Source organism: Mercurialis annua, linkage group LG1-X (assembly GCF_937616625.2).
Source record: "Mercurialis annua linkage group LG1-X, ddMerAnnu1.2, whole genome shotgun sequence".
In the NCBI taxonomy this organism is placed as follows: Eukaryota; Viridiplantae; Streptophyta; class Magnoliopsida; order Malpighiales; family Euphorbiaceae; genus Mercurialis; species Mercurialis annua.
Genome location: NC_065570.1, coordinates 450848 through 572091, shown reverse-complemented (window position 1 = coordinate 572091; position 121244 = coordinate 450848). Strand labels below are relative to the sequence as shown.

Genomic DNA, 121244 nt, shown 5'->3' with positions numbered 1-121244 from the left:
GCTAATGTCATATACGCAGCAAAAAATAACTATACAATAAACTAACTAAAGAAAAAAAATCCACTGAAGCTTTAACTTGTTGAGCTAATTGATAGTTACATATTGAACAGTGAGATTTTTGAAGTGGATAAAAAATGTCAAATATTCTAACAAATTTTTTAAGTTGAACTAAGTAAGATAATGTGTGAGTTCATCCACTGAGCTATTTAGAGAGTTTTGCCTTCAAAAATCAATTTTATCCATCATATACTCCAATATAATGCTTCCTGTAATGCCAAAAACTTTAATTATATCCGGATTTCAAATATAAAGATAACAAGCTAGCTACAACAATAATATTAACACCAAAATATTTTTTCCTAAAATAGCCACATCAAAATTTAACTTGATAGTATCTGTACAAATAACTTCCGAATGACAATATGAGAGAGGATTTGCTGAGGCATATAACTATAAAAAGGAGATAAAGACTGTATTGCAATGTATATTTAATTGACCGCCATTTGGCACAATCTGAATTTTAGGGGTAATAGATTTTGGAGGTTACTGAACTTTGTCTGAGTTGCAATTTGGTAACTGAACTTTAATTCGTTACAAAATGATTATTATACAATAAAAACATGACTTCTGGCGATTTTGAAATGCATTCCGGCCAATTTCGGTCAATTTTTTAATGAATTATGGCCATAAAAAGCCGAAATCCGGCGACACTGCAAAAAATATTAGAATTCGCAGCAAATATTTTTACTACTAATAATGTTAAAATTGTTACTAATAACATATAGCAACAAAAAAAATTGTGTCATATGTTGCTGCTACTAAAACGTGGTCTTATGTAATTGATAACAAAATTTGTTGTAAAATGCTGTTATAACTTAACTAATGGCAGCAATTTTCAAAATTATTGCTGCAAAATATCTTTTAACAGTAAAAAGAATTAACTGCAAAAATTATTGTTGCCAAATAAGGAAATTCTTGTAGTGTGATTCTTAAATGATTTGCAAAATAACATGGTGAAAGAGGGAGGGATGGCTCGAATTCCAGCTGCCATATAGAAAAAAAATTGGCCGGAATATATTTCAAAATTGTCGGAAGTTGATTTTTTTTATTGTACAGTAACCATTTTACAACGAATTAATGTTGGGTTACTAAATTGCAACTTGAGCAAAGTTCGGTAACACCCAAAATCTATTACCCGAATTTTAGAGCAAGTAACTTGAAAAAAAATTAGCATTGCATGAAATATACAATAATTTAAAGGCAAAATGTCTTTAAAACACCCACATCTTAGCCCCGTTTCAATTATACACTGGATCTTCTAAAATCGTTGATTTTGTCCAAATCTGCACCTTTCACTTCCAATTATATCCACAATACTAAATTAACTACTTTTCTATTCGCAAAAATTTCAAATAAGCCATTTATTTTGAATTTTTTGAATGAAAAACAGTTTAAATAAGTCATCATAAAAGTTCTTTGGAATTTTTTCGGATGGAAAATAGTCAAATTTGCAAAATTTGGTATAATTAAAAGTGAAAGATACATATATATTTGGACAAAATTGATAAATTTACAAAATCAAAGTACAATTAAAAAGAGGCTATTAAGATATTTTATTTAATATATAAAAAAATATAATAACTTAACAATAGCAATAGTTTTTTTTTGACAATCAAATAATCTTCCATTAATATTAAGCAGTTACGCGTGTAAGAATTTAAAAAGGGTATAACCGTTTGTAATGACCTTGATTCGCAGATCATCTTATAATATAAAAATAAAAATTACGTAACTGTTCTATTACAATAAGATCTCATACTTCTCTGTCTAACAGAAAACTCACTAATCTTTCATGAACAAGACAAATAAACCTTTCATATAGAAAGGACAACAATTTTCGTAAAGAAAGACGTACAATCGTTATAATAATGATATTAAAAAAACTAGTATAACATATAAACGATTTCATCTCCAGTCTTAAACGGTCTCGATCTATCTCTAATTCTTGATTTGTATATATATTGAAATTGATACGCAATCATTATGTAACAAAGTCAAAATTAATATCTAACACACATCTATGATCTATAATCTATAACATAATGGGAGAAACACTTCCATTTACGGATAAAAATACTCTCTCCACAATTATAGTATTTAATTGTTGAAATTTTTGTCTAATCCTAATCAAAAACTAACACTTCTATACACATTAAAAAATTCTATATATTCTCTCAACATTAAAAAAATCTCTCCTTATCCTAATCAAACACCATGGAGTATTTTTATATGCATTAGGTTATTTATTATTGACTTAATCTTTAATTTTTAATTCTATATTTAAATAATATTAAATATAAATCACGATAAATATAAAAAAGAAAACTACGAGCATCTCAAATATAAATTACGATAGATATAAAATTAAAACATCACGCTCAACAATCTCAAATGTAAACGATAAATATTTAATTATAAAAATATAAAATTTATTTTTTATTAAAAATTTATATATATGATTTATCATATAAAATATATATTTAATTGTTTTAAATTTATTATTATAAATAATATATTAACGGATCATAATATTAATCACCATATGAATTAAACATGTCTATAATATGAGTATAATTTTAAATGAATATTAATAAATAGATTCATGAACATATATGGTTTAATTTTTAGAAATTATAAAAAATAAATCCAAAAAGATTATATCCAACTAAACATATATGATTAAAGTTTAATTTTTATTTTTATATTGGGTTAATTCTTAAAAAAATCACGAACTTTACACGAAGTTTCATTTTAATCATGACCTTTAAAAGTTGCCATTTAAAGGCACGAACTTTCATTTTGTTTCAAATCAATCATTTCAGTGTATTTTTGTTGACTAAATTCTTTAATAAACCATTAATAAAAGACCCAAATTATAAATCGACATTAAATCTTATTATCTTTTAGTTAGAGTATATAGGATTAGGAATTTTTGGTTCGATAAAATACACCGGATTTTACTTTGGCGATAGATTTGAAACAAAATGAAAGTTCGTGCGTTTAAATGACAACTTTTAAAGTTCATGATTAAAATGAAACTTCGTGTAAAGTTCGTGATTTTTTTAGGAATTAACCCTTTTATATTTAACTAATATCAAATATAAACAAAATATACATAACAATCTCAAAGATAAATCATATTATATATATAGTTACTAAATCACATTCAATAATTTCATATATAATTCATGATATAAAAAAAATATTAACCACGTGTATCGTACGTGCACAACAAACTAATTATTATAAAAAGCTCATGAGATCAATAAATAATAAATTGAAAAGATTTAACAATTAAATCTAGAAGGATATGTTCTTGTAGCTTTTTTTAATGTTAGATTGAGAAATTAGATTTAAATTTAACTATGGAAATTTCTTCTTCTTTTCTTTTTTACTTTGCATATATTTGAGTGTTTAGTATATATATTTTTCTGATATATATAATTTATGATTGATCGATGCAAAAGAGAAAGGTAAGTTGAAGAATGTTATGTAAATTGTTAACAAGCTAATGGTAAACAAAACAAAGCAAACATTCATTGATAGATATTAAACCCTTGAGTTACTGATTTGGATACTGGTGGCATGAACAATATTGACTTCTTGGCATCTTTTTTTTATTGAATCTGATAGCTTTGGTGGTACTTCTTTAGAGACATCAATAGGTTTTCAACAGAGAATATCTTCTTATTAAATTTACCTTTTTCTTATCAAAAAAACTTGGGTTAATTCCTAAAAAAATCACGAACTTTACACGAAGTTTCATTTTAATCATGACCTTTAAAAGTTTCCATTTAAAGGCACGAACTTTCATTTTGTTTCAAATCTATCATTTCAGTGTATTTTTGTTGACTAAATTCTTCAATAAACCATTAATGAAAGACCCAAATTATAAATCGACATTAAATCTTATTATCTTTTAGTTAGAGTATATAGGATTAGGAATTTTTGATTCGATAAAATACATCGGATTTTACTTTGGCGATAGATTTGAAACAAAATGAAAGTTCGTGCCTTTAAATGACAACTTTTAAAGTTCATGATTAAAATGAAACTTCGTGTAAAGTTCGTGATTTTTTTAGGAATTAACCCAAAAAACTTATATATTCTTTTTTTTTGTCAAAGATAGTCTACTCTAATTGTTAGTGGGGGTTAGCGGGAGTTAATGTTAGACATTTTTTAAATAGGTATACTGCCCGTGAGTGTTGAAGGTCGAACCCTCAATCTCATACAAATATCATTAGAGCTTAGTCCACTGGGCCAAGTTTTCAAGTGTAAAAAACTTATATATTCACTTAGCTTAATAAATGTAGTTTCAGGAATGTCAACATTTCAAGATGAATAATTGCTTCATCTGTCCCGATACAGGAAATTATCTGAATTTGATCCATCATTTAGGTATATGCGCGATCTCGGAATCAATTGGAAGACATCATCACATGAGTGCAAGTTTAGCCAAATTTTGAATTGTTCAACAAGATTAACTCACCAATCTTTTCTTCACTTATTGTTAATTAACGGAGAACTTTCTAAAAAACAGATCAATTAGTATCGTTTGATATGCTTATCTTTTAAGATGCTTTAGGCATGTACATGATGCAATCAATTGCAAACTTATTTACTCTAAGTTTATTGCATTCATGATTGTGATCGATAGGAGAAACAAGTTGGACTACTCGAGTTGAGTTCAAGCTCGAGCTACATCGAGTTTCATATAATCATCCTCTTCCATAGAATTGATTTTGTAGTTGACCATCATTAGCTCGGCCTCTGCCTCTGTCCTAACCTTTACTACCCAATGACGTCAGACCTACCTTATGATCAGAGGTGGCCATGGCCCCCTCAAAGGAAAATTGATGAATTTTATGTCCATTCATTATGTTTATTTGTAAGTTATATCTACTAACTTAATGCATTTGTTTTTTTTTTTATGTTGAGTTGGGTTTTCATAGTAAACATATAAATAAAATTAGATTATTATATTTCTTCAATAACTTACATTCAATAATTATAATTATAAATGTATAAAGCAGTTATCTTTGAGTCTATTTTTATAAACTAGTTTCGCATTACATGCTATGTACGTGGCTCGTAACGTAACTCGTTAATGTACATATTAGTAAATTTATTATAATTTTATTAATTTTTTATTTATAATTAATATTAAATTAGTTAAGAATTTTTGTAAAAATAAATATAATATATTCGGTTATTAAATTTTTTTACATACTGAATTTATTTTTCTTTTGGTTTTATATAACCATAATTAAATAATCAACTTAATTGTATTAATAATATCTTTAAAAATAATAAGATAGAAATTTAAATAATATTATATTGACCAAATATAGTATTTTAATTTTGTATTTCAATCAAACTAAAAGATATGTATTCCTAGTAATTTGGAGACAATTTAGTTATTTTATACATACAAAAAACTAAATTGGAGATAATTTAGCTACCTATTCTAATTAGAAATTTAATTATAATAGTGATTAATTAAATAACTAATTAGCTAATGATTATAAAACATTTATTTAGTAGTGAATTGAAAATGATTATTCAGTAAATTTGCCCCCCCCCACCATCCGTGCTTTTATATATAGTACTAGTTTTCGCCACGTGCTACGCACGTGAGCGATACCTATATGACCCGTTATTTAAATTAAATTTTAATTGAAATTTTAATTATAATACTTTATTTTTAAATAAATTTGTATAAATTATTTTTATTTAAATTGAAACTATATCATGTTTTTGATATTAATATGACCCGTTATTTATTAAATGAATAAAATTATTTGATACACATAGTTGTTAATAGTTTTTCGCCACGTGCTACGCACGTGAGCGATATTCACGTGTCCCGTTATATATTTAATAGTAATTAAAATATTAAATAAAATAGTTATTTTTTAATGAATTGTTATTATTGTAAAATAATATATTAATAACGTAAATATTTATAAACACTTCTACTCAAGATATGCTAGTCTTGCTTCTAGATTTATATCACGTAATATACTCTCTGGAGTTAAAAAAATTTAAACTGATAAATTCTCTTTTCATTAATTTTTAATTTATTTATAAATAATTTGCATATGGCTCGTTATTTTGTATTATAAAAAGTTAAATTATCATAGAAGATTTGGCCTCTACCATATTAATATCTTAATATCTTTTAGATTTTCAAATTGACTCAACGGTGAATATGTTTTTATGTTAAAAAGCTGTACATTTGGCCTTTTGATATTTGTTATGAGATTTAGGGTGTAAATTGAACCTTTGTCCAAAATATACATGCCAATCAAAAACCAACAGTTTAAATGTAATCTATACTACAAAGTTGATTTCATTCCGAAGTCAATATGTTGTTGGTATTCTCCTATCAACACTAAGCTCCTATTAAAATTAAACTCTTACTATTAAATATTTACATTCTTTTATTGAACTTATATTTTATGCTTCTTGTTAGAGTTAGACTTATATTCAACTATTAATTTAAATTTTATTTTATTTTTATTTATGTTGAAAATGATTAATTTAATACTTTTATTATAATTATATATTTTTATTAAAATTTAATTATGGTTAATTTTATTTTTTTATTGAAATTAAATTTCTCACACATGCATTTTATTATTAATTAAAATTTAAAATGACATACAAGATTGATAAATATGTACAATAATTGTATTATAAACTTTGGCCTATAATATAGGTGTAAAACAATTGTGTGTATTATACGTAAAATAATTGTGTTGTTATTTTAATTAAAGCCAATATTTCCTTAGCTTGTTTTCGGCATTTGCCTCTTTCCCTTATAACAAAAAAAAACAATATTTCTTATGTTCCGTATTGAAATTTAAGAGTTAACCTATAATTTTTATTTATATTATGTTATTTTGTATATTATTTGGTGTATGCATTCTAATTTAACATAAATCTACAATTTAGGTAATGAAATCATATAGTACATATAAATAACTCTTAAATTAACAAATAAAGATATGTAGAGATGTGGATTCGGTTTTTTGGTTCGGTGTGCCTATATGTTTATGTAAATTTTACAGCTATTTAATTTATCAATTTAAATACAACAATAACTCCTATTGAAATTAATTTTATTTTTTTTATTGTTGTTAAACTATACAACAATATTATACAATTTACAATTCATAAAAAAACTATACAACAATATTACCCATAATCCTACATATCTCTGATCCTTTTTTTTCTTCTTCTTTATTATTTCATGATAGTAACATATAAATTAAATAAACCTGTACTAATAATGACGTATATCCATAACCATGTGGACTCCAATTGTTTTTTCAAATAAAGCAATCCTAATAAAACCAATATCTTAAGTCTTATTTTTTTTTCTTAAATATGCAGAAAATAATTATATTTATGAAATGTTAAAATATAAATTTGCAAAGTACTAACATAAAAATTTCTAAAACTATCGATTAAATTATCCTACAATTCCAGTTGTTAAGAACAATACATATCCAACAACCAATATTGATAAAAAAAAAAAATCCACATAAATTCAAGTTTAAAATAACCACACCATAGATTACTAACCTTCAGTATGTATAAAGTTTTTGTAATTTTGATTGATTTTCAATTCAAAATAATAATATTCTGCTGAATAAAGATCAACAATGAAGTCTTGTGCTCTGCGACAAGTTGGCTGTCTTGTGCTCTGCGACAAGTCTTTTCTCTTTTTCTCGTTCTTTGTGCTTTTTTATTCGTCGGGATCCGCTGAGTGGAGTATTTATTGCTTTAGCTCTATTGGTTTTCATTTACCCAATCAGAGTTTGAGTTTTTCATGCACGTTGAAGTGAAGTAAAGGGATTTAGGGCTGCTTCTTGCTATTTTTTCAGATTTCTTGTTTCGAAATGGCTGAGTTTCAATCCAATCTGCCTTTGGAGGATCGTATGTCTGTCCTAGAGGAGGAGGAAGGAGGCCTCGATTTTTCTGGTGAGGGGGATGGGGTCGCTGAGAACAGTCTGAAATGGTGTCTTATTGGCCGTTTTTTGACTGACAAAGCTGTTAACTGTAAGGCAATGATGAACGTGCTCCCTCCTATCTGGAAGCCGGTTATGAAGGTCCGTATTACGGAGGTCGCTCCCAACCTATTTATGTTTCAATTCTTTCATGAACTCGACATGAGAAGAGTGATCGATGATGGCCCGTGGACGTTTGAGTTCCATTTATTTCTGTGTAGAGAGTTGGTTTTGGGCGAGATGCCGAGTGAAGTACAACTTTGGGAGGCTGAACTATGGGTCCATGTTCTTGACATCCCCCTAGGGTTTGTTTCCAACAAATTTGGAGAAGATGTTGGCAACTATCTGGGCTCCTTTGTCCGACATGACACCAGATCAGTTGGTGGGTGTTCTATGAGGATTCGAGTTCGTATTGATGTTCGACTTCCTCTGAAGCGACGTATGAAGATGAAACGGAGTCCGAGTGCTTGGAATTGGGTGAACTTCCAATATGAACGGGTACCTATATTCTGCTTTTATTGCGGCATAATAGGGCATTCGGAAAAATTTTGCGCAGAGTATTTTGCTAATCCAATCCCTAAAGAACTATTGCCTTATGGTTCTGATCTGAGGTTTAACATGAAGAAGACGGCGGCTGTGCAGTCCGGGAAGTGGCTGCGCACGACAAGTCCAGCTAGGGTTTCCAATGAAGAAGATGAAGGAAACATGGAAAGTATCAATGGTAGATTGGCTGAAAATCTACATATTTCAAATTCAAAAAAAGCCTTTGAATTTGAAAAGGAAGGAAAGGGATCAGATTTGGCAGCTGGGAAAACTAGTAAAAATGGGAGATCTTTAGATACTAGTGAATCTGGGAGATATTTAATCCCTTATGATCCGAATTTTTCACTTAATGAGGATGTTGAGGTGGCGGTGGACCCGAAACGCAAAAGATCCAGTATAAGTGCAGCAAGTTCGAAAGGTGTTGGGCCAAGTTTTCAGTACGATAGCATGATTATTGACCCAAATTGTAACAGTCCGGCGGGCCTAAGTATTCAGGCCTGCCCTAAACAATGAATTGTTTAGCTTGGAACTGCCGTGGTCTGGCCAACCCACGTGCGATTCGGTTCCTTCGTGATCTGGTCCATAATAAAAAGCCTTCGTTTTTGTTTTTGTGTGAAACGTTTATTAATTTAGCCCGTATTAATGCTCTTAAAATTGCCATGGGGTTTGATGAAGTCTGTTGCGTTGATAGTATTGACAGGAAAGGGGGCCTAGCCCTAATGTGGAGAAAATCATTCATTGTTTCTGTTCTTGATAAATGTAACAATTTCATCGATGTCGAAGTAGTGGATATGGATAAGAAGAATTGGCGTCTCACTGGCTTCTATGGAATCTCTGATCGTTCCAAGAGGCGTGAATCCTGGGAGATGCTAGTTAATTTGAGTTTGTCGAAAAATATCCCTTGGTGCATTCTGGGAGACTTTAACGACATTCTTAAGCTGGACGAGAAGAAAGGAGGTGCAGTGTACCCGGCTTGGCTCCTGAGTGGGTTTCGTAATGCTGTTCTGGAGAGTGAGCTAGTTGACTTGGGTGCATCGGGTCACAGATTTACCTGGTTCAGAGGTCGCAATCCAGATAATAGGGTGGAAGAGAGACTTGATAGAGATTTGTGTAATTGTGGTTGGCTCGAGCTGTTTCCTGGGTCGGAGGTCCACAACCATGAATCTTCGTCTTCTGACCATCTTCCAATTCTGCTCACGACGAGTAGACAAAAAGTTGAAGAGAGTAAAGTTAGGTTTCGATTTAACAACAACTGGGTGGTAAAACAAGATTGTGTTCAAGTGGTCAGAAACGGTTGGGAGATGAACGTGAATGCTCCTATCACCGAGAAGCTGAATTCTGTGAGGGAGGCTCTCAAAGCTTGGAGTGGCGCGAAAGGCCCTAACTTCAAAAAACGTATTGACAGCTGCAAGAAGTTAATGGCTGTCTTCCAAACTCGTGTGGACCTGGATGGTGTTGAGAGGTACAATAATCTTAACGCGGAATTTCACTCTTTATTGTTCGAAGAAGAAAAATACTGGAAACAACGTTCAAAGTGCCACTGGCTTAGAGAGGGCGACGACAATACCCGTTATTTTCACAATGCTGCTTCATGCAGACAAAGGTCGAATAGAGTTACAAGATTGAAAGACGAGCAGGGGCAGTGGCAAAATTCAGCTCAGGAACTTAACAGTATTGCTGTTCGGTACTTTTCAGATTTATTTTCAGAAAACGACTCGGGTAGTAGTGATTTTCTGCATATTGAGCCCCGTTTAGCTGCCATCCACAATGATCTACTTAATGGTCCTGTGTCATATGCGGAAGTTCGTAAAGCAGTGTTCAGTATGGACAATAACAAGTCGCCTGGCCCAGACGGCTTTAATCCTGCTTTCTATAAAACTCATTGGGATGTTGTGGGTAACGATGTGGTCTCTGAATGTCGTGAGTTCTTCAACAGTGGTAGCTTGAGAGCGGGACTGAATAATACAGATATCGCCCTAATTCCGAAGAAAACTCAACCGGAAAGCATGGCTGACTTAAGGCCGATTTCGCTATGTAACGTGCTCTACAAAATTTTCGCAAAAGTGCTAGCTAATAGAATGAAGAAGATGATGCCTCTTATTATTTCAGAAACTCAAAGCGCTTTTGTGGAAAACCGCCTTATTACTGATAACTTCTTGATCGCCTATGAGATAGGGCATTTTCTTCGCAGAAAGAGAAGTGGGAAACATGGCTTGGCGGCTTTGAAGATAGATATGAGCAAGGCGTTTGATAGAATCCGTTGGAGTTTCGTGGAAAAAATGATGTTGGGTCTGGGCTTTAATTCTCAGTTTGTGCGGTTAATAATGGTTTGTATTTCGTCGGTGTCTTACTCGAGTATTGGAGACTGCAAGGAAATGGCTCCTCTAATCCCGAACCGAGGTCTAAGACAAGGCGACCCGCTGTCACCTTACTTGTTTATAATCTGTGCTGAAGGACTGAGTCTGATGCTCGCGAAAGAGGAACGTGAGGGCAGTTTGCACGGTATTCAGGTGTGTCGTTGCGCTCCGTCCATTAGCCATCTATTCTTTGCCGATGACTGTTTTTTGTTTACTCGAGCTTCTCAGGAGGAAATGGGTACTGTCAAGGCTGTCCTGGACCGATACGAGTCGCTTTCAGGTCAGAAAATTAATCTTCAGAAGTCTAGTATTCAATTCAGCGGCAACTTCCAGGAGGAAGTCAGAATTGCTATTTGTGAGTTCATGCAAATCCCTAGTCCTGCGGACAGTGGCAACTACTTGGTTTTACCTTCGCTTGTTGGCAAGAACAAGTATCAAATATTTGGCTTCATAAAAGACCGAGTGTGGAGCAAAATTAAGAGTTGGAACTCCAAGTTCTTATCCCGTGGGGGTAAAGAAATTCTGATCAAGACAGTTGCACAGTCTATGCCAAATTATGTAATGAATGTCTTTCTAATTCCTCATAGGCTTTGTGAAGAACTTGAACGTATGATGAATTCCTTTTGGTGGGGGAGAGACCAAGTTGCTAAAAAAGGAATTAATTGGGCAAGATGGGAAAAGCTTTGTATTCCTAAGAAGTTTGGGGGTATGGGATTTAAAAAAGTGCGTGAGTTCAATATCGCCATGCTAGCTAAACAAGCGTGGAGGCTTGTTAGTATGGAGAACAACCTTATGGTGAGAACCCTAAAAGCTAAATATTTTCCGAACACTTCTTTTTTAGACGCTAAACTAGGTGCTAATCCTAGCTTTGTTTGGAGGAGCATTTTTGAAGCTCAAGAAGTGATAAAAGCGGGCTCAAGACTGAGAATTGGTAACGGGCAGAGAGCTAAAGTTTTTTCTTCTCCTTGGTTGCTAGACTCAGAGAATGGCAAGATTAAAACTCCTATGCCTCCTCAGCTCGTTGATGCAACTGTAGATCAGCTTCTTGTGGTTGACGGCTCAGCTTGGGATGTTGACTTATTACGAGATATTTTTGACCCGGACGATGTTTCACGGATCTTAAACGTGCCTATCAGTAGCCGTAACGTGAAGGATAAATGGTGGTGGAATTTGGAGTCGAAGGGCAATTTCACGGTTAGGAGCTGTTATAGAAATATTTGTGGTGACTTTAGAGGAGTTTATTCGGATGTTTGGAGCAGCATTTGGGATATTAGTGCCCCGCTTCACATTTGAAATTTTCTTTGGCGATCATGCTCGGGGTACCTCCCAACTGTCGACGCTTTGGCAACTCGGAAGGTTTTCATTAACTCTACATGCTCAGTGTGTAGTTACATGCAGGAATCAGTGTGCCATATTTTTTGCAATTGCCCTATTGCTATGGATTGCTGGATCTTAGCTAAGCTTCCGGTTTCTATGGGAGCTGTAGAAGATTTTACTTCATGGTGCAGGGATTGGCTCTCCAAGTTTAGTCAGGAGGAGAAGACTCTCGCAGCTTTCCTGTGTTGGAATATCTGGCTGAACAGAAACAGCGTTGTGTGGAAGCAAGTCAGAGGATCTGCCAGAAACATTGTTGCAGCTGCTGGGTTCCAACAGGCCTCGTGGTTATCTGCAAACTCCAAATCTGGAGAGATTCGCATGGCGGAAGTGAGTTCCGGAGATGGTGCAGTCTGGTGGTCCTTACCGGAGCGAGGGCGATTGGGGTGGGAATTGTGGTCCGCGACTGCTCAGGTAAGATCATTCAAGCCAGACATATCAATTTACTTGGCTCGTTCTCTCCTCGCCACGCTGAGATTATTGGAATCAGAGAGGCTTTGAGCTGGCTGAAGGGGTCGGACCATCTTGTTATTGAGTCTGACGCCATGGAGGTTATTCTGGAGCTTCGAAATCGTGACTTAGCTGAACCAGACTTGCTGGTCGATGATTGTTTACATCTTGCGAGGCAGTTTCATAACGTTTCTTTTGTTTTCGTGAGGCGATCTGCGAATCAGGCCGCGCATATTCTAGCGCAAAAGGCTCGGTACTTGTCAGGTCATCAGGAGTGGTTTAACAACTTCCCTGAATTTCTCACATCTATAACTGCCTCTGATTTGATTTAATGAAATCATTTTCTCATCAAAAAAAAAAAGATCAACAATGACGAAAAATATAGATGGAATGGAACAAAGCACGGATTATTAAATAGCAATTATTTTTCTATCTAATTTATAATATAGATCTAGTAGTAGTAATGGTAGTAGTTATTTAGCTTAACTCAATAACTATGACATTAACTATTTCAATTAGGATTAGTCTCTTTATATTAATTAAGAATAATAATTTTTTAATTAGAATTAGATTTGTTTTTAATTTAATAGTATAGTTTTCAGCCATTAGTAGTACAATCCTGTTTAACTAAATTTCATATTATATCGTTGAGCAAAAGTTTAGGAGAATTGTCAATCTTATTACTTTAGTAGCAGACTCCCATTTAACTACACTTCATACTATACCTTTCTAATTAAAATCGTAATCCTATTTAAACTTCTAACTCTTTTAATTAATTATATTTTTTTTATTAAAATTAAACATATGAAGGCTAATAGGGTAAAATTAAACCATATTAAAATTAAACTTCTAACTCTTTCAATTAAACTTTTACTAAAATTAATTATTTTATATATTTAACTATAATTTTATTGTTAGATATAATATTAACAATAACTATATGTAGTTTTTAATTACTTAAGTAGAAAAATCTGTTATAACATTGATAGAATTTAAGTCAAACATATAATTACAGGCTATAGTTGTTAAAACAAATGAAAAGTCCATTAAATTAAATGACCCGCAAACAAATGAAGCAAATTAATGACCCGTTAAAGCAATTAATTTGCATTGATTTCTTATACTCCCTCCTGTCCATAATATTTGTCGCGTTTGGCTTTAGCACAAGAACTAAAAAAATAATTAATATGTCTTAATTTGTAAACACTTTTACTAAATTAACCTTATATTGAAATTTATTTACATTTATGACTAATATTTTTATTTGTTTATTGTATTTTTTCAATAAATTAATGAGGGGCAAACATGAAAAAATAGCAATTAATACTCTTTTGATATTATAACATGACAAATATTTTCAATGGATGGATTTGGCGAACCCGAAATATAAAAAGCTTTGGGCAACTATTTGGTTCTTTAGTTTATGGGAGATTTGGAATGCCAGAAACAAAAGAATTTTCCGCAATGAAGCAACGTTTTACAAGGATTTGATTTTCCATTGTATCAATAAGGGTGTGATTCACTATAAATATCACAACCCTTTTTTTGTTTATGGTGGTAATGATGTATTTCGATGTCTAGATTTCTTTTCGAGATACTAGCGCTTTTTTATTTTGCCTATCGCATCTTGTGATAGTGCTAATATAATTACCATTTATCAAAAAAAACATGACAAATATTATGGACCAAAAAAAAATTTCAAATGCGACAAATATTATGGACCGGAGGGAGTAGAAGTTTAAATAATTTATTAGAGTTTTTAGGATTAGATTTGTGTTTAGCCATTATACTCCTATTAAATTACTCTTTCTATGGATGGATGTGTATTTGGTTCAAGCCATATTTAATTAAGTTATAATTGTAATACTTTTTTATAATTAAATCAAACTAATTTATCAAAATAAAAATAATATTTTAAATCGAATTGTTTAAATCAATACGTTTAACATATCATTTTGCTCATATAATTTTATCAGTTCGAATTAATTTTTTTAATTTTTTAAACCAAATTGAATATAAAAAATATATTAAAAATGTATATAGCAGTTTAATAAACATGCTCAATTGCATACATTTTTTTAAATTAAATCATCCTATTTTGAAGTTCGGATTGGCCTCCTTAATATTGTGGAAGAAAATGAACCCATAAATTTAGTAGAATGATACCTAATGAAAGAATATTTGCAAAATATTAAAAAAGAGACTAAAATATAATCATAAAATAAAATATTAGTTTATTAGATATGAATATGATGATTACATAATGATTTATTTTTTAAGCTGAAACCTAAGCAATATCAACGTATAAAATATCTATAAGGGAACAAATCCTCCCAAAAGCATGAATTTGAATAACTTAAATTAATTTAATACATAACGATGACATAAAATCCAATTATATGAATAATCTTCTTATTGTATATCATTTGACGACTACTTGGATCCAAATTAAGCATAACTGCACAAGCCATAAACACAAGAGCTTCCCTTGGCGCACGAATTATTACACTTACCACAGTTGTACTTGTCGTTTGATGGGTTCACGCACTTCCCTCGACAGCAAATTTGTGAATATTTGCACTTGTTCCCACATCTCCCGCAGTTTAATTCATCACTTAATACATTCACACATTGTTTCTTGCAACAATGGGGTCCGGCGCTTCCCTTAGCACGACAGACCGTCGGGTACTTGTTGCATGTCATGGCGGCTGGCCGGGGATTATAGGCTAGGAAGCGGCTGTGTCTGAATATATTTGATTCGCCGATGGCTAAGTTATCATCATCGGTTGTTGTTGGTGCTGATAGAATGGTGGCTATAGTTATAAACATTAGCAAGGTAAAGAAAATGTTTGATGTGTTCATGGCCATGTGTGTATATGTTTTGTGAGAATGTGATGAGAAATTGATTATTGGAATGGTTGTAGATATTAATGGGGAAGGAGAGGTGAAGTATTTATAGAGACCAAATTACATGTAATAATGCATGTCTTTTTCTATAGTTGGTTACAAATGTAGTAATAAAATGTGGGTAATTAGGCTTGAAATTAATAAGTATGACACGTCTCTTGAAATTGAAATAGCTACAAAGGTGATTCTTAACCAAAAAAGAGCGGACGAGTAAACTTGGAGGACGTTGGGGGCATTTTGAACATGCATGCATGTAAGGAAAATATGTAACATTTAGCCATCTTGTTTGCATTTTGGATAATTAGTTATGGGAGCACTGAGCACAGCAGTCAGCACTACCTACCATTTTTTGTTTATTTTTCTTTCCTATGTTTTCTGACTTCACCTTTTGCAAATTCTTTTCATAGTTGCCAAATTATGGACTATATTTTATAATCAACAGTCAACTTAATATTTAGCCCAAGTTTGGCCATTAGCACTAAGGACTCCTAATTAATTCGTACTTCATATATGCATTTACATAAAAATGATGTTTTTGGCAGCCAACAAATTAGTTACTTTAAGCATCTTAATTAATTAGATATGCAATGCATCAAGGTTAAAACATATATTATGCATTAGCTAGCTTCATATCAGAGGATTTGATTGATGAAAATATTTAGATGCATGCTTCCGAAATTAGTAGTAATTTTCATAATAGTAAGTGAAGAAATGATGCATCCCATGTGCACAAAACTGCCCTTTGTTGCATCATTATTGTATCATTTGTTCTATTTACAGTGAACTTGCATTTGTTATTGCTGTATAAATCGCAGCAATGACACTATGTTTACAGTGACGCTATTGTTGCATAAATGGCAATAATAGTTCTTTATTGTGGTGGTATTCTGTTAAAAATTTACAATTCCAAATTGCGTAATATTAGTGATTTAGTTGAATTTTCTTAAAATATTATAAATAAAGTGAATTACACATCTTTGAATTGATGGAACAAGGAGTTAAATGACCCAAAAAAAAAAATAAACTGGAAAGATTTGTTCAAATTTTGCAACTTTTGCTCTTTTCATCTTTTCTGCCAAATTAAGGTAAAAAAATTGACTTAGTATTAGTAGGTCCAATCCAAAGGTCAAAATCTTGATAAAACAATGCAAAATTCTACCAATTATATCTGAATTTTACAAATTTATTCTTTTAGTATTACTGTGTTCTATATATTATTATTTTATTTTTAAAAATTATATCAAAAACAAGTGTTTTTAGCCTTTTTCAATTATTCAGCTATTATTAAAACTAAAAATAAATTTTATATTTGTTTATCGTTTTAACTACATGCAATAAGTGTTTTATTTGCATACACTATTAAAAAAAATGTACGTTTGTTTATCGTTTTAATTACATGCAATAAGTGTTTTATTTGCATACACTATTAAGTAAATGTACATTTTTTGTAGATATTTTATCGTACTGGTAACTGTTAAACGGCTAATTTTTGTTAAAAAGGTTAAAAATTAATTTGAAAGTAACAAACGTTTAGGTACTGAAAGAGTAAATTTGTAGAAGTTCATGAACTAAAACGGTAAATTAGAAAAAGTTCAGACATTGTAAATTTGCCAAAATAATTGGCTCTTTAACACGCAGCGTTTTGTAAGATGTGAATCAAAGCAGTGAAGCAGAGGAACAAACAAACGGAGATGAGCAATTCGGAAGAAGATAAAGCAACACAACACCACCACGACGAACAAGCTGACATGGCAGCAGCGATGAATGAAGTGGCAGCGATGGCGCTCCGATCAGTTCTTCAGAGAGTCCAGCAAGCAGCGGAGCGGTCTGGTCGCGGGTCCCAGCAAATCAGAGTGGTGGCAGTTAGCAAGACTAAACCCGTGTCTATCCTGCGCCAAGTCTACGACGCCGGTCATCGGTGTTTTGGCGAAAACTATGTTCAAGAGCTCATTGAAAAAGCTCCTCAGGTTCTAAATTTATATTCTTTTATAATCTGCTTTTGGATTGGTAGAATGTATGTTGATAAAGTTTTTGATTGGTAATTGCAGCTTCCAGAAAACATAGATTGGCATTTTATTGGGAATTTACAAAGTAACAAAGCCAAACCTTTACTTGGTATGCTTCATTTTTTTCTTTTTGTTTATTTAGCATTCTTTAGGGTGACTTTAATAGAAATGGAGAATTTGTGTGTTGGTTGTGCAGCTGGTGTTCCAAACCTTGCTATGGTAGAGAGTGTTGATGATGAAAAGGTACTAACTTTTTCCAAACACACAACAAATGCTCATTTATTAACAATTGGGGTGTTTTTTTATCAATTATGATAGCATTGTTTAAACTGAGCTCTTCAATTTAAGACCTATCGTACACATTTTCTGAAACAATTGTTTACGTTATTCGTTTAACATTGCAGATTGCCAATCATCTTGATCGTGCAGTTGGAAATTTGGGAAGGAAACCTTTGAAGGTCCTGATCCAAGTGAATACCAGTGGTGAAGAATGTCAGTATTTAAAACTTTTTTAGTTGTAAAATTTCCATTATTTATGTCTTTTATTTTCAATCTTTACGAGGGAAACCAGTTCCGATGTGTAATTTCCATACAGAAGCTTACATTGCGAAGGAAGCTGAGGGATGCCTTTTGGCTGAAAACTTTTTTATGGCTGACATTTATTAGCTAGGTAGCACGAGTACTTCATTCAATTAACGTTTCTCGTTTTGAAATGTGTCGGGAACTTGGTGTTCCGGACACGAAATTACATTTTTAACATAAGAACCTTAAAATAAAACTGTTTTGCTGTGTCTGTGTCCTAGTGCTCTGTTTTTCCGTGTCCCTGTCCGTGCTATCTAGTTTATTAGGTTTACATTAGCATCAATACTTCGTTGAAATCATTAATCCACCAATAAATAAATGGTTCGAAGAGGTGATTCAGTAATAGTCTGTTAAAAGTAGGTTAGTGTGTTATAAGCGGTGCCTGTTAATTTGACTTATTATACCTTAATCTGCTCATTTGCTGAGTTCAGTCCCTCCAAAGATTAATTATTTGTTCTTCTCGTGAAACATGAGAGAGTTATGTGTCTCGTGTAGTTTGTTCATTGCTTAATTGTGCTGCCTTGTCTTGGTGATCAAAGGATTTTTGTATCTTGTTTATGCTGATCATGGTAGGGATCCATCGTTTCTTGTTTCCTCATTTGTCAAAATTCGACTTCTTTCTATGTGGATTTTTTTCTGTGCTGGTCACTGAATTGATGTAGCTTGATCTTTATTGTATTATTGCAGCAAAATACGGCGTTGAGCCTTCAGCGTGTGTGGAACTTGCAGAACATGTTAATAAGAGTTGCCCAAACCTCGAGTTTTGTGGCCTAATGACAATAGGGATGCTTGACTATTCATCAACCCCAGAGAACTTCAAGGTAAATTCGAAACTATGCATAATTCTGTTTTTCTCATTTGCTTAGCACTCTTTGAGCTCTAGCTTCAGAAAGTAAACTGTATGTTACATAATGTTGGCAGACATTAGCAAACTGCAGAACCGAGGTTTGCAAGGCCCTTGGTATACCAGAAGAGCAATGTGAACTCTCAATGGGCATGTCAAATGACTTTGAGCAAGCTGTAAGGAATTTTGGCATCTAGCATTCCTGTACTAATTTTTTATGCAATTCAAAATATCAATGCGGTGGAAACTGCACATACTAACGCATAGCCTCAAAAAAGACAATGCCGCTAATTGTAAGGCGATTTTGCAGATAGAAATGGGGAGCACAAATGTGAGAATTGGATCTACTATATTCGGGCCTAGAGAATATCCCAAAAAAAATTGAAGATGCTTGCTTCTTTTTCTCCGTCTTATGCTTGGAAGTCCCGGGCATCTTTCGTTCATACTTGGCTATATGCTGATAGTCAGAAATCTCCTCATGCCGACTCCACTATAAATTAAGCTCCGTATCTTTCTGTTATAAAGCGTAGCTGTATTTCATGTGTGGAACGTTGGGATGTCTAGAGAGAAATCATTTTGTGCAGACTAATGAATATAGGGCTATACATATACTTCCAATTCGAAAGTTTATTTTATTTGATACTGAAACTCAACATTTGGTTCCAAACTCAAGGTGTATCATTTTGATTCTGAAAGGCATTTGTTGCTTGGTTATTGACTATGAAGATTGAGCATATATAGATTAGTAGATTGATTAATTCAAGTTGCCTTAAAATTGAAAAATAACCACCAAATGTCTAAAATATTCCCAAACATTTAGCATATGTGGCAGCAACAGTGAAAGAAAATTACAAATTCCGAAATCCAAAAACAGAAAAGTAGCCTGAAGGAATGAACAATAAGGGAAAACAGAAGGTGCTGAAGACGGCAATGAGTATGATAAAATTATTATAAAATTATGTGAAAGATTGTTCCAAGAGAAAACAACAATTATATGTATATGAAGAGTCTTTGTTTAGACTACAAAGCCAGACACTTCAGGAGAACTCGTGGATTATGGTTTCATAAAACTGTAATATTTCTGATGTTGTCACTACTAACTCATTTCCTTCATGATTAATCATAATTCTTCTGTTGTTGCAATTCTTGGTCACAATAATTATGTATTCATATCTATTCTTTTTGTACAGCGTGTAATAAGTTTGTGTGTGACTTGAGTGTCGTCGCTGTTCTGTCTAGTGGTCAGTTGACAGTTAAGACTGCTATTGATCAGTTGGATGTATCATGTAGCCAGTAATGTGGAGGCATCATAAGGACTAACTACTCCCTCACTCAAAAGGCGCATGGCAGCTCCCCTGGAGAACTTCCTTGCAAATAGGAAACAGGGAACTGATGTAGAGTTAGTATGGCACCATTCTGTCCGGTATTCAGTCTCATAGTACACATGATTGATAGCCTGTTGATTAAGCGGCAAACGAGAAAAACAATTAGAAGAATCTTCAACAGTTATTGGTACAAACAAGCAAATATCCAAACCAAGGATCAATATATTCGGTCACCAGCTAATGAGCAGAAGTGCTCAATAAGGCGTACAACAGATAACAGTATCAGATATGACACAAAGATTTCCAGCAGAAGTACCAACACAAAAATGACAATGTGATGCTACCCACATTTCAACACACAAGAATGCAGTACCCAGAAGACCAATAATTATGAGATACAGCCACAAACTGCTTGGTTTACAGTCATCTCATTGCATGCAAGTTAACAGTAGAAGTGAAACAGAGTATTACCTTTATTTCCTTGATCTTTTTGGGGCCTGCATTTGCATATGTGAATGTTATAGGATGCCATCCCTTACTTTCCATTCTTGTTACAGACAGATTCCACACCGTATAGGTCAAAGTTCTTCTTTCAAGTTCACCTTCCAGATCAGCTATCTGACAAGTAAAATTGAGATTTAGATAAAGTTAGAGTATGCTCTTTGTTTCGGTGAAGTATTCATATCACTGGTTGCAAGACAACATTGCTTACCGAAAGCAATGTCTGCACATAGTGTTCATCAGGTATGCAGTTATTCTGCTTTTGAAGTTTCTGCAAAACAATGAGTAATAATTGCAATATTATTAATAAGTAGCAAAAGATGAGAAAATATATCAAAATTCGCCACATATACCATATCAATAATGTAATATATGATGTATGATAACAGCAATTAAACTGTAAGAGTACATAAATGCATGAAGGATGTGAAATGTTCTATACCATACCAATTTACAAGAAATCCAGGGGTGTACAACCAAATATATGCAAATGCAATGAGAGAGTGTCAATCGCAGTAAAAAAAAACATACAACTAAACTTGAGGGCAGAATGATTTAAAAACTGAATAGTATTGTTTTCTCTAAGATAAGAAATCAATTTTCAAGTGGACTTACAAGATTCAACTTTCCCTTTCTGGCATCCAAAGGTAGGCGCCTCTGCAGAGTATAAATTTCAGAGAGTAAGCTATCATATGAAAATACACAAATTCTACTACATCGTTTTTTTATTGTGGTTCCACGTGATTATGAATTTCTGTTAGGAATTAACAGCATGACAATACAAGGATAGCATGTTATAGATGGAAAGTCTCATGACATTCGAGCAAAATCAACCAGTATGCATGTCATTACTTTCTAGCACATAAAACATTACAAACTACCTACAAAGAAAACATACTAGGCAGTGAAACGATAGGGGCTATGTAATGCTTCCTTCACTCAAATGATGAAGAATAGCACGAATCGGAAGAAATACTCCCTTAAAAAAACACTGATGATGCTGCCCAGCCAAAAATATGCATGGTTTAGAAGTGGTACTGTCTTGCATGGAGACTACTAACTGGGGTATCAGAAATTGGATGTATCTTTATATGCAATAAACTAAAGTGAGTACCTTGCAATATTTCCGATAGACAGGAAATATAACCTCATCATCCGCTATCACTTCTGCATGGCTTCGGATTAAGGTGATCCACTGTATCACAGAATGAAATATCGATTAGAGGATAGATTAGGTAGGTATTCAATTGATAATTTCAAAGGAATAACAGCTGAAAGTGTAAAAGTGAAAAACAAAATTTCTCTCATTCCATGGTTTAGGGCGACATATTTTAACCAAAAAAAATGGACACTTATTTCCTCGTTGTAACTGGTTGTTCCCACTCTTATGCAGATGACCTAGGAGGGATATAAAGGATGCATATCGAAAACCAACATAGCTTAGCAAAACATAAGTAGTAAAGTAGATGAGACTTTTCTAATTATATCACCAGATTTTTTATCACCAAGTCCATGCAAAAAAAATAGGCTAATTTAATTTCCAAGGACTAATTTGAAGAAAGAAAAAAGTAGAGCAATTTGATGGAGATGGAGGTAGAGTAAACAACCTGGGATCCCTTTCGCCATTTGTGTCTCTGTATGATAGGGGACATTTTCTGGTTGTAGCGGTCTTCTTTTGTATCACGAAAGCTACAATAACAATACAAAACAACGACCTTCATCAGTCTTAGCAGGAGAATAAAACACAAAAATGGTGAAAAAGCAAGATAATATCCTGGTACTAGTTGGTACTTGGCAACTCAAGAATGAAAAGGCCTCCATCTACCTGTCTACAAAACTTTTGGAAGAAGCCATCATGTAGCTGTATATGTAGCTAAAGTTGTAGAGGGGAACGCAGCTGAAAAACAAAGAGAGAAAACGAAATTAATGTAGTAATTTCATTTGAAAGTAGCAAATTCAAATTCATTCATTATTTTAATAAGACAAAATAACAAACATTGAGCAACCAAGCAACCTGTCAGAGAGAAGAACAAATCTTTGGTTAGCAGGATTGTCTAAGGCAGCTGAAAGTAACAGCCTCTCTGCCTGAATCATACTTGATTCTCCCCATACTACCTGCAATATGTCATTCGATTTCATTCAATGCAATTATTGCATATCATGGAATAACTATTCCGTAAACCGAAGTAAATACTAAAAAATTCCTTACAGAATAAGTATTTAATTCCGCATCTATTTCATGAAGCAAACATAGCCTGAGTGTAGTAAGATACCTGAATACTATTCTTCAATTGGCGACCATAGAAGAAATGAGAGCGAGTAGTGGACTCGTCGAACTTAAAACCAGGCGAAGAGTGAATATAAACAGAGAAATTGGCCACGTCGGCATTCTGCAAAACCACAAATTTCAAAATAAATCATAAACTTTGCATTTTTGCTAGATATTTAAAAAAAGATAGGTAGGGTTGGAACCTCGAAGAAGGCGCCCCAGAGGAAATCGAGGGGAAGGTATTGACGGGCGAGGAACAGGAAGGCAATCTTAGGAGGTCCGGTGAATTCCAAGTTAGCGCGGCGAGTAATTGGAGATCTGGAGCGATGAATTGCGGGAGAGGAGTAGGAATCGTAGAGGAAATGGAGTCTGAGAAGAGCAAAAAGACAGAGGGAAACAGAGAGGAGGATGATTAGCTTCCATCCCATCCAAATGACGTGGCGCTTGACGACTGCGGCAACTACCTGTGGCGCTTGAGCCGGCTTCTTTGTCATGGTTGTTCCTCCACCTCCGGAAATGGAGGTTTTACTCAATTATCATCAAACCAGAGGATGATATACATATGATGTGTGTGTTTATGTATACAGAGGGAGAGGGAGAGGGAGAGAGAAAGCGTGTGTGTTGTGTTCACATTGATGACATTGGCAGGTTACGAGGCAGACATGGAAAGTGAGAGCTGCAAATCGGGAAGCTTTCCAGTTTCCAGTCGGTGAACTAAACACCAGAAATTGGACAAAACGTCCACGTTTTGGCTTTTCAAAAAAGTTTATTAGCCACCTCGAAAACTCTGTCCCCACTAGGGGAGCTAGGTCCCACAACAAACGACACCGTTGAGAAAGAGAGGGCAATTCATAGGCGTAATGCTTGTTTGGGTTCCTACACTTGTCCTATTTTTAATATTGGATCTCTCCCGTTTTTATTTGTCAATATTGAATCCCTACACTTTTTGTCAATTCAATCAAAAATAATCAGTTTAAAAAATTAATATCAACAAAATTAAAAGTATAAGTACAATCGCACTAACAATACATGATGCGCGCACACTTCAAATTTGTGAAACAAGGATCTAATGCCTATAAAATAAAAAGTTAGGGATTCAGTATTGATAAATAAAAATGTAGAAATTCAATACCAAAAATAAACAAATACATGAACCCAAATATACATTTTTCCGTTACATCATGTCTTCAATCTACAATCTACAAAAAAGTTATACAAAAATGAGAATATGTTAGATAGTGATATGAAATAGCATAGTATAATTTCTTCTAATCTACAGACAAATTTTGGAGTTTCTGCTTTGCCCAGTATGATCTGAATGGATTATCGTAAGGTAGCCTTCACATTTTGAGGTCCCAAAATAACATTTAGAATCTTTCCTGGAACAAAGATTCTTTTCTTGATCACTGTTCCATCCAGATACTTGCGGAGTTTGTCGTCCTCTGAGGCCAATCTGAAAGCATCCTCCTCCGAACATCCTTCTTCAACCTGTATGGTACCGCGTGTCTTGCCATTGATCTGAACCGGTAGAACTACCGATGTATCCTTCAGGAAAGCAGGATTTGCCTGAAAATCATTATCACAAACCATAATTAAGTAATCTATAACTGATTTTCATTAAACTAACTGCGTTGTACCATTTGTCAAGACCTTACCCTAGGAAATGGTGCATATGCTAATGAGCTCGAGTTCCCTAACCGAAACCAAAGCTCCTCCGCTATGTGAGGCGCGTATGGTGAGAGCAATAGAACAAATTCTTCAACAATTGACCTTGGAAGTTTCTCCCACTGAGGAAATTTTAAGAATCGCGTATTACGAAACTATATAGACCAAATGCATTGGGAAAAGGAGAAGAATAGAAAGAATTAAAGGATAACCTTATAGGCTGCATTAATGAACTCCATCATTGCAGAAATTCCAGTGTTAAATCGCGTTGCTTCAATTTCTTCGGTTACCTGCAGAGCGTAAGACTTATAGAGCATTACGACCTCTTTAAATGAAAATGTACCTTCGGAATGTTTTCCACTATAACATATGTTAACAATTTCAAAAACCATTACAGAAACATAGGGGTTGATATCTTTATTTGCAAAAGTATAAACAAGACAAATGAAGCATATAACTAAAAATCAGACGCATTAATCATATGGAGAGAGACTCATAAATGCAGGGACTTTGATATGACCTTAGCTATGCACTTATGAAGAGAACGCAGCTGTTCAAAAGATGGCTCCTCGTCGATAGCTACTGTTCCGTCTCTAAATGCACCACTTAATAAAGGTGGACCGACAATCAGCCTCCAAGTTCTTCCCAAAAATCGGTATACACCTTCAATACCACTAGTACTCCATGTTTTTGAATCTCTAAAAGCACAAAGTATGGAGCACAAATTCTTGTAAGAAAATACCAATTTATGTTCCTCATTGTTAAAATACAAAAAGAAAAAGCATACCTAAAGGGTCCCATGAACATTTCATACAATCTAAGAGAGTCTGCACCATATTCTGAAACAACATCATCAGGATTGACAACATTTCCCCTACTTTTACTCATCTTATGGGAACGAGCGATCAAACGAATGTTTTTGTCATTTTTCAGCACAAATGAATCCCTAGACTTCATCACCTATACAAAAGAAATGGGATTTATTGAGAAATTAACATGAAGAAAACTACAAGCAGGAACTATGTAAAAAGGGAAGTCGAGATATATATTGAATTGATTCATGTAAGAATACCATATCCTCTGGAATTAGTTCATGATGAAGTTCACCAGATATATCAGCAACGTCAGCAGACACATAATTTCCATCTGTATCCTTGTAGGCCATATATTGAACCTGGCACTCATGCCATCAGAAATAAATATCATAGAGTCACTTCACTGAGCAAATAAAAACAAGTAACTTACTTCTCCAAGGATGATTCCTTGGTTTATGACACATTTAAAGGGTTCTTTGGTTGAAACAACTCCAATGTCATAAAGAACCTGAAACACGTACTCTGTCAGAAACATGGGCATCTTAAAGTACTAATGAAAAAAAAATAGATTATATTGTTTTAGAAGCAATGTCAAATTTCAGGGCTGTCTAATTGCGACGGATATGCCTGGGAAGCTGTTTTTTTACTTTAATATTCCAACTCAACTTAGATTGGTAAGCTACAAAAATGAATGATAATGATATTAAAGCTTCTTTATGAGAATCAACATTACCCATGCATTTAGTTAAAAGAATAGGCAATGTAAACCTTAAGTGCTTCCTCTCACAATAATTAAAAGGAGCTTTCCATCCATAAAACAAATTGATTATATTTCATGGGACAGCCGCATAAACTGCCTGTGCATGTAAAGAAAATGACTAATTCTTCACATATGCCCTGATATATTTAAAAACCTAAGATTCAGATGACAAACCTTGTGCCAGAATCTAGAATAAAGTAAGTGGAGAACCGCATGTTCAGCACCACCAACATAGACATCAACTGGACTCCAATACCTATAGGTGAATATGACTTTTAAAACAGCAAGAAGATCACATAGAATAGTCCCTTTTGTGGTTTGTAGACTATAAAACAATTCTTTACACAAATAATACAGCACTTACATTTCTTTTGTCTTATCAACTAGTTCTTTCGAGTTCTTTGGATCCATAAATCTTAAATAGTACCTGATTATTCGTCAACAAGAAAGGGAGTTTCAGCATTACTCTCATTAATAATTGTCATTAGGGGTGTTTAAATATGAGTTATGTGACCTTGGATGTGATAGTACTATGAGTGCAATATTGACTAATATGAATTTTATTGTTTTTCAAATAGCTTTTAAAATTTAATAACCTACTTAACCCAAATTTGAACACCCCTAATTGTCATCTATTAGCATGGCATGTACGCAGTGCCATTTCTGCTGAATTGAGCCCTATAAAATATAAATTAAGAAATTCAAACCGTTACAACGCTATAAAATAAGTCGGAAGAAGTAGGCTACCAGCAGGAACCAGCCCACTGTGGCATAGTGTTAGTTTCTCTTTTAGCAGGTTTTCCAGATGAAGGATCAGTGAGTTTAACCTGAAAGTAAGCCATAAAGCGTTAACAAACAACATGGTGCAGAAAATATACATATTGCTATGGGAAATGCACAGAAAATTTTGAGGAATCACTCACAACTATATAAAGAAGTGAGCAGCACAAAGCTAAATTACTAATTTATCAAAAGTTTCAAAGAGAGTTTCCCTGGTACTCGCGGTTGATATAGCAAACCAGATTATCTACATAACTTAACACGTGATGCTTATGAACTAGGACTACTCAAGTTTGAGTAGTCCTAGTTCATAAGCAACACTTTCCATTTGATCTGCTCGATTATATATATATAGATAATGTACCCAAGAAACAGCTTTCGCGAGTGGTGGTTCTCCTGTTCCTGTAGGAGTAAAATCATCCAATTCGGGTAACGTCAAAGGCAAATCAGTGTCAAGAAGTGGAACAGCCTCATCAGAATCCTCCAAGAAAACAACTGGGATAGGTTCCCCCCAATAGCGCTGTCGAGCAAAAAGCCAATCCCTCAACTTGAAATTGACCTGAAGAAATTCCCAGCTTGCTTAGTACCTAAGTATAACAACCTAACAATCTCACAAGTTTTTAGGTAAACAAAAGTAAAAATAACCTTTTTCTTTCCATTTCCAGTTTTTTCAGCCCAGTCAATGACTTTAGAAGCTGCTGTTTTGCTAGGCAAGCCATTGATGTCAAGCCCCAGTGTCAAATTTGATGAATTTATTATGGTTCCTTCACCTACATAAGCCATTTGTGAGTTACTACAGCCTTCATCTTCTGGCTTCACAACCAACTGAATTGGAATGTCATATTTAGTGGCAAATTCATAGTCACGAGTGTCATGTGCAGGCACCGCCATAATTGCTCCAGTCCCATAACTGCATCCAAAAAAAATCGAATAATTGAATGCTTTAAATTGACAGTCCTGTAATGTGGTTATAAATTATGCTAACAGGCATTAGCATTTCACACTCCACACAACACACAGAATAAAGAAACAGCCAAAGCAAAAACACACCAGCCTATAGATATACCATAAAAAGAACACTGAAACCAAAATTACCTCCCCAAAACGTAATCTGCAACCCATATTGGGATCGCTTTCCCATTAGCCGGGTTTCTCGCATAGCAGCCACTAGATACTCCAGTTTTTTCTTTTTGAAGCTCGGTTCTCTCAAGGTCACTTTTCCGCGAGGCAAGGTCTTTGTATTCTTCCACCTGTGACCAACATTATCATCTTCCAATGCCTATGAAATATGAATAACAACATGCTAAGGATAAAAATGGACAGTACACTTTTGCTCTGAGAGAGAGACACTAGCGATGACAGTAATGGATGCTCTGGTGCCACAACTAAATATCTGCATGAAAAAGATCAAAAGAAATAACTGTTACTCCAGGGATAACAATCTTAATAAACAACAAGAGAAAGACAAGATAAGAGAATTACGTTGCTCCAAAGATGGTATCAGGCCTAGTGGTATAAACAGTTATTTTTATGTCTCTTTCCTTTCCATCATCATCAAGAACATCAAATTCTATTTCTGCGCCTTCAGACCTCCCTATCCAGTTCCGCTGCATATCTTTTACACTTTCAGGCCAGTCGAGGTCATCCAAGTCTTCAAGAAGGCGATCAGCATAAGCAGTGATCCTAAGCATCCATTGTCTCATTGGCTGCTTGGTAATAAATAACCACACTGTAAAATGATGAAACCATTGAACACAAAGATATGATATAGATAGAATAGATGTTTCAACTATGAAATCACACAATGCCGCACCTTTCTTATTACTGGATGGCCACCACGTTCGCTTACTCCATCTATCACCTCCTCGTTGGCCAAAACTGTGCCAAGAGCAGGGCACCAATTGACTGGTACCTCGGCCTGTACGTAGAATTAGCAGACCGTCAGATCCAGCTTTTTAAGGAGGTATAACAGTAAATGATGGTGGACTAGATTAAATCCTGGACCTGATATGCCAATCCTCTTTTTAATAGCTGAAGAAAGATCCACTGGGTCCATTTATAATAGTCTGGTTCTGTGGTAGAAATTTCACGATCCCAGTCATATGAGAATCCCAACAGCTTAAGCTGCAGAGGAGTTTCAGATGTCAATACATCAGAAAGAACCATCCCAACTTATAAACAATCCGGGGCCATATGATATAGTAGTGATGTCTCTGGGTCTTTTCATGACGTGGTCTAATTTAGGAAAGCTTAAATATACGGACTAAAATATTGGTATCCAGCATGAATGTGCATCAGCAACAGACCTCGGAGAAAATAAAACATTCTGCTATAATTAATATACATTATATCCACTATTTAGCACTATGAAGCCATTGAATATGAACAATTTGTCATTTAACCACTTTCAAAAACTGTCACATACATCATCTAGTTGCTTTAAAATCACGAGAATACGTAAAGGAGAGTACAAGACCACAGACTCTTTAACTTGCTCTGTGCATTCCTCAAAAAAACATCACTTCTCTAGTTAACAATAAAAAGTAAGGGCATTGCAGCTTATCAACTAAAAGTGGAATAGTAAGGTATTTCAAACCTGGGAACGGAAGCGGGTAATGTTCCTCAAAGTAGTGACTTTTGGATGGGTTCCTGTCTGTCAGGCACATAACACCCCAATCAGTCAATGAGAATGCTAAACATAATAACTGACAATTATTGAAACTATTCATAATTTTACCTCAATGGCGTATTGCTCAGCTGGTAAACCAAATGCATCCCATCCCATTGGATGCAAAACATTGTAGCCCTGCATACGCCGGAGCCTAGCAAGAATGTCTGTTGCAGTATATCCAAGTGGATGGCCAACATGTAATCCAGAGCCACTGCCACAACCCACCAACAAAAGATCATCATTTTATATAGCCCAACTCGGTAATCAAGCTTCCCAAATCATTGAAATTCGCTATACTAATCTAAATTAAACTTTCCCCGCACCCAGTTGCTAAATATTAATAAAGCTACAGACTTTATGAAATTGGGTATCCCAAATTCAAATAATTGATTGGTAATTAAAAAAAGAGAGAATGAGAAAGAAAGACCTGGGATAAGGGAACATATCAAGAACATAGAATTTAGGCTTAGAAGTGTCAATTTCATCAGGGGTTCGAAAAGTGCGATTATCCTCCCAATAATGCTGCCATTTGGGTTCAATTTCATGAAAAGGATAAGCTTTTCTCACCGCCGGTTGCTTTAGCTTCTGGTCTTGTTCAACTTCAGCTTCAGCATTCACTTTTTCCGCATTTGTTGAGCACCTAACTCTGCTATATTTAAGCCCAATTCCGCCATTGTTTAAGTTATAGGCTGAGGGTGTAGTAGGCTTTAAAGACTGAACTTTTGGAGTGGAGAAGTGAAAATGGCGGTGATGAGAAGGAGATGAAGGGAGAAAGTGGGTAAGCATATAAGTGGAAGCACTCATTTTGAGTTACATCAACTCAAATGAGCAGTTATGTCCGATGATGATAATGTTTGCCGCTTTTTCTTTTCTATGGCTATATACTATTGTTTCTCCACAAGTGATTTAATTCGAGCCAAGTATCAAAAAAACCCTGAACTTGCCACGAAATATCAAATACACCCAAATTTACAAAACCGGATCAAATCACCCCACAACTTGACAAAACTGGATAAAAAAACCCTTCGGCCACTCTCACTCTCACCCCTCGTTTGAAACATACTCTTCATAGTTAAAAATTTAAAATGATCCTTGTTTTTTTTTTCAATTATTCAATTAATACTTTAAATTTTCTATTTTTATTAAAAAAATATATATAAAATAATTAACCACTCACCGGATACCACCTACCCACCGGATAGGACCGATCACCGCCGTCGGAAAATTTTTTTTGGCAGAAATTTCTTTTAGATCTCAGGATCGTTGAAGAACATATCCACCTGAGAGCTGTTCTTCAACGAAGGAACAAATCTGTTCAACAAAGAACAGATATGTTCCTGGGATCTGTTCAACGAAGAACATATCTCAGGGATCTCCGTTCATCATTTTTTAACGAAGAATAGATCCTTGGTGGAATTTGTTCAACTGTTCAAAATTGGGATTTGTTCATTAGTGGTGGTGGTCGCCAGAAATTTTTTTTCCGACGGCGAGTTAGCTTGGTATCCGGGTTTTTTAAAAAAAATCGACATTGGTGGCGGTTTTGTATTTACAGTTGAAATGAGGGGGTAAATTGATCTGGTTTTGTAAAGTTTAAGGGAGGTTATTCCCATTCTTTTAGGGAGGTTTTTGATTATTTGCAATCATATAACATTGAAGATGCCCCATGGGACGTAAAGACTGTTGCTCCTTATCAAAGACAGACAGATCCAGAGGGTATGTTTCTCAAATTGATGAACAGACACCGGATCCATTCCGAGGGGGTCAATTTTTTATTCCGAGGGGCAAATCGTTTTGTTGTGTATAAAATATATTTTTTAACGGTTTTTAATTTTATAAAATTATTGATATTTATATAAATTCAATCAAAAAGTTTAATTTTTTTGTTAAAAATTCAAAATCGGGGGGTTAATTAATTATTTTAAGTTTTAAATTGAAGGGATTAAATTATTATTTTTAATTATTAGGTATTAATTTATAATGTTAAAAAAATAAGAGCATTTTAAATCTTTTTCCATTAAACCCACCTTAGAAAACCATCAAAAATGGAAAGTGTATTTCACTCTTTTGGGCGAGAGTGGAGGAAGAGAGGTTGGTGGGGGTTGCCCGATTTTACCAAATTCAGGATAAAGTGTTATTTTTCCATATTTTTGCCTTTTTAATACTTTGTGCCAAGTTGAGGAAGTAAAATGATCCTTTGCTTTAAAAATAAAGGTCTATAGCCAAAAGTTGGAAAATAAAGTTATAAATTAAAGTCAAATGGCAAAAAACGAACATAATTAGACACGAACATAACTATGATTAAAACATAATTAACCTAAACACGAACATAATTAGACACGAACCATAATAAAGAGGCCATAACTATTTAGACACGAACATAATTAACCTAAATACGAACAAGATATGATTATTAATCGGTTTTGACATGTAAAACACAACACATATATTATATGGGTTACACGACATAATACGTATCAACATTTTTTTAACTAAACGTGCTAACGAACCAACCCGTTTAAACCCCTTTAGTTATTTAAATAAGGGTTAATTCCTAAAAAAATCACGAACTTTACACGAAATTTCATTTTAATCATGAACTTTAAAAGTTGTCATTTAAAGGCACGAACTTTCATTTTGTTTCAAATCTATCGTCAAAGTAAAATCCGGTGTATTTTATCGAACCAAAAATTCCTAATCCTATATACTCTAACTAAAAGATAATAAGATTTAATGTCGATTTATAATTTGGGTCTTTCATTAATGGTTTATTGAAGAATTTAGTGAACAAAAATACACTGAAATGATAGATTTGAAACAAAATGAAAGTTCGTGCCTTTAAATGGCAACTTTTAAAGGTCATGATTAAAATGAAATTTCGTGTAAAGTTCGTGATTTTTTTAGGAATTAATCCTTTAAATAATGTATAAATTTATTTAATATAATATTAATAAAAGATATACTATGTATCAAGATAAATACTATTGTAGTGATAAACAATATAAAAAATATGAAGATAATTAAGAGTTGAATAATATTTAAAAGTTTAAAATAAAAAATATACAATTAAAACTATTTAATCATGTTTAAATTCTAAAAGATGAATAGCAAAAATACAAATGAGGGGACATAACATTTGTATTTTTGATAATTGGAGAGAGATAACATTATTCTTTTTGATAATTGGAGAGAGAGTGCGTTTGTGAGGGGACATAAATTTGACAGTAGCTGCATAGAGTCTATACCTAATATTGTGGAAGAAAAAAAGGGAGGAGAAAGAAACAAGAAAAAAAGAGAACATAAATAAAAAAATCTATTTTAAAAGATAACTAAAAATTTACTTTGTATTTAATTCGTCTAGAGATAACTAAAAATTTATTTAAAGGTCCTTGTACTATATTATTTTTGTTCAAAAAGCCCCTGTACTATTTTTTTGTTCTTCAAGTTCCTCTACTTACATAATTTTTGATTTTTAAGTCATTTTTTGGTTTTTTCTAGTCCCTTTATTTACAATTTTTTTGTTCCTCCAGTCCCTCAAAAGGACCTAAAAATCAGAATTTTTCCAAGTATAGGGATTTAAAGAACAAAAAATAATATAAGAACTTTTTGAACAAAAATGAGATAGTACAAGAGCCTCTAAATGAGTTTAGCCATTAGTTAATTGTATTGGTTCTTGTTCTTTCAGTTTGCTAATGACTATCTGGTTCCTATTTAATAGAAACAAAAATTTTAATTTGAATCAAATTATTTATCTTACGAGATAATAGAAAGAGAATTGGAATCCTAATATATATGCTGATGTGAATTTTAAGAGAATTGGAATCTCATTCAATCATTTAATGGAAAATGTATTCTATTTGGCTACATAAAAAAGAAATAAAATTTGTTTTTTTCTTTTCTAATAGAGATAGAATATAATCCGGTTAATCGTTAAGGAAAATGCTATTTAATCCACCATTTTGTACCTCTTTCATTGTCCCTCCTTACGTGTCAGTATTTAATTCGTCTAATTACCCTCCAAAAATGTATATCTCAAAAAACAACTTTTAATGCATCCACTAGTTTGTTGCCACGTTAGGTGGGTTAAAGAAGGTGGGTTAAAAAGGAGGGTTATGTAACACTACTCAATCGTCAAAGGTAAAATTTTCTTCAAGTTCAGCCAGTATAAAACAAATTCTCTAAAAATATTAGAGATATAAAATAATATCTATTTTATTATTATTATATAGAGATGGACAACATTAAAAAATTAGATTAAGTATTTGATATAAATCCCATATAAGTACGATTTATATTAAAGGGGCAAAATTGTCATTATAGGTGATAACTATGTTGCCCTAAATCCTAATAATTGGACTATAAAGGGAGAAGATGGACACCAATAATGTATGAGAAGCAAAAATATGATTTTATTGAGTTTGTGGAGGCACCTAAAAATTACATATGGGTTTTGTAGATGATTGAGGATCTAAGCTTAGGTGTTGAAGAGTAAGAAGAACTTATTGAAGACTATTGATTTTATAATCCATAGATGTGTAGATGATTAAGCCTTGGAAGGATGAGAATGAGTGTGTTTTCTCTAATGGAGGCCTTTGGTTGTATAGTTTGATTGAACAAAATATTTTGGAAAGAGAAGAGGAAAACATGTCTTCAAAGCTAAATATAGCCAAGTAAGTATTATTAGAACAATTTTCTTTGTCTTCTAATTGATAAGTATTTTTATAATCTTCAACTGTCAACAGTGGCGAAACCATGACTCCAATTTAAGAGGGCCAAATTTTTTACGTTCGGATATTTAAAATAAAATCAAACGACTGTAATACACTGCAAATATATAAATTTACAGTTGTAGCGGCAGTTTTAACCGCCCATATAGAAAAAAAAACCACCCCCACGTAGGGGCGGTTTCTAGAGGCGGTCGCCCCTACTGGAAATATACTTAAAAAATTTATTTTTTTCCGGCGAGGAGGGTCGGCCGATCCTCCCTAGTTCCGCTACTGACCATCAACATAGTATTATTTGTGTTTTATTATTCGTTCACCTTCTTTATAAATTTTATATTATATTTTTTATCACAATAAAAAAAATTAACTATAAACTTCAATTTCTTAAGGATTTCAATCTCAATTGAATTCTTTATTATATATTCATTCCATCTCAAATTAATAGACTGATTTGTATTGTGTGTTTTTCAAATTATATGATAATTTTAAATTTTAAAATATTAATTAATTAAATAAATATTTAAAATATTTTTAATTGAATTAATTAGCTAACTTATATTAATTATAAGAGTAAGATTAAACAAATTAATCAAACATAAAAATAGGCTCAACTCATGCTATTAGCTTTTAGTTTATTAGTGTTAAGCAAATATTGTGTATTTAAATAGTCTTTTAACTATTTATTTTGTACCAATGAGTTATGATTCAAATGATATAAATGTAAGCAGTATTTTGCTAGGTCGTGAGTTCAATTTCTCCCATAAGTGCTCTCCCTTTCCAATTATAAAAAAAAAATTAGTCTCTCGTCCTAAAACAATAGTCCACTTTCCTATTTTTCTTTATCCCAAATAGTTGTCCATATTTTTTGTAAATTACAATTTAAATTGTTAATTTTTTTTATATTACTCTTATTTAAAATTTATTATTTATAGTCATTAACCTAAAAAGTAAATTAGTCATGACATTTAATAAATGTGTGATAGGAGAAATGAAGATAAAATTGTGAAAACTTAGAGCATTAACTGTGTTTTTTAAACTATGTGAAAAAAAAGAAAGTGGACTATTATTTTAAGACGAAAGGAGTATTTATTTTGTACAAATATGATCCTTTTGGCATTAATACCTCATCATTTCATGCTAATTAAAACAACTAACATTTTTATAATTTTGTTTATAAACAAACCACAAATGATGGAATAAAAACTAAAAATATAAGAATTTTAGGATGGATCTGTCCAATTAATATAAGCAATTCAGAAAAAATATATACAAATTAAAAAATATTTATTATTTTTTTAATCTATGTGGCATAGTCTAAAACTATAAATATTATAGACCGAAAAGTGTAATAATTTAGAATGAGAAAATAACAGTAATATTTTTTCTTTAACTTTTAATTTGTATGTATGTGTAAATTATATTTCGATACATCCACTGACACGGACTGCCAACTCTGCCCCAGGAATGAAGGAGCAACTTGAAAATATAAATATAGCCTGTATCTTTTTGGCAAAATGATTGCGCTTTGCAATATTTATGCAAGAAAACATTCAGAATTGAGGAACATATGTACATCAACTGTTGATCAGTGACTGAAATTCTTCTATCTTTGGTGCATTACATAAAACACCTACTTTTATATCAGTCTACAAAATATCTGCTGGTTGGTGGACACCATGGGTGACGAAAGTAAGGCATCGCATTGCGAATCGAAAAGAATGAACATTTGGCGGGTGTCTTCCACAGGTTGTGCTCGACAAAAAATTTGATAACAAGCCATTAAAAATTTACTAGAGGTCATTTGATGGTGGAATCAAACTTACCTCTTGTAAATCTTTAATGGCTTGTTCAACTGCATAGATTATCATTTTCTTGATCTGTTGATGGAAAAAGGATCAATAAGATACTTAAATGGTATAGTCAGGTTTACTGAACTCGAGTATCTTGTTAACAGAAAAAGATTAATTACCTCAAGTTTATCCTCTCTTGCTCTATGGTTTTTGGGAAGGTGTCGGAACTCCTCCGTTAAGCGAAGACATTCATGGATATTCTCAGGAGAGACAAAATCCACAGCAACTTTGGTACATGACTGCTCGGACAAGTAAGAAGGCAGAAAAGGGAAAGCTTAGTTCTCGTGCTCAAGAATATCATAACTATTATACTAGCAGTATCATTGCAGCTGTTTGAAAGCGCTATCTTCTGTTCAAAAATAGGGGGATGAAATACCTTGAGGTTCCTAACTTGGTGCGGACAGCCGGCAGGGATAAATACGGCTTCTCCAACACTTTGTTCAAATGTCCACGGTTCAACACCTACATGATTCAAGAGGATCAGTCAAGAAATCTAATCTTGGAAAAAGCACAAAAAGAATATAAATACAGATTTCTTAATCCACTAACCATATTCCTCTTTCAGCTTCTTTTTGTGCTCCAGAGTTAAATAAAAACACTGGTCATGAATTGGATGGATAACCTACTTGGAACCAGGTTAGCTGTTAGTATCCCACAATTGGCATTGAATTAAAAAAAAAAAACTCAAGAGTCAGCATATAGTACCTGTTTCACAGGAGAAGAAAAAGTATGCCTGAATTCTATGTGATGCTTTCTCAGATATTCTCCTAGCTTGGGGACATCCTCCCTCCTAAAAATGTCCCACAATGCACCACATGTTTCCCCTTTTGTCACTTGGGTACTTGCATTAGCATTGATGGGTTCTCTTAGCTCATTCTCACTGATTTCAGAGTTATTTTCTGTCTCTCCAATGAGAGATGCATCATCCATGTCTTCCATCCAACTGCCACTGCACTCTTCAGGTTGTATGGTGTTACTATTGCGCTTACTTTTGTTGTCCCGTTCTAGACTCTCTTTCTCATCCTGTGCCCTGTGTTTTCTTTTAAGCTTCTGTATGCAAACTTGCTGATCTTCTCCTAAGGTTACCTCTTCAGAATGGGTCAGAATGTTCACCTACATAACATAACTTACTTTAAAAATCTTTAGAAAAATGAAGAAACATAGTTATATAATGATTCAGGAGCTCAAATAATAGGAGTTCTAGATTATCCGTGGTGCAAGCGTGAGTATGAACATTGAAACACATGCAACATTGGAAGTCAAGGGAGAAGAGACGGATATGGTTCCACTACAAGGCAATGGACATTGGCCAAACGTCCGAATAATTATAATGTTTTGGTAGTTACACCAGAATTCTCAGAACATAGAGTTGCACAATACTTGATAAACTTCTCTTCTCCTTCAAGCCAGGTTAACTCGTGTAAACAATTGGTTAATGTAGAAAAATATCACATACAAAGTAGCATGACAAACAATTTAGACATTACCGCATCCGACATATCACAGTGAAGTTTGGTTACGGAGTCTCCTCTTCCCAGCTCTTCTTTTGTGCCATAAGCTATGTAAGTTTTTGGACCCATGTCTGGTTGTAGTAGACCTGGAGGGAATTTTACGGCAACATTGAGGATACCTGCCTTGGGATCACTATATTCTTGGAAAGGTAAAGCGCTTATAAATTCATCGCAGTGGCGCGGCAAAAGGTCTTCAAACTTATCAGACGGGGGCCAATCCTTCAACTTCAGCATCTCAGGCCAAAAGTTATCGTAACTTCTCCCTTCTGTATACCCCTTGAAAAATTGGCGCGCATTAATTTCAACCTGAACATTTTGAGCAAATCAGCATTAGCAACACTAGAAGACAAATTAAAACTATTCACAAGATAAAACAATTTTGGAAGCATAGTGGCATCAAACATGAATTTATCTTTGTTTTAAACAGTGCTCAACCTCACAAGAAGCCAGGCAGTCCATGGCCTTTACTTCAGACATCTTAGCACTTGTATCCGAGTCCACATTTTCGCATAATGCTCGCCACATGACCATGGGCTCCCAGCTTAAATGAGACGTTGCCTCAAGAACATCCTTAACTATAACAGGTTCACCTTTAACCCAGTGGTTCTGAAATTGAAAAAGCTCTTGACTATCTTGAACGTCCTTCAAAGAAGGACATAACAAGTAATTATCCTCAGATTCTTCTCTAGAAGCTGCTTTTCTAAGCATCCATCTTTCTGTTTGAGAGTTTTTACACATCAAACTTGTATTTTTGGCATCAGAAAGGCTCAATAATTTTCTTCCCTTTTGGCTCAACTCTGAAATCCATCCCAGTGGAAGAATACGTTTTAGTTCCAATACATGACCGCCACAGCCACCCAATTCTTTTGGAGCACAACAGATACTCCCATCATGATTGGCACTCCACATAACAGTTAATGGCTTGCTTTGATCCTCAGGATCTTCAATATCACAAGGCAGAGGATCTCCACCGTGCATATAGTCATAGCCCCGATTTACATATTGCAGCTTTATTTTAGCACGACTGGATAAGCTTTCTTCACGGATTTCTTTACAACAACTAAGACAAAGTTCATAAGCACATTCTGGACAGCTGCGATGGAAGTCAACAATAGAAGTTGCACAATGATTGCTGCTCCAAAACACATAAAATGCTGTCAGTAAGCTTTAACTTCAAACAATTAAGTTGACTAAATTTCAAACCTGAGAAGAAAGAGATTCTTACCAATAGACCCGCTCATCATTGTGGCAGAAGTTCGCAGCTATCTTATGGGAAGAACCTAATCAGATTAAAACTTGTAACTTATAAGCTGTTAATGAAATTTGACACAATCATAAGAAGCTAAAATTAAAAGAAAATAAAAATACCTAGAATGCTGGCTTCAATATTCATCTCTCGAGCTTGTTCTTCACAGATTTGTTCAAGAAAAGGAATCAGTGACTTAACCATATACTGTAGATGCTGAACCTTCTCGGCGTTACTGATGTCCTTTCTTGATGTCTAAAGGCAAGAAATAATAGCTACTTGTAAAAAAATATCCAACAGCAGTTTCTTATGCTTTTTAATTCAACATTACAACTAGAGGGAATAAACTGACAGCATTAAATAGACCTTTATCAATCCACTGGAGTGCAAACAAACATTGCAGTTGCAGTTTCTGCGACAAAATGGACATTGTTCCGCAATTTCCTCTTCTGTCATCTCCGGGTACCTATAAACAATATAATGGAAAATTTGAATACCAAAACAAATTCTAACCTAACAATACAAAATAATGTAAAAGATTTAGCCAGAGAATATACCATTTTCTAATGCATTGGATGCAATACATTTTTCCTTTACACTTCTTACAAGGGACTACAATTATCCTTTCATTTCTCAAGCACTGGTGACACTTAAGGCGTGCTTCTGTTTTAGCCTGCTTAAAACAAGAAGAAAGATTAACAAACTTATATATATATATATATATATATATATATATATATATATATCCGCTTTAGTAAATGAACAATTGTCATAGAGAAAAAAACCTTCATAAATCCAGAAGCATATGTACTGCTGCTACTACCATCACTCTTGACAGGTGAAAGTGATGAGCTAGAAGATGCTAATGACGAAGATGAAGTACGGAGAGAAAAGTTCATCGAATCTATTTCTTCCATTCTCGCTTCTTTGCGTTTTCTTATGTCTACCTCACTATTTAAATTTCTATGCCTTCTGCGCTTTCTCAAGTCCAGGACCTCATCTTCTGAGTCATCCTTTGAAGTGCAAAGAGAATCATTTACCGGATCCTTACTTTTCTTTCTCCTCCCCTTGTTATTTCTTCTGTTTATGCCACTTCTAGAATTTCTTGCCCTTCTGTGTTCTCGCACGTTCATAATGCCCAATGCTTCCAAGTTTTCTGAGTCATGCTTTAAAGCATATAGAGAGGAATTCTTAAATTTTTTACTTTTCCCTCTCGTATCCTTCTTATCCCTTCTATTCATCCCAATACAGAAATTTCTAGCTCTTTTGCGCTCTTGCGATCCTTCCCAGTCCTCATCTTCGGAGTCATGCTTCAAAGCACGTAGAGAAGAATTCTTATTATCTACACTTCTCCCTCTGGAACCCTTGTTACACAATTCTTCCAAGTCTTCATCCTGTGAATCATGCTTTACACCACAAGGAGAAGAACTTTCAATGTTATCACTTCTCGTATCCTTAGGACGCGTTCTGTTAATTTCAGTAAGTGAAGTTGTATCCCTAATACGCTCTCTCATGTTCACAAAAAATTCCTCATCTTCTGAATCATCCTTTAAAATAGACAGAGAAACATTCACAATACCTACATTTTCCTTGTGATCACTTTTGTTTATCTCCCTACTCGGATTCCTAGCTCTTTTGCGCTCTCTCATGTTAATAATACACAATTCTTCTGAAATTCCATCTTCAGAATCATCTTTTAACCCTACATCTTCAGAACTACTTGTCTTATCTAAGGCACTCCTACGCTTCTTAGGAATCCCACCGCCATCCGAAAATCCAAAATTCGGAATGGGCCTCAGTTTCTTATGATTGGTGGAGGGCGACCAGTCGTCGTCATCAGAAACCTCCTTTTTGAGTATCCTAGGAACTTGTTTCCAAGTAAAATGAGAGGTATTTCCTAGGCCTCGCTTAGCAATTGCCGCAGCCATTGTCACTGCAGCTACGTAGCAATATTAATAACTGAGGTTAGATAAACAATTTAAAACCCATCCTAATGATCCAAATTAATAACGGAAACTAACAGCTGACATTGACTTTGAGTGAGGTCAACGAAGCTAAACAATAACAATTTATTATCAACATAAAATACATCAAATGTCGCGAAAATTTCAATAAAAAGATAATCAAATCAATCAAACATGAAAATTAAAACAAAAACAGAAACACAATTGGTAGAAACAGAAGGAAGAAAAACCTGATCAATTGAGCGAAAGGAAATGAAATTGAATATGTGAATGTGATTGGGTGAGTTGGGTGGAGATCAGATAAGCTAACAACAGAGACCGATGCTGATGGGGAAAGGCAAAACCAGGTACGACGCTGTTTATGGAGAAACAGAGGGGATATAACAAACTTTTATTTAATTAATAATGTAATCGGAATAATTATAAGCAAGAAAAACGTTGCGTTTCCTTCCTTTTCCTTGGCCCCAAATCTTACGCCTTTCAAAAAAGGCATCAAATCCAAATGAATTCTGCAAAGATGGAAAATTCATTAATAAATGGAATCAATATTGTATGATGCATAATTTATTCTTATTACATGGGGAGATTTCTTATGTGAAAGATTTTTAAATAAACCCAGTCTATCACGTTATCCATGGAACGACTTATTATATTATGATACGTCAATGACACTATCGTAATTTTATTTATTATTTTTTTACACTTTTAAATAGTAATATAAGATAATACTATTATTTTAATGACGTATCATAATGTGATAGGTTTAATTCATGGATTAATAAAAAAAATGAGGTTGTGGAGAGATTTTAAAATAGACTCAGTCTATCACGTCATACATGAACTAGTCTATCACATTATGATCACGTTATTAAAATAATGGCACTGTTGTAATCTTACTATTTTTTTTTTACACTTTTGAATAGTAGTATTATGATAGTGCCATTATTTTAATAACGTGTCATAATATAATAGGTTTAGTTTATGGATGACGTGGTAGACTGAATCTACCTAAAAAATTCTCCTTTTTTTGTGAGTAATAGATACGGCTTTCCAAAGATTTTCTTAAAAAAGAAAATTGCCTCTTTTCTCCTCATTAATTTTAAACATTTGACTCATGACTGCAACTCTTTCCTATCTAATAAAATATGTTATACTAAATGATTGCCCCGCCCAAGCATTACCTTTATCCCATTTCGATTCAGTCTCACGTATTCCAAGTTTATTTAAATAGTAGTACATTTTAATAGTTGTAAACGTTTTATTTTAATATATTAAAATCATACTTAAAGTTTTTTTTTTCATTACTTAAAAGTTAAAACATACTCAATAAAATGAAACTACAAAATATATTAAAACCACCATAGAATTTTATAAAACCAAATTAAAACTATTAAATGGTATAAATACATAGAAAAAGATCTACTTAAATCTTATTACAATTATGAAAAACCCTTTAAAATTTATTTATTTATTAAATTACGGCTTTTTTTATAATTGGAAAGAAAAGCATTTGTTGGATAAATTGGACCCTTATACCATTTGAGATTATCTATTAAAATTATACTCAAAACTATTGACATTTTAATGAAATCACATAAAGAACCTATTGACCTGTATAAAACTATAAAAGAATCTATTGAAAGGGATACTCAAATTTCATTGAAAGCATATCAAGATTAGTGCAAACTATCTAAACATATAATCAAAACATTTGTAATTTCCAAAATTATATAGTATAAAATAAATAAAAAAACACATATATGGTAAACAAAATAAAGAAAAAACCTTGTATTGTTAAAAGTCAATCAGAGAAACGCACACTTTGAATAACAAGAAACCTTGTATTGTACAAGACAAGTACTACTAGAAATTGACTCAAAGTATTCAAAATTAACTCAGATTAACATCAAAACAAGCTCCAGTTCAACCTACTCCAATTAATTACACAGTCGAGTTCAAGCATAAAAGATATGCTAGTAACCAGTCACTTATACACGCTTCGGTGGATTGTACTGCACACGTTCTTCTTCACATAAAGCCTGCAAGAATCCGGGAAGAATGGTCAATCAAGAAAATGCTTATCAAAACACTTCAACACAAAATTAATTAATCAATTGGTTTCAGGGATTGGAACTGGTGATACTGTCACTGGGGTAGATACCTCAAGAGAGAAACAAAGATATAAATGAACCAGAACACTCAACTTCCCGCCCTTAGGAATGTCTGATTATGATTCTGCCTACATTAGTGTAGCAATCTAAAAAACTCATCGACCTAAAGAAAGCTGAGCGTTCCAAGCAAATTTCAAAAATTTAAATCGGTTATTATGTTCCCATTGAATTTCTGGCTTTAGTTGTGTGACACAAGTTCCTCGTAAATTATTAATTCACCTTTCTTATTGAATTAAAAACAAAATGAAGAAAAGGAAAAAAAGTACTGATTCAACTATTCAATGGGTTATGGGTTCGTAGAACCACCCGAGGTGGTTAGTATAACTACCTGAACAAAATAAGACTATTAGGGTTCATAGTTTGGCATACTCTTTTATGGCTATGCACAAAAAGCCATGACAAGTAAAAGCTGATTTTCTGAAACGCCAGAATATAAAGTTTCTCCAAAAAGCTACTTTTCTGTGTAAGACTATGGGCATAGCATAATCTCTACCCAATACATGCCAACTCGAGCCATAATGTGGTAGAAACAAATGTGTTGTCGAACCTTGCAGTAAGACAACATAAAGAGAGCAAACCGTGCAATGTTTATATTTCAACAAAGATAAGCAGCAAAAAAGCAAAATTACTACTCCCTCTGTCCCAATAAAGTTGTCCACTTTGAGAAATTTTTTTATCCCAAAACTCTTGTTCACTTTCAAAAAGTAACTACTTTTTACAATCAATTTTTCTATATTACCCCTATTTAAAATCCACTAATGAGTAAATTGAAAGTAAATAGTAAGTGGACTCTATATTAAATAGGAGTATGACAAGAAAAGTAAGAAATTTTTTACAAAACCCACAAACAATAATTGCTTTTCTTATACTGTGTGATACAGGCAAAGTGGATAACTCTATTGGGACGGAGTATAATTTTAAAAATTCCAAAATGGGTAGCAGCATTCCATCTTCTAGCTCAAAGAATAAGCATGCTATTGCCCAGTAGCATTATTCATCTATCTTTAAAAACAAATTTAATTGTAACCAAATATTAATGACTATGATTATGATTATGAGTATTAACCATAATAGATTTGCAGGCGGATGATGTGAATCACAGATATGCTAAGCATGCAAAACAAAGAAATTCTAAGATGAAAATGATCTAACTTTAAAATTTAAATAAAGTATATGAACTGTAATTGGTACAAAGATTAAACCTGCAAGTCCTCTGGTAATGCTTCTGAGACAGCAAGAGTGTAACAACCAGGAACAAATCTCCCTGGAAAAGAATTCAATCAAAAAAGAATATATAGCATAAATGATCTTATACAGCAAATTTTTCATAGGCAGAATAATAAGAGGGACTAGGGATCCCGTGGTTCATTAGAAGAACCTCAAAAGCTATTTGGGCAAATAGCAGAAGAAAAAGTTTCAATCTATGTGCACATGAACCTCAACTAAGTTAGTATTATCGCACATCAGTAATTTAAATAATTAATTTCCTTCCATTCACAACCCATGTAAGTATCTCAAAGTGTAGTATATCAATCAGAGGTAAAACTAGACTTCTTATCAAGAATACTCGTTTTTCGATTTGATAGATATTTTAATTGAACTAAAGAGTGAAGTAGGGAGAAAGACACCAAAGTTTTAGAGCATATTGAGTCAAGAATTGCAAGATGATAAAGTCCTCAAACATATCGGGTCGTTTTCATTATCTGTTTCCGTGCTACTTAGCCTAAAACAATTAACACTTGAAATAAGCCCACAAATTATGATAGAAAGGAATCCATGTAATTAGTGCAATTCAAATGATATGGTCTACAAAAATCAAAAAAGAGAAAAGTAGTGAAGAAAGGAATAAAGAAGATACCAATTCTGAGCCAGCGAGCAGCCCAGGATCTAGATGGGTCCATGACAGAAATTATCCTGCAACAACAATTAACAGAGTTAAACAATTAGCCAAGGAATATCGGGAAAAAAAAGAAGAAGAGGATTGTGTAGCAGTACCCATTAAAGTTAGGAGTAGTGCAATCGACGACGCGCTCATGATCCTCGTCCATCTTAAAGAAGGAGCAGTTCTCGCATCCCGACTCCCTAAACTGCAAATTCATTAGAAATTAAGCCTATAATTCGAAAAGAAACAGGAAATTAAAAACATAAAAGGAAAACAAAATGAGAGACCTGATCATAGGTTTTGACGAGACGACAGCGAAGACAAGCCCTGAGTTCATGCCCAAAGCTAGTCGGAATTTGCGCTGGTACGCTTCCCATTTGCGCGACTATCTTACAATTTTCTATTCACTCCCAAATCACTCTACAGCTTCATAATATTTCGTGTAATTAATTACATGAAATACACAAAAAGTACCAACGTAAGCTAGGGCACAATCATCACAAAATAAGAGAACAAATTAGTTAAATACCTGGGGGTGGTTGTAATTTCGAGTCGGCGGAGGTTAAAGAAAAATTGCCTCTTCCTCCTCCTTTATATGCATGATTGTGACTCTTTCCTTAAAATATGTTGTTAATGATTGCACTAAAAGAAAAAATGAGGAATTTTAAAAATACCCAAAATTATAAAAATGTCCTCTAATTAAAAAATTAATTTTTATTTAGACTGTAATTTTCAGTATGATTTCATATGGTAATTTATTTTCGGATTAACATATGTTTGGTCCCCGCATTATTATACTTTTAATTATTGAATTTTTGTACTACAAAACGTCTACATTGGATTTCTACACTAGCAATTTCATCCAAATTAAGTCATCATGTCTATTTCTGTCCATTTCCGCCCATATAAATGTGTTCAATTCATCTAATGAAAATAGACGAAAATAAAATAACACAATTTGTTTGCAATTGAGATATGGCCGTTTTTTAGTATAGCGACTTATAATCATTAAAAGTGTGATAGTGGATGATCCAGATATTCATAAAGTTCAATATAATCAATATTGGAAATTATTAAAATCTACTAAAATCATATTCAAAACATTTTATAAAATGAAACTACAAAAAAACTTGCTATATCATAGGAAACTTCACAAAGATTATATTGAAGAACTGAATAACATAAAACTACAAAATAAACCTACACCAATCTTATTGAAATCATATTGAATAATATCTGCATGAGAAAGATTGAGGAGCACAAGAATAAAGCACTACTCTGGATTGAAAAAAAAAAAAGAAAAAACCTGTATTGTACAAAGCCAAACTCACTTTGAATAATAATTCATATACACTATAAATAAAATAAATAGTCATCATCCTCTCAAACAGTTGCCACCTCAAAATCCAGAGCCTCTATTCAAACATTTCACTGCTTTTTGCAACTGGCCTCCTCCCTATAAACAAATCACTTAATTCTGTACCCTTTTCATTTACAATGTCACTACTCTTCCCTAGTGTTGCAATGTGCCAAATGTACAGCAAACTCCTTTGAGAGTTACGGCACAGCTTCCTCCTTCAGCTCATGTAAAGATGGTGATGATGCGCCACTCATTCTACTCGGCACAGGTGTATTTCTTCGTGATTGACGTTTTGTAGGCACTAGCACATTTTCATTTTCCATCTTTTTACTTATATCGTCATCGTCGCTGTCATCATCACAGCTTTTGAACACTGGATGCAGATATGCATTTTGAAGGAAGGATTTCAAATTGAAGTTCGGTTCTCTTGCACGTTCTAGAGTATCTTTCATCATTGCTTCCTGAAATATGACAAATAAAACCACTCATAGTATACAATACATCGGATATAAGCACATGCTCAACAGCAACAATAGTTTTCTTCATGCGTTAGATTAACCTAAACCAAGTTCTCAGGTAGTGAGAGACGGCACAAGCATGTACTTACTCCAACATGTTGACAGATAAGAGAAAAAATACAGACAATTACAGAGCATAACTCTTGCAATAGGAAGACGTAACACACCTGTAGTGGATTTTTAATGAATGCAGGTTCATAGCGGCCTTTGCTGAACATATGGAACCATATAGTGAGTACAGGAAGGACAACAAGGAGTGGTGTTGACTGAGCAGCGTCCTTTGTACTCAACAGTCCAATCAATAGCACCTGTGAGATTACCAATGCAGTAATAACACGTCCATGAACATCAGGCCAGAATGCTGCACCACTCTCATACTCTTGGTTGTATACATTTATAATCTGCAGTTGCAAATAAAAGTTTAAGATACTGACGAAAAACAATATAATTTAAGGCAGACATTAATCCAAGCTTGTCCCTCTCCTAACTAGTGCGGTAATACATGCAAAAGTAACAGATAAGAGACTACTTGCAAGTTTTTAGAATTTTCTCTTAATGCTCCATCGGTTTAAAGATTCAAATCTGTGAAATTAGGAAAGAAAGTTGGCCAGTGGAAAGCATCAAGATCAAGGCATATACTACTTATTAATGCAAGGAATCCTTTGCAATCACTTCTTCTGTTACACCTTCATATATTCTTTTAACACTATTTTATATTTCAAGGAAAATTAAAAAGCCAAACGCTTAACGGAAACTTTTATGACAGCAGTCCAAGTCTAGCACACATCTCCTACAAATAATTAAAAGAAACTAAGGCGTTTGCAACCTATCCAGTGTGCCTAATGTCAAACTAGGATGTCAGTCTTAAATTACACATTTGTAACAATAACTGTATCCCAGTGACTATATGCAAATTCCTCTCTATTGAATATTTACCTGATGACGGAACACAACATAAGCGAAGGCAAAGAAAACTATAATGAACGGAAGGAGAGTTGGCGTCACAGTTGCATATACAAGACCTAATAGAAAATAGAACTGTATACGAGGTTCTCCAGTGTTGAAACCAAGACTTCCAGGATCCATTGCCTCTTCCCTATCCTTTTCAGTTTTCACCAGGAAGAAATTCTTCAGGTGGTAGATTATTAGTGGTTTCAGCATCAAAACTTCTCCAGCTATTCCAGCCCATCCATCTACCATTATGTAGGTTATGAAAAAAGTTGCTTTCATTGGAATAGCCACACCAATTGTTTTAGGAATGCTGCAACATATAGAAACGAAGAACTGATAAATAAAAATTATCACTGACAGTGAAAAATATAAGATGCAAACATGCAACTTAGGATTCGTGATCAAACATTAAATTCAACATTAATAAGGTCAAGAAGAGATTTAAAATTCGTAAAAGGCAGCAACATAGGTACATCCTCTGAAATTCTAAGGTGGATAATAGAAGTAAGGCCATTTATACTGAGATTCATTGATTCAACAAAGAAGTTCCATGAATGTGTAAGCAAATAAAACAATCTTGCAAAGGGAAGGATCAAAGTTTAACGGTTTGGAAAGGACAATTTAGTATAGCACAAATTAGACTCCCCAAGTCATGCATACAAATTTGACAATTTGCTTTTTTTCCCCCCTTTTCTCCAAATATTTCCTGCATGGATTGGGATTAGGGGGTCATGTTCATGATCTACACCGTTCATTATAAAATGAACGGTATAGATTAATTTGATTAAAATTGTGTTTTTTTTATCTACACCGTTCATTTTATAATGAACGGTGTAGATCGTGAACATGACCCCCTCAAGTTCAAAATGAACTTGAGGGAATCCCAATCCTTCCTGCATACAATGATGACAGATTATTGTTACTCGTTCACAATTCATAAGATTACTTTTGATGCTCAATGCCCATCAGTTTCTAAGAAATATAGCATAAGAAGTCTGATGCATTAAAAATACAAAAGTGAAGATTAATTTGCAAGTGTAACATACTCGTTAGCAGACTGCTTTAGAAACGCATTTAGCTGTTCAAATGCACTTCCAGCGATTATGCTCCCAAGGAACACATTCACAATATTAAAAATGTAATATCGTGTTGCTGATCTCCTTTCCAGAGAAGACAGAGATGTGAGGCCTTCAAATTTAGACATGATCATCAATATTGATGGCAGAAAGATCAGGAAAAGCTTCAACACAATGCCAGGCAGGAAACCTTGGATAAATGATTTAATAAATTTTCTGCATTAATATTTGATAATAAATTAGCAGGTGTCTAACAGTGAAGAGTTTTAACTAAAGGAGACTAGGAGGAATACTAACGTTTCAATTATGGGCTCCAGAAAGGGCGCTATTTTCTCAATTCCCTCGATGCTTGCAAGAGTTTGCACAAATGCAATTGGGATCATGAAAAAAAAGGTAAGAAAAAAGAATGCTACGCCCATTATCAACGTCCTGATTGCAAGTGAAACATAAGGTATGGCTAAGTTTTGCCAATATATATCACGAGGCTCTGGAGCCCAATCAGTTAACCACAGTGTCGGATTTCTTGATTGCTGAGTCTGTGCACAAACAGCCGCACCCCATCGAGTTTTGAATGAAACAAATGCTGCTGGCATGATTGACTTTGGATCCTTTTTAACCCTTTCTCTCTCTTCTGCTGTCTGAATTGCAGGCAAGAAAAACAGTTTATGAACAGAAATTAGAGCATTGGCAGTGATGACTAAAAAACCAACAGAATAAGAAAATCTTGATTACATGCCCCATCTTTAATCAGATCAATAACCTCAGAAGTAGCTACTACTAGAATGTTATATATCGTGTTAAAAGGAACTAACAGTTTGCAAGAAACTTAAGCTGACTTACTTCTTTTGATAGTTTCTCAACCTCTGATGTATAATGATCAATACCATCCACCTTCTGCCCCCAAAGACCAAGAAAACCAGTCTGCAAATAAAGACAATAAAACATAAGTTGAGATAAAATTAGGCATTTAGGTGGGCATGGACATGAAGTGAACTCAGACATAAGATAATTGTTTCTCATCTGAGATGCATTAGGAAGTACCTTCATTAGAGGCCTCTGCGACTGATTTCTAGAATACTTAAGCTGGTAGTAGTCAAGCCAGTTCTGCATTTTTTTCTTCTTCTTGACCAATTTGGCCAGTTTGTTTGCGTTGTAAACCACCTGCATAGAAGTCACAACACTTTATAACAGTCCACTAAAACAAAGATACCAACCGACATGATGCAACAACTCCTAAACTGGCTTAAGTTCCCATTGTGATTCCTCACAACTGATTAATCAATCCAGTTCTTTAGGTCTCTAACAAGAACTTCCAGAGTATATCTTCAAGCTGGAACCTACCTGATGCGTTAGGTAGTGATCCGGATGGTTGACCAGAAAAAAATGCTCCACAAGTTCACTAACAGATTCATCGGGATCTGGTGGTACATTTCTAACAAGGACCTGCAAAAAATAAATCAAAGATACAAGTTTGTCATGCAGCCTCTAACAAAATTGAAGGTGCTGAAATATAGCGATAAGGGAAGCACGAATAGTCACAAAATTGCCAGGAACACATCCTATCTAGTTTGACGAATAAATAATAATCACAACTTTTATTCTTAAAAGGGAAACAGTAGAACAGACTTGCTAGTTGAGAACAAAATTCTAAATTCTCATGAAGTGGACAAGGCAAGTAATCATCTTACTGTAAATTGATCTGCACGACGTTTCTCTGAGGCAAGAAATTCCAACCGCATTGTGGCAACTTTAGCATACTCCTTCATTAATACATAGCAAGTCCAAAATGTAAAGGCATAAGCCATCACAATGTGGGTCCAAAACCTGCAAAGCATTACATGATTCGTACATTATTTAGTTTATACGGCCAAAGCATGCAGCTTTAAACAAAATTTACCAAGTAAAAATAATGTTACAAGAGCAGAAAACTGAAAGTAAAACAAGTAGATACACATGAATTAAGAATTAAAAACTAAAGGCAGGATGGTCAGAAAAGCTGCATTGCAAAAGATAGTAAATAAACCAGCGAATATCAACTAAGACATGAGTCCAGAAAACAAGTGGATACACATGAATTAAGAATTAAAAACTAAAGGCAGGATGGTCAGAAAAGCTGCATTGCAAAAGATAGTAAATAAACCAGCGAATATCAACTAAGACATGAGTCCAGATATTAAAATGATTATTTATACCAAATTTGATACTCACTAGTAAAATATATTCAAACTAGACATCTTATGGTTAGTAGACTATTATGATAAACATGAGAAACAAATTATGGATACCAAGAGCCAGCTTTAAAGGAAGCATACAAGGATGAATTGATACCTTTCCGATCCAAGAGGGATATTAGAAATTGAAAGCTTGTCGATGTCGCTGGAAGTCACATTAGCTGATGCACGCTCCAAGGTGCTGTTAGTAAAATTCACCGGAACCAGGATAGCCCAAGCAAGGAATGCAATAGGAACAAAAATCTTAAGCCTGCATCAAATTAAGGAAAAGGAAAATATGCAAAGCCACATTACCTGCCAAAAAGAGACATTACAGTAACCACATAAAAGAGTAGAGATTAAGTTTGAGCATACCCTAACAAGTAAATGCGCAAGTAAACAGCAGAATCCAAGCCAGCATGGTCAATAAGTTCAGGCTCTGGCATTTTCAAAGCTTCAGGCATCCAGTTTAGAAATCTGAGATAAGATCTGAAGTCTAAATTGATTACCCTCCTCACAGAGGCTCCTGAGTGTGTAGGGCTGGTTCTTAAGCCTTTAAGATACCATTTGGGAAAGTAAACCCTATCATTAAAGGGCTGGAGTCTCAAAATAGCAAATGCTATAAGGAAAATAAAGGCAGATAGAAGATTTATGGCTGCAGAAAGCCCTATATCCGCAAGAGTTGCCATTTAAATCTTCAAGCAAAAAATCTGCAATAACCCAAAAACAAAAACTTTCAGTATATAGTTGCTAAATTAAGAACAACTTTAGAAAAAATAGAATATAAATAGGAAAAAGTGAACTAGTTTTCAATAACAGTGAAATTGAACTGAATGTTTAAAAGATAAGAAAAATGATTACCTGGGTGGCTGAGAACAAATTCCTAAAGTTCAAACAGCAACGGTCTTTTTGAAGGTGGCCGGAGTTAAGAAGAAGATGAAGAAGGGAGTGTTGGGATTGCTTTTTTGGTAGGTCAATTAAAAAAGGGTATAGAATGATTAAAGTTTACTCCTTTACTTTCCTTTTAATTTGGATATTAATTAAGAGCTGTGAAATTCCAGAAACAGGAATCATTGGGAGTAGTTAAGAAATGGTAATATTTCTTTGTTTGTAATAAAATCTGAGGAGAGACTGCTCCACTGACTTTCTCTTGTTCATGTATTTTGCGATGTTAACGGTTTTAGAGCATCATCTATTTATTACCCAACTTAACTCTCAATGTTTTTTAGCTAAACTAAGCTTTATCTACCTCTATGTTCTTCGACTCACTTCCTTTTTTGTATTGTTTAAGTAAGCTCAAGTGAATGACCCCTAATGTCGGCAATAAACCACGTGGGTTCACCAACGGGAATTTTTGCGCCACGTAGGATTGGAAAGTGAAAAGCACGGACCAATAGAAATGGGGATTAGTGTTGATGATGGATTTGCGTTGTAATAAAGCAAAGTGTTGCCGCCGCGTGGAGATAGCGTATGTTACGTTTACAAGTTGTGGGGACTTTTGGTTTACAACCGTTTTTTGACTGTTTTCATTTTTAAAAGAAGGTTACAGCTAATTAGTTTTATTAACAATTAATCGGCTTATCATTTAGTTAATTTCTTCTTCTTCTTTTCAAAATATTAAAATAAAATTAATGTGTGCATGCAAAGAAGACCGAGTATTAGAGAAAGACAGGCAGCAGAATAAAAGGTTAATTTCTTGTGTTAGGAGGATTATGATGACTTTGACATGCATTCATATTTAATATTAATTTAATCCCGCATGTCACAGGGAATCAAGCAAAATTAGGCCTTTAGTTGTTGGATTGAATTTTCGGATTTTTATATGATAATAATATTTTATTACTATTTAAAAAGATAGACAGACACATATATACATGTGTGCTTTGCATATCTTTTGATCTGTTCAATTGATGGTATTATTGTTGCCCACTTTACTTTAATTGTTGTTTTTAATGAACTGAGATCACATAAGTTGAAATTTGGTTCAAAGATTGAGTCCCCGTAATAACAGAAAAGTATTCACAAACACAAACGCTATTATTTTAACTACAGGAGGAAGACTAAATTTATGGAGTCTTTCAAGTTGCATTGGACTACCATTAATGAGCCGCAACGAAGAAGCAAAGGCTACCTCCCGGACATAAGATTGAGGAGGGCATGATTTTCATCCCAATCTTCCGTTGAAGATGAAAGTGTCATTAGTGCTACCACAATCGACCTCATGCTCGGCCTCAGTTGCGGATTCTCGTGTGTGCAAGCTTTAGCAAGCTCAGCCATCTGCATATCAATCAAACATATAGCTCTCAACTCTTGCATTGCACTGAAATATCATACAATATATCAAACTCAAATTCCACCTTACGAACTGAGTCAATGGGATAGTTATCTCCAAGCCTAACATCCACCAGCTCACTGACATCATTTTCCGTCCAATCTGCTGCCTCCACATCCTCAAACTGCACAAAACAGTACCAATAGTTTTATATATAAATTAGCTACCATGCTATTTACTTAATTAATTCTGAGCTGACATGAATAACCACCATTGCAACAAGTCCCTTGCACTCTGTGATTATTTCATTTGTCTTCACAACCGCTTCCTTGGCAGATATAAGTTCATACAGCACAACTCCAAATGCATATACATCCATCTTTGGAGATACGTCACCATACTGTGCATACCTGAAAACACCATTTTAATTTTCTGTTATGCCTCTAAAATTACATTTAAAGTTAAGTTCAGACAACAGCTTACTCTGGAGGCATGTATCCAAATGTACCCACAATACGAGTATGCAGTGAAGCACTTGCATATTCTGTTAGCTTTGTTAACCCAAAATCTGCAACCTAATTTACTTTTTAGATGAGATATGTTAGGACAGAATTACAATTTTGAGTCCAACTCTACCACAATAATACAGGAACTATATATCGCAACACCTTTCCACGGAAATTTTTGTCTATTAAAATGTTGGCGGATTTGATGTCACGGTGAATGTATAGTGGAATAGTATGCTCATGGATATATTCAAGCCCTCTAGCCGAGTCTAGAGCGATTTGCACCCTCGTCGACCAAGGCAATGGATCCTTCTGATCTATGAGCCAAACACACAAAGTGCCCATCAGATTCAATCCATAACAGATAAATAACATGTTCAATCACCCCTTTCTTACCTGATCTACGCAAATGCTCACTTAAATTTCCATTCTCGATGAACTCGTACACCAAAAATAAGGAACCTTCGACACAATATCCTATTAAGCGTACCTACCACAACATTACAAACACACTATAACCACTACACTGACGAGATCAGCATCGAAAACATGAACATGTAATAATTAAATATGAAGCGCAGCTAGTTCAACATACATATATATATATATATATATATATATATATATATATATGGATTGAGGCATTGCTTAAATTTATATGTAGATTGATTCTTCATCAATACATACTAGTAATCTTCAACAAGTTGGCAAAACAAAAAAAAGTTGCAATTAATTGATACCTGAATTCCCCATATATACTATGAATGTTTTTCTAGATAGTTACCATACCAAGTTCAAATGATGAACATGTGTTAAAACATTCAGTTCAGCAAGAAATTCTTTTGATGCTTGCATATCCATCTTCTTTATTGCAGCTCTCTGCAAAATATATATAGGAGGCAGAAGTAAATGAGGAAATGACATTCGGATAGTAGATGCACTACATATTTCCTGATTAACTATAGTAGACAGCCACATAAAATCTTCCCCAGTTTTCTATTTATAACAAACCTCGCCTCTTAGTTCAGCGTAGTAGACCGAACCAAAGCCTCCTTGTCCAATCTTATTTGCCAAGCTAAAGTCATTGGTAGCCTTAGCAAGTTCTTCATATGAGAACTCCACAGATTTGTCCACTGTAAATCCATCAAGTCCTGGAGTTGCAACAAAGGCAGTTGCTTCCAAAGATTTCTCCAAGCAGCTTCCAAAGCCTAAAACTCCTCAGGATAGCCACCAATCAACCAACAAATGACAAGTTTGCAACATAGCAAAATACATCAGAGAACTAAATACTTATATTACCATGTCCATGTTTAACATAGAGTTCTGCAGTTGTTTTTGGGATTAATTTTGTGCTCACATCCTTCTTCCTATAACATCCGAAATATGTACAAAACACAAGAAGTAGAGCTCCTGCAACTCCGGCAATAGATATGCCAGCAATAACTGTCCTTGAGATTCCTGCTTGAAATGCCATAACGATAAGATATGTCAGAGCCTGCCTTTAAATTGAACTTAATCAATATGGGGAAACTGAGAGGGAGAATGAGGAAATACTCAAGATAGACAATACCAGCTGCACTGAAAAATAGGCAAACAGGACAATTGGATAGAATTGTTAGATTAACTCGATATGTTCAATGAAGAAGAAATGATAAGAATTTAACACGTATCATGCTATGCTGGTATAGCTTACCTTTTCTTAAGTCGAGGGTAATTTCCAGTTGCATCTGCAAAAGGATTTAAAACCCTCAAGTTAGTAATAAGAACAGTCAACCAATTAGTATATTACAAGCATAGCTATTGCAAGTAATGCCTAGAGGAGATGGTTTGTGTTACAGTGTGAGAACCATTTCTAGGTAGAAGATAATCCAAATGTTGCCATCTAATAATCTCTTTATTTTCAGTTTTACATATCAGGAATATCATCAGGAAATGTGCTAAAGTTTAAACAGTCGAGTCAATCAGCCGTTTTGATTTCTTCTTCTCAAATTGTCTAATACTTGAAGAAGAAAATGCAGACAGAAAAACCGGTTACACTAATATTAGCTCATAAAGTTATTTAGTCATGCATTTGTTATGAAATCATTTTGTCATAAAACACTTGCAGAATAGGTAGTTTTTGAGTGGGAATGGGCCAGCACATTGAGAGTGACAGGGAAGGGGCATGTCTTTCTGAAAAATGAATGATTAGATTTGTAAACAATGATGCATTAAAGAATAATTATGGTAATCTCCAACAAGCAATGATAAGTAAGCCACAAATATATCCATGAATTAATTTATATCATTGATTCATTTTCTGGTTGTATTCTTCACCTTTAATATCTTATTATATGAGTAATCCACACATCTAATCAAATTAAACAAACTCAACTCCATTTGTTTTGTTACTGATGGTATACATACTTCAATATATGGGTTTAACACTACAATTCCATTTTTTTTCAAAAAAATATTAACACATACAGGGATTTTAGCTTATATAAAAGCTCTCATTTTCTTGTAAAATACTTATTATAATTGAAGGTCTTAGAGGAAATAATTAAAAGCTAAAGAAAAGGTATGGAATAATGACTCTTTCAAATTTCGTCAGCAAATACTACAGTGAGTCAGTGAGTCTAAAAGCTACAGGAAACAACAGATAGCAATTAAAAAATGACGAACAAAGGATCATTTCACCCCCTCAACTTAGCACGAAGTATCAAAAAAGTCCAAACTCGTAAAACCGGATCACTTTTCCCCTGCACTTGGCAAAACCGGATCGGTACAAAAAAGGAGAGTGGAATTATCTGATTAACTGGATATTCTCATTTAATTCTAATTAATCATAATTAACCTTAATTAAAATACTTACTATTCCTAATTAATAAAAATCTTAATTAATAAAAAAATTAGGGATTTGTTTGCCCTTTTTCACAATTAAACTAATTAAACCTAACTAAATAACCTAATTAAAGACTAATTACACCTAATCACTAACAATCCAATAACAACCACCCTTAAACTTAATTAAACTAATTCCAGCCGCCTTCATCACCGTCATTAACCCCCTCCACCATCATCAACCGCCATCAACATAAACAAGCCAAAACAAAGGATAAACAGAATACAACAATAATCTGTTGTATAATTCAGAGAGATGAACAGAATGTAAAAGCTTTGAGGCGTGAAAATGTTTCACTGACCTAAAGTATATTTCGCTATATTCAGCGTATACCCCAGGATACAACTAAGCCCTCTACTTATTCAAAAGTAGGATCAGAAGTAACAGTGTAGAATATTTGATACGATTTTCGTATCCCCACTAATCCAGCTAACCATGATTTTAAAATTTAAGTTAAAAATGAATGTAGACATAAAATAGGAACAATTCAAGTTAACTGAAATCAGATAGTGCAGATTAAAATTAAAAAGTGATTAAAACGTGTGTTAAAGAGTAAGTGAAATGTTTGTTCCGAAAATATTGGCATTAACCAAAACAAATTTTTACTTGGTCAAATATGGGCTTTCTGAGATAAGGTTTTAATTATAATTAAATAAAAATTATAATTATAATTTCAGGTAGCAAAAAATTTAATCAAGCCTTGGACTAAGCCCACTTGATTTCAATCATCCACCCACACCCAAGTCCAACTCCGAAGAGGGGGGGGGGGGGGGGGGGGGCGCGCGAGCCTATTCCCTTCCCCTCAACACACTTATCAACCCATAATAGAAAATACTATATAAACTCAAGTATAGTCTTTTAAACTTCCAATGTGGGATTTTAGCTTTTGAAATAACCCTTCAAAACAAAACAAAAAACACAACAATCCCCCACTTATTTCAAAAAACGCTAGCTGGATTAATTCTCTATTTAAATACAATGCATCAGTTTCGGTGTCTTTTGGACTATGAACCAAAACCTGAAAAGAAGAGTTATAACCCACGGTAAGCCTGGTGAAGTTTTAAACTTCTATGAACCAAGAATTCCATTTGTAAGTTATAGTTCTCAACAATCACATTATACTTTTACAAACTGCTACTCAACGCGGTTGTGCGCATTTAGGCCGTGCGCGTACCTGTTTGTTCATGAGTGCTCTAACGACTTAGCCACAAGTCATATAGGAGCGGCCCCACTCCACACTCATATAGGTGATTTCATCAAGTTTATATAGCAACTAAATTTAAACTATCCTTAAGGACTATGAAATCATTAAGAGTTACAATCTCAACCTCACAATAGTTGCTTCTAGTACAACACACACCATAGGAATGAACTAAATCAAAATTTAGTACTAGCGGGACTAACACATGATTTGTTATTACCCGTATGAACCAAATTCATGGGATCTCCAATCACAGAGGTCGGGTTACCACCATGGTTAATACTCAAATTGGCACAAGTCCCATTCCCCTCGATGTTTCAAGGATCATTTTCCTTCCCAAAGGTTTAGTCAGAGGATCGGCCAAATTCAGCTCTGACTTCACATAATCAATGGACATAATTCCATCCTTTTGCAATTGCTTTACCACATCATGTCTTAGACGTAAATGTCTATTCTTTCCATTGTAAGCCTTATTCTTAGCAATGGCTATTGCCGCTTGGCAATCACAATGCATAGACACTGAAGGAGTTGGTTTTATTCCCAAAGGAATACTGACTAAGAAGTTTTTCAACCACTCAGCCTCATTGCCAGCTAATTCCAGAGCTATAAACTCGGACTCCATAGTAGATTTGGCAATTAATGTTTGCTTAGATGATCTCCAAGCAATCGCACCTCCTCCAAGTGTAAACACATAACCACTAGTGGATTTTGTCTCATCTGAATCAGAGATCCAGTTAGCATCACTGTACCCTTCTAGTACAGCGGGAAATCCACTGTATAGGATACCATAATTCATGGTTCCTCTCAAATATTTCATTAGTCTGACAATGCCATTCCAATGATCACGGTTGGGATTATGAGTATATCTACTCAATCTACACACAGCATAAGCTATGTCAGGTCGAGAGAAATTCGTCAGATGCATCAGACTCCCAATAACCTGAGCATACTCAGTTTGAGCCACAGGATCTCCTCTATTCTTCATCAATTGAGTGTTAGCATCATAAGGAGTACTCACAGGTGTGACATCAAAATGTCCAAACTTCTTAAGAAGTTTCTCAACATAATGTCCTTGTGACAGCATAATACTATCACCATTCCTTATGATTTTAACACCCAAAATTACATTTGCTTCACCCATATCTTTCATATCAAATTGAGAAGCAAGAAAAGACTTTGTCTCATGTATTATACCAAGCATGTACCAAAGATAAGCATATCATCCACATATAAACAAATGATGACAGACTCATTTTCAGTCACTTTAGTATAAACACATTTATCGACATCAATAGAGGAAAACCCATCACTAATCACAACTTGGTCAAATTTCTCATGCCATTGTTTAGGAGCTTGTTTCAAACCATATAATGATTTCAAAAGTTTACAAACTTTGTTCTTTTGTTTTGAAACAACACAACCCTCGGGTTGAGTCATATAAATTTCTTCTTCTAACTCGCCATTTAAAAACGCAGTTTTAACATCCATTTGATGAATAAAAAGTTTATGAATTGAAGCTAAGGCAATTAAAACTCTAATTGAAGCAATTCTAGTTACAGGGGCAAAAGTGTCAAAATAATCAATGTTTGGTTTTTGAGAAAAGCCTTTCGCAACCAATCTAGCTTTATATTTTTCAATTGAACCATCAGGATTCATTTTTCTTTTAAAAATCCATTTACAGCCAATGGGTTTTGCGCCAGGAGGCAAATCAACTAAAACCCAAGTATTATTTTGATTAATTGAATCAATTTCAGTTTTAATAGCTTCTTTCCAGAAAACAGATTCAGAAGAGAAAACAGCTTCATTAAAAGTTTGAGGTTCATTATCAACCAAATAAGTATAAAAATCATTTCCAAAAGAATTTTCAATTCTTTGTCTTTTGCTCCGTCTCAACTCCTCAGTAGAGTTCACTGTTATATTTTCAGTTTCATTTTCATTAACAGTGGGCATATGAGAAATTGACTCAGTCTTTAGTGGATACACATTCTCAAAAAACTCAGCATTTTTAGTTTCAACTATAGTGTTGCAATCAAGTACATCACTTTTCAAAACAAGGAACCTATATGCAGCACTATGTTCAGCATACCCAATAAACATACAATCAGAGGTCTTAGAACCTATTTTTCTTTTCTTAGGGTCAGGCAACATTACTTTAGCTAAACACCCCCACACTTTTAAATATTTCAGGTTAGGTCTATAACCTTTCCACAGTTCATAAGGTGTTTTACCAGTTTTCTTATAGGGTATTCTATTTTGTAAATGACAGGCAGTTAATATTGCTTCACCCCACAAGTTGTCACTAGCAGAAGAACTAACTAATAGTGCATTCATCATTTCTTTTAGGGTTCTATTTTTTCTTTCTGCTACACCATTAGATTCAGTGGAATATGGAGGGGTTACTTCATGTATTATTCCTTCTTTTTCACAGTAGTCATTAAATGCTATGTATTCTCCTCCTCTATCTGATCTAATTCTTTTTATCTTTTTATTAAGTTGGTTTTCAACTTCAGCCTTATAAATTAAAAACATATCAAATGCTTCATCTTTATTTCTTAGCAAATAAACCCTAGCATACCTAGAACAGTCATCTATAAAGGTCACATAATATTTTTTACCACCTCTAGTCATGGTCTGTTTTAGGTCTCCTAAATCAGTGTGAATTAAACTAAGTAGTTCAGATTCTCTAACAACAGAATGACATGTTTTCTTTGTTGATTTAGCTTCAGCACATATTTGACATTTATCCAAATTCGTTTTATTAATGCCAGAAATTATTCCAATTGATTGCATTTTCTTTATATAGCTAGCATTCACATGTCCTAATCTAGCATGCCATAAATCAATAGAGTCAATAATATAAGCAGAAGGAGATGCAGTCTCTTTTATTATTTCAGCAACATTCAAAACAAATAAACCCTGATTACAATAACCCCTTCCCACAAAGACATTATTTTTTGTCATTACAATCTGGTCAGACTCAAATGACACTTTAACTCCACCCTTACCCATTAGTGCAACAGACAACAAATTAGCCCTAATATTTGGTACATGAAGTACTCCATTCAGAGCCAATGTCTTCCCTGATGTGAGCTTGAGAAGAACTTTTCCTTTTCCAAGAACAGGGGTTGTTCGGGAATCACCAAGGAACACATGTTCTTCTCCATCCCCTACTGGTTTGTAGGAGGAAAAAGCATCTCTGCTTGCACAGATATGCCTGGTAGCACCAGAGTCTACCACCCAGTTTCTCGCATCAGCCACCAGATTCACTTCAGAAATGACAGCAGCAACTATGTCATCTCCTTCAACCAAATTCGCATTTGGCTTAGGAGGATTGCCATTTCTCATTCTTTTTCTGCATTGAGCTGCAAAGTGACCTGGCTTTCCACACACAAAACATGTACTCTTTTTCTTAAAAGCAGTGGAGTTAGCAACCTTGGGCATGTAATCGGAATTCACAACTACAGGGGGTTTTTGATCATACCTCTTGAAGTTCCCCTTGCTTTGCACCATGTTTGCCCTTGCTGTTAGTGCCTTATTTCGGGCAGCTTTGATCTCCTTTCGGTTCGTCTCCTCAATGATGATGTGAGTGATCAGTTCCTGCAAAGTAAGCTGTTTATGCTTATGTTTCAGATTCTGCTTATAGTCATTCCATGATTGAGGCAGTTTCTCAATCAGAATTCCAGCAACGAATTCCTCAGGGAGTGCAATCGATTCTCCTTTAAGATCCTCCAGCAGTTTGTGGTATTCATTAATCTGCGAAATCATATCCTTATCCTCGGCCATCGTCCATTTGTAAAAGTTGCCTATTACAAACTTCTGTTTGCCAGCATCCTCAGCCGTGTACTTGCTGATCATGGACTCCCATATCTGTTTTGCTTCCTTGTACGCACAATAAACGTCAAAAAGTTCATTAGATAATGTACTGATTATTGTGTGTCGACAAACCTTATTGGCATAAAGCCATGTTTCGGATTCCTTGACAGCAGTAGGAAGAGGTTTTGCCTCAGTTAATGCAGAGGCAACACCATGCATGTCGAGAACAGTAAAGATCCGCTCCTGCCATCTCCGAAAGTTTTCACCGTCAAAGACTTGTATCTTTGAGATGTCTGGAAAGGGTTTGGCGTATGGAACGGTTGCCATTATGGTCGGCGGAACGACACCAGTAGGAAGGGCGACCGTAGGTGGAGCGTCGGTCTTGTCAGCACCGGTAAGACCCGTATTCATCGTCTCAGTAGTCATAGCAATATACTTTAGATTGTTGTATAATTCAGAGAGATGAACAGAATGTAAAAGTTTTGAGGCGTGAAAATGTTTCACTGACCTAAAGTATATTTCGCTATATTCAGCGTATACCCCAGGATACAACTAAGCCCTCTACTTATTCAAAAGTAGGATCAGAAGTAACAGTGTAGAATATTTGATACGATTTTCGTATCCCCACTAATCCAGCTAACCATGATTTTAAAATTTAAGTTAAAAATGAATGTAGACATAAAATAGGAACAATTCAAGTTAACTGAAATCAGATAGTGCAGATTAAAATTAAAAAGTGATTAAAACGTGTGTTAAAGAGTAAGTGAAATGTTTGTTCCGAAAATATTGGCATTAACCAAAACAAATTTTTACTTGGTCAAATATGGGCTTTCTGAGATAAGGTTTTAATTATAATTAAATAAAAATTATAATTATAATTTCAGGTAGCAAAAAATTTAATCAAGCCTTGGACTAAGCCCACTTGATTTCAATCATCCACCCACACCCAAGTCCAACTCCGAAGAGGGGGGGGGGGGGGGGGGGGGCGCGCGAGCCTATTCCCTTCCCCTCAACACACTTATCAACCCATAATAGAAAATACTATATAAACTCAAGTATAGTCTTTTAAACTTCCAATGTGGGATTTTAGCTTTTGAAATAACCCTTCAAAACAAAACAAAAAACACAACATAATCAATCCTCAAAATCAAAACAAATTGAAAAGACAGCAATCCAAAAGAAATTAAACACTTCACAAGGGAGAATCATCGAAGAACTAAAGCATAGATCGAAGAACGGCAGCAACGGCGGATTCTTGATGTCATTCGTCGATCGATGCTTCAGTGATTCGTTGCTGGAGGTGAAGCCGTGAAGGTTCCCGTTCGTCGCTTGCTGCTTCAATCGTTTGTCTCTGTAAAATTTCTGTTCGTCCAGCACTGAAAAATAATTGCCGTTCGTCGCAACACCATCGTCACCACTGGAGATTGCAATTGGCAGCGGAAGAAGGTCGTCGCAGCACCGTTCGTCAGTTCAGTGAAGAAGAAGAAGTTTGAGGCGACGGGGTATGGTGTGAAGAAGAAGAAGATTGAGGCGGCGGGTTATGAGATTAGGTTAAGTTTTTTGATAATGAATTAGGTAAATTTTGTAAATGAAAAAGGTGAAAAGAGATTCCTCACCTTTTGTTTGAAAATTAATTTGATTTGTGAAGTTTAAAAATATAAAGGTTATATTTGAAATTTAAAAATAATTTGATGTTTTTTTTTATCAAAGGTGAAAATCGACTTTTTAAAGTCTCATGTTAGTTGTTAGTTACCGAGACGTGGTTCGAACCCATAACCTCTCGATGCACTTAGAGACGCCTTAACCATTCAGGCTAGGCCCACATTGGCAAAATAATTTGATGTCAATTTAAAAAATAAAGTAAAAATAAAGGGCTGTTTTAAATATTTACCATGAAAAACCGGAGAGTGTGTTCACTCTCCAAGGTGAGAGTGTGGGAGAGGGGATTTAATACGTTTTTGCCAAGTACAGGGGAAAAGTGATCCACTTGTATGAACTTGGGCTTTTTCGATATTTCGTGCCAAGTTGAGGGGGTGAAATGATCCTTTGTTCAAAAAATGACAATCAAAAATAAGCATTCTTTATTCACTCCTTTTCTTATTGAAAAAATCAGCATATCTTTCTTTTAGACTACATATTTCTGGTGGTTAAATTCTCTGATTAAGTTTGAGCATATGATCTTTAATTATGCCCACTTCAAAGACCTACCAATCATTAATCTATGACCTGCTAAACCAAAGTGGGTGTGTGTTACATATGCTTATGGAATCATCTTTTGAACTTTGAAGCTATCAGTGAACTTTGACTTGTATAAAAGCTCACCTAATAACAGAACTAAATTATAGTATATAAAAAATGTTAAAAGAACTTACTAACCTTTTGCCGGCAAATAAATAATTCCACTCCCTGCATTAAAGTTCACTCCCGGGTTGTACTTGTGCAGCAACTCAGGCGGTACCCCAGACTCTGCCGCTACAGAAGATAAATTCTGGCCAGGCTTAAGCGGGTACGTGGAGAACAACCCATAATTCTCAGACACACGCTTATCTCCGCATGAACAATTGAGGGTGACATTAATTAGAGCACCGTCCGGTATCCTGGTAGTGTCATAAGTGTTGACCCTGTGAACCCAATCCTCAGTGGTGAGATTAGCAAAAGCAAATTTTGCAATTTTAGAATAAGTATCACCAGACTGTGTGGTATAATTGAACGTATGGCCCAAGAAATCACCATTTAAGCAGTCACAAGAAAAGGGTATGCTGATTCTTGAATCGATTAAGAGGCTGTCTTGGTTTGGGACATTAGGGATATTGTAAGGAAGTATTTGAGTGATGTTTAAGGTAAAAAGGGTGCTGATATATGTGAGGTTGACTCCTTTCCATATGTTGTAAGATGCTAAGGCAAGATCACACCCAGTTTTACAGTTTGTCTCCACTTTCAACACAAGTAGAAGTAGCGCAAGGAAGAGTAGGTTTGTGTTCATTGTGAGGGTGGAGACTGAAGAGTTGGTGTACAATTTGAGACCTTTTGGTGGGTTTCATTTTTGTTTGCCGTCGTCACTCGTGTCTGTGATTCGTTGAATTAAAAAATAACAACCTTCCATGATTAGTAAATAACAAAACAGGCTATATTTTTTTATTAAATTTGGTACCATTTCATTCAGTTATGGATCCGACCCAAAACCATTTTTATGCTTGAATTGCAAGCTAAAACAAATTGTGGGTCCTAAGATATTTTGAAGCATGTGATGTGGGGAAGATATTTTATGGTTCAACCCCCCCAAATCTTCTACTGCTCTATTTTCTCTAAAGAATGGAAACCTCAGCCATTCTTGCAATTTCTCAGCTCTCGTTTTACCCGTCGAAATCCAGTCAAGCTTACTCTTCTTGGTTATGGAAGAATCCAAGAAGAGCTCGGTCAACCCGATTAAGCTGTCAAAAGATGTATGTTCCTGGTGGGTTTTCTGTCCTAAAGGTTTACTGTAGCATATATTTCTGTCTGTTTCTTGGTAATTAATTAATGGTCGTTTATAACTAATGAAGGATTTGGAGAAGCATCGCCGGAGGCTAAGGCTGCACAAAATCTGCATAATTTCTTCACTTATGTTGCTGTTAGGATTGTCACTTCTCAGCTTCAGGTTTCACTCTCTAAATCTCGTAATTGGAATTTTTTTTTTGGTCAAAAATGGTATTGTTAGTTGTTTGTTACGGAGGCGGAGTTTGAATGCACTTAGAGATGTCTTAACCATCCAATCTAGGCCCACATTGGCCATAATTGGAATTTAGATTGCATATATTAGGAGATATGTATACTTATTATGAGCTAACATTTGCTCCCAGAACAGAGCTATAACCCCGAGGCACACAAAGAATTGATGGAATTTATGGCTACGCATTCCTTAAACGATGGAGACGAGTTCTGTGCCAATTTGATGCGGGAATCTTCAAATCATAAGAATTTAGGTATATGCTATACACCACGCAACTTATATGCTGATTCTATTTATGGTCCTTATGGATTTGTGACTAACATGCCTTAATCCGCTATGGAACTGTCTCCTATATATGGAATCCACATTACAGCTCTGCGCATTTTAGAGGTCAGTTTATAGACTGGATTGGGATGTTTCAGTTGCTTCTTTCTTTAACTCTCACAGCAGCAATCTGAATATGCAGGTACGAGCTGCTTACTGCAAAAATGATTTTGAATGGGACAATTTGGAGCGATTATCAAAGAAGGTGAGTGAGTAATCGTTCTACTTTCTAACATTTTCCCTGCTTCTGATGGATACTGGAATGAAAATGGAGTTTGTTTTTGTAGATGGTTGGTGATTCTAACACTAGGGTGATGAGAGATTATGTTTTGGAAACAAGTCATGCGGATACAGAAACTGAGAACTGATCACACCCAACCCTCTTCTGTTCCTCAGTTTATCTATGTGTACTGTTCTCCTACACAATTGAAATTGTAATATAAATGTTTCTTGAATTTTATATATGAATTACATAAACAGCAATCAGCATAAATCTGCTTTCTGTAGCCAGATTATTTCTGAGTCATTTAACTTGTAAAACTTTGTTTTAGAATATCTATAGAATTTCAGACCAACTTACTATGCTCTCTTTTTTCAGTTGCATCCCAAATGCTAACAATATCTATACAATTTCAGGACATCTGCTGCATCTTGCAAAACATAACTCTACTTTATCAAATCCCAAGCTTGCTATGCTAATACACTCACATGATTAGAAACTACCCATTGCCCCTTTTTTAGATACCACAAATCTTAGTTATAATTGGCAATCTTACTATTTTGAATATTCATTCTAAAATATCTAAGTAATTATTGGTGGTGACTAACTTGCATTATTAATTTTATGGCTTTTCTGTCACTAAATTGGACAGATTTTCAGTCTATTGTTTTGGAAGATTCTTCGTATAAATATTCTACTTTTGTACGGTGTAAATGAGAGGGACAAGAGTCTGTATCCAGCTACTCAAAGTAATGGAGCTCATGTGAAGATCATATCATTTTTTTTTAGAAAATTTGTAAGTCTATTTCTTAATATTAGACGAATATGTAACAAATAATAACATCTACAATAATATTTAATTATTAATTTTATTTACATAAATTATATAATACAATTACTTAATTGATATGTGAAATTATACATTAGAAATTACTTATAAATTATTAATAGAAAATACCAAAATAAAGTGAAAATTTTAAGAATATATATATATATATATATATATATATATATATATATATATATATATATTAGCTAAATTATTGTGAATTAAAAAAAATGATAAATTACTGAAATTAAAAGCTTTGATAAAATTTGCAAAAAAAAGTGAAAAGTTGTGGATTTGTTTTAGAAGATTATGCCTTTTGTACTTTGAACATGTGTTAGTTATAGGGAATCTAATACAGATCATAGGCAGCGAAATTTTCCTTTCCATGCATAGAATTTTCAAGTTATGACATTTGTGATTCAGGAAAAATAAACCGGCCATCTCCAAAAGTCGCATTTCAAAAACAATTTAATGTACAAATTTACATTTTGTAAAAGCGAAAGAAAGTGAAGGATTGTGAATGGAGGAAAGAAAAAGTTAACAAAACAGAGACTTTGTTCCTTTTGTTTTAGTTTATTCTACAAATAATGTATAACGAAATGAGAACAAAATATAGTTTTCTTTTTCCCTTTATTGAACAAGAAGAAAGTAGGAGAAAGGAAAAATTAAAGATATTTGTAATGTTTATTTGATTGATATTGATACATATTATATTTATTTTATAATACTTTTTTATTTATGATCCCACTTTAAATTAAATTATAGTTTAAAATTATAATTAAATATTAACTTTTTACTAGCAGAAATAAAATATTTAAATATAAATATTAAATGTGTTCTAAATTTCATATCAAGACAGCGTGACCGTTATTGAATTAAAAATATGTAATTAAGAAGGAAATATATTTATTAGCCCGCAAATATATCTCAATGCAAAGTGTATTATAAATTTAAATTTGTGTCAGTTTAGTCCATCATCTTTGCAAGTGTTATCATTTTTTTTTGACAATCGAATAATCTTTCATTAATAAGAGCGGTTATAGGTGTAAGAATTCAGAAAGGGTATAACCATTTCTAATGACCTGACATGGAACAAGATATAAACCTTGATTCGCAGATCGCTTTACAAAATAAAATCAAAATTACATAACTGCTCTAACACAATAAGATCCAATCCTTTTTTGTCTAACAGAAAACTCACAAACTCTTCATAAAAAAATAACAAATCTTTCATATAGAAAGAACAGCAAAACTTTCAAAAAAAAAAAGACAGTCGCTGTAAAATAGTTATAAAAAAAACTAATATAACCTATAACGATTTCATCTTCAATCTTGAAAGGTCTTGATCCATCTCTGATTTTTTATTTGTATATATATTGAAATTGATGCGACTCGTCGATAGATTTACCAACCAAAATGAAAAAGATGAAAAGGAGTTGGTCATTTATTTTATTCTAAAGCAATAAAAAAGAAATGGCTACCGCCAACGGCAAAAATAAACCATTGACGGCAACCGAAGCGAAAAACAAAAGGAGAAACGCTTGACGGATAGGGTTTTCTATTTGAGAGAGAGGGAAGAGGAAAAAAAGTTTTTGGCAAGTGTTATCATATGCACAATTTGTTTAGACCGTCGTGGCATTATACTATTCATATGTGAACAAAAGATTACTCTGCCCCTCAACTTGGCCAAAAGTATCAAAAACGTCAAAATTAGCAAAAAGATATCAATTTTATCTTGAACTTGGAAAAATCGGGTCAAAAACCCCTCTCCCCCACTCTCACCCAAGAGAGTGAGATACACTCTCCGGTTTTCAAGGTGGTTTTTTTTTTCAAGCTGGTTTTTAATAGAAAAAGGTTTAAAATAGTCCTAATTTTTTTTAATATTTTAAATTAATACCTACTAATTAAAAAAACAATTTAATCCCTTTAATTTAAAATTTAAAATAACAAATTAACCCCCCAAATTTAATATATGTAACAAATTTACACCCAAATTTTGTATATATAACAAATTAACCCACAAATTCTATATCTTTTTTCAAAAAAAAACTAATTTTTTGTAAAATATTTACATGTGGATCTGTTCTTCTGAGACCGTCTTCTGCAGCGAGGATCCTCGCCGGAAATAAAAAAAAAAGGTTTTTTATGGAAAAAGTTTAAAAAGGCCCCTGGTTTAATTATGATTAATTAATATTTAAATAAAATTAATTAGAGTAAATTATGAATGATTAGAAACTCACTTTCCAATAAAGGTGTCATGTCAACATAAGAGATTTTTGAGCCGGTTTTGTCAAGTTCGGGGTAAAAGTGATCCGGTTTTCTCAATTTGGATGTTTTTGATACTTTGTGCCAAGTTGAGAGGGTAAAGTGATCCTTTGTTCATTCATATGTACATAATTTATTCTATTCGGAAAGTACAATATCTCGGCACGTCAGCTACAAAATAAATATAAATATATTTGACAACATTTAAAAAGATGATGGATCAAATCAGGAAAATTTTAAAATCACGATATATTTGACAAATAAGTTGTTGGTAAATAATTATATTTTACTCGGTAACAATGGTGTATTAACTAATCACAATTAGGATGACTGTACAGTCAACCCTCTGATAATTAATATTGTAATACCCTAAACATTTTAAAAATAATTAAGTCATGCCACGTGTCGTAAATTCCGATGAATTAAGTTAAGACGGATTTAATTTAATAATATCGGGAATTTAGAATAACTTTTATTGAGCGGATTAGCGGGATTGAAGGAAAAGACTTAGACAATTAATATAAAATAAAATATAAATCCCGTGACGGAAATTATTTCGCCAAGGTTCGCGAAATACTTTATAGTAGTTGTGGTAAAAGTTTCAAGTCAATCGGAGACTGTTCAAAATTTGGACGCGGATGCGTTTTGGACTAAATCGTATTTGAAAAGTTCAAGGACCAAAATGTAAATTAGTCAATTAAGCCTCGAGAATAGCAATTAAAAGATCATTGATGGAAAATAATAATTTTAGAATCGTATTATTTATTTGGATATAAATAATACGTACGTAATTGAGTTGAAAGAAATAATTAATTGTTAAGTTAAAATATAAAGTTTTAAAGAGAATTGGTTTAAGTTAAAGAGATGAAGGACTAAAGTGCAAATTGACCATTATATATATATATATATATGTGTGTGTGTGTGTGTGTGTGTGTGTGTGTGTGTATGTGTGTGTGTAACACCCCTAATTTTACAAATATGGAATTTTTGGAAATGCGGTGAATCGGAAATTAGCGGCGGTGGAATACCGTCTTAGAAATTAATTTTCGGTGTTTAAATTCGTGTGATTGATTTATTTGTGATGTTAGATTGATTATTTAAATGTTTACGTGTGCATGGCTACGTAAATTGATTAATTGTGCATGGGTGGCATTTTCGTAATTTTCGGCCATTAAATGATAAAATCGATTTAAATAATTAAAACGTTAACAAAATAAACTATAAATGTATTTGTTCGAGATTTGATCTCGTAAAATATTAAATTAGTGCGGAAACATTTTTCGAGAAAGATTTTACGGAACCTCGAAAACCATAAAAATAATTAATTAAGCTAAATTAATTTGACTTGGGGCAAAAGTAATTGGTGGGGAAAAGACACATAATGAGACACTTGTCATGTTGCATGTAGTGTAGGTTATGACTAATGGTGGCACTAATGATTAGAAATAAAAAAGGCAACTTAGACCCCACATTTTTTCTATCCAAAATGCTATAATTAGAATTTTCTTTTTCTCCATTTTCTTAGGAGTAGAAAGAATTAGTTAGAAAAAAAACCAAAAGTCACTTTCTTTTCTTCTTGTCTTTGCCGAATACACCAAGATTAAACCCCATAAAATTTTGTTAAAAACACAAGCTTTTAAGGTAAGATTAAAGGTTTTTTTTAAGTGTTTTCTTTTGTAAACTTCTTGATTTGGGGTATTTTTCCTTTGAAACTTTGTGCTTGTGTGGGAGATTTTATTCAATAGAACTAAAATATGATTTTCTTTCAAAGTATGGGTTTTTAAGAAGATCAAATTTTGTGGGTGTTGATTATTTTTGGAAATTTTCGGTTTTAACAAAAATTGTGGTTTAAGAGTTTAAAGTTTACATGCAATCATGGATTATGGGTTTAAAGAGTAGAATAAAACTTGGGTAAAGATTGGTTTTGGAAAATTTAAAATTTTTAAAGTAGTTGTGTTTTAAAAAAATTCCAACTTTAACAAGTTTTAGTAGCTAAGCTTAAAAAGCTGAAAATAGGGTTATTATGTATTAAAGAGTGATTTTTAAAGAAGATTAAGTATTTACAAGGAATGAGTTAAAAGGGTTAAATTTTTGATTTAAAAACCGAAGGTTTTTATAAATTCAAAAGGTAAGATTTAAATTTTTATGAAGCAAATTTCTTGAGAAAATTTTTATGGTTACAAAATTTAAAGTTTAAAAATTTAATATTTTCGGTGGAGCCGAAAACAATGAAATTAAAAATAATTACAAGTTAAATTATTTTGGCTATGAAATTATTAAAGTGGGAAAAAGATTTAATTTTGGGTATTTAAATTAGTGTACCGAAATAATTAGGGAGAAATTATATTTTTCATTGATTAAAACAATAATTTGATTTAAAAGGGAATTAATTGGTTTTTATTTTTAAAAATAACTTAAGTGTGGACTTTGGTGTTGAAGTTTGATATATGGGTGAAAATATGTGAAATGTAGTTAAGATTTTAAAATAGAAGTTATTTGGTATATTTGATAATGCCGAATTATATTATGATTTTTTTCCATTGGTATTGTGACATGTTTTATAGAAATTTTCATGCTATTTAGGTTGTATTAGATGATATATTGAAATGTGGTTAATGGTAGGAATTTATAAAATGTGTTGGTGAAATTTTGATTTGGCCGAATATATTTTCAATGTTGCATGTATAATTTGTGAAAATTAATTAGTGGGTATTTGTTGAAATTATGTGTTTGTGATTTACATGTTAAACTTGAAATTTTTGGTATGAATTATGCAAGATAAATAAGGTTGCTAGTGAATTGCATGAAATGGTGTAAATGTATGCTTAGGAAGTAAATATTTGAAAATTTGTTTAAATGATAAATTTTGTTGGCCGAATAAATAAGAAATAAAAATAGATAATTTTCTTGTGTAATTGGCATGATTTATTTGGTGATCAAATGTTAATTGAGATCATGTTTATATGTTATGTGGATTGAATGTTTGAAATGTTAAATTTTAGCTATAAGCCGAATTAGTCTATGATTTAAAGAAAAAGATGCACTTTTAAATTTCTTGATTTAATGTTGAGCTAATAAGCATGCTATAGAGATATTTGTTTATTGAAAAATTTGTTAAGTGGTGATTTGATATGTTGGCCGAATAGTTTGATAATTTTATTAAAAATTATTTGGTGAATGAATGACTGTTTAAAATAGTTGATAATGTGAAATTAGTGTTGTGATATTTAATCAAGTGTGGATTAAATATTTTTGGTAGAATTAAATTTCATTGTGTTTGAAATTGATTGATTAAATTTTGGTATAGGTGGTAGAGAGTGGGGTAGTGGTCGGCGAACCACTACCGGCCGGTAAACGGAGCACGGTGGCTCTGTTTTCCCGAGCCAAGACTCGGTCGGGTTAAAACCGAACCGATATGGACCGGGGCCAAGTGGGGCCAAAACCGTAAAATAGATTCTGGACTTAGAACTTTGGACTTTTTACTTAGACTTGAACTAAATAAGTTTGGACCCAAGGTTAAAATTAAAAGGTAAGTAATAAATTAAAAATTGGTTAAAAGGACTAAAATGGAAGATTTAAAAGTATAAGGACTAATATGTCCTAAATGGAATTTTGGTGGATTTGAAAGGCAAGTGAAGCTTTGAATTGTTTAATTAAAAGTTTTTAAGATTTTAAACTTTTAATTTGGGCTTAGACCCAAAAGATTTGTATTTTAAATGGATTAATATTAATTAGTTGGACATAATGATTTATTTAATTAAAATTGGAAAATTTTAATTAAAGGATATATATATATATATATATATATATATATATATATATATATGTATATATTATTTTTATAAAAGAGAGATTTGAATATAATGATATTTTGGAATATGGAAATTAAAGAGGTCCGAATATATTTTTAAAATATGAAATTTTTTCCGAAAGGGTTAAATGGTAAAATTTACCTAAGGATTTAGAATGGACCAAATTTTGAATTTAATTGGATCCCTAAGATTGAACCCGATACGTAGTGTATGTACGGGCCACGATGGCGATCGTGAGAATTAGTGGAAAACGTTATGATTATCTAACGTTAAAAGAATTGACGAAAGGTCAATCTCGGAATGTGATGCATTCACGGGGCGTTGAATGAATAAATGCCGAGGAGCTAAAAGTGGATTAGCGTGACGTAAAATAATTTGTGGAACGACAGTCTGTGAGTTTGCATTATTACATGCATACATTAAAGTAATAAAATTACTATTATTAGTTTATTGTGAAAATTAATATCATAAAGCATTTTAAATATATCATATATTTATTATTTTGAGTAAATAAAATTATTATGGAATGAGTCTATGAAACGTACCATCCTATTTGGGCTATAATAGGACTATGTGATCACTAGTTATTGCATGCATATTTATTTTATGAGTAAAGTGGAATGGCTGTGTGAATCTAGACGACGGTCTAGAAGTCTGAGACAACGATCCAGACATTGCGGGAGAGCTTCTAAGACGACGGTCTAGAACCCCGAACAAGTTAACGGCGATGGAACGATAGAGTTCGGGCGATTAATTTAAGGACTAACGGCGTCATGGAACATAAATGTTATCGGTCGTTGAGTCTATGAGATAAGTTGGAAACAGTCTAAAGAAAGGTTTAGAACTGTAAGGGATTGTGGAAAAATAAACTAGAGTCGAGCGAATGTACGGGTTCAGCCGACTAGTTTGTTAGCCTAAGTCTGAAAGGAGACTTAGAGAAAAATGGATTAGAAATGACATTTCATTTAAAAGCTTTACGTTTCTGTGATTGAACCGGTAGTAAATATTTAAATATGTCTATTTTGCAACGTGTTAAATTATTTAATGTGTGTTTGTAAGATGTCAACTCACCAGTTAATCTGACCCCGTTGTTGTACCATTTTTTACGTACGTAGACTGTCTTTTTGGCGAGACTTCATTTTCTTGATCCGTGAAGTCTCTGTTTTGGCGTAGTGGTATTGTAAATATTTTCTATCGTAGCGCTGCAGTAGAATTGTCTAGACAGACGTAACTTTTAGCATGCTTTTATTTTGCGATGAACTGTCACGTTATAACTCTGTATAATTATCATCGCTTATATTTACGTATTTGAAATGCATGCTTGTTATGGTTATTTTGCGATGCCTCTCGGGTAATTGAGATACCGAGATAAATGTGAGAAACAGTAATGAAACTGTTGGCATCGAGACGAAAAGTCTATGTGGGCCCGACGTGGCATAAATATGATTTGCATGTCTGATAGGAGTATTTTACTCCTATCTTTAGTGTCGTATCCGCATGCTTTATTAACGTTTTATCACGGTTTTATGGTATTTCGAATGCCTTAATACGTGTTTTAGTATTTCAGGTACTTAAGAGCATTGCGGAAGCATTTTGGTGCAAAAGTTGGAAAAGACGACAAAAGCGATGCGGAAGCTCATTTGCAAATCTGAAAAGCTGACCCCTGGGCACTAATTGACCAATTTGGACTAGCTAGAAGCCTCAAATGAACTCGTGATCTTCATGAAAGATAAATTAGACGTCCTAAGCTTTCCAACGGTTCAAGAATCGACTCAATCGGACATTTCTACACCGAGTTGCGAAGGTTTGAAGATCGAGATCCGGAGCAGAAAATGGCAGCTCGAATCGGGCTCCTCATTTAGCCCAAGGAGCTCTATTCGAGCTTGGGCTTGCTGGAGTGGGGAAATCTTATTTCAAGATGCAACAAGACTTTATTAATTTGCTATTTTGGGCCCAACACATGTGTAAATGATTGTTTGTCTTTTTCCTTCTTTTGTAAGTACTATATAAGGAGCCTTATCTCTATTTTAGGTATAGAAGATTTCCCTAGACTTTATTCTATTAGTGTACTTTTGAATCTTCTCCTAATTTTAGAAATCCAAAAATTTTAGTCTTCTTCTTCAATAGAATTTCCAGATTTTTATATTTCCACCATTGTTGAGATCTTTGAAGCTTCATTGAATGAACAAGTTTTATTTTCTATTACAACTCTTATTTGTGGGTTTTTCATCTTATTGTAAGTACTCTTTACCCATGCCTTCCATTTATCATTTTGTTAATTTAGCTCTTGGAATGTGTAACTAATCCCCCATGTTTGGGGGTTGAGATGATTTCCTTCTTGTTATGTTAAATGGTATGGTTGATTGGTTAAATGCTTGTTCTAATTCTAGTTCCTAATGCTTGTGTTAGCCTAGCTATCTAATGCATGATTTAGTGTTTGCTTGACTCATTGAGAAATGGTTAGGTGAATAGACTTTGGAATTAGAAGCCTAGATTGTAATACCACGAGAGTGGATTAGGATTTAGGTGACCTTGAGTTTGTTGATTAATTGATGTTGGGTAATTGGTTTTGTTTAGTATCACGAAAGTGAGTTAGGCATTAATTGATTACTTGATGATTGATTTTGTCGTTCTTAGAGGCTCGAGAGAGCGGGAACGGTGCGCTAGGCACAACTCGGCCCTTGCTAGATACCAATTCATCCATTACCATGTATGCATGACCTAGGAATGATTTCAACCCCTAGACATCTTTTACTTATTGATTAAACTCGTTCTTATTATAGTTTCTTGAATTGTTAGTTTAGTTTTTTAGTGCCTATTTAGCGTTAATCTTACTTGAACTTCAACCATTCGTGTTTCGCTAAACGAATTAAATCGCAACTAAAGTTCATTCTCATCAATTGCTCTAGATTCACTCCTCGTGGGATCGATTCCGACTTCCGGATTATTACAAGTTGTGCTTTTTGCTCAACAATTTTTTGGCGCCGTTGCCGGGGAGTGACGAGTGTTTATTGATTGATTGAAATTAGTTATTGTTCGGTCGAGTTAGCTTTATTTTCTGTTTTTATCACTTTTGTTGTTTTTGCTTCTTTCCGGATTTACGCGTGGTTTGCTTGTTGTTGTTTGTGTAGGAGATCAACTATAGTGTATGCACAATACACGAAGGGCCAATCTTCCGCTAGAACCGTTTCAAGACAACCTCGGGAGATTTGAAAGAAGTGTGAGAAGGGAGAATCGTATACCCGTTATCATGGAACATGGGGATGATAACTATGAGGAGGAGCATTATCACCCTCAAGACGATGGAGTGAGGCAACATCCGCCTCCTCCACTCGATGAGAGGAATCGGCAAGAGCAACAAGGGGACAATCACCCTCAAGTTCAAGGCCATCAAGCACAAAGACAAACTTTGGGGGATTTCTTCCTCCCGGATGTGGATAATGCTACCTATGGGTGCTTTGCAAGACCGGTCACCGCGGCTACTTTTGAGATCAAGCCTAGCACGATTCAACTCCTAGAGAATCGGTGCCAATTCTTTGGGTTACCAAGTGAGGATCCGAATGAACACATAGCCAAGTTCTTGGGAGTGTTGGACACATTCAAGCTCCATAATGTCACCTCCGATCAAATCAAGCTTCAGATGTTTCCGTTCTCACTAAGAGACAAGGCTAGCTTGTGGCTTCGATCACTACCTAATGCATCAATCCACAATTGGCGGGATCTTGCTCAAGCTTTCCTTCACAAGTACTTTCCGATGGGGAGAACCGCGAAGTTGACAAAGGACATCATTGATTATTACCAATATGAGGGGGAATCTCTCTATGAAACTTGGGAGAGGTTCAAGGATCTCCAAAGGCACGTACCTCATCATCGGCTTGTAAGGGAACATGTGCTTCAAATATTCTATAATGGTTTGGGTGAGATCACAAGATCTACCATTGATTCGGCCGCGGGAGGTTCTTTGATGCAAAAGACGCTTGATGAGGCTAATGAGTTGATTGAAAAATTGGCTATGGTGAGTAGCACTTGGTCCTCGGAAAGGAGAAGACCACCGGCTCAAAAGGCATTAATGACACTTGACCAATCCAAGGAGTTTGAAGCGATGAAAGCCATGAATGCCTCTTTACAAAGTCAAGTTGATGCCTTGAAGAAGCAAGTGGGTCCACAGAATGCTCCGGTTGCATTTGTCCAAGTAGGTTGTGAGCATTGTGGAGATTTCAATCATGGAAGTAATGAGTGCTATGTCACAGGTCAAACTTGGAGTGAACAAGTGAATTATGTGGGAGGTCAACGCCAAGGGAATGATCCTTACTCGAATACCTATAATCCGGGGTGGAGAAACCATCCTAACTTCGGATGGAGGAATCAAGAGGGCCAAGGCAATGTGCAAGCAAATCAACAAGCGGGTCCTAGTTTCCAAGGAGGAAATAGGCCCCAACAACAAGGTCCTTATCAAGGCCCTTATCATAACCATCAAGGGCAAGGAAACAACTATGGTGGTAGACCTCAACACCCTCCGGGATTCCAACCATAAAAGAATACGGATGAGGGAAATGTGCTTTCCAAAGTGCTAGAGAAGTTAGAGAAAATGGAGCAAAGGGAGAAGAATCAAGCTTCTACTATCCATCATTTGGAAACTCAAATTTCTCAAATGGCAATTTCGCTTCAAGGAAGACCTCAAGGAGGGTTGCCATCCACTACGGAAAACAACCCTAGAGAGCAAGTTAAGGCGGTAGAGCTCCGAAGCGGGAGAAACCTTGAGAAAGCCAATGGGAAGAAGCATGTTGTTGAGGAGGATGAGCCTCAAGTGATTGTTGATGTAGCAAGCTCAAGCCAAGAACTACCAACAGAATGTGAGGAAGTGGTTATCGAGGTTGAAGAGCCCTATGTGAGGCCACCACCGCCGCCACCGTTTGTACCACCGGTTCCATTCCCAAGCCGGTTAAGAAAAGCTCAAGGAAACGAAAAATTTCACAAGTTCCTTAAGATTTTCAAGAAATTGCAAATCAATATAAGCTTGGCGGATACACTTCGGGAGATGCCCCAATATGCAAAGTTCTTGAAAGACATAATTATGAACAAGCGTAGTTGGGAGCAAGGTGGGACAATACCGCTCACGGAGCATTGTAGTTCCATAATCCAAAGCAACTTACCGATAAAGCTTAAGGATCGAGGGAGTTTTTCTATACCTTGCACTATAGGAAATATGAATGCTATAAATTGCTTGTGTGATCTTGGGGCAAGTATTAACTTGATGCCATTGTTTCTTTTTAGGTCTTTGTTTGGTGATCAACCGGTAAAGCGCACCTCGATGGTATTGCAACTTGCCGATCACTCTCTCAAAAAGCCGTATGGGATAGTGGAAGACGTACTCGTTAAAGTGGATAAATTCATCTTTCCGGTGGATTTTGTGATCTTAGACTATGCGGTAGATAAAGAATGTCCTATGATTCTTGGTCGCCCTTTTATGAACACCGGACGTGCTCTCATTGATGTTCATGCCGGCAAGCTCACCTTGAGAATTGATGAGGAAAGTGTGGAATTTGATATGAAGAGAGTGATGCGGAATGCCATCGAGGAGGAGGATTGCATGAGAATTGATGTGATTGATGAGATTGTGGAAGAGCAACTCCGGGAGAATGTGCATTTGTTGAACGAAGCAAAGAGGGTAGAAATTTGTCCTCAACAAATCTCTCAAGTTTCGTTTCATTCCGAGTCGGGGGATGATGAGTATACTAGAGAGGATGAACCGAAGCCGGAAAGTTTAAACAAGAGCAATGGTGTGACTCCACCATCTTCGGAGTTGCCCCCGAAAGTTGAAATGAAGCCGCTTCCGCCACACCTCCGGTATACTTTTGTTGGGGAGAATGAGACCTTGCCGATAATTATCTCAAACAAGCTCTCTAAGGATCAAGAAAGGAAGGTTGTGCAAGTGGTGAAAGAGCACATGTTAGCAATGAGTTGGCAAATCTCCGACATTCGAGGAATAAGTCCTCAAATTGTGATGCATAAGATTAATCTCGAAGACGAGTCAAAGAAGTCGGCTCAAAGGCAACGAATATTGAATCCGAATATGAAGGAGGTAGTGCACAAAGAGATCGTCAAGCTCCTCGACGCCGGAATAATCTACCCGATTTCGGATAGTGAGTGGGTTAGTCCCATTCAATGTGTTCCTAAAAAGGGCGGTATGACGATGGTGGAGAGTGAAAAAGGAGAGCAAATCTCCACAAGGACGGTAACCGGTTGGCGTGTATGCATCGATTATCGGAAGCTCAATGAGGTAACCCGAAAAGATCATTTTCCGCTGCCATTTATCGATCAAATGTTAGAAAGGGTAGCGGGACACAAGTTTTATTGTTTCCTTGATGGGTACTCCGGTTACAATCAAATATTAATCCTCCCGGAAGATCAAGAGAAGACGACCTTCACATGCCCCTACGGTACCTTTGCATACCGGCGAATGCCCTTCGGACTATGCAACGCACCCGCCACATTTCAAAGATGTATGACCTCAATCTTCAACGATATGATTGAAGATATTACCTGTTCATGGATGACTTCTCCGTGTTTGGCAATTCGTTCGATGGTTGTTTAGCGAATCTAAGGCGGGTTTTAGCACGATGTGTGGAGACAAATTTAGTGCTAAATTGGGAAAAGTGCCACTTCATGGTGGATGAAGGAATTGTACTCGGGCATAGGATATCGGAGGCGGGAATTGAAGTGGATAGGGCAAAAACGGCGGTTATTGAAAAACTAGTCGCTCCGACTACGGTCAAAGGAGTTCGGGCATTTTTGGGCCACGCGGGTTTTTACCGGCGATTCATTAAGGATTTTTCGTCGATTGCTCGACCTTTGACAAGTTTGCTAGTAAAAGATGCGTCGTTTGACTTCACAAGGGAATGTCGAGATGCTTTTGAGAAGCTATAGGAGGCACTTGTGACCGCTCCCATTATATCATCTCCGGATTGGAGTTTGCCTTTTGAGCTAATGTGTGATGCTAGTGACCAAGCATTGGGTTGCGTGTTGTGGCAAAGAAAGGACAAGCGGGTGCACGTGATCTACTACGCTAGTAGAACTATGGCGGGAGCACAACTCAACTATACCACTACCGAAAAGGAGATGTTGGCGGTTGTCTTTGCTCTCGACAAGTTTAGACAATATTTGCTTGGGTCGAAATGCATCATATACACCGATCATGCCGCTTTACGGTATCTATTCACTAAGCAAGTTGCAAAGCCAAGGCTCATTCGCTGGATTCTTCTCATGCAAGAGTTCGATGTAGAAATCCGAGACAAGAAAGGTACGGAGAATGTGGTGGCGGATCACCTTTCGAGATTCGAGAATCCGGAACCAATTCCTATTGGTGTGGAGATCAATGAGCGGTTTCCGGACGAAACGCTTATGATGATTCGGGAAGTGGAGACACCATGGTATGCCGATTTTGCAAATTACCTCTCATCGGGAGTCATGCCTCCGGACTTGACATCCCACAAAAGGAAGAAGTTCTTATCCGATGTTAAAAGGTACTTGTGGGATGAACCTTTCTTGTTTAAAATATGTGGTGATGGAATGTTGAGACGATGTGTGTCCTTGGGGGAAATGATGCCCATTTTGAGTTCATGTCATGAGACCGGACATTATGGTTCGGCTAGAACCGCCGCTAGAGTGCTTGAGAGCGGGTTCTTTTGGCCAACTTTATTTCGTGATGCCAAAGAGTTTGTTGACCATTGTGATCGGTGCCAACGTGTAGGCAACATCTCAAAAAGAGACGAGATGCCTTTGACTTCGGTTCAAGAAGTGGAAATATTTGATGTATGGGGTATAGATTTCATGGGGCCTTTTCCGGTTTCATTCAAAAACCAATACATTTTGGTATGTGTGGATTATGTTTCGAAATGGGTAGAAGCAGAGGCTTTGCCCACTAATGATGCTAAAGTGGTGTTGAGTTTTCTTAAGCGGCTAGTGAATCGTTTTGGGACTCCTAGAGTGGTTATTAGTGACGGTGGTTCGCATTTTTGCAATCGGCAATTTAAAGCTCTTATGAGGAAGTACAATGTGCATCACCGGGTCGCCACACCTTATCACCCCCAAACGAGTGGCCAAGTTGAGGTTTCGAACCGTGAATTGAAAAGAATTCTCGAGAAGACGGTGAATGGATCCCGGAAAGATTGGTCTTTGAAATTGGATGATGCATTGTGGGCGTATAGGACGGCCTACAAAACTCCACTTGGGATGTCTCCATTCCGTATTGTTTATGGGAAGGCGTGTCATCTTCCTCTAGAGCTTGAGCATAGAGCGTATTGGGCTATTAAGAAGTTGAACTTTGACTTTAAGAAGGCGGGGGAAAAGAGATCGCTTCAATTGAATAAGTTAGATGAATTCCGATTCATGGCATATGAGAATGCCAAGCTCTATAAGAAGAAAACGAAGCGATGGCATGATGCTCACATCTCCCCAAAGGTCTTAGAGGTTGGTTCGTTTGTACTCCTTTACAATTCACGCTTGCGGTTGTTTCCGGGAAAATTGAAATCTCGTTGGAGTGGCCCATTCAAAATCCGGAATGTGGCGAATCACGGTGCGGTGGAATTGGAGAATTCTAAAGGTGAAACTTTCAAGGTTAATGGCCACCGGTGCAAACCATATCTTGGACCCTTGACGAATCGGGTGGAAGATGAGATATCTTTCACAACTCCTACATGAGTCCACCGTGAGATGGTCGAGCTTTCGACTTGAAACAAGCGCACTTGGGAGGCATTCCCAAGAGGTTCGAATTCATGTTTTCATTGTTATTGTTTGATTTTAGTTGGTAGATTATTTAGTGTGTTAATGGTTGTTTATTTTTCATTTGTTTTGTTGTTTTTTTTTGTTCGAGATAACGCCGGTGTGTTTGATTTTTAGTGTGTAGGTTGGACGGAAAGGCTCGTATCGAAGTCTCCCTCGTAAAATGGGAGCTCGATTCAAGCATGGTCTTGAAAAGGACCATGCTCGAATCGAGCATGGTCTGGAAAAGACCATGCTCGATTCGAGCATGGCTTGCCAAAGTCCATGCTCGAATCGAGCATGGCATGGCCAAGACCATGCTCGATTCGAGCATGGCTATTAAAAGGGGGAGCTCGATTCGAGCTCCCCCCTTTAATGAGGAGGAGTACATTTTTTTTTAAAATGTTGTTATTGGTTGATTTTTTTTCACTCTTGGATTGATGAGGTGGCTTAAATCTTGACCCTTCAACTAAAAACACACCCTACAAGGATCAATGACATGGCAAGATCTCCACCTCTCTTCTCCTATTTTTCAAATCTTACCACAAAAACAACTCCAACACTTCTTCTTCTCCAAAATCTTTTCCCTAATTATCAAAAACTCCATAGCCAAGAACTCCATTCTCTTTCTTCTAGCAAAAATTCTCCAAGCTCTATCTCCACCATTTTTAAGCCAAACTCAAAACTAAATACACTTTCAAACACCCTTTTCCTTCCTCTACAATGTCTCGGAATACAAGAGCAAGCCGAGCCTCCAAGAAAAAATCCATACCTCCTAGTGAGCAAGAATTTCAAGAGGAGCTACCACCACAACCTATCCGTTCTTCAAAGAAGACAACCACCTTCGGGGCTCTCTCACGGAAATACAAGGCACCCTTCGAAATCCGCTCGGTTAGTGAGGGTGAACGCTATGAGAAGCTTAAGGAATTGGGTGTCACCGATGCGTATGCCATTTGTTGGGAGACTATGAAGAAATTAGGCATTCATGAGAAGTTGGAGGCGGATATTCAATTCCATTTTCTTGACAAGTTGATAAGGATACCGCACGATCAATGCGAGGCACTCACATTTGAATTCTTCACCACTCTTGCCCCAACCAACAATACTTCTATTACATTTCGGTTGGATGGCAAGGAGCGGGAATATACCATGGAAAACTTGTTTCAAGATTTTGCATTGAATGATGAGGGATTGAAGGTGTTGACGGAAATGGGTGACTTTGAGGCAAACGAGATATGGAACAAGGCATCGGGTAAACCGAGCTACGACTCACACGTTTCCAAGTTGAAAGAGGTTCGGGATATTGCCACCATAGTCTTGCTCAAGTGGTATGGCCACACCTTTTATGGACGCCATGAGCATAACAAAATAGCGAAGTCGGATTTATTCCTTTTGCAAGCGTTGGATCACCCAACGGAACCGGGCAAACAAGTGAATTTGGCATACCGCTTGATGAAGTCGCTACAAGAGACTCCTAAAGCTCAAAAGAAGAAAGGATTTGGATGGTTGGTGTTGTTTTTGGCACGAAAAGATCCGGAGTTTGATGAAAGCAAGTATCAAATTCAACCGCCACGAATGATAGACATGGATCACTTGAGCATCGGAGGGTATGTGCGGAAGGAAAGAGTTGTGGGAAAGTACAAGTATGATAATTGGGTGGAAGGACATCCCGGTGAACCAATTCCGCCTAGGTTGTGCGCATCACCAAGGCAAGAGGTAGAGCCGAGGCGAGCTAAAGAGCCGGTGAGGAGGAAAGACAAACATGCGGCCGGAACAAGCGCCGAAGGAGGAGCAATACCGGAGGGCGTGCAATGGGAGCCTCCCGCTCCTAATTTGGATACAAGGAATGACTTTGAAGCCGCCCAACTCCGATTCATGGAGGATCAACGCAAGATGTGGGCACGTATGGAATATCGCATGACGAGGCTTCATGATCGACAAAGGCGCCACGAGGAGAAATTACGTGCCTATTTCAATGCCCCGGGGGCGCCGGCTTATCCATCTCCAACTCCATCGCCCGAACCACCGGAATTCGACTAAAACAATATTTGCATTTCTCTAACTCCACTCATACAATTTTGCTTTATATTTCTTACTTAGGGACTAAGTTCGAAATAGTGTGAGGAGGGTTAGTCAATTGTATGTCGCTAGTTGAATTTTATCTTGTTTTATGCTTTAGTGTGTTTTATTTTACGTTGTTGTTTTAGTTTGTGTTAGTAGTCTAGTTATTGAGTCACCTCCACTAAATCTTTGATTCTAAGCATGATATTGAATGTTTTGTATGTTTGTGATTGTGGCGGAATTTGGAAATTTATCAACTTGTGACATCTCCCGATCTTTAATGGCATGAATGTGTTTTTGTCTAATTTGAGCAACTTCCAAGGATGATTGATTGATGAAAATGCTTTTATGTGACAAAATTTTGATGGAAATTGGGTGAAAATGTTCTTTGGTGAAAACAATTGTGAGCATGATAGTTGTTTTGGGATATGGATGCATGATGTGCAAATTTTTGAAAATTTTGGGTCATTTGTGAATAAAATTGGGCATGATTGGTATGAGAACATAGGAATTAAATTAGTGCATAACACCACATTCTTTTCTAAAATGTTGAGCCTTGATTATAATTCTTGTGTGTTGTGTAGCTATATTCCTAGAACTTGCTTGGTGACCATTTAAGGCTATATAGTTGAGTGTCGATTGCTAAATGATTATGGCATTTAGGATCACCATTTTGTTTAAGACCACTTAAAAAGCCTACCCTTACCACTAGGCCACCCCTTTGAGCCTTAAACCATTTCTTTCAAATTGTAACACATGTTAACACACCATCCCTTCAACAAATTACCCTTTGAAAATACCCAAAAAAAAAATTGACTTGAATGACTCTTAACTATTAAGAAGTTTGTCTAACTTGAAGAATAGGAAAAGCATGAGCAAAGAAGTAATTATGTGCCTAAAGAAAAGAAAGAAAAGCAAAAGAAAGAAAGAATAAAGAAAGATCAAGAAAAATAAAAAGAAAAAAAAAAGGCATGAAAATCAAGATGAAGTTCTAATGTGCAAGAAAATTCCAAGTTAGTCAAATAAATGTGAACAAATATCTAGTTGTCAAGTCAAAATTTTTGTAGCCAAAATTATCCTTCTTTACCTACCCCCCTAACCCCTAGCCAAGTTACAACCCATTCAAAAGACCATATGATAGCAATTGATTACCGAACTAAGTAGGGGAGAATCGGACTAAAAGCAAGCCTATGGTGAATTAGCATTTTTCTTGAGCTTAAATGTGTGCACCCCAAACACTTGTGTGTTAGAGTGAATCTTGTGAGAATTAATATGCTTTTAATTGATGCCTATGTTTGCTATGCCTTGATTGCCCTCTTATCACTTGACCAAGTAGTGCATGTCCCTTAGATGACCTTCATGACTTGATTTGTTCAACAAGAACCTTAAGCCAATGCAAGTGTAGTCTAATTGTCATCTCATTTTGTCATTAAAAGTGCATTCATCTCTTGTGTGCATCATTAGCGGTTGTTGACATTAGACGATATCATTTGAGCCATTGTTGAATAGGAGTTCATTTGTTGATACTTGTTCGAGATCGCCATGGTTAGTTACCGTTTGATTTGCCTAAGTTCATTTCTTGCTTGGGGACAAGCAAAGATTTAGTGTGAGGAGGTTTGATAGGAGTATTTTACTCCTATCTTTAGTGTCGTTTCCGCATGCTTTATTAACGTTTTATCACGGTTTTATGGTATTTCGAATGCCTTATTACGTGTTTTAGTATTTCAGGTACTTAGGAGCATTGCGGAAGCATTTTGGTGCAAAAGTTGGAAAAGACGACAAAAGCGATGCGGAAGCTCATTTGCAAATCTGAAAAGCTGACCCCTGGGCACTAATTGTCCAATTTGGACTAGCTAGAAGCCTCAAATGAACTCGTGATCTTCATGAAAGTTAAAGTAGACGTCCTAAGCTTTCCAACGGTTCAAGAATCGACTCAATCGGACATTTCTACACCGAGTTGCGAAGGTTTGAAGATCGAGATCCAGAGCAGAAAATGGCAGCTCGAATCGGGCTCCTCATTTAGCCCAAGGAGCTCTATTCGAGCTTGGGCTTGCTGGAGTAGGGAAATCTTATTTCAAGATGCAACAAGGCTTTATTAATTTGCTATTTTGGGCCCAACACATGTGTAAATGATTGTTTGTCTTTTTCCTTCTTTTGTAAGTACTATATAAGGAGCCTTATCTCTATTTTAGGTATAGAAGATTTCCCTAGACTTTATTCTATTAGTGTACTTTTGAATCTTCTCCTAATTTTAGAAATCCAAAAATTTTAGTCTTCTTCTTCAATAGAATTTCCAGATTTTTATATTTCCACCATTGTTGAGATCTTTGAAGCTTCATTGAATGAACAAGTTTTATTTTCTATTACAACTCTTATTTGTGGGTTTTTCATCTTATTGTAAGTACTCTTTACCCATGCCTTCCATTTATCATTTTGTTAATTTAGCTCTTGGAATGTGTAACTAATCCCCCATGTTTGGGGGTTGAGATGATTTCCTTCTTGTTATGTTAAATGGTATGGTTGATTGGTTAAATGCTTGTTCTAATTCTAGTTCCTAATGCTTGTGTTAGCCTAGCTATCTAATGCATGATTTAGTGTTTGCTTGACTCATTGAGAAATGGTTAGGTGAATAGACTTTGGAATTAGAAGCCTAGATTGTAATACCACGAGAGTGGATTAAGATTTAGGTGACCTTGAGTTTGTTGATTAATTGATGTTGGGTAATTGGTTTTGTTTAGTATCACGAAAGTGAGTTAGGCATTAATTGATTACTTGATGATTGATTTTGTCTTTCTTAGAGGCTCGAGAGAGCGGGAACGGTGCGCTAGGCACAACTCGGCCCTTGCTAGATACCAATTCATCCATTACCATGTATGCATGACCTAGGAATGATTTCAACCCCTAGACATCTTTTACTTATTGATTAAACTCGTTCTTATTATAGTTGCTTGAATTGTTAGTTTAGTTGTTTAGTGCCTATTTAGCGTTAATCTTACTTGAACTTCAACCATTCGTGTTTCGCTAAACGAATTGAATCGCAATTAAAGTTCATTCTCATCAATTGCTCTAGATTCACTCCTCGTGGGATCGATTCCGACTTCCGGATTATTACAAGTTGTTCTTTTTGCTCAACAATGTCTTACCCTAAAAGTATTGGAAAAAGGGTTGTGATAATTGACATGTTGTGAAAATGGAAAAAGGTCCCGTGGAATGGTTGACCGAATGTTAATGTTTCGAAATCTAAAAAGTATGATTTTTATTCCGCGAAAAATTTATAGTGAATTTCGGAACAAATCAATATGAGAAAACTTTTATAAGAAAAGTTCAATTTTTTTTAAAAGAAAAATGAATTTTATTTTAAGGCTTGCTACGGGTTTCGGAGCAACCACTCCCATTCCCTAGCGCCGGTCTCGATCCGGGAATCGGGTCGTGACAATATATATATATATATATATATATATATATATATATACCAGAGAATCCATTTCATTTCCTTCTTTCATTTCCTTTAACGAACGATTACGTTCCGTCGCTCGATCTCCATTCCTCGTCCGTTTCCGACGTTCTATGGCTCGAAACGATCGTATTTCAATGGCGAATCACGGTAAGCTCGACGTTTTCTTGTTTGGATGGATAATTTTAAAGTTATATCGAGTTAAAGTTTTAGTCCACGAAACGATTTTTATCGTTTTAACGGTATTAAAATCGAATATGGCTGTTTTGAGTTTAGATTTAGCGTTTTTTAAGTGTCACGAGCGTTTTTACACCGGAACCATGTCGGAAAGCCCCGGAAAACGGATTCTGGGGGCCGTGCACCATTGATGGTGCACGAACGTGCACCTATATGTGGTGCACGACCGTGCACCAGCCGAGGTGCACGACCGTGCACCACAAAGCACGAGCGTGTACTCCGACCCTTTTACCCAACCATTTAGTATTAATACCCTTTTCGTATTCGCGTATCGAGGTTGAAATCTATTGATTATCGATTGACCGAATCGTTAACCTAATGGGGGTTAAACGTGAATTGAGTTAGAAAAGAGATACGAATTGTAAACGAGTTAGAAACCGTTTATCGGAATGTAAGCGTGAGAAACACGACGGTTAATAGGTATAGCGTGTCGTGTCTCGAGTCTAGAGTCAATCTTAGAATAGGATTCTAATGTGAGTCAATTGTTTTAAATCATTTTAGATCCGGCGAGGCAAGAAGCAGCTGGACCAGGAGCTCGTGAAGCTAAACGAGTTTGTTTAACGTGACGTTTTTGGATATAAGCGGTCACAGTGAGTTTATATAGTTTGCTTTTAAAGTATTTACACAAGCAAATATTTTATATTGCTTTACATTTGAGATGAATGCTTTTAATGCAATGTTTTGATATGAAATACATATATATGATTTAAAACCAGTATTAATCCAATGGAACGTGCTACCTATTGGGCGGCAATAGGACTTCGTGATCACCAGTTTTGATTTGATACAACTGTAAATTTAATTATGAATATGAATATGATTATGAATATGAATTTCGAAGTTGGACAATGAATTCGATACGAGTGAGCACTCGGTTACGGTGTAACCTGGAGTCCCCGTATCTAGTGAGTTGGACTCATGTTGATGATAAAATTACCAACTAATAATAGAGCGGACTTTAAGTCCGGGTTGTCGAACCCACGAGGAATGTAGAGTTATGATGAGAATGAGTTTAATTGTCACTCAATTTGTTGAGCACACAAATAGCATGAGTTGCAATAACACTAACTTAACACAACTAAAAGTAAAGAAGTACTAAATTAAGCAAATAACTAATTAAGTAACGATTAACTAAACAACGGAATAATCAAGAAGTAAAAATCGTTTAAGGGTTGCTAATCAAATCTATGAATCCTAGGTAACCGGGGGTTGTTTGAAATATTGGTTTGGGTCAAGTCTTTCTAAAATGTCTAATCCGCTCTCTCGAGTCCGCAATTAGAGCTAATTGAAATTATATTAATATACCGAAATCTAAATCGCTCTCGCGTAATTAGATTTCGATAATACCAAACGAATCCAATCACGAAGCTAACTTATAACCAAATAAAACCTAAACCGCTCTCGCGTGATTAAGCCTTAAACATATGATTTCTAAATCCGACTAATCAAGTGACCCTCGCCTAAGCAATTAGTCCAAAAACCATAGATTAGGAGATCAATCTAACCTAGGTCAATAAGCACAAAAATCACATCAAACCCTAATTACAAACCACCCCTAATCAACTAATCATCACACAACTATCATAAGCAACCCCTAAATAAGGGGTTTAGCCAATCGTAACTAAAATACTAACATTAAAGCAATAAACATTAAACATTGTAGAAGTAAGAAATAAATACCTTAAGTAGTTAATGGAGCACAAAAGCATAAGATAAAGAGTATGGGGCTTCACTAATAATAACTTGCATTAATAAGGATCAATCCCAAAAAGAACAAAATCTGGAAATTCTTTATGAAGAACACCAAGAACAATAAAGATTCCCACATAAAAGTGAGAGCAAAATGAATTACAACTACACTAAAATTGATGTCTCCTACACTAATGAGACATACCCTAAAAAATAGATCACAAAAGTGTTTATATAGTACTCTCCAAAAAGGGAATAAAAAACAACCAATTACATGAGTGTTTGGCCAAATAAGGAAGTGGGCCTCAAGTCTTGTGTCTTCAAAATTCGAAATCTGAGCCCAATGTTTAACCTTTGTCTCGATCGAGACATTCATTAAAGGAATGTGTCTCGATCGAGACAAGTTTCTCCAAAAGCTACTGCCTGAAATTCCTCTCTTGTCTCGATCGAGACAGGCTTCAATCATGGCTTTTTTATAAGACTTCGCTCCTTATATTCTTTGTCGATTCCTTCACTTTCTTTGGCCAAAAACGCTCCAAAACGCTTCAATGCCCTGAAAAGCTCAAACACATAATAAGGCACACAAACACCTCAAAATGCATGGTAAATAGCATAAATACGTAATGAAACGACTCGAGTAAATAGGAGTATTTTACTCCTATCAACTCACACTGTGATATTAAGAGTCTGGTCGCGATCGACGTGGTACAATGTGAACACTTTCGGATCGGACCATTTGGACCAATTTGATTTGATTATATATATGATTGATATGTTCGAGGATTAGAGTTTCAATCGGATCTTGTACTTGGCTGCATATGATTTGAATACTATTGCATTATTTTATGTTTTATTTGAATACTTATTAGTAAATGTATGAACTCACTCAGTATATTCCCATATACTGACCCTTCACAGTATTTCCTTTCAGGTGAAAACATTTTAAAGGATGGACTTCCATTTCTTGTTCCGGAAGTTCACAGTAATTGAAGTATGTGTCAAAGGATGTATCACTTCATAGCGCTGCAGTAGTCCGTAAATGTCTGTTTGTGCCTAATGTTGAAGTCAAACGGTATATATATAATTAATTTTAAAGAATGATGTTTTTTTCCGTTTGATTTCTTTAACCAATTGCCATGAGTGGAATTGGTCACGATTATGACTAGAAACAGGGCAGTACTGGATATGAGATATCGCTCGATAAGACTCTGGTTTCTAAGAATCATTTGAAATGATTTTCGGAAAGTAATTCAGATATTTTGATATGTATAATGGTAATATTTAAAAAGGTTTTCTGAAAATATTTTATATAGAATAATATATTTAATTCGCGAAAAATTCATAGTGGTTTTAGACTTGCTATGGGTTCCGGAGCTATCACTCCCGTTCCCTAGCGTCGGTCTCGGCTCAATAATTTGGATCGTGACAAATACACATGGTGGGATCAAAAATTTATTAATTATTGGAATTATTAATTTATTGAATTTGTATAAAAAAATTATAAAATATATAAAAGATATTTTAAAGCATCTACATTAATAGACCTAATATATTATAAAATAACTAACTAAATACACTTTACAGTCACTCAATTTAAAAGAAATAATTTTATATTCAATTTAAAAAATATCAATTGATATCAAATCAAAAAATAATTATTAAGAAGTTGTATGCATAAAGTAAAATAATTTTTAATATTTTTTATACTAGAGATACTTTACTTACTTTGACGTGTTTATCTAATTTTTTTTAAAATCTCTCAAAAAAATAAGAAAGTCATATTTTGATGGTATTTTAGCTTCCATTTTATGAATTAAGGTTAGTATTGTCTCAAATTGTTATATATTTCTTTAAAAAAATCTCTCCAATAATTAATATTCATATACAATATATTTTTAATTTTATTAATTATTAAATAATAGAATTATTAATCATCCAACATAGAGCAAAGTTGGTTTTTTCAATTTTCTATTAATTAGTAGAATTATTAATTTATTCAATATTAACTATTTGAGGGTCGAATGTAGTTTTCTTTATAGCTTATGAATGTTTTTTTTTCTATATATTATATAAGTTTTTAATTTTAATAAGTAGTATTAAAGCATGGTTCGACTGGATACAAATAAAATGACGTTTTCTAATTTTAATAAAGTGAATGGTCCAATGTAAAAAAAATTCATATAAGAAAAGTGTTAAAATTCAAATCATTATAAATGTAATTGAAACAAATTTAAAATAGCAATTTGCTCTCTCAACTTGTAAATAATGAACAATTAGCACATAAATTAATTTTATAAACAAATCAATCATAAAATTAATAATTATAACTAATTTATCCCATTTTTATAATTTGCCCTCAACTTGTAAGTTAATTGTTTTAATTGACAATTTATCCTTTCAACTTTTAAACTAATTTATCAAAATATGGTTAATCGAATTATAACCATCAATTTTATAATTGATTCGTTTATAAAATTAATCTATGTGTTAATTGTTTATTATTTACAAGTTGAGGGGGTAAACTCATGAATATATTTTCTCCACTCTCCATATATATATATATATATATATATATTGTAGTTGTTCCAACTCCAACAACAAATTAATCATTTATTGAAAAATCTGTGTAACTTTACAAGATATGTTTTAGGGCTGAGATAAGCATCCCCACCAACCACTATGAATTCCAGAAAAGCAGTATGAAAATGAATAAAACAAACAAGAAGTAAACAAATTGCACTTCATGTCGATTGAAAAAAAAGGCATATCATTCACAAAATCACATTTTAGTCATTTTCATAAAGCACTCTATGTGCTACAGTCCATTATGTACTTTCACCACGTAAAATGAAAATAATGAAAATGTATGTATATATAGTTGTCGCATGAGTCTATAATTAAGTTGAGTCGAGTTAAAATATTATCCAATTTTAATTTAATTTAGTTCCAGAATTTTAAGTTTAAAATCCGATTCTAACTCGTTCAAGTTTGTTTTAAATATTTTATCGAATTCAAACTCTTAAATCAAACATTTTTATTTTTGACCAAAAAAAAGTTTGATTTAAGAGCTTGAATTCGATAAAATATTTAAATTCGATTAGACTCATGAGCTTATCAAATAAGATATTTTGATGCTCGAACTCGATTTAACAATTAACTTTCATAGTTCAATTTAAATTAATTGAACTGATTAATAAATATTTTTTGAATTAATTTTGAATAGCGCACAAGTTCACTCGATTTTGTTACATCTCTAAGTTATATGTAGATAATACTTTTTTCATTTCTAATTATAAATGTTTTTACAAAAAATGATTAATGTATAATAAAAAATTAGACAAATATTAATGTATAATAAAAAATTAGACAAACTCTATAAGTTTATTTAAGGCCTAATGTCTTAAAAAACCCCGACCTTTTAGCCCCTTTTCAATCATACCCTGACGTTGAAAATTTGTCAATTTTACCCTATTTTGCATTTTTGTGTTTCAATTGTACCCTGAAAAATTAAATTAACGTCTTTTGCGTTTGAAAATTTGTTTAAAACATTCTCCATGTCTCGCATATATTGATTGTATATTTTTAAAATTTATTTAAATTTAGTTAAATTAATTAAGAATTTAAATTAGTGTTAATTTGATTATGGTTTTTAGTTAGTTTTTAAAAATAAAGAATTTATTTGTACTTTTTTGAATAAAAAAGAATTTAATTTCATGTTTAGACTTAATTAATTGAATGATTTCATCATTTAAGTAAAAAAATTAACAAAAATTAAAATATTGGGGTACAATTGAAAACGGAAAATTTAAAAGTGGGTAAAATTGACAAATTTTCAACGTCGAGGTGGAATTGAAAAAAAGTTTAAAGGTGAGGGGTTTTTGAGTGATTAGGCCATTATTTAATTACCTATTATGTACATTAAGAAAAATTAATTTAATTTGCTGGGAAGAGTAAAAAATAAGAAGTATGAAAAATCTAAAATAATAGTATTAAAAGTCTTCGCTATAAATTAATGGATAGATATAAATGAAGTTGTATCAGATAAAAATATATTGTATTTTAAAATTACTTAAATATTATTATATGAAATACTTTAAAAAAATTAAAATGGCATAATAATTTAGGGGATATCATTGACATTTTGCATTGGATCACTCCTAATCTTTATGTATTTGCACTCAACTGCTGTTGAATCCGTGACATTGATTCAATGAGTAATATGGAAATGTATTTTTAAATGAGTAACAAAGAAATCGGAATAGTTGGTCCAGATTTGAAATTGACAATCATTGATCATTAACTCCAACTCCAAGAGCATATAAGTCAGCAAGGCGTTTATTGGTTCAAACCGTACTCATATATACTATCGTTGAAAATTCGGAATTAGATTATGCTCACATAAAAGATCCATACAACTCGATTGGAAATTAATTTGGACAATAAAGTTTTAAAATTGTCGTCTTGTAATTAGACTCGTTTAAAAGACCTCATGAATCATGTTTAAATATATGCCAAATTTTGATAATCACAATTGACTTTCTAATTATGACAACACCTTCGTCCACACTCTTTTTGATTCATAACATTAATAATTTTAATGTATTTTATATAGATTTAATTATAAAAATAATGGATATGCCTTACTTTATATATAGTTTTAATTATTTATCCATATTAATTTTAATTACTTTTATGTTTGATTAGTATTTTTAATCCATTAAATACTTATTAATAAGAGATTCACTCGATAGAATAACAATAAATACTCTCATAATATTCTAAAAAGAGAAGTATTATAAATTTATATTTTTTCAAAACGACATACATTATGAACCGTAAAGAATACTTAACCCTATCAAATAAAAATATAGTTACTTAAAATCATAATACTCAATTATGAAATTTAAAATGTTGTTTTTGTTAAAAATTATATTTTTATTTTCATCAAATTAAATTCATCAACTAAATTATAAAATATCAATATTATTTAATAATTTGATTAAAATAAATAAACATATTACTCATGTAAGAAGAGTTTGAATTTGTGGTAATTAGAAAGTGAGAGGAGTAATGAGAAAATTGGGACGTGAAGGAAGGACCAGATGGCTAGTTTCAATTCAAAATAATGGAGTATTTCAGTTTTCGCCGACACCATAATAAACACCTTCATTTCCACTCTCAGAATCTTTCTTATAATATTGCTTCAGTTGAGGTGTTGGTATTTGCTGTCCCTCTCTTTAATGCCCTGAGATGCCCCTTCCCACTCACACTCTCTCCGATCTCTATCTCTCTGCTTCTTCTTCTTCTTCTTAGTATTATCACTCCCTGCTTGCTTCTGCCTCTACCATGCTCTAGCTCCCCTCTAAATCACTCTTAAATTGTTTGGAATAATGGGTGTTCAGAAGAACCCCATTGCATTTTCTTACCCTTTAGTTCCTTCCTCCATCACTCACTTACTGTTCATTGCGATCTTCAGTTTGCCGCTTTTTGTTCAATGCAACACTGATGCCTCCGACGGTATTTTTTAATTTTTTAAATATGTATATTTCGTTTCCCCTTATGTAAAGTTTGTTATTTGTTGATGGGTTAATTGTGATAGTGATGGCTCCCCTTAAAGCTTTTGACTTTTCCTCTTCTTTGCAATTTGCATTCACCTGTCTCTATTGTATACTCCAACTAATGTGCTTTTCGCCTGTTTAATTTCTTTTTTTTTTGTTTGTGAAAGTTTAATCTTTTGTTTCCCGGGAAAATTTAGTAAAACTTAGCTGCCTGCATTGTTTTATTTTGGTGATCAATGTTGGTTTTTAAGAAATTTTGTTTTTTTGTGGCACATTATGGTATGCTAAACTGGAAATCACAAGTGATCGAAATGTTGCCTCTGCATATCACTTTGGTAATTGATTGGCTTAATGATTGACTCTAAAATGCTGTCATTTCTCTTTCAGTCCAAGCTTTACAGGTGTTATACTCTTCATTGAACAGCCCTTCCCAGCTTACCAATTGGAAAAGCAATGGGGGTGATCCCTGTGCAGAGTCATGGAAAGGGGTTTCTTGTGAGGGATCAGCTGTTGTTTCCATGTATGCACGGACTGTAAAATTACAATCTTTTATTTTCTTGCCTTGTGCTTTTCTTCATTTTCTTTTAAGTAGCTTATTTTTGCTTTAACAGTCAGATTTCTGGGTTAGGACTCGGAGGGACAATGGGATACTTGCTTTCACAACTCATGTCCTTGAAAACATTGTGAGTTGTTGCTTTTTTATCAATTATTTGGTGTTAATGATCTTTTCAACTTTTTTTTATTATTTGTGTTGCTTATACAATTTTATTTTGATGGGCAGTGATTTGAGTGACAACAACATTCATGACTCAATCCCATATCAATTACCGCCAAATCTTACAAGCCTGTAATGTTCAGTAATAATACTTGTTTTTGTTCCCTAACCGCTATTACAATTCATTGTTTGACTGTTTGACTCGTCTTGTTGTTGCGCAATGCAGAAATCTTGCGAGAAATAACTTTACTGGGAATCTTCCTTATTCCATTTCTACGATGAAGTCTCTTTCTTACCTGTGAGTTACTTCTCTTGAATGCTATGAGGTTTTGTTACTAATACAAAATAATATCTTTTGCTTGACTCTAACATCCTCTTTTAGGAACATGAGTCATAATTCAATTTTCCAATCAGTTGGAGATGTTTTTGCAAATCTTGCTCTTCTCACAACCCTGTAAGATATCTTACTTTAGAACATGTCTGCCATTATTGCTGTTTAGTTCTTGTAACACAAGACTTTAATTTTTATGATTTCAGCCTAGTCCGCTCATTGCTGTGGTATAATATGTTTATATGATTCTAGCCATATCACTTCTGCTCTGCACCTTGGTCCTCATGTAATATAATGATTATTTGTTCTGTCAAATTTGTGAAAAACTACCACATTTTCTGCTTTTTCATCAATCATTTTCCAACCCTTAGGGTTCGAGTGAACCAGTCCTCTGGTTTCCATGATCAATTGCATAGGAACATGATGATCTAATTTAGCAACAATATCTGAATTAGGCAAAATATGAAATATTTGTTACGTGCTTTTCTGTACGTATTGTGTGGTACATGTTTTACGTGGTAATGCGACTTTCTTGCTCGATCGTATAGTTTGACCATTTTAAGCTGCTTTAAATCTCAAATGCAGTTCCTAATAGATAGTGCCTGGAGATTATTGTTTGACACTGCCATGCTTGTAAATACAGGGATCTCTCTTTCAACAATTTTAGTGGCAATCTTCCCAGCTCTTTCAGTTCGTTGTCCAATCTTTCAACACTGTGAGTCAGTCCGACTTTCTTTACAAACTAAATAAGAAACCAAATTGAAGATAAAATAAAAAAATGGCAAATATGTTGCAGTTTGATTTGAACTCTTGTGATATTTTAATATTTTGCAGCTATGTTCAAAATAATCAACTGACCGGTCCTCTTGATGTGCTCAGCAGCATACCTTTAACTACTTTGTAAGTTTCTTTACTTTTGGAAATTTTAATGAATTGTATATCAACTGTTTTTTTTTTATCTATTTGAACTTTTATTTTCAATAGGAATGTTGCAAACAACCATTTTACTGGATGGATACCTCGAGAGCTTAATTCAGTTCCAAATTTTATGTAAGCTTTTTATGTTATGCTTTGGGTTTTGGCTTCAATTTATGATGCTTCAGTTTTGCAAATTGTACTATTCAACTGTTGAAAAAAAAATTGAACAGATATGATGGAAATTCCTTTGACAATGGTCCTGCTCCTCCTCCTCCACCATATACCCCACCGCCACCTGGTACATCTCGTAATAATCGCAGTCATTCTGGATCAGGCACGCGTAAACCCCCAGCTTCTAACGGCGAGTCATCTGGGTCAGATAAGGGAATGGCTGTTGGGACCCTTGTGGGAATAATCGTTGGTGCTATTTTTCTCTTCTTCATTGCACTTCTTGCTGTTGTTTTCATCAGAAAGCAGAAAAGAAAGGCTGCAGGTGCCACAACATCTCGGGGAAGTCGATCCGCTGGCGCAACTGATAGTAGGTTTTCTTCCTTTTACTTTTATGCGCTGACAGCTACCGTATACTTTGAAGGCTGTATTGAATATTCTAAATACTCGCTAATTTGTACCGTACTGTTTACATGGCTGTGTAGAATAAAATGACAAAATTCTCCTGTGTGCTGATGGTTTTTCAAATTGCTCATTATATTTTGATGCAGGAAGCTCATGTTCTACTATTTGTGTCATTCAGGTGCTAATTGTCCTTTGCTGTTGCAGTAAATACAGAGATACAAGAGCAAAGAGTGAAAAGCATCGCTGCTGTTGCAGATCTACAGCGCCCACCTGCTGAAAATGCGGTGATAGAGAAGTTACAAGGACATTCTGGATCCATAAAGAGAATGAAGTCGCCAATAACTGCTACTTCACATACTGTCGCTTCTCTGCAAACGGCAACAAATAGCTTTAGCCAAGAGTTTCTAATTGGTGAAGGTTCGATAGGTCGTGTTTATAGAGGAGAATTTTCTAATGGGAAGGTAACTTGACCATAACATATTCTGTCATATTGGCTCTTATGCATCTACCAATATGGCACGAAAAAGCTATTTGGAAATGATTGTCCTTCTTATCCTCATTAGAAAAGCTATAATAAAAAATTAACCGATTTGTGTGCTGTTGATGTAGACAATGGCTATCAAGAAAATCGACAATGCAGCACTTTCATTACAGGAGGAAGATAACTTTGTTGAAGCTGTTTCAAATATGTCCCGCTTGAGGCACCCTAACATCGTTTCACTGGCAGGATATTGTGCAGAGCATGGGCAACGTCTTTTGGTTTATGAATATATAGGGAATGGGAGTTTGCATGACATTCTGCACTTTGCTGATGATGATGGAAAGACTTTGTCCTGGAATGCACGTGTTAGGGTAGCACTTGGAACAGCCAGGGCTTTAGAGTATGTAACATGTGTATGGAGATTTAATTATCCTCTCATTCACATGCATGCGCACTTTCATGGACATATTTGGTACCTTTTTTCCTTTCTAATTTGTACTGTCTATCAGATACTTGCATGAAGTCTGCTTGCCTTCTGTTGTGCATCGAAATTTTAAATCGGCAAATATTTTACTTGATGAAGAGCTCAATCCTCACTTGTCAGATTGTGGTTTAGCTGCTCTCACACCAAACACGGAGAGGCAGGTAAGAAAAGATTTTGGTAATACTTAATGATGGTCATAAGATCTTATTAGTGTGAGTGGTGCTGTCAAATTACCTTTATGCATATGGGATATTATTAATTAACATTGTTCATGCTGACAGGTTTCAACACAGATGGTTGGATCATTTGGTTATAGTGCTCCTGAATTTGCCTTGTCAGGAGTATACACCGTAAAAAGTGATGTATACAGCTTTGGTGTGGTTATGTTAGAGCTCTTGACTGGCCGCAAGCCATTGGACAGGTAACATCTCTACTATTCAGTGATATATCTTGCCTCTGTTCTAAAATGGTCTGCCTCATGCTATCTTGCTATTTCTAAAAGTTCATTCACTTAATGACATTTCTGTATCCAATTTATGTGTTTTCTTCATAGTTCAAGGGTGAGATCAGAGCAGTCGCTTGTGAGATGGGCTACTCCTCAGCTGCATGATATTGATGCCTTGGCAAAAATGGTTGATCCCTCCTTGAATGGCATGTATCCAGCCAAGTCTCTTTCACGCTTTGCTGACATTATCGCCCTCTGTGTTCAGGTAATTTTTTACATGTTGATGTTAAGATTAAATCCTGTATTGGGTTTCAGAAGCAGACCAGAGATTCACTGGAGCTTTTCATTGCTCAACATAAAGAAAATGGTTGCTCGCAATGGTTGAAAAGTGGCTCCTGGAATCTCTCACAAAAGGCATAAACGTTTAATGTAAAAACACGGAAATGCTGGCTTGGTGTGTCTAATCTTCTGGAGTATTGTATTCACTTCTATTGTTGGGAATTTATAATCGTGTAACTTGTATTTTGTCCACAGCCGGAGCCCGAGTTTCGCCCACCCATGTCTGAAGTTGTGCAAGCACTGGTGCGGTTAGTGCAGAGGGCTAGTGTTGTGAAAAGGCGATCTAGTGATGATTCAGGATTCGGATACAAGACCCCTGATCATGAGGCCATTGATATGTCATTTTGAGGATGGAGCCTTGTTGAATTGGAGGTCAAACTTCCCACAGTTTCAGAGGAAACAAATACAAAAATCAGATGAGAGAAATGTAATTATGTTGAGAATTTGTGAGCTGCATATACGATTTTTAGGCACCTTTATCTGTAAATGGTTCAATATTGTAATTGCAAAAGAATACTGTGATGCAAAGATATACCGAGACAAGAAAATATTTCATTTAATTTTAGCAATCATTTTGACTAGTTGTTTTGTTGGAATCCATGCACCAGAAGTTGCATACTGTGATATGATCTTCATCCTAAAGATATCCTTGTAATTAGTTGTGCAGTGCCTTTTAGATGGATGATAAGTAAAAAAGAGCCATTTCCAACTCCATGTTGGAGATTAAAAACAAGTTGCATAACCAGAAGTTGCATACTATATTTTCTTATGAAATTATAAACAAAGTTGTATATTAGTCTTCTTTTGCAAGACACGTTTGTTTTTAAGTATTGTCAGCTAAGGTTTTTCAGGTCGATGGTCACCCCTAGAGCTACTATAAATCTTAGGATACTGAAACGGGAAAAACCGATAACGGGATTCTAACTATATGATCTAAACTTCCTGTCAGGACAATTTCGCCAAAGCTAAACTCGGTGCGGGCTCGAGTCACACGAAATTGAATATTTATATCTTGAGTTCCTTGTGCAGCTGTTGTAAACCAGGTCGGGGACAGATCAACTGTAGTCCCATTAGGTGCTATCACCGAACACAAGTATGTCTCTGGCTTGACACCTACGTTTTTGACGTTCCTCTTCACTGTTTGCGTTCCTCTCAGTGCTGATATTGTAATTGAAGGGAGGTTCAGGTTGGCTGGAAAGCTAAGTGATTTATGGCAACATTCTCCAGTGGCAGCTTTCACTATAGCCGGATTGATGTTGGGCAACGAGCACAAAAAGCTTATGTAATCTTGAAATTCTGCTTCAAAAATACATCAAATTTTTAGATGAATTGGGTGTTTGTTATCTTTATCTGAATTTTAAGTTACCTGACAAAAAGACAAGGCCTGGATCGATGGCAGAAGTTGGATTCACAAGACCAGCTCCTAAATCAAAATTTGTGGAGGGATAGAAGCTCTTCACATCAAATCCTTCTGCGAGTATAAGTTCTCCATAGTTATCATATTTAGTTGCGGTAGTGGAGAGGGCTGAAGCAATCATGGAAGGAGTCCATGAAGGATGCAACTGCTTGATCAGTGCTGCTATCCCCACTACATGAGGTGTTGCCATACTTGTACCGGATAACAGAGCAAACTTCAATCCTACCAAAATTTGAGGTACCATTTTTTATGCTGAAATAATTTCACAAATTGGCAACAACTGATGAATTACCTGTTAGTAGTGGATCCATGGCGCTAAGAGGGCTCCAGGCTGCCCATATTTGATGCCCCGGGGCAAGTATATCTGGCTTTAGTACATCAGCAGGATTCCTATTGATGTCAACAAAATCTGGTCCCCTAGAAGAAAATCTACTGACAACAGGCGCTCTTCCCTTGTAAGATGCAACTCTTCCTTCGCCTATAGCTGCTCGTGCGCAAAATTTAGTCACAAATCCGTTTTCATCCCTGTGCACTTGTTGCTCATAGTACTTTGATATAATCTGCACATGCAAAATTGCGTTACTTTTGCCTAATTTATGTTTCTGATGCACAACCTAATTTAAGTACCTCGGTATCAGCAACTCTTGGAATCATAATGCCCGGTGCTGCAAAAGGAATGGGTTCTGCAATGAAATCACCATAGCTTGGGTTGGCGACTAAGGCAAAACCCATGAAACCTAAAGTTCTTGCTGTGTCAATTACAGAAGTTATAGTGGACGTGCCATTGTAGAAGCCAGCTGAGAAGGTGCATACAATAATTCTGCCCCTCACCAAATTAGGGTCCAGTGATTCTGGGAATTGACATTCTTCCATGTACTGTGGAGTTCTTGGGAATGTCCCGTTTGGCTTCACTGCATCCTGAGCAAATACCAGCTTATACCGAAATAGTCCATATCCAAAAGTTGGTCCTGAGTAAGAACTATGTCATCAATTACTTCGAAGATTAACACTACATGGGGGGGATTTATAATCTATATAAATGCTTACATATGAACTTGGAAGTTACCTGATAAGCCTACACCTCCAACTCTTTGGCCATTTCCAAGAAGAAGGGAAGCAGGATAGATTCTGTCGGTAGTGGAAGCAGCTGCTGCCACAGCCCAGGGGCTATAAGACACGACTGTTGAAGGACTTGGGCCATGGTTCCCTGCAGCTTGCACCACAAAAACTCCAGCTCTTCGTGCAAATAGCATGAACATATCAAACACACTTAAGAACGTGAGAGTATCTTCTGGCGGCTCATCTGGTCCAACAGAGAGCGTTAGTATGTCAACTCCATCTTTAATTGCCTGTGCCACAACATAGACAAGGATGAGTTCATTGTTTATCAGACAAGCAAATTATCATTTTGGGACTTACTTGATCAATTGCTGCAACCACATCCGTTAGAGTTCCTACTGTTGGATACACAGCTTTATAGACAGCAATTCTGATGCCCAGTAGAGGTCATGTCAGCACATAGAGCATCAAAATGTTACATTATAGAGCTTGATGAATCAGAACAAGGATAACTTTACCGTGCACGTGGCGCCATCCCACTAGCTCGTCCATAATAAAAGCCATTGGCCACTACTGGTACCCCGACATTTCCAGCAGCAGTTGATGCCACATGACTAGACAAGTCATTGATCCATCTTAATTCATTAAGCAATTCAATCATTTTTCAGAAATAAAAAAAGAGTATACCTGCCATGTCCAACAGCATCATAGGGTGACAAAAAGTCGATGGAAGTATTAAGAGGGGAGACTGCTTGAGCACCAGCGGCGAAGTACCTAGCTGATACTATCTTCCCATTGCAGGCCATGGCAGGGAATCTTGGACCCGTCTCACAAGCGCCAGAAAAATGAGATATATTGGACGTTAAACTGAAGGGATTATTAGCAAAACTTGGGTGCAATGGATTGATGCCTGTGTCAATGAAACCGATAACGATCCCTTCCCCTGCATTTCTATCTCCTCCTTGTTGTGTCCACACTCCCTGAGGAAGCTTCAGGAATTGAGGTGTGTATGTTGTCATCAATTTGGCTCCTCTATCTCTTTCCACCAACTTTACTCCGGAGGCAATTTTCAATTTCTCAGCCTGCAATTTCAAGTACATATATAGTTAGTATAATGAAAAAATATCAAACTTGTTCACTGTTGCTTTGTAGAAACAGAACCTGAGAAGGTGTAGCATGAACTGAAAAGCCATTAACAAGGTGTTTAAAGCTATATAGCTTAGTGTAGGTTCCAGTTTCTAGAGTGTTTTGCAGAAGCTGGTCATGTGAATCAACCAAACGCTTTGCATGAGCTTTGGAAACCTCACTGAGCAACCAAAAAAGGAAAAAAAAAAACTCAGTTACCATTAGATTAGACATACTAATGTATAAATTACTGATGTTAAAAATATGAGTGGATATGGAACCTATTCAATTCAAATTTTTCAGGAAAAAACGCAACTCCCTTTCCTTCCATTAAGACTAAATATATTGATCGTTCTTCTGCAATGCAAGCAACAGAAATTGCAAAGACAAGAATCAATGAAAATGTTAATGAATTTGCCATGGAAAATATTGACTAAAACATGAGTGCATGGTGTTGCATATATATATGTAAAAGGATATAAATTGGCAGATATGCCTACCATTCATGCTATGATGCAAAGTGGAACACATGGTTAATGTGAGCAAAGTTGTTCTCTTATATGGAAGCAGCCCCACTTTGGACCAAAACCGTTACTCTACATTTTTAGATGCATTTTTGTACATGCTATTCTTGCCATCTTACACTAATGTGGTGCATTTTTTCAGGAGTTTCCCACAAATTGTTGCAGTAGGGTCTACACCCATCATGCACAATTCCACTTTTTATTTTTACTTTTACAATATCATTTTCTATCTAAATTAGACAAAATTCGTGAGGAGGTTACAAAATGTTTGACAAACTATAAATAGAAACATTTTCTTTGCAGATTAAATTTCTGCTTCAAACAAAAAAAAACACAAGAATCTAGTCTGTGATAGCTTTTGCTGGTTAATTAGGAATTGATTATCCACCGGTACGGGGCTTGTCAATCAATCTAATGACTAAATTAGTGCATCATTACTGTTGAAATTGCCAAACACGTTACAAATGATCAAGTGTTTATGCAAACTTCATCTCAAATATTGTCTTCTGAATCTTGTGGTCTTGTTGCATAGTGGTACACTGATGGGGCTTGTCAATCCATCTAGGCAACTCCAACAATCCATAAAATCATATAAACTCTAAACCAATTAATTGATCAGAACTATATTCAAATCCCACAATCAAAACCATTAATTCAAAATTCTAATCACAATTCAAACTAGAATTCTAACTTTAAGTAAGCTCAACATTTAAGCCAATCTGAAAATGAATCATCTATTTATTGTTCATTTCTATACACAAGAAATGTTAACTACTGACAGCACGCAGTAAGAAAATTACTTATCATCTTCTGCATCATATATCCTAGAAAGCATCACTCTTAGCCAACTCATCAATGTTAATCCTCCCTTTTTAGTTTTGTTGACAAGGTACTTATCCCTTTTGTCACTTTGCCCTCTACCTGCAAAGTTCATTGTCTTCTATGTCAAATATTTACAGTAGAGAAACTAAAAAAAGCAAATGAGAGAAAAAAAACTGCAAACACCAATCAAGCTAATCATAATTACTGCTGGATTCAAATTTTTTTTTTATAATTGCCCCCTATTCCCCAAATTATTGACCTCTCTTGAATTTGTTTCTCTTGATGATATTATTTCTTATCTCTATTAGTTTACATTATAGGCTTATATAAGACTTTACAATATTGCTAATAAGTCTCTATTTCTTTTTACCTAATAAGACCCTCAACTTATAAATCCCAACACTCCCCCTCAAGGTGGGCGAAATATATTCACTAAGCCCATCTTGTTACATAATCTAGATAGATCTAATGAACTAAGCCCTTTAGTGAGACAGTCAGCTACTTGCTCTCCAGATGATATATGACTTAGCTCACTATTGAGCTTCTCTTTGATAAAGAACCTATCAATCTCAACATGTTTGGTTTTGTCGTGTTGCACTGGATTGTTGGCAATATTGATTGCCGACTTGTTATCACACCACAACTTCATCTGAGCTCCTTGGTCCGTCTTTAGTTCTACCAAAAGAGTCCTCAACCATAACATCTCAGCGACTCCTAAGGCCATGGCCCTGTACTCTGCCTCAGCCGTTGATCTCGCCACTACCGACTGTTTCTTGCTCTTCCAAGATATCAAGTTGCCTCCTACAAACATGCAGTATCCTGAGGTGGACCTTCTATCATCCGCACAACTGGCCCAATCAGAATCACAATAGCCCTCAATATTTAAATGGCCATTTTTCCTAAAGATCAACCCCTTTCCAGGTGCACTCTTCAAATACCTCAGAATTCGGTATACTGCGTCCATATGGCCCTTCCTAGGGTCATGCATGTAACGGCTCACTACACTCACCGCAAATGAGATGTCTGGACGAGTATGACTCAGATAGATCAGTCGGCCTACCAATCTCTGGTACCTTTCACGATCAACTGGTTCTCCTGCCTCTGCACTTAACTTGAACTTTTGATCTATTGGAGATACTGCAGGCTTGCATCCCAACATGCCTGTTTCCATAAGAAGATCTAGCACATACTTCCTTTGAGATAGAACGATCCCCTCTGCTCCACGAGCTACCTCGATCCCAAGAAAATATCTTAGTTGTCCAAGATCTTTCACCTCAAATTCTTTACCCAACCTCACTTTCAGCTAAGCAATCTCTCCTTCATCGTCACCAGTAATAATCATATCATCAACGTACACAGCAAGCATAGTAATATGACCACTAGATTGTCGAAAAAACACTATATGGTCAACATTGATCTGTTGATAGTTCATGTCCACCATAGCTCTTCTGAACCTGTCAAACCAAGCTCGAGGAGACTGTTTCAATCCATACAAGGATTTCTTCAATCTACATACCTTGCCAACCGTCTGGTTTGTGTCGAAACCTGGTGGTATTTCCATGTACACCTCCTGAAGCAAATCACCGTGGAGAAAGGCATTCTTCACGTTGAGTTGGTGCAGCTTCCACCCACCATTCACAGCTAAGGAAACAAGCGTCCTTACTGTACTTATTTTAGCCACTGGTGTAAAAGTCTCATCATAGTCGATTCCGTATGTCTGACTATATCCTTTCGCCACTAACCGTGCCTTGTAGCGCTCAATTCGCCCTCCTGGGCTCTGCTTCACAGTGAAGACCCACTTGCACCAACTATTTTTTTTTCTGCTGGTAGAGGCACTATCTCCCATGTTCTGTTTTTATCAAGTGCCTTAAGTTCTTCTTGCATGGCTGTTTTCCACTTTGGATCTTCCTTAGCTACCTGCCAACACTTGGGTATAGAGACAATGTCCAATGATGCAATGAATGCTCCATATATAGGTGATATGTTAGGGTATGAGACAAACTGAGCAATGTCATAACCAAAGCGATTTGGAGGGTGTCCTGCATTGCTGCGAGAGGACCTCCTCAAAGTAATTGGATTAAGAGAGGAAGGGAGAGGAATGATATCACCTGAATGATCAGAGTCTGATGTAGGTGTAGGTGTCTCAAGAGTCGAGGAAGACCGGGACAAGGGACTTGCGGGTACGAAAGCTTACTCATCTTGTTTTCTCCTTCTTGTATACACCCTCAACTCCCCCTGATTTCGAACCTCACCACCTCTGGGTTCAATCTCCTTATCACCACCTCTGGGTTTGATCTCCTTATCAATCTCCTCATTTTCCGGCTCCACAGAGGGTTCTTTCCTCAAAACGGGACAAGGTATCGTTTCCACATGTATTAATCTCCCACGGTCAATACTCTCCCCCTCTCGCCTCATACACGTAGTATCTGGCGAGTCTCCAAAGGGCGAGGTCACCTCCGAGGTGTAGTATGGTTCAAATTCTCTAAAATTTACATCCATACTCACAAACAATCTCTTCTCTATTGGACTCCAACAAACATACCCCTTCTGGGTAGCCGAATAGCCCACAAAAATACACTTCACAGCTCTTGGATCCAACTTTCCTACAGATGGTCTGTTGTCCTTCACAAAACATACACAACCAAATACCTTCAATGGAAGGATCCCGCCATTATCTCTTTTCAACAACTCACAAGGAGACTATCACTCCAATACTCTTAAGGGCATCCTGTTAATCAGTTGAGCAGCTGTCAAGGCCGCTTGTCCCCATAAGTGCTTTGGAACATTCATCGAGATCATCATGCTTCGGGCTACCTCTAAAAGATGTTTATTTTTCCTCTTTGCTACTCCATTTTGTGCCGGAGTGTATGGACATGTGGTTTGATGTTGTATTCCTTGCACTGATAAGTACTCATCAAACGCCTTATTGGTATACTCAGACCCATTATCAGACCGGAATACCTTCACTACTGCACTGTATTGAGTTTGAATTACCCTGTGAAAGTCTTTAAAGCAGCCAAACACATCACTTTTATTTTTCATCAAATACAACCAAGTAACACGAGAAAAACAATCAATAAAAGTCACAAAATATCGATAGCCATGCATAGAACTTGTAGAACAAGGTCCCCAAACATCTGAATGTATCAAATCAAAAGCAAAAGAACTCCTATTTCCAGAACTAACATAAGAGCTCCTAGTAAGTTTGCCAAACTCACAAGCATCACACACAAGTTTTTGCTTATTTGCCTTTTCATACAAAGATGGGTGCAATCGACTCAACAGACTAATATAAGAATGTCCCATGCGTTTGTGATGTAGCAACAACACATCTTCCACACTACTCCCAGATTTTTCTACTCTAGCACTCTCCACCATGGATGTTAAGGCTGAGTCCATCCCGTCTCTATCCAAGTACCATAATCCACTATGCCACGTGCCAGTCCCAAGTCTCCGGCCAGTCCCCTTCTCTAGAAAGATCACCTTAGGAATATCAAAAGAAACGACACATTTTAGTTGGAGTATAATTGCACTAATGGATAAAAGGTTTACGGGAAAGGAAGGAGCATGCAAAATATTGGACAAAGTCATAGAATTGGTACCCTTCACTGTACCCTTACCAACCACAGGCTGAGCTGTACCATCAGCGGTCTGAATGCTTTCTGGGACTGCTAAGTGAGTATAGGAAGAGAACTCCCTAGCAGTACCTGAAACATGCCGACATGCGCCAGAATCTACTATCCATTCTGGTGATCTTACAGTGGATATAGAGGCAAGAGCATGTGCATCACAATTACCTTTAGTTGAGTGAGCATAAGAAGCAGTGTTACCCTTGGATGAAGACGAGGTGTATGTGTCCTCGATCACACTCTTTTTGTCTTTATCACTTGCTGCTCTCTGCTTCTTCTTCAGCATTTCCAAGAGCTCACCATCCTCTTCGGTAAAGGCCACACTTGTCTTTCCATCATCCTCTGCTATCGTCAGATTTGCTCGGTAGCCCCCTCTTCCGCCTCTTCGGCCACCACGGCCATGACCACGGCCTCCAAAATGTCCACGTCCGCCTGACTCTCTCTCCTTAGGTGGCCTAGGACAAGCCGGTCTCAGATGACCTATTTCACCACAGTTGTAGCACCTGCGGGTCTCCCCCTGTGCACTTGTGTTACCCGAGTTGGAGACTACTAATGCTGATCGAATTCCCGGTGGTCCATTAGTTACAGCCTGTAATCCGATGCGACTCTCCTCCTGCATCATGGCTGCAATAGCCTCCTCCAATGGAGGAATCCTTGTCTGGGCTAGCAACACTCTTATACGAAACACCCTCAAGTTGTTACTTACCCCAGCATATGTCCTTAACTTTCCCCAGATGTCCTTCACACTCTCAATGCCATTCACTGTGGCAGCAATAGAAGGAACCATCGAGTTGAGCAGCCATGTGTATAGTAACATGTTAGTGGCATTCCACTCTGACCACTCGGCAGTGTCACTTTCCGGCTCTACCTTATCTCCCGTCAGATAGTCCTCAAGTCTCCTTCCTGCTAGAGCCCCTTTGACCCTACGCGACCAGCTCAAGTATGTGGCAGGTCCATCGAGTTTTAGATCTACAGGTGGGAGATCCAACTTCACAGGTTGTGAGCGTGTTGACTCCTCGCTCTTCGACAACTTCAAGAGCTCAATCAAAGTCTTCACATCCGCAGAATCTAGCTTCTTAAGAATTTCTTCCATCGAACTAACTCGTATCCGATTTTCTCACACCAATCGTACGAGGCTGGTTTTTTTACTGTAGCAGTGCACTGTAGCAGTCGCACGTACTGTAGCAATCGCGCGCACTGTAGCAGTCGCACGCACTATAGCAACCGCGCACACTGTAGCGGCAGCTAGGGTTTTGGCTCTGATACCATCTTGAATTTGTTTCTCTTGATGATATTATTTCTTATCTCTATTAGTTTACATTATAGGCTTATATAAGACTTTACAATATTGCTAATAAGTCCCTATTTCTTTTTACCTAATAAGACCCTCAACTTATAAATCCCAGCAACCTCTATATTTTGGTCAATAAGTTTTGCTTCCCCCCAATCTCTAGATCCTAGGTCCGCTGCAGTGTTTTTATGTGTGTCTAGATATATATACATATATGTATATTATAGCAGGGCTTAAGGTCTGAAAAACTACCGACCTTTTAAATTTTTTTCAATAGCACCCTCACCTTGTAATTTTTTCAATAGCACCCTATTTTGTATTTTTAACTTTCAATAGCACTCTAAAGTAAAAAAAATAGATGATTTGATTACTATAAGGATGAAAATTTTCAAAAAAACTAAATTTAAAGGTGAAATCATACTTTTTTCTACTTGGACACTTTTAAACTAGTCTTTTAACTTAAAAAAAGTTCCAATAAATCTTCGATATATGAGTTTAATTTGATAATTTATGGTGCTATTGAAAGTCAAAAATACAAAATAGGGTAAAATTGACTGTTTTACAAGGTCGGGGTGCTATTGAAAGCCAAAAATACGAAATGGGGTGCTATTGAAGAAATTACAAGGTGAGGGTGCAATTGAAAAAAATTTAAAAGGTCGGTAGTTTTTCAGACCTTAAGCCTTATAGCAGAGTTACTTAAAAACAAATTTTTTTAGAGTTGGACAAATTTTGAGCTCCAGAAAAAAGTAAGGATTTAGGACTTCCAGTTTTGGAGTTTGCACGTCTCTAGAGCGCTTAAACCTGGTAATTTCTGCAACAAAGTAAGGATATATCTTTTCCTATAAATTTACCTATACGAATATGTCATCTTTACATCTGCATTAATCTCCTTTAATGGCATCAAATTGTCCATTTCTTATGAAAAAAACAGGCTTTGTTATTTTCCAAAGACAAAGTCAGACTAAGAAAGATGCAGATGTTTAAGACTCCTAGATGACGACCACTTACCATAGAATCAATTTGTAGCACACATGTAGAATGAAACAGGACAAATTTTTGCAGTTTCAAATAAAAAAGAAATGCACAATTTATAACAAATGCATAAGATGGTAACCTTAACTCTATTGATCTCCAATATCCAGTAAACAACGATGTTAAATTGAATATCAAGAAACTTCACCTTAATATTCCCTTGATGTACATTCAAAACATACATAATGATCTAACTTTTTTGCTTCTTCAGTGTTCATGCCCACACAAGTGGGATGATACCTACAACGAAACAGTGAGGCATTAACTACGTAATCAGACCCTCGAAAATTCACATAGGAACTTCGACATATACTCAAGCAATCTAGTTTATTGGTTAAATAACGTTGAACTTGAAAGAAAAAAAAACAATCTTGAAAAGCAGTATGTTAGATAGTCGCTGATATAGATCAACACAAGAAAATAAGGCAATGCAAATTTACATTAAGGAAAAACTAGACCTTTCATTACAGTCCAAATACCAAATGCCACCTAGGTAAGAAAGTCTATGGTAACATCTCAGTAATGGTCTTAAACTAAATAGTATTCTCAGTCCTCTAGTTTTGAGATTGAAAAGATTCCTTTAGTGAAAAGAAATGCATAAACTACTTTTAGTTTAAAGTATGGACAGCTTAGACAGAGTTTAATGCAGAAGTTCATGACTTTATCAAATTGGTTAATTCGACAACTTCACTGTTCCAATTTTCGAGGGAAAAGAAATGAACTTTACCAGTCTGTGCATCGGTCACACCGAACCATAAGATGATCAGGGTTATAGGGCATTTCACATTTACAATACCTGGACGAAAACAAAATCCAAGAACCAATTTGAGCATTAATGAACAAAACACCACAATTCAAAGAAACCAAAAGAGGAAAAAAAAAAAAGTGCAAAACTCACACAGCAACACGGTCAGGGGTAAAATCACCGGTAGTAGGATTATACTCGAACCTAGAATAATAATCGTCAGCACCAACATTGCCAAGGACCCTATAATTCTTGAAAGAGTGAACTATACACTTGCCTTCAATAGTTTGACCACTCTGCTCATCATAATGGTCGGATAAAAAAAGCTCTTTGGTGCCATGAAACTGTCTGCGGCCACCCTTTGCTTCCTCAGGGCGGTAGTACCATCTCACTCCAACTTTCACATTGTTTCTGATGTCATCTTTGATTCCCTCAATTTTAGCCACGTACGGTGGCTTCCCGGTGCCTGACGGTCGAATCAACACGCAATCACCCACTGCCAAGAAAAATGCAAGAACATGGAAAGTTAATAAAAAAGACACAAGCTAGGATTGCATACAATACATAATGTACCTTGGACAACTTTGTTGGTGCCTTGTATGGTGTAAGAATCCACTTGTCTTTTTCCATCTTTGGCCATCAATATTTTTTCTATTGTTCGTCTCGCCAAAATACAAAGGGAAGTGAACTGCAGAAGTGAATAAAGAGTCGGACTGTCTGTTCCTTAAATAGCGTTAGGCTGAAGGTTAATTTGTTTCAAGAGCCCCTCAACTTCCTTTATCTCCCAGTCATACTCATTTTGTTTTAATTTATGACAATTAAATCTCTCAATTTTATTTGTATTATAATAAAGTTCTCAGCCGTTTAATATACTCTATCTCAATAAATTTTAAATAATAGCATGACTAATTTTAAATAATGTGATGATGAATTGATAGCTTACATATAATTTTTTTAGTTTTGATCATGCTTTACTAAAAGTATGGGGATTAATTTTCGTAGAACAAGAGGTATATTTGCAAGCATAGTAGTTTTTTTGTTGTATCTTTGAAAAATAGCAAAGAACAAGCATTATGAAACACATTTGACATCAACAGAAGATAAATGACCATGTGAAAGTAGTTATCATTTCTATTTTTCTCTGGGAAACACCATTGCCAAATATGTGTCAGGATAGGCCTAGACCTTTCGCCAAGTCCTCACTACAAAACTTCCTAGAACTAGTGCAAGAAAATGGGGAATCCGGCTGCGTTTTCTGACCACAAAAAGCTTCATGTTATTCTGGTTGTTTCTGACTGGCATATAAAAGCACAAGCAAAGATGCAACTTCATCGCTTAATTGGAGTGTGCATTCGTTCCACAATCTTGTTCACAGCATCACGAGACATCACCAGTGTATCATGTAGCAAGATGCTATACACATTCAGACCCTGCAAAAACCACACTGAAATAAGCTCCAACATATAGAAGAGCAATTCCACAAATATTTTTCTCATGTTGTCATGTCTAACAGAACATCCAACTTTCACTTGCAAGTATGACATCTTTAACCAAATAATTAAAATATTTTTTACAAGCTCGTGGTATTTAAAGAGTTGGACATCAATTTTCAGATTAGAATCGTCACACGAAATAAGAAGATATAAAATTAGAAGAAAAGATTTGCACGCAAGCTAATCATTCTAAGGTTCAATTTACATGTATCTCATCTCTCATCCTACTACAATGTGGAAAATAAATGACGCAGATCACAACTTACTATTGAAGGCAGCACATTGACGTAATGTAGATTTTGTGTTGCCAATTTCAGCTTTTCATTTATAGGGCCGCCATCAACCAACAGCAGCTTTTTGGTGTCTTCCATTTGCTCCATATAGTTCACAATATTCTTCGTTTTGTGAGTAGGAATTTCCAAATCATCAAAAACCAGAAGCTGCATATAAATATACATTTGTGAAATTTCATAAGACTATTGTTACATACATGATAAAGAAATCCTTCAAACATAGAAGTGACTGTTAGAGATGATACTAAAAAATCCAATCAGATCATTAATCACGAGTCACATGACAAGACATTCAAGAATTAAGACCAGATACAATAATTTAAAGTGGACTAAATATTGCATAGCCAGCATTAAAAACTGAAAAAAAAGACATACGTACCTTTCCTTCTGCTGCACGAGCTGTCAAAGCAACCATTAACCCTAGGCGCCTAACCTTCTTGTTACATTTAAGGGCATGACTTCTTGGCTTAGGGCCATGCATTACACAACCACCTCTAAACTGTTACCCAAAGACCAGTAAAATACAGTTAAGTACAGTACAGACCACACCTAAAACATAAATTATTAATCATTTACAAAGTTTGAAGGCTTCTCTACCTGTGGTCCACGCAGTGTCCCATGCCTTGCTCGACCAGTACCCTTCTGTCGATACGGCTTTTTACCAGTCCCACTAACCTCACTGAGTGTTTTAGTAGAATGCGTACCCTGTGGACAACAAAAACTGCATAAGCTTACTCACTTGACAAAACTTTAAGTGTGAAATTTTAATGTGAAGTTAAACAAACAGATATATGCATAACACTAATTGTAATTATGATTAATAGAATTAAATATCGTCTTATGAATGCCATGAAAACTAGAATTAGATACATCAACTTGTAATCTCTCTCTTTCCTCTTATTTGCAAAGATCACAAGTCACTAATTGTTTTTCTGCACTAACCATGTAGACCAGCAAATGCGTATTTCATGCAAATTTACATCATGGTACCACTAAGGAAACAAAAGTAATTTTTCTGAAGATGTATCTAATGGTTTTTCTGCACTAACCATGTAAACCAGCAAATGTGTATTTCATGCAAATTTACATCATGGTACCACTAAGGAAAAAGAATTAATTTTTTTGAAGATGCATCTAATGGTTGAGGATCACCTGTTGTCGTTTTGCAAGTTGCCATCGCACAACACGATGCACAACATGCTTCTTAATAGGCACATCAAAAACATCGCCAGCCAAAACCATGAAACCCTTGTCTTCATTAAGAAAATTTGTCACTGGCATCACCAGGTCCTCACAGAATCCTACATCACAGCATAAAAAATCATTTAAAAAAAGGGACGACTTGTGCATCATATAACAATAAGAACATAAGATTTAAGCTGATATTTCAGTGAGTTTAAAGCAGAATTTTGAAAAATGTAGCCAGAAAGGAGACGTGGGACAAACAAGGAAAATGTAATCTTTAAGACTCTTCCAGAAAAGAAGAGACTTGAAACAATCAGTACAAGATTTGAAGCACACTAAAGTCAAACCTCGGGTATGTTACACTATTTTGTTGAAAAGCTAAACTTTAATTAATATTTAGAATCGCCTTCAGCAAGTAATTCAGTCAATAGAAGAAGGAAGAATTTAAATAATTAAACTTGGTACAGAACATTAAAATACAAAATAGTCTTACGGAGTACAGAATTTAGCAGTCATAAGCTAGGTTAAGTAATGGATACCATAGACTATATTTCACATAAGCATGAATACGCTCTTGCAGACAAAAGCCAGGATTAAGAAAATTAATAAGCTTCATTAAAATGGCCAAAGTCATATGAAATGCTAAATGTTCCCAATTTCAATCTTGAAAACATAAAACAATAACACTATGGTATGCAATGCCATCAGCAAAGCTGAAAGTGTATTAAATACTGACCTATCTTACGCTGTGGTGTCTCTGGTGTAAGAGCAGCTTTTGCGGACAGCAATTCAGAAGGAAATGAACCATCAGTTGACCCAAGAGTGTCGACAGACGTTGAGAACCTCCTGTAAACTAGGGAAGCCGCCCCTCTCTACATTCAAAATGAAAAAAAAAAGTTCATAACTGAGAATGTATGGGATTGTGATCAACATAGACTATAAAATAAATTAAAAATGAGAGAAGTACCTTTAGAAAGCTAGAAGATTGTGCAGAAAATAAATCTAAATGGCCACAAAAACCTGTCAGAGTTCAAAATACGACTCAAATACTAAAAAGTAGAGTTGCAACTGAAATAAAATGCATTTCTTACCATTAGAAGGTCGAAATGAGTTGCAAGTGAGAGAGGGCAAGGAGCAACAAGAGCGTAGAATCCTCCGGGAGATGCACACTGCCATTCGATTGACTACCAAAATGAAAGCCTTCAGTGATCCAAAAACTTGTTCATCAGCGCTATCTATCGAGACTACCAACACATTCACAGTGTCCACTAAATGCTGAACTGAGGATGAAGTAAAAGCTTGTGTCTGACTGATCGAATTGGAAGGGAAAGCAAAGGTTAGGGCAGGCCGACTGGCTCACTCGCTCGCTGCCCAGCTGCTGCCTATAATTTGGAACAAGAAGAAGGGTTTTTTTCGAGTGGGCTCGTTGATGATTTCACTGGATCCAATCTTTTTTATAAACTAAACCATATCTAATAACCATTTCTGTTGCTCCGGCCCAGTTTTGTTCATGCACTAGTAGGGCTTTTTATATAAAATACAGGATTTGGGCTAGAGTTTACTTTTATACGGCCCAATCTATATCTTTACTTTTCATACCATCATTCTTATTAAACCTAACCTTTTATTTTGAAATTCTTTCTTTTTTACCGTTTTTTCACTTTCCTTCTCAGTTGGCGGTTTCTTCATTCTTCTCCGCCATTTTCGCTCCTCATCTCCACGATCTTGCTCTTCCTTATCTCCATTACTGCACGAATCCTCTTACTTCTCACATTTTCATCTGTATTTCATTATTATCTTAACCGCTCTTGCCTATATAACGGTAAGTTATCTGTTTTAAAAAAAAATTAATTACAGTTGTTATTCTTTACATGCATTTGTGATTTAACATTGTAAAGTTCATTTATCTTATGATTTTGTGTTATTTTTTGTTGTTTTTAACCTTGTTTATGTTAACCTGTTATAATTGTTTGTTTTTGTTTTCACGATTTCTGTTACTGTTCTTCTTGTTACATTTATTTGATATTTTAAATTTGAAATTTGATTTTGCTTTTGATTTTGTGTTGATTTATTTGTGTTTAATTTGATTTAGGTTTTGTACATGTTTTAGGTTTTCAATTTAATTTTGAAATTGTTAGGTCAACAGATGACCGTGTGTTGATTTTTTTTGTTTTTGATTCGATTTAGGCTTTGTACATGTTTATTTGTGTTGGAAATTTTAGTTTAATTTATGTTTCAGTTTTGTAATTTTTATTGTGATTTTCTTTGTAAATTGATTTAGTTCTTTTTTGGTATGTTAATGTTTATGTGATTGTTGTTTTTATTGAAATATTTTGTTTAGTTTTGTAATGATTCATTGTGTTTGGATTTGTAAATTCAGGTTTTTGTTGATTATTTGTTGATATGGGGCTTAAATCTGTTCGCCATAGACCGGAATCAAGCCATTCGTCGGTTGAAACTGATTCTGAAACTTCGAATCATGATATTGATGTTGAAGTAGCAGAATCTAGGCATGGCGAGGAAGTTGCTTCTGTTGAAACGGCTCAACCAGTGGAGTCGTCGAAAGTGACAGAATCTGCTGAAATTAGGGAAGAGGTTTCATCGATTGGAATTCCTGTTGTTGAAGAAAAGGACACTGTAGAGCAGCCTAACGTGTTGGAGATCGCAAAGGAAGCTTTGAGCATGCTTTCAAGATCTCCGAAACCTACGTTGACGAAGTCAATGATAATCGAAAGTAGGCTTAAACTTGCTGCTGCTGCTAAAAATAGTGAAGATCCGAAAGCCGGTGCAACTGATTTACAAGATAAAGATGAAACTGTATTGAAGCCGGCTCTTCGATCGTCAAAGCGTACAAAGATTTCTGAAGATTCTTCTATTGCTGCTGAACTCGCGAAATTGAAGGCATCGTACAATGTTAAGAAACCAGCGAAGCGTGTTTCATTTGAAAAAAGCAAAGAAGATAGCCGTGTTGCAGAATCTGTTGTTCCGGAGAAAAATGTAATAAAGAAGTCTACGAGTGGTGCAAAAAGAAAAGTGTCATTTGAATCGATTAATGACGACAATGTGGCTGATAAAACTGTGGAGGTATTAATCTATGTTTATTTTTTTTATTGTTGTTTTTTGTTTTTGGTTGAATATAATTTTTCCTTATTGTGTTTTTGTAATTGTGTATGAACTGTCTTTTGCAGAAATCACCGATAAAAAAGAAAGTTATTAAGAGTGCCGCTAGTACGAAAAGAAAAGCTTCTATTGAAACTTCTGAACATGAAGAAGTTCAGGAGGAAAAATCCATGAAGGTATTGTTCATTTAATTTTATTTTATATAGTTTTTTTTTAAAAACTTATAGTTATGTTTTCTGTTCATTTGTTTTTTTTTTAATATTTTCATTTTTATTGTTGACATGTTGTTGATATAATGTTGACATATTGTTGATATATACAGGCTTATAAGACTAGGGCAACTTCTAGTTCTGGAAAGAAACAAGTTTCTACTGAATCCTCTGAATCTGAAAAGGTGGTTGATGATGTTTCCATCAAGGTATTTCATTTTTGTGTTTTTTGAAATTTTATTTCTTGTTGATATGTTGATTTGTTGTTGATGTGTTGTTGATATTCTGTTGACTTGTGTTGACTTGAACAGGCACCTAAGACTAGGTCAACCCCTGGTTCTTCAAAGAAAAAATCTTATACTGAAAGCAGTGAATCTGAAAAAGTGTTGGATGATGGTTCCATCAAGGTATTGTATTTTTGTGTTTTTTGAAATTTTATTTCAACTCCATATCTCTAAGTTATAATTGAAAATTTTATTTTAAGTATATGTTTAGACTAGCTCTTTATATTATGCTCACTTGTACTTATTAAGTTTATGTCATTACTGTTTTTTGCTGACCTTGTGTTGACATGGTGTTGATTCCATGTTTATATGCTGTTGACATTTATGTTAATGTAGTATATATTTAAATTTTTAGACTGTTACTATTATGTTTACTGATTGAATTTATGTTTTCACAAATTTTGTCTAATTTAATTTTTATTTTTTTCCAATAGATTTGGTCTCCTCGTTGGAAACTTGGAGACATTCCTACCACAAGGGTTGATCATTGTCTGAAGTATAATGTTGTTGATCAGTTGAGAAGCAATTTGTCGGAAGGACAGCTGGAATTGTTCAAGCAAACATGTTTCGGCTTTGTTTTGGAAATGCCCCCATGTTTGTTTCAAGGGCAGGTTATACATTCTTTGTTAGCGAGGCAGCTTATTCATCCAAAACAGAATGAGATGTGGTTTGGTGTTGGTGAGCATAAAGTCAGATTCAGCATTGAAGAGTTTGCAGTTTTAACGGGACTGAATTGTACTGGTGAAATTCAGAAGGTAGGCTTTGAAGATTCAGGCAATTCGTTTGTTGATAAGTACTTTTTCGGGAAGACGAAGGTTAATAGGCAGTCTGTCATTGAGTGTTTACTGTCGAAGCGATGGCAGTCTGATGAAGATGCTGTCAGAATTGCTTTTTTGTATGTGCTGGAGATTTATTTTCTGTCTGCGCTTGATTCTAATCTTGTCAATGGTCATCATTTGGATGTAATAGCTTTTGAGGACTATAACTGTTACCCATGGGGTAAAGAAATCTTTTCTTATACCCTGAACAGTTTGAAGACCAAGGACCTTTTAAAGAAGACTAAAAAAGAAGGGTATTGCAGATTGCTTGGGTTTCCTATTATTTTGCAGTATTTATTTTACGAGTGTTTCCCTTCTGTTGACGGTAAGATATGTATGCTTGTGGGTAACAAAGTGCCAAGATGCTTGAATTGGACTTCAAGCGAAACTCCTGCCGTGATCGATTTGGAAACTGATTTTTATAATCATGGATCAAAGGTATTTTTGTTTTTATTATTTTGTATTTTGATTGTTTTTTGTTTTTTTTTTCTTTCATATTTATTGATTTTCTTTTATGTTATTAAATGTAGCTTAAGTTTGAAAGAATTGTACCTTCTGCGGATGAGAAAAGAGTTTTAATGCTGAATGGCTTTTTTGCCTCTGAAAAGAAGAAGGGCAGTATCCAGAAAGCTCATACCGATGACGATGATGATCTTGCTGCTGTTAATGATGCGAATGACCATTCTTTGTCTTCTGCATCAACACAAAATCAACAGCATATCAACAGTCTGTCAAAGAGGGTTGGGAATATTGAAAAGCAGCTGAAAAGTGTTATTCTTCAGCAGTCTGAGATCAAGAAGGATCTGAAATCCTATCATGATGATATTGATAATGGTATGATTGAAATACAAGCTGTTTTGAAAGATTTGGTCACCAAAATGGACCGTTATATTGAAAAGTCAGAAATTATTAAGGTACAGTTTTTAACTTTCTTTATTTTGTTTATATACATTCTTTTATTTTTGAAATTGTTGTGTTGATATATGTTTTGTGTTTTTAGCGTGTTGACGATAAGGATGATCGTGGTCGTAAAAGTGATTCTTCGTCGGAAAGTGATGACGATAATCAGAATAAAGATAATGATCTTAATAAGGCTGAAGATCTTTCTGCTTTGGATAATGATCAGGAAGAAGAAGATAAATCTGTGCAAGGTGGTGAAAGGAAGATTGAAGAAGCTACGGACGATGTTTCCGGGGTTGATGTTGATACAAATTTGAACATGAATGAGGTATTTGTGGTTTTTCATTGTATTTAATGTGTACTATATTATTGTTCTTAACTGTTTATACTTGTTAAAAATTTTGAAGGGAGAAGATGTTTTTTTAACGGATTCCCAATTAACTCAGTTGGACGAACAAGTTGCGTCTCATTGTAGGAGTCGTGATCTTGCTTCTGGAAGTCAAGCATCTGGTCATACTGGTAAATATTTATGTAATTTGTGTTTTTGATGAATTGATATACTTTAGGTGATTGTTAAATTGTCCTTTTATTAATTTGTTGATGTTGATATCATCTTGCATCTTTGATGTCAACAAGATGTCAACAGTATGTCAACATGATGCATAATAAATCAACTTTTTGTGAAACAGTTGTAATCATTAATGTCAACAGGATATCAACATCTTGTCAACATTAGCATACATTTATTATTTATGAAATTGATCATTAGTATGTTTCTATTTAGAATATGTTTTTATTTTTTTTAATTTTGTTTCCTTATTTATTGTAGGCCAGATTGCATTGCCTTATAATGAAGCTCCTTGTCCCTTGCTTGATCTTGAGTACACTGAAGATGATGCATTTAGAGACATCGAAACTTTTAACTGGATTGAGCAAGGATGGAATAAGAAAACTTGGTAATAGAACTATATTATTGTTGTTTTTTATTTTATAGATTTGCATCAACATTTGTTGACTGTTTATTTTTGTATGTTTTGTAGTTCGCTAACTGGAAAATATGCTGTAATTACTCCTCCTTTCGATATTGGTGGTGATTTAATCGCGAAGAAGATTTTTTTTCACACTTTGAATTTCTGTGGTGGAGAACTATCGACTTCTGTAAGTGTTTTTTAATTGTTTTAATTTTATGTTGACATTTGTTATTGTTTACTATTTTCTTATACTTATTTCTGTACGTTACAGCATATCGATGTTATCTTTTACTACTTGAGGAAGAAGATTAAATTACTGTTTGACAACAAGATGAAGTTTTGTACTACAGATTCCATTTTCAGTCAGATTTTAGTAGCAGAATATTTTTCGTACGTTGCGTCTGGTTGTGCTGAATTCAAAGTTACGTCTGGAAACTCCATTCTTGAATACTATAAGGGAGGAGGCTGTCGATATAATAAGAGTTGGTTGGAGGTGAATGAGCTTCTTTGTCCCGTAATCATCTTAGACCCGAATCATTGGTTTCTCGTGCGGGTTAATTTTGAAGAATGCAAGGTGTATGTATACAATTCCTACAAGACTGAAAAGATTGAAGAAAATATTGAAAAAATGATAGGAGCTTTTACGCAATATCTTCCTGCTTTTTTGAAACAAATGAACTTCTATTCGTCTAGGAATGATTCTGTATCATTTGCTTTATCTTCTAGTTTCGACAGCAGATATTCTCCTTTCTCTTATGAAAATGTTGCTGAAGTGCCAGTTCAAGTTAAGAGGTAACTGTTTCTATTATGTTTTCCTTTATATTTTCATTTGTTTTTAATACCTTTTTCTGTTTTGTTAAGTTTGCTTTTTAAATATTGCAGTGATTGTGGTGCTTTTACTTGTTTGTTCGCGGAGTATCTAATTCATGGCAAGCCGATTACTTCGTCATTTTCGGTAGATGATATGGAAAGGTACCGGAATCGACTTTGTCAAGGCTTGATTTCTTATGCGAAGTGGAAGCTAGAAACTGATTATAAAAGTGACGTTGAAGGAACCGTCCAG

General features: G+C 35.0%; 15 protein-coding genes, 1 long non-coding RNA gene and 1 other non-coding gene across 26 annotated transcripts; 6 read left to right on the top strand and 11 right to left on the bottom strand.

Annotated features, from left to right (window-relative positions):
• Positions 1 to 15010: 15010 nt before the first annotated feature.
• On the bottom strand, positions 15011 to 15708 carry LOC126665203 (stigma-specific STIG1-like protein 1). The gene has a single exon (XM_050357925.2). The coding sequence runs from the start codon at positions 15665 to 15667 to the stop codon at positions 15248 to 15250; it is 420 nt and encodes a 139-aa protein (XP_050213882.1). The 5' UTR covers positions 15668 to 15708; the 3' UTR covers positions 15011 to 15247.
• Positions 15709 to 17306: 1598 nt separating this feature from the next.
• LOC126665858 (uncharacterized) lies at positions 17307 to 19859 on the top strand. Its single transcript, XM_050358786.2, has 7 exons — positions 17307 to 17673; positions 17755 to 17821; positions 17909 to 17955; positions 18117 to 18204; positions 18982 to 19115; positions 19216 to 19314; positions 19449 to 19859. The coding sequence occupies exons 1-7, from the start codon at positions 17398 to 17400 to the stop codon at positions 19521 to 19523; spliced, it is 786 nt and encodes a 261-aa protein (XP_050214743.1). The 5' UTR covers positions 17307 to 17397; the 3' UTR covers positions 19524 to 19859.
• Positions 19860 to 20069: 210 nt separating this feature from the next.
• LOC126665857 (glycosyltransferase BC10-like) lies at positions 20070 to 23972 on the bottom strand. The gene is made up of 10 exons (XM_050358785.2): positions 23437 to 23972; positions 23238 to 23354; positions 22979 to 23079; positions 22790 to 22861; positions 22572 to 22653; positions 22079 to 22159; positions 21580 to 21621; positions 21176 to 21235; positions 20935 to 21081; positions 20070 to 20594 (listed from the first exon to the last, which is right to left on the bottom strand). The coding sequence occupies exons 1-10, from the start codon at positions 23725 to 23727 to the stop codon at positions 20421 to 20423; spliced, it is 1167 nt and encodes a 388-aa protein (XP_050214742.1). The 5' UTR covers positions 23728 to 23972; the 3' UTR covers positions 20070 to 20420.
• A 390-nt stretch (positions 23973 to 24362) lies between these two features.
• On the bottom strand, positions 24363 to 30792 carry LOC126665856 (leucine--tRNA ligase, chloroplastic/mitochondrial). The gene is made up of 20 exons (XM_050358784.2): positions 30352 to 30792; positions 29991 to 30135; positions 29850 to 29906; positions 29258 to 29377; positions 29067 to 29171; positions 28736 to 28959; positions 28580 to 28646; positions 28349 to 28503; positions 27899 to 28163; positions 27618 to 27812; positions 27221 to 27300; positions 26838 to 26900; positions 26648 to 26729; positions 26144 to 26221; positions 25971 to 26072; positions 25686 to 25858; positions 25419 to 25596; positions 25111 to 25188; positions 24889 to 25020; positions 24363 to 24799 (listed from the first exon to the last, which is right to left on the bottom strand). The coding sequence occupies exons 1-20, from the start codon at positions 30726 to 30728 to the stop codon at positions 24557 to 24559; spliced, it is 2919 nt and encodes a 972-aa protein (XP_050214741.1). The 5' UTR covers positions 30729 to 30792; the 3' UTR covers positions 24363 to 24556.
• A 3510-nt stretch (positions 30793 to 34302) lies between these two features.
• Positions 34303 to 37591, top strand: LOC126681371 (uncharacterized). The gene is made up of 2 exons (XR_007641375.2): positions 34303 to 34591; positions 36108 to 37591. It is a non-coding gene; the product is annotated as an uncharacterized LOC126681371 (long non-coding RNA).
• On the bottom strand, positions 36091 to 41741 carry LOC126681365 (lysine-specific demethylase JMJ26-like). Of its 2 annotated transcripts, none has more exons than XM_056105201.1 (13): positions 41447 to 41741; positions 40038 to 41185; positions 39810 to 39925; positions 39619 to 39718; positions 39375 to 39507; positions 39232 to 39286; positions 38442 to 39138; positions 37983 to 38312; positions 37201 to 37608; positions 37045 to 37117; positions 36872 to 36957; positions 36615 to 36734; positions 36091 to 36522 (listed from the first exon to the last, which is right to left on the bottom strand). In XM_056105201.1, exons 2-13 carry the CDS (start codon positions 41178 to 41180, stop codon positions 36436 to 36438), a joined length of 3348 nt encoding a protein of 1115 aa, XP_055961176.1. In that variant the 5' UTR covers positions 41181 to 41185; positions 41447 to 41741; the 3' UTR covers positions 36091 to 36435. The 2 variants fall into 2 exon arrangements, with proteins under 2 accessions (XP_055961176.1, XP_050232867.1); XM_050376910.2 differs by having other exon boundaries at positions 40038 to 41191; positions 41447 to 41740.
• Positions 41742 to 42989: 1248 nt separating this feature from the next.
• On the bottom strand, positions 42990 to 45910 carry LOC126665938 (transcription elongation factor SPT4 homolog 2). Of its 2 annotated transcripts, none has more exons than XM_050358874.2 (6): positions 45799 to 45910; positions 45557 to 45689; positions 45383 to 45474; positions 45246 to 45301; positions 44590 to 44651; positions 42990 to 43255 (listed from the first exon to the last, which is right to left on the bottom strand). In XM_050358874.2, the coding sequence occupies exons 2-6, from the start codon at positions 45644 to 45646 to the stop codon at positions 43205 to 43207; spliced, it is 351 nt and encodes a 116-aa protein (XP_050214831.1). In that variant the 5' UTR covers positions 45647 to 45689; positions 45799 to 45910; the 3' UTR covers positions 42990 to 43204. The 2 variants fall into 2 exon arrangements, with proteins under 2 accessions (XP_050214831.1, XP_050214830.1); XM_050358873.2 differs by having other exon boundaries at positions 45557 to 45695; positions 45799 to 45907.
• A 670-nt stretch (positions 45911 to 46580) lies between these two features.
• LOC126659561 (calcium permeable stress-gated cation channel 1-like) lies at positions 46581 to 52650 on the bottom strand. Its single transcript, XM_050352864.2, has 12 exons — positions 52246 to 52650; positions 51760 to 52094; positions 51503 to 51655; positions 50863 to 50998; positions 50516 to 50617; positions 50216 to 50335; positions 50015 to 50095; positions 49472 to 49812; positions 49145 to 49390; positions 48084 to 48408; positions 47315 to 47548; positions 46581 to 47090 (listed from the first exon to the last, which is right to left on the bottom strand). Exons 2-12 carry the CDS (start codon positions 52071 to 52073, stop codon positions 46827 to 46829), a joined length of 2316 nt encoding a protein of 771 aa, XP_050208821.1. The 5' UTR covers positions 52074 to 52094; positions 52246 to 52650; the 3' UTR covers positions 46581 to 46826.
• A 712-nt stretch (positions 52651 to 53362) lies between these two features.
• Positions 53363 to 65157, bottom strand: LOC126659579 (lysM domain receptor-like kinase 3). 2 transcript variants are annotated; one of them, XM_050352886.2, is made up of 11 exons: positions 64437 to 65157; positions 55856 to 55889; positions 55462 to 55610; positions 55174 to 55370; positions 54952 to 55041; positions 54559 to 54652; positions 54325 to 54479; positions 54140 to 54231; positions 53928 to 54066; positions 53742 to 53840; positions 53363 to 53661 (listed from the first exon to the last, which is right to left on the bottom strand). In XM_050352886.2, exons 1-11 carry the CDS (start codon positions 65041 to 65043, stop codon positions 53512 to 53514), a joined length of 1806 nt encoding a protein of 601 aa, XP_050208843.1. In that variant the 5' UTR covers positions 65044 to 65157; the 3' UTR covers positions 53363 to 53511. The 2 variants fall into 2 exon arrangements, with proteins under 2 accessions (XP_050208843.1, XP_050208836.1); XM_050352879.2 differs by lacking the exon at positions 55856 to 55889 and having other exon boundaries at positions 55462 to 55620.
• Positions 65158 to 65293: 136 nt separating this feature from the next.
• On the top strand, positions 65294 to 66603 carry LOC126659595 (chaperonin-like RBCX protein 1, chloroplastic). 2 transcript variants are annotated; one of them, XM_050352901.2, is made up of 6 exons: positions 65294 to 65514; positions 65603 to 65697; positions 65905 to 66022; positions 66143 to 66159; positions 66236 to 66302; positions 66381 to 66603. In XM_050352901.2, exons 1-6 carry the CDS (start codon positions 65373 to 65375, stop codon positions 66389 to 66391), a joined length of 450 nt encoding a protein of 149 aa, XP_050208858.1. In that variant the 5' UTR covers positions 65294 to 65372; the 3' UTR covers positions 66392 to 66603. The 2 variants fall into 2 exon arrangements, with proteins under 2 accessions (XP_050208858.1, XP_050208852.1); XM_050352895.2 differs by having other exon boundaries at positions 65299 to 65514; positions 66236 to 66298.
• Positions 66604 to 76988: 10385 nt separating this feature from the next.
• On the bottom strand, positions 76989 to 77095 carry LOC126666359 (small nucleolar RNA R71). The gene has a single exon (XR_007637863.1). It is a non-coding gene; the product is annotated as a small nucleolar RNA R71 (small nucleolar RNA).
• Positions 77096 to 94505: 17410 nt separating this feature from the next.
• Positions 94506 to 99845, top strand: LOC126665788 (protein STRUBBELIG-RECEPTOR FAMILY 8). Of its 3 annotated transcripts, XM_050358701.2 has the most exons (16): positions 94506 to 94937; positions 95366 to 95498; positions 95590 to 95661; positions 95760 to 95825; positions 95920 to 95991; positions 96076 to 96147; positions 96668 to 96739; positions 96859 to 96924; positions 97009 to 97074; positions 97173 to 97480; positions 97720 to 97976; positions 98125 to 98396; positions 98506 to 98641; positions 98762 to 98901; positions 99034 to 99190; positions 99460 to 99845. In XM_050358701.2, exons 1-16 carry the CDS (start codon positions 94811 to 94813, stop codon positions 99610 to 99612), a joined length of 2169 nt encoding a protein of 722 aa, XP_050214658.1. In that variant the 5' UTR covers positions 94506 to 94810; the 3' UTR covers positions 99613 to 99845. The 3 variants fall into 3 exon arrangements, with proteins under 3 accessions (XP_050214658.1, XP_050214659.1, XP_050214660.1); XM_050358702.2 differs by lacking the exon at positions 96076 to 96147; XM_050358703.2 differs by lacking the exon at positions 94506 to 94937 and having other exon boundaries at positions 95407 to 95498; positions 95607 to 95661.
• A 158-nt stretch (positions 99846 to 100003) lies between these two features.
• Positions 100004 to 104304, bottom strand: LOC126665787 (subtilisin-like protease SBT2.4). 3 transcript variants are annotated; one of them, XM_050358695.2, is made up of 11 exons: positions 104190 to 104304; positions 103147 to 103222; positions 102902 to 103046; positions 102428 to 102822; positions 102259 to 102354; positions 102101 to 102170; positions 101748 to 102030; positions 101309 to 101649; positions 100974 to 101241; positions 100631 to 100903; positions 100004 to 100560 (listed from the first exon to the last, which is right to left on the bottom strand). In XM_050358695.2, exons 1-11 carry the CDS (start codon positions 104206 to 104208, stop codon positions 100148 to 100150), a joined length of 2379 nt encoding a protein of 792 aa, XP_050214652.1. In that variant the 5' UTR covers positions 104209 to 104304; the 3' UTR covers positions 100004 to 100147. The 3 variants fall into 3 exon arrangements, with proteins under 3 accessions (XP_050214652.1, XP_050214651.1, XP_050214657.1); XM_050358694.1 differs by having other exon boundaries at positions 103147 to 104279; XM_050358700.2 differs by lacking the exons at positions 102902 to 103046; positions 103147 to 103222 and having other exon boundaries at positions 104190 to 104273.
• A 6582-nt stretch (positions 104305 to 110886) lies between these two features.
• LOC126665790 (chromatin remodeling protein EBS) lies at positions 110887 to 111792 on the bottom strand. The gene is made up of 3 exons (XM_050358706.2): positions 111482 to 111792; positions 111062 to 111404; positions 110887 to 110959 (listed from the first exon to the last, which is right to left on the bottom strand). Exons 1-3 carry the CDS (start codon positions 111546 to 111548, stop codon positions 110887 to 110889), a joined length of 483 nt encoding a protein of 160 aa, XP_050214663.1. The 5' UTR covers positions 111549 to 111792.
• Positions 111793 to 112013: 221 nt separating this feature from the next.
• Positions 112014 to 115301, bottom strand: LOC126665789 (uncharacterized). 2 transcript variants are annotated; one of them, XM_050358704.2, is made up of 8 exons: positions 114971 to 115301; positions 114847 to 114899; positions 114616 to 114751; positions 113847 to 113995; positions 113292 to 113399; positions 113074 to 113193; positions 112668 to 112841; positions 112014 to 112338 (listed from the first exon to the last, which is right to left on the bottom strand). In XM_050358704.2, exons 1-8 carry the CDS (start codon positions 115053 to 115055, stop codon positions 112237 to 112239), a joined length of 927 nt encoding a protein of 308 aa, XP_050214661.1. In that variant the 5' UTR covers positions 115056 to 115301; the 3' UTR covers positions 112014 to 112236. The 2 variants fall into 2 exon arrangements, with proteins under 2 accessions (XP_050214661.1, XP_050214662.1); XM_050358705.2 differs by having other exon boundaries at positions 114847 to 114881.
• Positions 115302 to 116282: 981 nt separating this feature from the next.
• On the top strand, positions 116283 to 117987 carry LOC126664359 (nucleolin 1-like). Its single transcript, XM_050356721.2, has 6 exons — positions 116283 to 116963; positions 117068 to 117175; positions 117322 to 117417; positions 117520 to 117615; positions 117704 to 117729; positions 117927 to 117987. Exons 1-6 carry the CDS (start codon positions 116283 to 116285, stop codon positions 117985 to 117987), a joined length of 1068 nt encoding a protein of 355 aa, XP_050212678.1.
• On the top strand, positions 117324 to 119632 carry LOC126664349 (uncharacterized). Its single transcript, XM_056104396.1, has 4 exons — positions 117324 to 117615; positions 117927 to 118748; positions 118841 to 119224; positions 119311 to 119632. The coding sequence occupies exons 2-4, from the start codon at positions 118077 to 118079 to the stop codon at positions 119563 to 119565; spliced, it is 1311 nt and encodes a 436-aa protein (XP_055960371.1). The 5' UTR covers positions 117324 to 117615; positions 117927 to 118076; the 3' UTR covers positions 119566 to 119632.
• The last annotated feature ends 1612 nt before the right edge of the window (positions 119633 to 121244 follow it).

What these genes read in the sequence shown, in the direction of transcription:
- LOC126665203 (XM_050357925.2), bottom strand. Translation starts at nt 15,667, where the DNA reads ATGGCCATGAACACATCAAACATTTTCTTTACCTTGCTAATGTTTATA.
- LOC126665858 (XM_050358786.2), top strand. Translation starts at nt 17,398, where the DNA reads ATGAGCAATTCGGAAGAAGATAAAGCAACACAACACCACCACGACGAA. An exon ending in TCATTGAAAAAGCTCCTCAG is followed by an intron (nt 17,674 to 17,754) that starts GTTCTAAATTTA and finishes TGGTAATTGCAG; the next exon opens with CTTCCAGAAAACATAGATTG. An exon ending in CAAAGCCAAACCTTTACTTG is followed by an intron (nt 17,822 to 17,908) that starts GTATGCTTCATT and finishes TTGGTTGTGCAG; the next exon opens with CTGGTGTTCCAAACCTTGCT.
- LOC126665857 (XM_050358785.2), bottom strand. Translation starts at nt 23,727, where the DNA reads ATGACAAAGAAGCCGGCTCAAGCGCCACAGGTAGTTGCCGCAGTCGTC. An exon ending in TCCAAAAGTTTTGTAGACAG is followed by an intron (nt 22,654 to 22,789) that starts GTAGATGGAGGC and finishes TTGTTATTGTAG; the next exon opens with CTTTCGTGATACAAAAGAAG. An exon ending in ATGTGCAGACATTGCTTTCG is followed by an intron (nt 21,082 to 21,175) that starts GTAAGCAATGTT and finishes TTTACTTGTCAG; the next exon opens with ATAGCTGATCTGGAAGGTGA.
- LOC126665856 (XM_050358784.2), bottom strand. Translation starts at nt 30,728, where the DNA reads ATGAGTGCTTCCACTTATATGCTTACCCACTTTCTCCCTTCATCTCCT. An exon ending in GCAGATTACGTTTTGGGGAG is followed by an intron (nt 28,164 to 28,348) that starts GTAATTTTGGTT and finishes TTTTGGATGCAG; the next exon opens with TTATGGGACTGGAGCAATTA. An exon ending in AACTAATTCCAGAGGATATG is followed by an intron (nt 25,859 to 25,970) that starts GTATTCTTACAT and finishes TCTTTTGTATAG; the next exon opens with GTGATGAAGTCTAGGGATTC.
- LOC126681365 (XM_056105201.1), bottom strand. Translation starts at nt 41,180, where the DNA reads ATGGCTGCGGCAATTGCTAAGCGAGGCCTAGGAAATACCTCTCATTTT. An exon ending in ATCCAATGCATTAGAAAATG is followed by an intron (nt 39,719 to 39,809) that starts GTATATTCTCTG and finishes TATTGTTTATAG; the next exon opens with GTACCCGGAGATGACAGAAG. An exon ending in TTTCTTCTCCTGTGAAACAG is followed by an intron (nt 37,118 to 37,200) that starts GTACTATATGCT and finishes GGTTCCAAGTAG; the next exon opens with GTTATCCATCCAATTCATGA.
- LOC126665938 (XM_050358874.2), bottom strand. Translation starts at nt 45,646, where the DNA reads ATGGGAAGCGTACCAGCGCAAATTCCGACTAGCTTTGGGCATGAACTC. An exon ending in ACTACTCCTAACTTTAATGG is followed by an intron (nt 45,302 to 45,382) that starts GTACTGCTACAC and finishes TTGTTGTTGCAG; the next exon opens with GATAATTTCTGTCATGGACC. An exon ending in CATTACCAGAGGACTTGCAG is followed by an intron (nt 43,256 to 44,589) that starts GTTTAATCTTTG and finishes GGATTCTTGCAG; the next exon opens with GCTTTATGTGAAGAAGAACG.
- LOC126659561 (XM_050352864.2), bottom strand. Translation starts at nt 52,073, where the DNA reads ATGGCAACTCTTGCGGATATAGGGCTTTCTGCAGCCATAAATCTTCTA. An exon ending in TTGAGAAACTATCAAAAGAA is followed by an intron (nt 49,813 to 50,014) that starts GTAAGTCAGCTT and finishes CCTGCAATTCAG; the next exon opens with ACAGCAGAAGAGAGAGAAAG. An exon ending in TCATTAAAAATCCACTACAG is followed by an intron (nt 47,091 to 47,314) that starts GTGTGTTACGTC and finishes GTCATATTTCAG; the next exon opens with GAAGCAATGATGAAAGATAC.
- LOC126659579 (XM_050352886.2), bottom strand. Translation starts at nt 65,043, where the DNA reads ATGAACACAAACCTACTCTTCCTTGCGCTACTTCTACTTGTGTTGAAA. An exon ending in ACGCTGAACTAAGAGGCGAG is followed by an intron (nt 55,042 to 55,173) that starts GTTTGTTATAAA and finishes TATATTTTGCAG; the next exon opens with AGAGCTGCAATAAAGAAGAT. An exon ending in TTTGGATACATGCCTCCAGA is followed by an intron (nt 54,067 to 54,139) that starts GTAAGCTGTTGT and finishes TGGTGTTTTCAG; the next exon opens with GTATGCACAGTATGGTGACG.
- LOC126659595 (XM_050352895.2), top strand. Translation starts at nt 65,373, where the DNA reads ATGGAAACCTCAGCCATTCTTGCAATTTCTCAGCTCTCGTTTTACCCG. An exon ending in TCAAAAGATGTATGTTCCTG is followed by an intron (nt 65,515 to 65,602) that starts GTGGGTTTTCTG and finishes TAACTAATGAAG; the next exon opens with GATTTGGAGAAGCATCGCCG. An exon ending in TGGAGCGATTATCAAAGAAG is followed by an intron (nt 66,299 to 66,380) that starts GTGAGTGAGTAA and finishes TTGTTTTTGTAG; the next exon opens with ATGGTTGGTGATTCTAACAC.
- LOC126665788 (XM_050358701.2), top strand. Translation starts at nt 94,811, where the DNA reads ATGGGTGTTCAGAAGAACCCCATTGCATTTTCTTACCCTTTAGTTCCT. An exon ending in ATGAAGTCTCTTTCTTACCT is followed by an intron (nt 95,992 to 96,075) that starts GTGAGTTACTTC and finishes ATCCTCTTTTAG; the next exon opens with GAACATGAGTCATAATTCAA. An exon ending in GAGAATTTTCTAATGGGAAG is followed by an intron (nt 97,977 to 98,124) that starts GTAACTTGACCA and finishes CTGTTGATGTAG; the next exon opens with ACAATGGCTATCAAGAAAAT.
- LOC126665787 (XM_050358694.1), bottom strand. Translation starts at nt 103,286, where the DNA reads ATGGCAAATTCATTAACATTTTCATTGATTCTTGTCTTTGCAATTTCT. An exon ending in GGGATGGCGCCACGTGCACG is followed by an intron (nt 102,171 to 102,258) that starts GTAAAGTTATCC and finishes ACTGGGCATCAG; the next exon opens with AATTGCTGTCTATAAAGCTG. An exon ending in AGGCCTTGTCTTTTTGTCAG is followed by an intron (nt 100,561 to 100,630) that starts GTAACTTAAAAT and finishes TTTTTGAAGCAG; the next exon opens with AATTTCAAGATTACATAAGC.
- LOC126665790 (XM_050358706.2), bottom strand. Translation starts at nt 111,548, where the DNA reads ATGGCCAAAGATGGAAAAAGACAAGTGGATTCTTACACCATACAAGGC. An exon ending in CACCAACAAAGTTGTCCAAG is followed by an intron (nt 111,405 to 111,481) that starts GTACATTATGTA and finishes TTTTCTTGGCAG; the next exon opens with TGGGTGATTGCGTGTTGATT. An exon ending in ACCCCTGACCGTGTTGCTGT is followed by an intron (nt 110,960 to 111,061) that starts GTGAGTTTTGCA and finishes GTTTTCGTCCAG; the next exon opens with GTATTGTAAATGTGAAATGC.
- LOC126665789 (XM_050358704.2), bottom strand. Translation starts at nt 115,055, where the DNA reads ATGGCAGTGTGCATCTCCCGGAGGATTCTACGCTCTTGTTGCTCCTTG. An exon ending in AATCTTCTAGCTTTCTAAAG is followed by an intron (nt 114,752 to 114,846) that starts GTACTTCTCTCA and finishes TTTTGAATGTAG; the next exon opens with AGAGGGGCGGCTTCCCTAGT. An exon ending in GACACCACAGCGTAAGATAG is followed by an intron (nt 113,996 to 114,615) that starts GTCAGTATTTAA and finishes GCTGTGATGTAG; the next exon opens with GATTCTGTGAGGACCTGGTG.
- LOC126664359 (XM_050356721.2), top strand. Translation starts at nt 116,283, where the DNA reads ATGGGGCTTAAATCTGTTCGCCATAGACCGGAATCAAGCCATTCGTCG. An exon ending in TGGCTGATAAAACTGTGGAG is followed by an intron (nt 116,964 to 117,067) that starts GTATTAATCTAT and finishes TGTCTTTTGCAG; the next exon opens with AAATCACCGATAAAAAAGAA. An exon ending in TTGATGATGTTTCCATCAAG is followed by an intron (nt 117,418 to 117,519) that starts GTATTTCATTTT and finishes TGACTTGAACAG; the next exon opens with GCACCTAAGACTAGGTCAAC.
- LOC126664349 (XM_056104396.1), top strand. Translation starts at nt 118,077, where the DNA reads ATGCCCCCATGTTTGTTTCAAGGGCAGGTTATACATTCTTTGTTAGCG. An exon ending in TTTATAATCATGGATCAAAG is followed by an intron (nt 118,749 to 118,840) that starts GTATTTTTGTTT and finishes TATTAAATGTAG; the next exon opens with CTTAAGTTTGAAAGAATTGT. An exon ending in AAAAGTCAGAAATTATTAAG is followed by an intron (nt 119,225 to 119,310) that starts GTACAGTTTTTA and finishes TTGTGTTTTTAG; the next exon opens with CGTGTTGACGATAAGGATGA.